The sequence below is a fragment of the Pseudophryne corroboree genome, chromosome 3 (genome assembly GCF_028390025.1).
Source record: "Pseudophryne corroboree isolate aPseCor3 chromosome 3, aPseCor3.hap2, whole genome shotgun sequence".
Taxonomy (NCBI): domain Eukaryota; kingdom Metazoa; phylum Chordata; class Amphibia; order Anura; family Myobatrachidae; genus Pseudophryne; species Pseudophryne corroboree.
In genome coordinates this window covers 757,291,700-757,408,522 of record NC_086446.1, presented here as the reverse complement: position 1 = coordinate 757,408,522, position 116,823 = coordinate 757,291,700, and the positions used below count along the sequence as shown (strand labels likewise).

General features: G+C 45.2%; 1 protein-coding gene across 1 annotated transcript; it reads right to left on the bottom strand.

Annotated features, from left to right (window-relative positions):
• Window positions 1–27,610: 27,610 nt before the first annotated feature.
• On the bottom strand, window positions 27,611–110,809 carry LOC135056792 (ovostatin-like). The gene is made up of 37 exons (XM_063962387.1): window positions 110,791–110,809; window positions 99,185–99,406; window positions 87,172–87,355; window positions 86,632–86,791; window positions 85,012–85,064; window positions 82,942–82,962; window positions 80,886–81,054; window positions 79,658–79,742; window positions 79,110–79,236; window positions 75,548–75,662; window positions 75,180–75,295; window positions 74,700–74,858; window positions 73,978–74,208; window positions 72,796–72,853; window positions 72,453–72,595; window positions 71,470–71,619; window positions 70,326–70,493; window positions 69,497–69,602; window positions 61,466–61,586; window positions 60,249–60,480; window positions 57,113–57,236; window positions 56,895–57,013; window positions 54,284–54,335; window positions 53,954–54,037; window positions 52,694–52,870; window positions 51,254–51,332; window positions 49,861–50,014; window positions 49,153–49,224; window positions 46,509–46,671; window positions 44,692–44,912; window positions 44,355–44,570; window positions 40,602–40,726; window positions 32,733–32,823; window positions 32,054–32,125; window positions 29,928–30,030; window positions 29,788–29,838; window positions 27,611–27,855 (listed from the first exon to the last, which is right to left on the bottom strand). Exons 2-36 carry the CDS (start codon window positions 99,319–99,321, stop codon window positions 29,789–29,791), a joined length of 4,437 nt encoding a protein of 1,478 aa, XP_063818457.1. The 5' UTR covers window positions 99,322–99,406; window positions 110,791–110,809; the 3' UTR covers window positions 27,611–27,855; window position 29,788.
• Window positions 110,810–116,823: the final 6,014 nt, after the last annotated feature.

Below are 116,823 nucleotides of genomic sequence, written 5' to 3'. Positions count from 1 at the left end.
TAATCTTTTCTTCATCATAAGTCTCCAATAATGTTATGCACATGACCACTTTAATGACAAATGAGCCTTGTATATAATTATTTGTAAGGGAAGACCTTCTGAGGTGCCTTCATTTTGCTAACTCCTCTCAAAAGTGGCCTTTGAGTAGTGTCATATCCATTGAAGTTGAGGGTATATCAGTGTGTGAGGTAAATTTCCCTTCAAGCTAATTGGAGGGTATAGGAGGTAAACCTCCTGATCACCAGTCTCCATAGTATTTTCCCAAAGCATGTGCAGATGACCAGCTTGCAGCATGCATGATAGCTTGACATGGTAAGACCTTGAAGCAGCTTTAGAAGCAGTGTCACCCAGTAATGAGAGGCCTTTAAATTGAGAAATATCAATACCAGAAACTATCATGTGACAATATATCCTGTACAGGTGAAGGGTTTAGCTGTACAGAAAGGTTTTGAAAACTTATAAATAATTGCTGTATATTGTAACAAGTGGGGTAAGAGCAAGGTAAGTAGATAAACATGAGATAATGTAATGGTTTGGTTCTTTATCATCTTTACTTTTTCTAATTCTACTAAGAACTCTACATAAGAGATGTTTTGGTATGACCTTTGAGAATAATTTGGTAAACTTTTGGGGTTGAGAAATGGTTTGAGAAAACTAATAGGGTAAGCTCAACTCCTCTTATTTGCAAATGCTAAAGCTAAGAGGGAAGCCAGTGTCTTAGAAATAAACATAATAGATAATAAGGAAATCGAAGTAGTCAAAGAGAGGAAAGGGAATCTGCAAGTTAGATTATATTTCCAGGCAGGTTTATTGCTTTTAGAATTATGTTCCTTTCTATGATCTGCAAATGTCCAAATATGCCATGCAAAGGAACATTAAAAGATTTTCTCTATTGTTATGTAGGACATAGCTGTCGTATTGTCTAGAGCAGATCAAGAGCCTTGTGTGTCTAGCGAGGTTAAAGAGATTCAACAGTTATTTACCATCTCTCAGTTCTAAGGTACTTTTAGAAAGGCTATTTTCTTCTGTGACAATTCTCCTTGTATGGATCTTTGTTGGGAGAAGTTATCCTATCCCAGATGAGACACATCTGATGTTATCGTTAAAATCAGTAGAGGGTCTAATGCGGCCTGTAATTGGGAAATTGGCAGAGAATTCCAATTGGATATCTCCCATATGACATGGGAAGATAGGTATGCTTGACTAGCAGTGACAGCGAAAGGAGAAAAACAAAAGGCGGAATTATAAAACTAAAGACGGACACTGGGAGTTTTGTTGAAGGAGACAATTTAATAGCAGATCATCTTAATGATTATTTTTGCTCAGTATTTACTACTGAAAGAGAGTGGAAGGGGCCACAGTTAAGTTGCAGGGATATTCAGGAAAATGAAACAAGTACATTTACAGAGGAGAAGGTCCTAACAGAACTCTCAAAGCTGAAAGTGGACAAATCTATGGGGCCAGATGGGATACGTCCAAGGATACTAAAAGAACTTAAAGAGGTGCTGGTAGCACCATTGACAGAATTATTCAACCAGTCATTAGCTACAGGAGTAATTCCAGAGGACTGGAAAAGAGCAAACGTAGTCCCACTGCACAAAAGTGGAAGCAAGGAAGAGGCAAACAACTACAGACCAGTGAATCTTACATCAGTAGTAGGGAAATTGATGGAAACTCTCTTAAAAGAAAGAGTTGTAGATTATCTCAAATCCTGCAATTTACAGGATCCCAAACAGCATGAATTCACTGGGGGGATATTATGTCAAACAAATCTTATTGACTTTTTTGATTGTGTGACTAAAGTGATGGATAAAGGTGGAGCCATGGATATAGCTTATCTAGACTTTAGTAAGGCTTTTGACACTGTTCCACATCGCAGACTGCTAAATAAACTTGAAAGTTTGGGATTGGATATTAGGATTATTGAATGGATAAGATCTTGGTTGAAGGATAGAAAACAGAGAGTTGTGGTAAATGGAGTGCATTCACAGGAGGGAAATGTTACCAGTGGAGTACCCCAGGGATCTGTACTTGGACCAGTGCTTTTTAATATCTTTATTGGTGACATTGCAAATGGCATTAAAGGGAAAGCATGCGTTTTTGCAGATGACACAAAGGTATGCAACAGGGTAGACACACCAGGTGGGGTAAAACAAATGATTGAGGATCTAGGTAGACTAGAGGAATGGTCAAGAGTCTGGCAATTACAGTTTAATGCCAAAAAATGCTAAATCATGCACTTGGGTCTCAAAAATCCTAAAGCTAAATATAGTATTATTGGCACTATACTGGAAACTACTGAGGAGGAAAGGGATCTAGGAGTCACTATTTCAGATGACTTAAAGGCAGGTAAGCAATGTAATAAGGCAATGAGGAAGGCTAGTCAGATGCTTGGCTGCATTGGGAGAGGAATCAGCAGCAGAAAGAAAGAAGTAATAATGCCACTGTATAGGTCATTGGTATGGCCTCATCTAGAATACTGTATTCAGTTCTGGAGGCCATATCTTCAAAAGGATATTAATACATTAGAAACTGTACAAAGGAGGGCAACTAAAATGGTGCATGGCCTACATCACAAAACATACCCAGAAAGACTAAGAAATCTCAATATGTATAGTTTGGAGCAGAGAAGGGAAAGGGGGGACATGATAGAAACTTTCAAATATATCAAGGGTTTTAACAAAGTCCAGGAGGGAAACATTCTCCAAATGAAGAGAACCAATAGGACACAAGGACATGCACTGAGGCTGGAGGGGGGGAGGTTCAGGGGAAATTTGCGGAAAAATTATTTCACAGAAAGGGTAGTGGACAAGTGGAATAGCCTCCCATCAGAGGTGGTAGAGGCTAAGACAGTAGAGCAATTTAAACATGCATGGGATAGACATAAGGATATCCTTACAAAGAAATAAGGATCAAATAAGGTTAGAGATAAAAATAATGTAAAAAAAAAAAAAAAAGGGGCAGACTAGATGGGCCAAGTGGTTCTTATCTGCCGACAAATTCTATGTTTCTATGTTTCTATGACAGGTTTTTAAGAAAACCTCAGGAGAGCTAGTGAGTTCCTGCATAGAAGAGAAAATGTGTAAGAGAGATCTACCTTTGTCCCGGTTAGTGCCGCTAAATCATTGAGAGAAATTGTTGTCTTTGGCAAGAAAGTCAGAACCAATCTCTCTATTGCTCCCCATTTCTTTGGAGGAGGCAGGTTCCATTATTCAAAACATGTACTGGAAAGAAGGGGTGCTTTATCATGATTCAACCTTAGGGATCTTGTCTGTAGATGCCGCTGCTCTGTTGACTGCCCTATTATAGCAGTTTATAATAAAGGCCAATTCTATTATGAAAGAAACTGTTAAGTCCCTGTGGTGTATGATTTTTAGCAAATTGTTTATGTATACCACTCTCTAGACTCCATATGGTTTGAGAAATGTGGTGACTACTATTGTTCCAATAGGTAAAATATAAGGTGTGTTTGACAGGACACTGGAATAAAAGCATTTTCCAATAAAATTATAACATACTGTTGTATAGATGTCAGAGGTGTAGCTAGGTGCCATGGTGCCCGGGGCAAGGGTATGTTTTCGGTGCCCCCTCTCCAGTACTGAATTGAGTGCGTGTTACATTTGAAAATAAAAAATATTTAAAAATCCTAAATTGGTGTCAGGGCCAGTTCTAGACCTTGTAGATTTGAGGGCAAAAGTTTCCTTTGGGCGCCCCATGTTCAAAATAGGAACAGTGCGTGCCCAAGGTACGCAACAAAAATATAGGTGTGTGGCTTCATGGGGAAGGGTGTGGCCACAAAATAGTACCAATTCAGATTACACAGCACAGTATTGTCCGCTTTTCACATTACACCACAGTAGTACCCCTTATACACTTTAGACCACACAGTAGAGTCCCTTATACACGTTAGGCCACACGGTACAGCCCCTTATACATTTTATGCCACAGTAGAGCCACTTATACATGTTACCCCACAGTAGAGACGTTTATACACGTTATGCCACAGTAGAGACGCATATATATGTTACTCATCGGCGCGCCCTCTAACTCTTCTGGCGCCCCGGAGCTCGTGTTCTGCCAGAGCCACCCTCGCTAGATGTATGGAAATGGGAAGGAAAGCATTCTGGAGATATATTTTAATGCATAATCCATTCTGGTTTAGTAAAAAGTAAATGCCATGCAAACTCTCCACACGGAATCTTATGGGTTTTGAAAAGCTGTTTTGCACTTTTACATTTAATACTGGTCTGAATGACAAATGTTAATTTTTATTTTATTTTATTTTATATATTTATTTATTTTTGATAGGGAAGTTATGACTGATCAGCTAAGCAAAAATGGGTTTTCCATCTCTAATTTGTTCTAGTCAGAGAACGGTTTGTAATATATCATTCAGATGGTACTGCACATCAAACGGTTTACTGTATACTGTATGCCTTTGATGAGAAATTAAATTAATGGCAAGTTGACACCAGCTTGTATTGTCTTTAGCCATTTTGTCTGTGGTAAGCTCTCTTTACTAAAGTCTAGCTCTGGAAGCACAGTGCACAAAGGGCTTCATACAATATGTTCACCTTGAGCTCTAGGCTACAGAACCACAAAGGACCTGTGAACCAGATACTTTGGTTCTAGTTTTGATAAGCCTGCTCTAGCGAGCGATAATACTTTTCTGAAGTTTGTAAAATAGTTATCTGCTAGTCCCACAATGCAGTAGCTCTGCTGATAACTTTTAGAAGGAAGCAAGAAAATGTGTATCTAGAGAGCATACAGACTATCCTTCCTTTCTGCCTAGCCCAGGACATATAGGAGAGGACCTGCTGCAACTGTCATTTTATTAGTTTTTCTCAGAGTTTTATTTGAGAAATCAGCAGTTTATCACACAATAATGCATCAAGAGCTGCATCAAAAACTGTGAGAAGAGAATTGGCATATCAAGCAGGCCTATGAGAATCCTCAGCGCAATATAATATTATTTTATAAATGTAGACCTGAATGCCTGTTTAGAATTTTCATGCACCTCAGATTGCGAATGCAAAGCCCAGAGTATAGGTTAGGCAGAAGTGTCCTGACAGCTAGAGTCAGAGCCGGCCCTGGGCATAGGCAAACTAGGCAGATGCCTAGGGCATTTGGTATGCTTAGGGGCAAGAGCAGCTTCTGCTGATTAAAATGATATGCGGCATGCCTATATTCTCTGTGTGACTGCAGCTGTATCTGCATACGAAATGCTACGTTGCAGTGTATTCCTGGAAATCACTGTACTGTAGCATTTCGTAGGTAGATACAGCCGCAGTCGCACACAGAATATAGGCATGCTAAATATCATTTTAATCAACAGTATCTGCTTGTGCATCCTAGCCACATATTTATGCAAATAAGATTTTCACAAACAAAAGGCGCCCAATGTTAGCAGAGCTGCCAGTTGACTTATGCCAGGCATCTCCTGCAGAACTAGCGGCGGTGCTAGTGGGCACCAGCCAAAATCTTGCTTAGGGCATCATATTGGTTAGGACTGGCTCTGGCTAGAACCACCCCTGCGATCTGTAATTAGGATTCCCATTCAGAAGTGTGGGGATTATTAGGAAGGGAAAGTGTTAGTGACATTGGCCAGCAGTCACATTGGGGCAGATGTATTAACCTGGAGAAGGCATAAGGAAGTGTCAAACCAGTGATAAGTGCAAGGTGATAAACGCACCAGCCAATCTGCTCCTAACTGTCAATTTGCATATTGGAGCTGATTGGCTGGTGCGTTTATCACCTTGCACTTATCTCTGGTTTATCACTTCGTTATGCCTTCTCCAGGTTAATACATCTACCCCATTATCTCTTATTCAGAGATGGGTTTCTAATCCTTTTGTTGACTACAGGCACTATCAGGGAACTTTGTGTATACGCCTCAGCTGACATCCCTGTGAGGATTTATTAGTGATGTGCACCAGCAATTTTTCGGGTTTTGTGTTTTGGTTTTGGGTTCGGTTCCACGGCCGTGTTTTGGGTTCGAACGCGTTTTGGCTAAACCTTACCGAATTTTTTTTGTCGGATTCGGGTGTGTTTTGGATTCGGGTGTTTTTTTAAAAAAAACCTAAAAAACAGCTTAAATCACAGAATTTGGGGGTCATTTTGATCCCATAGTATTATTAACCTCAATAACCATAATTTCCACTCATTTTTAGTCTATTCTGAACACCTCACACCTCACAATATTATTTTTAGTCCTAAAATTTGCACCGAGGTCGCTGGATGGCTAAGCTAAGCGACACAAGTGGCCGCCACAAACACCTGGCCCATCTAGGAGTGGCACTGCAGTGTCAGACAGGATGGCCCTTCAAAAAAATACTCCCCAAACAGCACATGACGCAAAGAAAAAAAGAGGCGCAATGAGGTAGCTGTGTGACTAAGCTAAGCGACCCTAGTGGCCGACACAAACACCTGGCCCATCTAGGAGTGGCACTGCAGTGTCACGCAGGATGGCCCTTCAAAAAAATACTCCCCAAACAGCACATGACGCAAAGTAAAAAATGAGGCGCAATGAGGTAGCTGTGTGACTAAGCTAAGCGACCCTAGTGGCCGACACAAACACCTGGCCCATCTAGGAGTGGCACTGCAGTGTCACGCAGGATGGCCCTTCAAAAAAATACTCCCCAAACAGCACATGACGCAAAGAAAAAAAGAGGCGCAATGAGGTAGCTGTGTGACTAAGCTAAGCTACCCTAGTGGCCGACACAAACACCTGGCCCATCTAGGAGTGGCACTGCAGTGTCACACAGGATGGCCCTTCAAAAAAATACTCCCCAAACAGCACATGACGCAAAGAAAAAAAGAGGCGCAATGAGGTAGCTGTGTGACTAAGCTAAGCGACCCTAGTGGCCGACACAAACACCTGGCCCATCTAGGAGTGGCACTGCAGTGTCACGCAGGATGGCCCTTCAAAAAAATACTCCACAAACAGCACATGACCCTTCAAAAAAATACTCCCCAAACAGCACATGACGCAAAGAAAATTGAAAGCAAAAAGAGGTGCAAGATGGAATTGTCCTTGGGCCCTCCCACCCACCCTTATGTTGTATAAACAGGACATGCACACTTTAACGAACCCATCATTTCAGCGACAGGGTCTGCCACACGACTGTGACTGAAATGACTGGTTGGTTTGGGCCCCCACCAAAAAAGAAGCAATCAATCTCTCCTTGCACAAACTGGCTCTACAGAGGCAAGATGTCCACCTCATCATCATCGTCCGATTCATCACCCCTTTCACTGTGTACAGCCCCCTCCTCACAGATTATTAATTAGTCCCCACTGGAATCCACCATCTCAGGTCCCCGTGTACTTTCTGGAGGCAATTGCTGCTGGTGAATGTCTCCACGGAGGAATTGATTATAATTCATTTTAATGAACATCACCTTCTCCACATTTTCTGGAAGTAACCTCGTACGCCGATTGCTGACAAGGTGAGCGGCGGCACTAAACACTCTTTCGGAGTACACACTGGAGGGAGGGCAACTTAGGTAGAATAAAGCCAGTTTGTGCAAGGGCCTCCAAATTGCCTCTTTTTCCTGCCAGTATACGTACGGACTGTCTGACGTGCCTACTTGGATGCGGTCACTCATATAATCCTCCACCATTCTTTCAATGGTGAGAGAATCATATGCAGTGACAGTAGACGACATGTCAGTAATCGTTGGCAGGTCCTTCAGTCTGGACCAGATGTCAGCATTCGCTCCAGACTGCCCTGCATCACCGCCAGCAGGTGGGCTCGGAATTCGTAGCCTTTTCCTCGCACCCCCAGTTGCGGGAGAAAGTGAAGGAGGAGCTGTTGACGGGTCACATTCCGCTTGACTTGACAATTTTCTCACCAGCAGGTCTTTGAACCCCTGCAGACTTGTGTCTGCCGGAAAGAGAGATACAAGGTAGGTTTTAAATCTAGGATTGAGCACGGTGGCCAAAATGTAGTGCTCTGATTTCAACAGATTGACCACCCGTGAATCCTGGTTAAGCGAATGAAGGGCTCCATCCACAAGTCCCACATGCCTAGCGGAATCGCTCTGTTTTAGCTCCTCCTTCAATGTCTCCAGCTTCTTCTGCAAAAGCCTGATGAGGGGAATGACCTGACTCAGGCTGGCAGTGTCCGAACTGACTTCACGTGTGGCAAGTTCAAAAGGTTGCAGAACCTTGCACAACGTTGAAATCATTCTCCACTGCGCTTGAGACAGGTGCATTCCACCCCCTTTGCCTATATCATGGGCAGATGTATAGGCTTGAATGGCCTTTTGCTGCTCCTCCATCCTCTGAAGCATATAGAGGGTTGAATTCCACCTCGTTACCACCTCTTGCTTCAGATGATGGCAGGGCAGGTTCAGGCGTTTTTGGTGGTGCTCCAGTCTTCTGTACGCGGTGCCTGTACGCCAAAAGTGGCCCGCAATTCTTCTGGCCACCGACAGCATCTCTTGCACTCCCCTGTTGTTTTTTTAAATAATTCTGCACCACCAAATTCAAGGTATGTGCAAAACATGGGACGTGCTGGAATTTGCCCAGATGTAATGCACGCACAATATTGCTAGCATTGCCCGATGCCACATATCCCCCGGAGAGTCCAATTGGGGTAAGCCATTCTGCGATGATCTTCCTCAGTTGCCGTAAGAGGTTTTCAGCTGTGTGCGTATTCTGGAAAGCAGTGATACAAAGCGTAGCCTGCCTAGGAACGAGTTGGCGTTTGCGAGATGCTGCTACTGGTGCCGCCGCTGCTGTTCTTGCAGCGGGAGGCAATACATCTACCCAGTGGGCTGTCACAGTCATGTAGTCCTGAGTCTGCCCTGCTCCACTTGTCCACATGTCCGTGGTTAAGTGGACATTGGGTACAACTGCATTTTTTAGGACACTGGTGACTCCTTTTCTGAGGTCTGTGTACATTCTCGGTATCGCCTGCCTAGAGAAATGGAACCTAGATGGTATTTGATACCGGAGACACAGTACCTCAATCAAGTCTATAGTTGGCTCTGAAGTAACGATGGATACCGGAACCACGTTTCTCACCGCCCAGGCTGCCAAGGCCTCAGTTATCCGCTTTGCAGCAGGATGACTGCTGTGATATTTCATCTTCCTCGCAAAGGACTGTTGGACAGTCAATTGCTTACTGGAAGTAGTACAAGTGGTCTTCCGACTTCCCCTCTGGGATGCCGATCGACTCCCAGCAACAACAACAGCAGCGCCAGCAGCAGTAGGCGTTACACTCAAGGATGCATCGGAGGAATCCCAGGCAGTAGAGGACTCTTCAAGATTGCCAGTGACATGGCCTGCAGGACTATTGGCTTTCCTGGGTAAGGAGGAAATTGACACTAAGGGAGTTGGTGGTGTGGTTTGCGGGAGCTTGGTTACAAGAGGAAGGGATTTACTGGTCAGTGGACTGCTTCCGCTGTCGCCCAAAGATTTTGAACTTGTCACTGATTTATGATGAATGCGCTGCAGGTGATGTATAAGGGAGGATGATCCGAGGTGGTTAACGTCCTTACCCCTACTTATTACAGCTTGACAAAGGCAACACACGGCTTGACACCTGTTGTCCGCATTTGTGTTGAAATAATTCCACACCAAAGAGCTGATTTTTTTTGTATTTTGACCAGGCATGTCAATGGCCATATTCGTCCCACGGACAACAGGTGTCTCCCCGGGTGCCTGACTTAAACAAACCACCTCACCATCAGAATCCTCCTTGTCAATTTCCTCCCCAGCGCCAGCAACACCCATATCCTCATCCTGGTGTACTTCAACACTGACATCTTCAATTTGACTATCAGGAACTGGACTGCGGGTGCTCCTTCCAGCACTTCTAGGGGTCGTGCAAATGGTGGAAGGCGCAAGCTCTTCCCGTCCAGTGTTGGGAAGGTCAGGCATCGCAACCGACACAATTGGACTCTCCTTGGGGATTTGTGATTTCGAAGAACGCACAGTTCTTTGCTGTGCTTTTGCCACCTTAAGTCTTTTCTTTTTTCTAGCGAGAGGATGAGTGCTTCCATCCTCATGTGAAGCTGAACCACTAGCCATGAACATAGGCCAGGGCCTCAGCCGTTCCTTGCCACTCCGTGTCGTAAATGGCATATTGGCAAGTTTACGCTTCTCCTCAGACGCTTTTAATTTTGATTTTTGGGTCATTTTTTTACTGATCTTTTGTGTTTTGGATTTTACATGCTCTGTACTATGACATTGAGCATCGGCCTTGGCAGACGACATTGATGGCATTTCATCGTCTCGGCCATGACTAGTGGCAGCAACTTCAGCACGAGGTGGAAGTGGATCTTGATCTTTCCCTATTTTTTTAACCTCCACATTTTTGTTCTCCATATTTTAATGCGCACAACTAAAAGCCACCACAGGTATACAATGTAGATGGATGGATAGTATAGTATTATATTACTTATGGACGACGACTGACGACACAGAGGTAGGTACAGCCGTGGCCTACCGTACTGCTATATATATACAATATACTGTATAATATAATAACGGACCTGGTGGACACTGTCAGCAGACTGCTAAAAACTAGTATGAAGAAAAAAAAAGCCACCACAGGTATACAATGTAGATGGATGGATAGTATAGTATTATATTACTTATGGAGGACGAGTGACGACACAGAGGTAGGTACAGCCGTGGCCTACCGTACTGCTATATATATATATAATATACTGTATAATATAATAACGGACCTGGTGGACACTGTCAGCAGACTGCTAAACTAGTATGAAGAAAAAAAAAGCCACCACAGGTATACAATGTAGATGGATGGATAGTATAGTATTATATTACATATGGACGATGACTGACGACACAGAGGTAGGTACAGCCGTGGCCTACCGTACTGCTATATATATATAATATACTGTATAATATAATAACGGACCTGGTGGACACTGTCAGCAGACTGCTAAACTAGTATGAAGAAAAAAAAAGCCACCACAGGTATACAATGTAGATGGATGGATAGTATAGTATTATATTACTTATGGAGGACGAGTGACGACACAGAGGTAGGTACAGCCGTGGCCTACCGTACTGCTATATATATATAATATACTGTATAATAATAACGGACCTGGTGGACACTGTCAGCAGACTGCTAAACTAGTATGAAGGGAAAAAAAAGCCACCACAGGTATACAATGTAGATGGATGGATAGTATAGTATTATATTACTTATGGACGACGAGTGACGACACAGAGGTAGGTACAGCCGTGGCCTACCGTACTGCTATATATATATATATAATATACTGTATAATAATAACGGACCTGGCGGACACTGTCAGCAGACTGCTAAACTAGTATGAAGAAAAAAAAAGCCACCACAGGTATACAATGTAGATGGATAGATAGTATAGTATTATATTACTTATGGAGGACGAGTGACGACACAGACGTAGGTACAGCCGTGGCCTACCGTACTGCTATATATATATATATATATATATAATATACTGTATAATAATAACGGACCTGGTGGACACTGTCAGCAGACTGCTAAACTAGTATGAAGAAAAAAAAAAAGCCACCACAGGTATACAATGTAGATGGATGGATAGTATAGTATTATATTACTTATGGACGACGACTGACGACACAGACGTAGGTACAGCCGTGGCCTACCGTACTGCTATATATATATATAATATACTGTATAATATAATAACGGACCTGGTGGACACTGTCAGCAGACTGCTAAACTAGTATGAAGAAAAAAAAAGCCACCACAGGTATACAATGTAGATGGATGGATAGTATAGTATTATATTACTTATGGACGACGACTGACGACACAGAGGTAGGTACAGCCGTGGCCTACCGTACTGCTATATATATATAATATACTGTATAATATAATAACGGACCTGGTGGACACTGTCAGCAGACTGCTAAACTAGTATGAAGAAAAAAAAAGCCACCACAGGTATACAATGTAGATGGATGGATAGTATAGTATTATATTACTTATGGATGACGACTGACGACACAGAGGTAGGTACAGCCGTGGCCTACCGTACTGCTATATATATATAATATACTGTATAATATAGTAACGGACCTGGTGGACACTGTCAGCAGACTGCTAAACTGGTATGAAGAAAAAAAAAGCCACCACAGGTATACAATGTAGATGGATGGATAGTATAGTATTATATTACTTATGGAGGACGAGTGACGACACAGAGCTAGGTACAGCCGTGGCCTACCGTACTGCTATATATATATATAATATACTGTATAATAATAACGGACCTGGTGGACACTGTCAGCAGACTGCTAAACTAGTATGAAGAAAAAAAAAGCCACCACAGGTATACAATGTAGATGGATGGATAGTATAGTATTATATTACTTATGGACGACGACTGACGACACAGAGGTAGGTACAGCCGTGGCCTACCATACTGCTATATATATATATAATATACTGTATAATAATAACGGACCTGGTGGACACTGTCAGCAGACTGCTAAACTAGTATGAAGAAAAAAAAAGCCACCACAGGAGTGTTTTTCAGGCAGACAAACGTATACTGGACTGGTGGTTACTGTCAGCAAAACTGTGCACTGTACTTCTGCTATAACTGCTCCCCAGTCCCCACAATTAGGCAGTGTGAGCAGTGCACTCAGCACAGATATATCATGCAGCAGTGCAGCACACTGAGCACAGATATGGTGGAGCGTTTTTTTCAGGCAGAGAAACAACGGATTAAACTCACTGGTGGTATTATAATCAAAACCCTGCACTGTACTCCCTAACAGCTGCTCCCCGTCCCCAATCCTCCCCACAATTATAACTAAGTCACTCTTTTCTACTATAACGGAGAGGACGCCAGCCACGTCCTCTCCCTATCAATCTCAATGCACGTGTGAAAATGGCGGCGACGCACGGCTGCTTATATAGAATCCGAGTCTCGCGAGAATCCGACAGCGGGATGATGACGTTCGGGCGCGCTCGGTTTACCCGAGCCACACGGGAGAATCCGAGCACGGCTCGGACCCATGTAAAAAGGCTGAAGTTCGGGGGGGTTCGGTTTCCGAGAAACCGAACCCGCTCATCACTAGGATTTATTTATTTATTTTAGTGGCAACATCAGTCTTGAACATGTGCCTACCTCAGACAATGGTTTATTATGATCAGAGTCCATTTTTTACCTCAGAGTCTGAGGGATTATTATTTCCTCACAACTACTGTACTAAGTGAGGAGAAGGATGATGATAACACAGTGACAAGCCTGTGTGTGTGTGTGCTATTTTTGTATATTCATGCCTGATACAGACAGAGGTGAAATATGCAGTATATCTGTGACAGAAACCAGCGCTGCATTATCTATCATCGGTCTGACAGAAAGCTCCTCAGCGCCCAATGTGACATTGAAGACACAGCTGTCCCAATCCCTTCCTCAGGCTCTGCATCTACCACAGAGGAGGGAGTGGAGGATTAAGCAATATGGGAAGCACCAGCAAAGGGTTTGTCATGAGAGTACCCTTTAATCATATTTCAGGTCTCCACTTGCTGCCAGCTCCGGGCAGAGGTATATTGCCAGCTACGGGCAGTACTGTTCTGTCAGCTCTGGGCAGAGGTATATTGCCAGCTACGGGCAGTACTGTTCTGTCAGCTCCAGGCAGAGGTATATTGCCGGCTATGGGCAGTACTGTTCTGTCAGCTCCAGGCAGAGGTATATTGCCAGCTACGGGCAGTACTGTTCTGTCAGCTCCAGGCAGAGGTATATTGCCGGCTACGGCAGTACTGTTCTGTCAGCTCCAGGCAGAGGTATATTGCCAGCTACGGGCAGTACTGTTCTGTCAGCTCCGGGCAGAGGTATATTGCCGGCTACGGGCAGTACTGTTCTGTCAGCTGCGGGCATAGGTATATTGCTGGCTACGGGCAGTACTGTTCTGTCAGCTCCGGGCAGAGGTATATTGCCAGCTACGGGCAGTACTGTTCTGTCAGCTCTGGACAGGTTAGGTTTACCTGCTACGGGCAGTTTCAGGGAGGGATAAAATAGATTTGCCTGAACAGGCGTCCCTGTGAGAAATCTATATTATTTGTATTTATTTAGTTATATTTGATAAGAACACACTTACCATAATATGGAGAAAGACCTGAATGATTAGCTCAGAGTTGTACCTCGGAATGTGAATTGGTCATCAGGTATTATTTTTGAAGGATTTCTCATTCCCTCTGATAAATACTGTGTCTCAGATGAGGGAGTAGTGGACACTGATATAGCCTTTACCATGGTTTTTATGTCCATTTTTGCAATATATGAGGAAATAACAGTGTGTCAGCCAGAGAGACTGAGACTGTGTCCTCATCCTTCAGCGCTGAAGAAAAATCTGATTCAGTGAGTGTTAGCCCCGCCCAGCTGCCTGTGTGCATGTGACCTGTGCACAACCTAGCCTGCTGGCAAAGGCGTAGCTACCATAGGTGCAGGCAGTGCAGCTCCTATGGGGCCCAGAGCTGAGAGGGGCCACCTTCCCTGTCAAAGTTACATGTGTTATATACATTTTTCACCATTGGGTGGTATATAGGGGTCCTTTCAAACTTTTTCCTTGGGGCCTGCAATATATCTGGGTTTGCCCCTGGACCTGCTCATTGCAGTGTGGTATAAAATTAACTGTAGTGCATTTTTTATGTTAAATAAGCCATATGTACAGATGTAGCCACCTTTATCTTGACCGATTCTCCGCCTAGACGGATGTTTAGTCACGCTAAGGCGATAGCTTAGCTTGCTGAGTTTAATCACAGGCAGACGTGTTGAGGCGATTCTATATACTCAGCATGCATTACACATCTCCACCACTGGGTGGCTAATGCTCCACTAATCCAGTACTTTCGATTGTATAGCGGTGGATTGATCTACAGCTCTGGCAAATGGTCAGTGACGACTGTAATGTTAATAGATGGTGACCAATGGTCAGATGCTAAGAGTTCTCAATATAAATAAATAGTTTATACGACACGAACGAACATGTTAAAACACTTGTGTATGCAGATGCAAGATTGTGTATGGAGACGCAACTAATTTTGTAAAAGCAAGAATGTACAATGCATAAACAACGTGCTTTTGAAATACATATACAGTATGAGCGTCCGAGTTCCCGTGACATTCACTTTATTATAATTTTTTTTCTTTGTTATACATTCAATGGAAGGGTGCACACAGGTTTCACATAAATCTTGTCTTGTAACCTGATCTGAACGCTCTCCCTGTCTACTGCATGAACTGTTGAGGCTCCCAGGGGGGAAGGGGAAAGTGGGATGGGGGTAGGGTGAGTCAGTGGAAAATGCTGTGTTCAAAGAAGAGGCCAATGGTGAAAGAGCGTCAGAATCCCCTAGCTAAAATACACAAGGTCGATAGGGATAAGCGAGGTCTATGCACATAACGATACACCAGACCCCATCGCATCACAAAGTGACAAAATATCCGAGGCACATGAACCCCCGCCTCGTAGCATTATGTGCACAGACCTCGCTTAACCCCATCGCCCCTGTGTATTTTAGTTAGGGGATTCCGACGCTCCTTCAGCACTGCCCCGTAGCCTGCAAAACCTATGCCGTTACTCGCTCCATAGCTGAGTGCTGACACAAGGCGGATGTTCATGTGCCTTGGACATTTTGTCACTTTGTGATGCGATGGGGTATGGGGTATCATTATGTGCATAGACCTCGCTTATCCCTATCGACCCTGTGCATTTTAGCTAGGGGATTCTGTTGCTCCTTCAGCATTGCCCGTGACCTACAAAATCTGTGCTGTTACTTGCTCCATCGCCGTGGGCCTCCATGCGGCAAGGAGTCACAGGCGGTAGCCATTTCAATTGAGTCTGCCCTGCTATAGAATTGTAGGTTACAAGCTGTTCGTGCTAATTAGTACACTAGTAGAACATGCTGTACAGAGATACTAAGTACAGTGATTTGGCATCCACGAACTTAGGGAGGAGCTTTTATCTCTCTCCATTGTAATCTTTCTAAGTATAATGGAGAGAGATAAAAGCTCCTCCCTAAGTTCCTGGATGCCATATCACTGTCCGTAGTATCTCTGTACAGTATGTTCTACTAGTGTACTAATTAGCACGAGCAGCTTGTAACGTACAGTGACAGGTTTGATCTTTCTATGTATAATGTAGAGAGATAAAAACTCCTCCGTAAGTTCCTGGTTGCCAAATCACCGTCCTTAGTATCTCTGTATGGTATTTTATATTAGGGTACTAATTAGCATGAACAGCTAATTAGTACCCCAAAAGAACATACTGTACAGAGATACTAAGTACGGTGATTTGTCATCCAGGAACTTAGGGAGAAGCTTTTATCTCTCTCCATTATACATAGAAAGATTAAACTTGCCGCTGTACATTACAAGCTGTTCGAGCTAATTAGTACCCTAATAGAACATACTGTACAGAGATACTAAGTACGGTGATTTGGCATCCAGTTAAAAGCTGTTCGTGCTAATTAGTACACTAGTAGAACATCCTGTACAGAGATACTAAGGATGGTGATTTGGCATCTAGGAACTTACAGAGGAGCTTTTATCTTTCTCCATTATACTGTACATAGAAAGATTAAACTTGCCACTGTACGTTACAAGCTGTTCATGCTAATTAGTACACTAGTAGAACATAGGGTACAGAGATACTAAGGACGGTAATTTGGCACCCAGGAATTTAGGAAGGAGCTTTTATCTCTCTCCATTATACTTAGAAAGATTACAATGGAGAGAGATAAAAGCTCCTAAGTTCGTGGATGCCAAATCACTGTACTTAGTATCTCTGTACAGTATGTTCTAATAGTGTACTAATTAGCACAAACAGCTTGTAAAATACAGTGGCAAGTGTAATTTTTCTAAGTATAATGGAGAGAGATAAAAACGCCTCCCTATGTCCCTGGATGTCAAATTACCATGCTTAGCATTTCTGTGCAGTATTTCCTATCTAGCCAGAAACCCTGCATCCTGTGCAAGCTAGGCGGACAACTGGAGGGGACACGAAACTTGATTGCTTCCCGTTTCCCTTTCCAGTGTCACATAAACTAGTGGTTGGTCTGCCCGAAAGCCAAGAGTCTCCTCTTTTGTATGGTACCAGTCCTGAGTCTCTGGGACACCCAGAACCAGAGATATCAGTATGCAAAATGGACCCATTTTCCCATAGACTATAATGGGCCCGTTAATTCAGACCCACCATGGGTTCCGACGCTTGCCATGAGCCTTGTGGGGGTCACAGAAACTTGGGGTTGGTACCCTCTGGTAGCTAATTGTCTCCCCTTCCATACCAACCTAGCAATGAAGGCTCCCATCTCCCACGCTGAGAGTCCCAGGTTTGAGTCCCAAAGTGCCAACTTTTTTTTTTCAGATGTTCCCGTGACATTCACTTTATTATTTTTTTCTTTGTTATACATTCAATGAAAGGGTGCACACAGGTTTCACATAAATCAAAGTAAATCTTCAGCAGCGATTCATTCCGCTATATACAAATACACAGCGGTAATGAGTATAAATTAGTGTATTCCGACGCAACTAACTGAGCAACACAGTACTGTAGATCATCGGCATTTGTGTATTGTACCTGACCTGAACTCCCTCCCTGTCCACTGCATGACATGTGCAGGCTCCCAGGGGGGAAGGGTGATGGGGGTAGGGAGAGGCGGTAGAAAATACCGTGCTTTTGAAATGCAAGTATTAGCGACCGAATCCCCTAAGGCATAAACCAACACCAATGGGAAGGAAGTACCAACCTTTTTTTTTAATGTGTTCCTGTAGCATTCACTTTATTATTATTTTTTTTCTTTGTTATACATTCAATGGAAGGGTGCACACAGGTTTTACACAAATCAGAGTGGGCAGGGGATTTTCCTACATACAGTAGTATACTGTTGCACATGTCTTGTAACCTGATTGGAACTCCCTGTCTACTGCATGTACTTTGCAGGCTCCGAGGGGGGAAGGGGAAAGTGGGATGGGGTAGGGCGAGGCAGTGGAAAATACAGTGTTCAAAGAAAAGGCATAATCAAAACCATGGGGAACTTTGCAGTGTATTGTTATGTGTATAGACCTCGCTTATCATTATCACCCCTGTGTATTTTAGCTAGGGGATTCTGACGCTCCTTCAGCATTACCCCGTAGCCTGCAAAACCTATGCCGTTGCTCGCTCCATAGCTGAGTTCTGCCACAAGGCAGGGGTTCACGTGCCTCGGACATTTTGTCACTTTGTGATGCGATGGGGTCCGGTGTATCGTTATGTGCATAGACCTCGCTTATCCCTATCGCCCCTGTGTATTTTAGCTAGGGGGTTCTGACGCTCCTTCAGCATTGCCCCATAGCCTGCAAAATCTGTGCTGGTACTTGCTCCATAGCCGAGTGCCTCCATGGAGCTAGGAGTCACAGGCGGTAGCCATTTCACTTGAGTCTGCCCTGCTACAGAATTGTATGTGTACCATACGGTGCATAGAACATTGACAGTAGAAACTCTCCTGCAGCTTTGCCCTGCTTTATGGAAAACTTGTGTTTTGTCAGTTTGCTATGCGATCGAGCCCGGTGTAACGTAATGTGCATAGACCTCGCTTATCTCTATCGCCCCTGTGTATTTTGGCTAGGGGATTGTGACGCTCCTTCAGCATTGCCCCGTAGCCTGCAAAACTTATACCATCTCTCACTCCATATCCGAGCGCTGTCTGCCACATGGTGGGGGTTCAGGGGCGGCGGTCATTTTGCCAGTGTGCTATGCGATCGAGTCCGGTGTACCGTAATGTGCATAGACCTCACTTATTCCTATCGCCCCTGTGTATTTTAGCTACGGGATTGTGACGCTCCTTCAGCATTGCCCCATAGCCTGCAAAATCTGGACTGTTACTTGCTCCATAGCCTAGGGCCTCCATGGGGCAAGGAGTCATAGGTGGTAGCCATTTCTATTGAGTCTGCCCTTCTACAGAATTGTATGTGTACTGTACGGTGCATAGAACCTTAACAGTAGAACCGCTCCTGCAGCTTTGCCCTGGTTTATGTGAATAAAAAAAATTATAAAGTGTCTGGAAAAAACTAACATGCATTCGTACTTTAGGAATCGAACCCGGGACTCTGAGTATAGGAAGCGGAACACTTCACCACTTCGCCGCAGACAGAGGAATAAATCCATTGGTTGTGATTATGCTGTAATGGCTATGGGATTAGGACGCTAACATACTGTACAAAATTCCTAATCTCAAGAGGCAATAGTGAACTTCTAACACGTCCTTTTGCGACAGTGTACACTATTGGTTTTATGTTGTTTTGTCTGCGGGACTTGGACGCTCACATATTCATAAAGTACTGTAGATGGATCATATACTGTATGCTGTACTATTTGCATCTGTACCGTATATACTGTATTAAATAATGCAGCGTAATGAGTATTTACTGTATTAAATAGTGCAGCGTAATGAGTATTTACGGTATGCAGCGTAATGAGATGCCTTAGTAAAGTAGTCCTTATTATATGTCACGATCCGGGTATCTGGACGCCATTACTTGCCTTTCAGATGTCTCCTGAGGCTGGCTCAGCGTTCCAAGGCCGGATCTCATCTGTGTCCACATTCTGCATATCCCTCCTGTCACGCTGAGACGCTGTCACAGCGGCGCCATGTTTGAATCCTGCATGGCGTCTCCTGTCCTCTGCGGCCGGCGCCGCCATTACAGTTATGTTTCCACATGGATTCCCAAACCAGTTTTCCCTCCAAGTTCTAACATGGGCGCAGCCATGTTGGATTCAATCACATGCTTCAGTTCCTCCAATCCACTGCCTGGAAATCTGCATAATTGCCCAGCCAATACCTGCATTGCTGCAGGTATAAGTATCCTGTGCCTGGGCTAGCAAGTCGTCAGTGCTTTGTTTGTCATACCTTGTTCCAGTCTCTCTCTCCTGTGGTTGTTTTTCCAGGTTCCAGCTCCTGTCTCCAGCATCCACTAAGAGACCCACACCTGCCTACCATCCTGCGGTGCAGCCTGACTCTGCAGTCCTCCGTGGCTGATCCAGCTTCCAGCTTCCAGCTATTAACCCATCTGCTTCCAGCAGATTCCAGTATCCTTAAAGTGTCGGTGTTGATCCAGCGGATTCCTACTTATCAGCAGTATCCACTACCACTGGTAACCATCCTTCAACTCCTCTGTTTCCACGCTCCCTAGCATCTTACAGTTTCCACTCCGTGTATCATTACCTGGCTGGTTCCATCCAGCAGTCACTCAGTGACTTTATCACCTGGCTGATCCCACTCAGCATCCACTCCGTGTCTTACCACCTGGCTGGTTCTATCCAGCAAACACAACAGCTGATTCAAGTTACCAGCTTCATCTATTCCATCTACTGGCATGTTCCTTGGTTATCTGCACTACTACAGCCAGGCCTGGTAAGGTTTTTCCATCAAGGACTTTAACAGCTGTTCTTAACCTACCAGTGCTCTGTTACACCTTCCATGGTCAAAGTGTTCCAGGAATATTATTTATTGCCACTGTCATCATTTGCTGTCTGTTGTTACACGGAGTTTGTCAATAAACTTTTAATTTACTTTTACCTGGTTGTCATGGTCACACCTTCGGGTTTCCTTTTAACACTTACATGTCCAGGGGTCTGATTAAACCTCCCCGGTTTAAGTTCCTCTCAGCCCCTACAACTGAGGCTTCCTCCTGTCAGCTAAAACCCTCAGTTGTGACATTATATATTTCAGTATTGTATATTACGGGAGACCACACACATGCACAGTGGTGATTGTAAAAAGCGACATCTGGTAGATGATCGCAGGTATTACACGTAAAAAGGTAACGCCAAACGCTCTGTCTGCCTCCGTGCGAGTAGGTACGCCTCTCTGTGACTAGGCGCACCTCCCTACGCCCCGGTACGCTGCGTATGCTCGATCGGGACAAACGCCTCTGCCAGTCAAGATAAAGGTGGCTACATCTGTATATATGAACCGGGGCACTGTAATGAGTCACAATATGAACGGGGAGCACTATATATAATAATGTGAATTGTGGATACTGTGCAGCATAATGTGTACTGGCAGCTCTAAAATGTGACATAGGGTGAACTTAAGCACTACTACGATTGATAAAAGAAACTAGGGCACTAGTATGGGGCATAACATTAAATAAGGCTCTACTGTGGTTCAGAAAATGAACTAGGGCACTATTATAGGGCAGAACATTAACAACTGCTGCAGAGAAGTGTCTCTCTAGAAGCATTGGGATGTGGCCTCTTCAAACTGTTAGTATCGTGCCCACAATGTTCTGGCTACGCCCCTGCCTGCTGGGCAAGTGCAACGTCACTGTTAGTGGCGGCAGGTTAGTGATTTAAAAAATGTCACTTCCCTGCCTTACAGCGGAAAATCAGGATGCTTACTATATAACCCACCTGCTGTTGCTAGGTGGCAATCCTCCCGACGAACAAAAATGGTTTTCTTTTTTTTCCTGCCTTTCGATTATATACACAGCTCTAGGGACCACCACCGGTTCCTCAAATTTCTCTACATACTCTATACTTTAAGTTTCTGCAGCGGGGTACACTGGGTTCCACAGGGATAACATTGGGGTGTAGAGTTGGATCTTGATCCGAGGCACCAACAGGCTAAAAGCTTTGACTGTTCCCAGGATGCTTAGCGCCGCCTCCTCTATATCCCCGCCTCCGGGCACTGGAGCTCAGTTTGTAAGTTGGTGCCTGCAGTGCAGGCAGCTAACAGGGAGGGCTGCACTGGGCAGCCCAGAAAAGAGCTTTTCAGAAGACAGAAGACTTCAAGGGCCACAGCATAAGCACTTACAAGAGCTATATGTCATTCTACATATCATACTGTGGCTCACTCACCTCCCAGCGGCGCTGCATACTTCCGCACCCTGGTTGCCGGGTACTTACAGCGAAGGGCCCACAGTTTGGGAACCACTGCCCGAGAACATTGATTTACTGCTACCCCCAAAACTTCAGAGAGCCTTGGCAATGCTTGAAGCTTTTATCTATTGCTTTACTGCAACCTGATTCAGTTACTTCCTACTTGCCAACTTTCCAAGAATTTCTGGGTGACTTCTGAAGTTTTGGGGAGTTTCACCTACTCCCAGTAAAGTAGGTCACAGTCCCATATTCCACTCACTTCCTAAATAATATTCAGTAATTGGGATGCGATGAGGTTATTCTCATAGAATCATGTCATCTTAGTCGGTCTCCTCTTCACAGACTCAAGATGGAGGGCCTAATGGCAAGATTCATCCCTTGGGCCTTGCCCAACAGTAATAAGCGCCATCTCACACCTTGCAAAACTCACGGAGGGGAACAATGAGTTACTGTGATTCAACACTCTCTGGGGGTCATTCCGAGTTGTTCGCTCATTGCCGATTTTCGCTATGCTGCGATATGTTGCTAACTGCGCATGCGCATGGTACGCAGCGCACATGCGCTAAGTTATTCAACACAAAACTTAGTAGATTTGCTGGTGTTCAAGCGATGCTTTTCAGTCGCACAGCTAATCGGTGAATGATTGACAGGAAAGGGGCGTTTCTGGGTGGTAACTGAGCGTTTTCCGGGAGTGTGCTAAAAAACGCAGGTGTGTCAGGGAAAAACGCAGGAGTGGCTGGAGAAACGGGGGAGTGGCTGGCCGAACGCAGGGCGTGTTTGTGATGTCAAACCAGGAACTAAACGGACTGAGCTGATCGCAATCTAGGAGTAGGTCTGGAGCTACTCAGAAACTGCAAAGAATTATTTAGTAGCAGTTCTGCTAATCTTTTGTTCTTTTTATTCTGCTAAGCTAAAATACACTCCCAGAGGGCGGCGGCCTAGCGTGTGCAATGCTGCTAAAAGCAGTTAGCGAGCGAAGAACTCGGAATGAGGGCCTCTGTTCACTATTTATTAGCACACAGGGGAGCAACAGAAATGGGGAATATTCACTTAACCCTTATCTACATTATCTATCCAATTACACACATGTTCCTCGCTTATCTGTTTTTGATTTACAAATATATACATCTGTTTATACTATTGTGTATCTCACAAAAGGAACATTTGTGTGTTATGTGATTAGACGTATCCTCACTTGCTTTTGTTTCACATTGCCTTTACTGAACTAAGAATTTACAAGGTTTCACCTTTGCAAAGATTGGGGGAATCAAGAAAATGGCCGCTGCGCCATTTTCCAGGAGCCCTGTGCATTGAATAGTAGCTTCTGATAACAGCATTTGCTATCTGCACTACTGTCACTCAGCACACACCTGTGCATTCTGGGGCTGAGTTACTATATGCATTGTTATTTACAATATTTACCAGAGCTATCCGGCCGTTGTCACCATCTGTGTCACCGTTCACCAGTGTACACATGGACTGTTATTACTGCATTTCTGCTAATCAGCACTTACTTGTGGACTTTATGCAGCTGTGCACCCGTTTCCACAATTTAATTTGCAGAAACTGCTATTACCTATATTCCTGTACTACATTAACCTGTGTCATCAGCCTGCTCAAATTCTGCACCATATCCCATGTGCCAATAAAACGGATTTTCTTTACTCAAGCTATTGTGGTGCTGTTACTTCTAACACACACACACACACACACACACACACACACACAGCGTTTGCTAGTGAATCGTGACAATACTGTTGTCATGAAGGGGTGTAACTGGTCTGCAACAATGTTTAGGTCAGTGATACGTGTTAAAGTAACATCCACATGAATGCCAGGACCCAAGGTTTTCCAGCAGAACAATGCCCGAAGCATCACACTGCCTTCTCAGACTTGTCTTTTTCCCATAGTGCATCCTGGTGCCATCTCTTCCCCAGGTAAAATGGAATGCCTGCACACGGCTGTCCATGTGATGTAAAAGAAAACATGATTACGCAGACCAGGCCACCTTCTTCCTCTGCTCCATCATCCAGTTTAGCTCACGCGCCCATGCTAGGCCATTTCAGACAGTGGCCGGTCTCCGGCTACGCAGCAAGCTGCGATGCACTGTGTGTTCTGACACCTCTCTATTATAGCCAGCATTGGGGGTAATTCCAAATTGATCGCAGCAGGAATTCTGTTAGCAATTGGGCAAAACCATGTGCACTACAGGGGAGGCAGATATCACATGTGCAGAGAGAGTTAGATTTGGATGGGGTGTGTTCAATCTGCAATCTAAATTGCAGTGTAAAAATAAAACAGCCAGTATTTACCCTGCACAGAAATAAAATAACCCACCCAAATCTAACTCTCTGCACATGTTATATCTGCCTCCCCTGCAGTGCACATGGTTTTGCCCAACTGCTAAAAAATTTCCTGCTGCGATTAACTTGGAATTACCCCCATTAATCTTTTCAGCTAAATATGCTGCAGTGTCTCTTCTGTGGGATAGGACCAGTGGTGGTTCCCGAGGTGGACCTGCAGGGCAGTCCCAAAATCAAATAGGGGGCCACACCAACTGGCAGGGAGTCCCGGCCGGCGATGTGTGGCAGCGTTTGGAGTGACAGTTGGTGTTGTTCCCCTAATTGTATTTTGAACTGTACTACAGCCTCACCTCTGGAGCTGCCGCTGGTTAGGACTACACTTTGTTCACCATGCGCATCAGTGAGCCTTGGCCACCCATGACACTGTCCCCGGTTCACTGGTTATACTCCTTGGACCAAGTTTGGTAGGTACTAACCACTGCATACCAGGAACGGGTGTCATACGGTATGCCGGCGCTCGGGCTCCCGGAGACCAGCATACCGGCGCCGGGAGCCTGACCGCTGGCATACCGACAGCGTGGCGAGCGCAAAGGAGCCCCTTGCGGGCTCGCTACGTGCGCCGCACTACTTTATTCTCCCTCCAGGGGGGGTCGTGGACCCCCACGAGGGAGAATAGTTGTCGGAATGCCGAGTGTCGGGATTCCGGCGCCGGTATACTGTGCGCCAGAATCCCGACATTCGGCATACAGAAGACCACCCACCAGGAACACCCCCCCCCCCCCCCCCCCCCCCCCCAAGAGCGTTTTGGAAATGCTATGGCCCAGTCTTCTAGCCATCACAATTTGGCCCATGTCAAGACTCCTTCAGATGCGTACGCTTGCCCATTTTTCCTGCTTCCAATGCATCAACTTAAAGAACTGTGTATGGCTGCCTAATGTAGGGGTCTACTACGGTATCCCGGCGCCCAGCATACCGGTGCCGGGATCCCACCAGCCGGCATGTCGGCAGCAGGGCAAGTGCAAGAGAGCGCGCTACGCTATTTATTCTCACTCCAGGGGGGGTCAGACTCCCCAAGAGGGAGAATAGTTGTCGGTATGCGAGCTGTCGGGATTCCAGCGTCGGTATGCTGAGTGCGGGATCCCTAAAGCCGGCATATCAAATGCCTCCCCTAATATATCCCAACCCCTTCAGATGTCATTGTAATAAGATAATCAGTTTTATTCACTTGTCAGTTTTTATTATGACTGATCGGTGTATCCCACCAGCTGGTGTACCCAGACACTTTCAGCTTCGATCAGAGACCACATACAGTACATCTAGGACCCCTACAGGATAACAATGCATACACTTTGCACAGTATTGTATACTTGTTTGGGCCCCTAATACCCCGTAACATCAGTCACATACAGCAAACTATGATAACCCAAATAAAATAAAAATAAAAAGATAGCCATTGTGAATGAACCTACTGCATCATGAAGCCCAGCAACACCTGGGAGATCTGGGACCACTAAAAAAAAAGCAGATATCCTGCAGCCACATGCCATTATACGGGATGTATTGAGGGCTTCTCTATTTGTTTCTGTAAGATAGGATAAAGACTAGGGGGGGGAGGGGTAGTCTTCAAACAGTCTCAATAAAAAGGAGTCTTTTCTTGAAAGCCAACCCCACAGAAAGATAAATCCCTCACATCTGGCGACCACTACCGTCAGGCAGAGCCGGCCCTAACCAATATGATGCCCAAGCCAAGATTTTGGCTGGTGCCCCCTAGCACCACCGCAGGTTCCGCCTCTGACCTTGCACCTCTTTCCCAGCACCATCACCCCTCACCCGTAGCAGTCTTTATTTTGGTGTTTGTACCCCCTATATTTTAAATAGGAACAGTTCGCACATTTGGCGCACAGCTCAAAAAGGGGTGTGTTTTTGCTGGAAAGGGGCAGGGCCACACAATAGTAACCCCAATTCCAATTATGCCACACAGTACTGCAACTTTATCCACATTTGATCATGCGATAATGTCCATAATTCATATTACATCCTACAGTAGTATCACTTTACCTTATAAACGTTACTCCTCACATTAGAGCCCCTTATTCACATTACATCACACTGAATTGCTCCTTATTCACATTACACCACACCCTATTGCTCCTTATTCACATTAGACGACCCAGTAGTGCCCTTTCTATATGCAACGCCACATAGTAGAGCACCTTATACACATAATGCCACACAGTAATGCCCCTTACACATATGAGACACATTATTAATGTCCTTATAAACATAATGCACCTTACACATTATGACAACCTTTATTAATGCCTTTTTACACATAATGTCTCTTACACATATTCGGCACATTCGTAATGCCCTTATACACATAATGACACACATAGTTCCCCCTACACATTTGCTGCACATTATTAGTCCCCTATACACATAATGACACACATACAGTAGTAGCCTGTTACACATATGCCGCACAGTACACCTTACACATATGTTGCACATTATTAATGCATTTTTACATGACACACATAATGCTCCTTACACATATTCCGAACACTACTGCACAACCAACCCACTCACATGCACACAGCACTCACACTGCCACTAACACTGTGACCTCTGCTTGGATACAGATGTGTCCTCCTAAATCGTGCCTCAATGATAACGTCAGGTACATTTTTTTTATGAAAATGCATCTTATTTGCATTGCTGTGTGGCTAGGATGCACAAGCAGCTTCTGATGATTAAAATGATATGCAGCATGCCTATATACTGTGTGCGACTGCGGCTGTATCTGCATATGAAATGCTACACAGAATATAGGCATGCCGCATATCATTTTAATCAGCAGAAGCTGCTGATGCCCCTAGGCATATCAAATGCCCTAGGCAATTGCCTAGTTTGCCTATGCCTATGGCCGGCTCTGCAGTCAGGGATTAGATTACAGTGATTGCCCGTGTTTTATTGCACACCTACAATGCAGAATTTCAGTACTTGTTCCACGGAATGGAAACTGTTGCAGGATGGTTGCTGATTTTGGTGCAAGATGCTACAGTGCCTTTAACCCTATCACCAGATATCACAAAAAAACAAAAACAAATGGAGCATGTGGAGGTGACGGAACCTTCTCAAAATAGAACCCGCTGTCGTAGATTGTAAACCCAGTTTACAAAAATCACAGAAGAGTTCATAAAACCCCAAGAGGGGAGATTTATCAAATCTTCTGAAGGACAAATTTCCCCATAGAAACCAATACTCTTCCAGCTATATTTTATAGAATGATCGAAGCTTATTGGTTGCACTGGGTAAGATGCCACTACAGAACAAATATCCAGCAGACGTGCAATGCTCACCCCTATTACATGATGCTCCTTACTGTAAGCCCCACTTTCTGCCTATTATATGTACGTATACAAAGAGACAATACTGCAGACCAGTTTTGTAACATGGGCGTCACTTTATTTCCATTGTTTTGTTTGCCTCCACTGCAGAGTATACAGTATTTGTTCTTCTACAGTACATCATGTATACATCCTGTACATAGACATTCCTGCATAATGCTGCGCGTACTCTAGGTCGTTTGTATAGAGGTCATTCATTCCAGGGAGATAAAATACTATGCACAGTTCGGCATCTCTCTTCAGCTTTCAGATCAGTATATACAGTGTTGTTAAAACGGATCCTACACAAAAAGATAAGTAAATGATTAATAAATATATTCAGAACCAGATTTTCTTTTCATATAACACATTAAATTCACACGTTTTATGTTGCCAAGTGAGTGGCTATAGGGGGTCATTCCGAGTTGATCGCTCGCTAGCAGTTTTTAGCAGCCACGCAAAAAAGATATGCCGTCTCCCACTAGGAATGTATTTTAGCTTAGCAGAAGTGCGAACGAAAGGATCGCACAGCGGATACAAAATATTTTTGTGCAGTTTCAGAGTAGCTTCAGACCTACTCAGCGCTTGCGATCACTTCAGACTGTTCAGTTCCGGATTTGACGTCACAAACACGCCCTTCTTTCGCCCAGCCACGCCTGCGTTTTTCCTGGCACGCCTGCGTTTTTACGAACACTCCCTGAAAACGGTCAGTTACCTCCCAGAAACGTCCACTTCATGTCAATCACTCTGCGGCCAGCAGTGCGACTGAAATGCATCGCTAGACCTTGTGTAAAAATACATCGGCCGTTGTGATAGTACGTTGCGCGTGCGCATTGTGCCGCATACGCAGAAGTGCCTTTTTTTGCCTCATCGTTGCGCAGCGAACATTTTCAGCTAGCGATCAACTCGGAATGACCCCCATAGTCATTGGCGGTAGGGTGACCAACACACTGTACAGATGGAGTAGATCCCATTGTAGAACGGAAGCTTGTGAACTGCGGTGCAGCCAGCTGACAGACTTATGGCTGCAGTTTCTTTGTCATTTTTATAGTTTTTAGACCTCAAATCATGAAGGGTTTAGAATCAGTTAGACATTTTCTTATATTGCCTTGTTGAAATCTTGGACAGAAAGAAGAAGTTTTACATTGAATCAGGCCCAGATTTACGCAGTTAGCACAGTTGCTGTGCCAATATATGAAAAAGCAGCAGCAGGAGTCTGAGAAAGCTGCCCACTGCCGGCTTCTGCGTCCAAAGACTCTGCATTGGTTCATCTGTGTGAGAGTCAGCCCCCAGGTTACTCAGGATGGTCTGCAAATTCACATAGCCACTGGCTTCGGCATGCCCAGAAACGGGGCCAGCATAACCCAATTTTCTGCAACGCTGCCTGCAGCCTCCCCCAAATGTCAACCAACTGCAGCATTTGCGAGCAACATTGCAGCCCTGTGCCGTGCAGATACAAAAACATCAAACTTGCATAACCAGCTGGATTATATACATCTCTGCATTAGGCCTTCTGTTTATTATTATTTACAATTTCTACTTCTCTTTCCGATGTATCCACTGAGGTCATTAAAATGTTGTCCAAACTCCGCAATGCAATAGAGTTTCAAGTGTTCTATCTCCGGCCAGTGACCTCCTAGCAATAGAATTTGGTCATGCAATTACTGAACTCCTCAGTGCACAAGTTTAATGTGTGGATATGTAGTTGAATCGCTACATGGGTTGGAAACTACCGTATGGACTACCCTACTTGCCCACCTGCTACGCACCTACCAACTTGTAGGCATCTGCCAGTATAATGGACAGTTTCCTGCGTCCCAAGGCTCACACACAGAGGAGAGGTATTTCAACATGTGACCCTGCAGCTGCTACAGAACACCACTTCCCAGCATGCTCTGCCACAGTATTTCTATTAGAGCATGTTAAAGCTGTGGCAGAGCATGTTGGGATATGTAGTTCCACAGCAGCTGGAGGGACGCACATTGAATAAACCCGAGCTAGAGCCTCATCTATGACTTTATAACAATACAATCAGCAAACCATTAGAAAAAAAAGTGTAAGTCTTTCAGGGTAAAGCAAGCACACCAGGGTTAAGTCTTCTATATGGCCTTCTAGGTTATGCCATCACCGGCGCACCACGAATCCAGCGGCATGGGTCACAATGACAGATATAGGCTACGTACTGTATAAATCCTGCCTTAACAAATAGATAATTAGACTGTTCCTCTACAAACCTTATTTGTGTCCTTGACAAGGGTGATCAAAAGATGCGTAACCATTCTCATCTGAGGGGGACGAAGAAACAGTCATCAGAACTCAGAGAAATGGTCTGCAACATGAACTTTTGTTTGATATAGCAGAATACTGCATTTACCTTCGTTATAATAACTGTACACAGTACCAGAGCTGCTCTTCACTTTCATCACCCTTTGCCCCATCAAAAACCTTAACGGTAAGTTAATGGGACTACGAGGCACCTGTAAAATTGGAGGGAGAAAAGAGCAGAGGTTGTTATCATTATGGTGCCATCAAGCCATAAAGTTATAACATTTCAATGGCAAATCAGTGGTCATCTTAGGTTTCTATGTGGAACATAAAACTGGATATGTAGACACCACCAGTGGTGGATTTTACCTAGGGCCTGCCGCACTTCAGCCACCCCCAGTAAGATCTGCCATTCGCAGGGACTGCATAGCAGTGGTTACCCATTGGAAGCACTCCCTGCCGGGTTCACTACGATATGCCGGCGGTCGGGCTCCCGGCAACCTGCATACCGGCGCCGGGAGCCCGACCGCCGGCTTACCGACAGTGTGGCGAGCGCAAATGAGCCCCTTGCGGGCTCGCTGCACTCGCCACGCTACGGGCATGGTGGCGCGCTACGCGCGCCACACTATTTTATTCTCCCTCCAGGGGGGTCGTGGACCCCCACAAGGGAGAATAAGTGTCGGTATGCCGGCTGTCGGGCTCCCGGCGCCGGTATGCTTGTCGCCGGGAGCCCGACCACCGGCATACTGAAGATCACCCCTCCCTGCCAATCGCAGCCCGCTTCCCATGCTATTCCAGCATCCCTATCTGGCTTCTATGGGTTGCAACCGATGCAGTCCCTAGAAGCCAACCTGTTCGCTAGCAGCACTGGACTTAAGCTCCATGCACACCTTCTGCTGCCAGACTTAAGCCACGGCTCCCTGTGATATCGGCCATCAATCACCGGGAGGTCAAGGAGGACATCAGAATGGTGGCACCAGCCAGAGCCCTAAAGTTTGGTCTTATTTTCAGTTCAGGTCAAGGTCATCTATGTGTGCTGCCATTAGCCAAACACGCTAATGGCAACCAGGTGTTAAGCCCCAACAATGGGATCCACCAATGAAAGTAGACTAACCAGGAAAAGAGTCGGACATTTGGCCATCAGGTCGAACGTTTTAAAATCTGTTATGAGCCAAAGGGTCTGTTACCCTATGGTCCACGAGTGCACTGTACAAAATCCAGGGGAGGAACCAGCCATCCCTTTCCCACCAATGATATTCACTGGTTCTTCGAAACTGCAGCGGTCCATATTATCTTTGAGACACACCATCTAGTTATAGTGCAGAGGATCCCAACCACAGTCCTCAAGGCACACCAACAGTCCAGATCATAAGGATATCCATACTCTAGCACAGGTGACCTAATTAGTACGTCGGTTCTTTTGATTTAACCATGTGTGCTCAAGCCTGGTTATCATGAAAATCTTGACCGTTAGTTTGCCTTGAGGCCAGAGTTTGGGAAACACTGATAGTGGTAGTCAAGACATAAGGAAGCCTAGTAGAAAAGAGAAGTTGTAATGTATACTTAAACTTTAAGATCTTGTGGGGCCCCAAGTAAAAATGCTTTGGGGCCCCCCTCTTCATTTGACTAAAGTAAATAAACACGACAGATGTCCTTCTACATCAAGCTTCAATACGCCATACGTGAGGTGTGCCAGGCTGTGTAGTGGCTCTCTTTACATTTCAAGGTTATTCACAGCACAAATGCAGTAAAACGCAACTCGGTCGGTACCAGAGGCGCTGCGACTTTAACCGGACAGGAATTAATTAGTTTTAAATATGTACACAATCGCAGATGAAGCACAATGGAACTTGGTGTGAAAAATAAATAAATCTGCAGCCGCTGCATTGTAGCACTTCGTATACGGCTTCAGAGTCATTCACACACACCTATACGAGTGTCAAATTTATAAGTGAAGCTTTAAGCTGTTTTCTAGTATACAACGGTTTGTGCAAGATGCACGTTTCAGTGACAAATATACTTGGGGCAAGCCAGGTTGCACGGGACCTTGTCCCCTGAGACGGGCTGTTCGGCATGGCTGAGGCAATACTGTCTGTATGTTTGAGTAATCCGGCATCTCAGGGCCCACTTGGCCCTAGACACGAGCCTCAGGCTGCCTAATGGATGATCCAGTTCTGCACATAGGTCAATGGACACCATGGACAAATTGAACACCCTGATAATCATGTCACTTACCGAGGTCATATATAAAACGGCATCTCCCTTTGGATTCACCTCGTATTTGGTAATTAGTTTTTGGTTCAAAAGCTGAAATGAAAAATGGAGACAAGACAGTTATTCATGGCATATTCATATTAGCTACCTCACTACAGTCTGGGCCAGGGCTTACTGTAGGGGTGAGGGACCACCAGTTCACCAAACGTATTCGCATGCACTAGACCTTAGAGGTCATTACTGACAAATTGATACCGTCCGAGTCATACAGGCAGCAAGGAGAGGAGTGTAACTTGCATATGGGTCCAGACTAGTGCCTCGTAGGACAAGAGGCACAATAAATTCACCACAGTCCTCCATCCCTGGCACTTATGCTCTCTGGTTCATTAGTGATGAGAGCTCTCATCCCTCAAGTAGAGGGTAAAAAAAAAAAAAAAAAATAGTCTGCCGTACCATGCTGGGTACATGGGAAATTACTCGGCACCATCTAGTGGTACAATACTGCCACTGTGAGCTACAGTAGATCAAACTATTCAATATGTAATTCCTGTAAGAGTCAAATTATCATTGGGTCGTTCTTCTCAGCGGTGGCTCATGTGGCTAGTAACCTACATTTAGGTGCAGCACTACAAGAGACAAAAGACTATTGATCTTCTCAACCTGTTCCATTTCCAATGCCAAGCAGAAATGTAGCACCTACCGCAATCAATGTTGAAAAGTCTGTACTGTAACCAGACAGCGGTCTTATTTGGACAATAACCATGCCAGAATCTTTTTGCAATCCACGATAACTAAAGAAAGAAAACCATATTTGTACAGTATTTACTTACAAACCTAGACAGAAATGTCTCAACAGGGAACGTATATGCAGATGTTAGATTAGTTACAAAAAAATAATATACAATTGAGTACTTGTTCATCAATTGATCTTTTAAAATAAATTCAGCCTCCTTTGGTGGTTCATAGAGCGTTATTTTTACACCTTTAATACCAATACACAGAGTAGAATAATGACCTTATAGCGTTTCATGGAAACAAGAAGTTGAAAGAAAAATGTGTTACACATTTCTTTCCTTATTGTTTAAACAGTTATATACACTTCACTTGGAATGATTACTTTAAACCATTGATGCCACTTGGGAAAACCTTTTTTCACAAGATGGCATATGGACCAAGAAATCTTGGCCCACACACACCGGTGTGGCTGTAAGCTTGTATGTCGAGCCACCATTCAGCCAATCCCATTACTGAGGTACATTGTGGCTCAAGCTCAGTCATGTGACTAGTCCCTAGCTAATGGATAGACTGAAGATAGTGTAAGGCAGGAGTGGCCAAACATGTCCTCGAGAGTTGCCAACGGTTTGTTTTCCAGATCACCTATGGATCTGTAGGATGTGTCGGTAAGGAATGAGTGCACCACATTTGAAAATGTAACAGTAATGACAGGCACCTGTGCACCAGCTAGGTGGTCTGAAAAACGTGTACTGTTGGTAGATCTTGAGGACCACCTTGGCCAGTTCAGGTGTAAAGTGTATACCTTTAGAATTCATTGAGTCACAAGTGGGAAGGATATTTGTAGCAGGTGTGGTATTTTAGGTTGACATGCGTAGTACAGTGGTTCCCAAATGCAGTCCTCAAATCAACCCAACAGTGAACGTTTTGAGATGATCTATGCACAGGTGTCTTAGAGGGTAATTCAGAGTTAATCGCAGCAACAAATTTGTTGGGCAAAACCACGTGCACTGCAGGTGTGGCAGATAGAACATTTGCAGAGAGAATTAGATTTGGGTAGGTATATTGTTTCTGTGCAGGGTAAATACTGGCTGCTTTATTTTTACACTGCAATTTAGATTTCAGTTTGAACAAACCCCACCCAAACCTAACTCTCTCTGCACATGTTATATCTGCCCCCCCTGCAGTGCACATGGTTTTGCCCAACTGTTAACAAGTTTGCTGCTGCGATCAACTCTGAATTAGGCCTTTAATTAGTACCTCCGTTTCATTAGACCATCTATGCACAAGCAGGAATATTCCTAAAGCCTGGACTGTTGGGTTGCCTTGAGGTCCGCTCTTGGGAGCCACTCTTAGCATGTTGACATTCATCATGTCTACATGAATGTTATGTTGACCCAACATCAATGGTGACCCAGCGGTCACATGTCTAGTTTCAGAGGCAGCCACGTCTCCAGCACCTTCATCTGGATCCCAACGGTCACATGAGGAGCATTTCCGTCAGTGATGTTCTGGTGAGTATTCTATCTACTATTCCTAATAGTTACCCCAAACCCACCTCCTAGTACCTAACCAATCCGCATCACCTCCCACCCCCCCAAAGCTCAACCCTAAGCTTCCAAAAAGCACCTAACCGTCAGCAATTTGAGAATGCAGATATTTCACATTTTAAAGATGCCGACACTAGAGATGAGCGGGTTCGGTTCCTCGGAATCCGAACCCCCCCGAACTTCAGCCTTTTTACACGGGTCCGAGGCAGACTCGGATCTTCCCGCCTTGCTCGGCTAACCCGAGCGCGCCCGAACGTCGTCATCCCGCTGTCGGATTCTCGCGAGGCTCGTATTCTATCGCGAGACTCGGATTCTATATAAGGAGCCGCGCGTCGCCGCCATTTTCACACGTGCATTGAGATTGATAGGGAGAGGACGTGGCTGGCATCCTCTCCGTTTATAGTTACTGTTAGTAGTTAGTTGATCTGATTGCTGCTTAGCTTATTGTGGGGAGGATTGGGGAGAGCTGTTAGGAGGAGTACAGTCAGTGCATAGTTTTGCTAGTTTTTTTTAATCCGTTCTCTGCCTGAAAAAAACGCTCCATACCATATCTGTGCTCAGCCTCAGTGTGCTGCATGATATATCTATGTATATCTGACTGTGCCGAGTGCTCACTGCTCACACAGCCGAATTGTGGGGGAGACTGGGGTGCAGTTACAGCAGGAGTACAGTGCACACTTTTGCTGCCAGTGTGACTGACCAGTGACCACCAGTATATTGTCTGCCTGAAAAAGTTAAACACTCCTGTGGTGTTTTTTTATTTTATTCTATAAACGCATTCTGCTGACAGTGTCCAGCAGGTCCGTCATTCATTATATTATATAAATATTTACCTGCAGTAGTGTTATATTTTTTTTGTTCATCTCTATCATCTTTATCATCTCTATATTAGCAGACGCAGTACGGTAGTCCACGGCTGTGGCTATCTCTGTGTCGTCAGTGCTCGTCCATAATTGCATACCTACCTGTGGTGGGGGGTTTTTTTCTATCTTCTTCATACTAGTAGTTTAGGAGTCTGCTGACAGTGTCCAGCAGGTCCGTCATTATATTATCTATATACCTGCAGTAGTGATATATATATATTTTTTATATCATTGTCATCTCTATACTAGCAGACGCAGTACGGTAGTCCACGGCTGTAGCTACCTCTGTGTCGTCAGTGCTCGTCCATAATTGTATACCTACCTGTGGTGGGGTTTTTTTTTCTATCTTCTTCATACTAGTAGTTTAGGAGTCTGCTGACAGTGTCCAGCATGTCCGTCATTATATTATATATACCTGCAGTAGTGATATATATATATATTTTTTATATCATTATCATCTCTATACTAGCAGACGCAGTACGGTAGTCCACGGCTGTAGCTACCTCTGTGTCGTCAGTCACTCGTCATCCATAAGTATACTAGCATCCATCCATCTCCATTGTTTACCTGAGGTGCCTTTTAGTTGTGCCTATTAAAATATGGAGAACAAAAATGTTGAGGTTCCAAAAATAGGGATAGATCAAGATCCACTTCCACCTCGTGCTGAAGCTGCTGCCACTAGTCATGGCCGAGACGATGAAATTCCATCAACGTCGTCTGCCAAGGCCGATGCCCAATGTCATAGTACAGAGCATGTAAAATCCAAAACACAAAATATCAGTAAAAAAAGGACTCAAAAATCTAAAATAAAATAGTCGGAGGAGAAGCGTAAACTTGCCAATATGCCATTTACCACACGGAGTGGCAAGGAACGGCTGAGGCCCTGGCCTATGTTCATGGCTAGTGGTTCAGCTTCACATGAGGATGGAAGCACTCAGCCTCTCGCTAGAAAAATGAAAAGACTTAAGCTGGCAAAAGCACAGCAAAGAACTGTGCGTTCTTCGAAATCACAAATCCACAAGGAGAGTCCAATTGTGTCGGTTGCGATGCCTGACCTTCCCAACACTGGACGTGAAGAGCATGCGCCTTCCACCATTTGCACGCCCCCTGCAAGTGCTGGAAGGAGCACCTGCAGTCCAGTTCCTGATAGTCAGATTGAAGATGTCAGTGTTGAAGTACACTAGGATGAGGAGGATATGGGTGTTGCTGGCGCTGGGGAGGAAATTGACAAGGAGGATTCTGATGGTGAGGTGGTTTGTTTAAGTCAGGCACCCGGGGAGACACCTGTTGTCCGTGGGAGGAATATGGCCATTGACATGCCTGGTGAAAATACCAAAAAAATCAGCTCTTCGGTGTGGAAGTATTTCAACAGAAATGCGGACAACATTTGTCAAGCCGTGTGTTGCCTTTGTCAAGCTGTAATAATTAGGGGTAAGGACGTTAACCACCTCGGAACATCCTCCCTTATACGTCACCTGCAGCGCATTCATCATAAGTCAGTGACAAGTTCAAAAACTTTGGGCGACAGCGGAAGCAGTCCACTGACCAGTAAATCCCTTCCTCTTGTAACCAAGCTCACGCAAACCACCCCACCAACTCCCTCAGTGTCAATTTCCTCCTTCCCCAGGAATGCCAATAGTCCTGCAGGCCATGTCACTGGCAATTCTGACGAGTCCTCTCCTGCCTGGGATTCCTCCGATGCATCCTTGCGTGTAACGCCTACTGCTGCTGGTGCTGCTGTTGTTGCTGCTGGGAGTCGATGGTCATCCCAGAGGGGAAGTCGTAAGACGACTTTTACTACTTCCACCAAGCAATTGACTGTCCAACAGTCCTTTGCGAGGAAGATGAAATATCACAGCAGTCATCCTGCTGCAAAGCGGATAACTGAGGCCTTGGCATCCTGGGTGGTGAGAAACGTGGTTCCGGTATCCATCATTACTGCAGAGCCAACTATAGACTTGATTGAGGTACTGTGTCCCCGGTACCAAATACCATCTAGGTTCCATTTCTCTAGGCAGGCGATACCGAAAATGTACACAGACCTCAGAAAAAGACTCACCAGTGTCCTAAAAAATGCAGTTGTACCCAATGTCCACTTAACCACGGACATGTGGACAAGTGGAGCAGGGCAGACTCAGGACTATATGACTGTGACAGCCCACTGGGTAGATGTATTGACTCCCGCCGCAAGAACAGCAGCGGCGGCACCAGTAGCAGCATCTCGCAAACGCCAACTCTTTCCTAGGCAGGCTACGCTTTGTAGCACCGCTTTCCAGAATACGCACACAGCTAAAAACCTCTTACGGCAACTGAGGAAGATCATCAAAGAATGGCTTACCCCAATTGGACTCTCCTGTGGATTTGTGGCATCGGACAACGCCAGCAATATTGTGTGTGCATTAAATATGGGCAAATTCCAGCACGTCCCATGTTTTGCACATACCTTGAATTTGGTGGTGCAGAATTATTTAAAAAACGAGAGGGGCGTGCAAGAGATGCTGTCGGTGGCCAGAAGAATTGCGGGACACTTTCGGCGTACAGGCACCACGTACAGAAGACTGGAGCAACACCAAAAACGCCTGAACCTGCCCTGCCATCATCTGAAGCAAGAAGTGGTAACGAGGTGGAATTCAACCCTCTATATGCTTCAGAGGTTGGAGGAGCAGCAAAAGGCCATTCAAGCCTATACAACTGAGCACGATATAGGAGGTGGAATGCACCTGTCTCAAGCGCAGTGGAGAATGATTTCAACGTTGTGCAAGGTTCTGCAACCTTTTGAACTTGCCACACGTGAAGTCAGTTCAGACACTGCCAGCCTGAGTCAGGTCATTCCCCTCATCAGGCTTTTGCAGAAGAAGCTGGAGACATTGAAGGAGGAGCTAACACTGAGCGATTCCACTAGGCATGTGGGACTTGTGGATGGAGCCCTTAATTCGCTTAACAAGGATTCACGGGTGGTCAATCTGTTGAAATCAGAGCACTACATTTTGGCCACCGTGCTCGATCCTAGATTTAAAACCTACCTTGGATCTCTCTTTCCGGCAGACACAAGTCTGCAGGGGTTCAAAGAACTGCTGGTGAGAAAATTGTCAAGTCAAGCGGAACGCGACCTGTCAACATCTCCTCCTTCACATTCTCCCGCAACTGGGGGTGCGAGGAAAAGGCTCAGAATTCCGAGCCCACCCGCTGGCGGTGATGCAGGGCAGTCTGGAGCAACTGCTGATGCTGACATCTGGTCCGGACTGAAGGACCTGCCAACGATTACGGACATGTCGTCTACTGTAACTGCATGTGATTCTCTCCCCATTGAAAGAATGGTGGAGGATTATATGAGTGACCGCATCCAAGTAGGCACGTCAGACAGTCCGTACGTATACTGGCAGGAAAAAGAGGCAATTTGGAGGCCCTTGCACAAACTGGCTTTATTCTACCTAAGTTGCCCTCCCACAAGTGTGTACTCCGAAAGAGTGTTTAGTGCCGCCGCTCACCTTGTCAGCAATCGGCGTACGAGGTTACTTCCAGAAAATGTGGAGAAGATGATGTTCATTAAAATGAATTATAATCAATTCCTCCATGGAGACATTCACCAGCAGCAATTGCCTCCACAAAGTACACAGGGAGCTGTGATGGTGGATTCCAGTGGGGACGAATTGATAATCTGTGAGGAGGGGGATGTACACGGTGATGAATCGGAGGATGATGATGAGGTGGACATCTTGCCTCTGTAGAGCCAGTTTGTGCAAGGAGAGATTAATTGCTTCTTTTTTTGGTGGGGGTCCAAACCAACCCGTCATTTCAGTCACAGTCGTGTGGCAGACCCTGTCACTGAAATGATGGGTTGGTTAAAGTGTGCATGTCCTGTTTATACAACATAAGGGTGGGTGGGAGGGCCCAAGGACAATTCCATCTTGCACCTCTTTTTTCTTTCATTTTTCTTTGCGTCATGTGCTGTTTGGGGAGTGTTTTTTGGAAGGGCCATCCTGCGTGACACTGCAGTGCCACTCCTAGATGGGCCAGGTGTTTGTGTCGGCCACTTGGGTCGCTGAGCTTAGTCATCCAGCGACCTCGGTGCAAATTTTAGGACTAAAAATAATATTGTGAGGTGTGAGGTGTTCAGAATAGACTGAAAATGAGTGGAAATTATGGTTATTGAGGTTAATAATACTTTGGGATCAAAATGACCCCCAAATCCTATGATTTAAGCTGTTTTTTAGGGTTTTTTGAAAAAAACACCCGAATCCAAAACACACCCGAATCCGACAAAAAAAAATTCGGTGAGGTTTTGCCAAAACGCGTTCGAACCCAAAACACGGCCACGGAACCGAACCCAAAACCAAAACCCGAAAAATTTCCGGTGCACATCTCTAGCCGACACGTTGAACCATGTTGACAATCTTATGAATGTTGACCATCTGACAGTATGCCATTTGTAGCAGTGTGTTCCATGGCAGAAATCATATCTTAATCCAGTACTTCGTATCATGCATTATGGGGCTAGGAGTGCACTTAAATATGTGTCGCTTATTCCCTAAAACGCAGCCATTTTCTGGAGGGGGGGGGGGGTGTAACAACAAATACAGTATTTAGTATGGCCAGCATGTATGACAAAGTGACCAGTGGTGTATCTGTAATGGATGCAGTGTGTGTGCACCCTGCACCCATTTTTTAAAATGCTCACCTCTCCGGCAGTCCCTTGTCACTGGCAGCACCTCTCTACAAATCACTGGTAAAATGGCTGCCGTAGTAAGGAAATCTACAGGAAAATGGCTGCCGCACCATTTAATCAGAGATGTGCGCCTGCATAATAGTCTGTGCCACCTAGTGCTCAAACTCTACTGTGCTCCCAAGTCCCGGCTAGAGAGGAGGGAAACCGGATGGAGGAGGCTGCACACGGGTGTCCTTCTCGGTTAATAAGACCCTTGGAGGGACCGCAACAGATATCAGAGATATAGGATGCGATCACACCATTCCCAACAGCAGCTACAGCCCCTATAGGTTTCTATGGACGATGCGATGTGGTGAGACTTACAAAGCTCCAGAATGCAAAGCTAACACCATGTGAAGATGTCGTTAACCCATTGTAGTCTACTGGCTACACTTTGCAGAAAGCACTGGGAGAGTGTTCCTCCGGAGTCCTCCTCAGCAATGGCAATTACACATGCACGCCCCACTACCACATCACCGGGACAGGCTCCTCTCCGAGCCCCTGACCTGGCAGGTGTAGAATACTGTATAGAGTCCTGATGTGTTGGGATTGAGAGAGTGGGCATTGCACCAGTTTACTGAACTCTGCAACCACTACAATCAAATCATGGTGTGGTATTTAGAGAATAAGAGGTTACCATTTCCCACTAGTGACAGGTTCTCTTTTCTGAGGCGCTACACAATTTAATTTATATAAAAAATATATATATAATCATGTACCTCAAGGTGACATTGGCTTTGACTGCTTTTGCCACTCCTTCGACACAGCTAACCGCAGAGGTTTCGATTTCCATTAAGAATGCAGAATTTTCAGTGGGTACTGGAACATTATAGGCAACTGTGGTCTAAAGGAGAATAAAAAAATATAATGTTACATTTAACAAAATTAGTGTTTTCAGCCAAATTCCCATAGGGGTGTGGAAAAAAAAATCCACAATACAAAAAAAGTTATTTCTACCTTCTAGAGCACCATTCCCAGATTTGGTCCTCAAGACACCTCAACGGTCCAGGTTTCAAGAATATCCATTGCCTGGTTAACCATGCTTGCGCACACATCAACTGACACACTAATTAGATCACCTGTTTTTAAAGCATGAAACCTGGACTGCTAGTGGTTCTCAAAATCGGTCCACAAGGCAGCCTGAGTAGAGTAGGGAATGGAGGACAACTTGTTTGTAAATGAACGTCTGGTAGACACGAGTCATTCGGATACTGCACAGGTTCCCAAACATACTTCATGTTTTCCAGGTCACCCGTACATTTATAAAAATGGACAGTTGGCGATACACAGTGCACCTGGCAGGTGGCCTGGAAAACTTGAACTGTGTGGGGTCTGGAGGACGATTTTGCTGGAGTTGTGGGATGTCTGCTCATTTGGGACGTTTATTTTTAAAGCAGCAATCATTTACAAGGAATGTTTTTTCCTTTTAAATGACTGGCGCCTTTATTAAAAAAAAAAGTCCAAGTCAGAGAGTGCCAGTTTCAGGTTGCTCTGATTTGCGAGACTGGACAAACAGGAGCCTTTGGCTTTGTGGCACTGGTTATAAAGACACATTACTGTATATTTGCAGATAACCCCTTGGGATGGGTGGGGTGCAGAAGAGAACAGATATGCCCCCACGATAATAATGACCTAATCAAAGTCTTTCTGGGACTGTCCATAGGTGAGGGAATTTGAGTATATTAAAGTGGTGGTGAATCTCCGGGCAAATATTGTGCGTTAATTATATTGTAAACTCTCAATTTCTTCTGGTAAAGTGGTCGCAGCAGCGTGCAGCTCAGAAACAGCCGTTGTATGGTGCTATAAGATTTAGCATAAATCAGTAATGCAGATGAGCACTAGGTAGCTTCAGGTTTGGCTCGAGGAACGTTCCTTAAGAGCTACCGGACTCCTAAGGGCGGCAGTCAGGCATCTGAAATCAGGCTCCGGTTTGTCAGCCAAACAGTGCTCGGGGACCGGCAGAGGTGGCTCCTGTTTGGCTCACAAATATTTGAGATGGCCGCCGCCAAACTTGAAGACAGGAGACCAGACTGAAGGGCAGGAGAGGCACACGCTGCACTTCCCTCCCCTCGGACACAGCAGCGTCAGCAGAGCCCCGTGGTGGTGAGCAGCAGTACTGGGGGGGCATGTGTATCTGGCACTACACTGGAACGTTTGGTGTATCTGGCACTATACTGGAACGTTTGGTGTATCTGGCACTACACTGGGAGACATTATGTGTTAAGTGGCACTACTATGGGCATTATGTATAAGGCTGCTAATTGTGTGTGTATAAAGAATAAAGATATACCTGCTGCTGTGTGTTGCAACTGCTGATGTGCAACATTTATAAGACATACTGTAATCCTTGTCCTGATTGTCTTGTATTGTAGGTCACCGTTTTCTTATTTTGCTCATTTGTTTATGTACTTTGTTAGGTGCTGCAGAACCCTTTGTGGTCATAGGGGTAACTAGAGTGGGTGCAAGCAGTACCATTGCTATGGGGCCCAGAAGTTTAGGGGGTCCTGGACCCAGGTTATACAGTGGCATACCGATTTCCCCGATTATCTGCTTAGCAATTGGACCTGATCCATTGCCCAGCCTGACCTGAGACAGGTGTGTGTAGTGGATGTTATAATGGTAAGGGGGCACTGTGATGTGGCATAAACTGATCTGCTCATTGTGATGTGGAGGACACTATAATGTTACAGAATAAGAACCGGGGCACTTTAATGTGGCACAATACGAACTGGGGGCACTAATCTGGCATAATATGAACTGGGGACACTGTCATAATGTGAATTGGGGGCAGAGGCGTCACTCACCTCTGTGACACCCGGTGCGGCAGCGAGGATAAAGGGGTGGGGCTGCACTGGAATGGGCGTGGCTTAAATAGAGGGGCGGGGCTTTGCGGGCGGGACCCGTTTTTAGACAATTGCAGGCACGCAAAGGGGGCGGGGTTTTGCGGAGGGGCGGGGCTTCGCGTCCCGACACCCGTTTTTTTTTTATCACTGGGGGGTGTGGGAGGTGAGGGCTGACTCCCGGGAGGTGCTGTCCCTGCAGTGCTGGCTCCTACACAGTGACAGGAGCCGAGTGCTGCACATAATATAACAGTGCAGCACTCGGCTTCTGTCACTCTGCAGGAGCCGGCATTTTGGTGTCACCCCTCGGCGGGTGACACCCGGGAGCGGACCGCACCCCCCGCACCCCCCTTGTGACACCACTGATTGGGGGTATTGTGTGGCATAATGTGTACTGGCACTGCTACAATGGGACATTATGTAAATTAGGGAACTACAGTACAATGGTTCATAAAATCAACAACTAGGGCACAGCTATGGTTCAGAAAATCAACTAGGGCACTATTTTGGGGCATATAATTAATAACTGCTGCAGAGAGGGGTCTCAAGAATCATTGGGACATGTGCCCCTTCAATATATTGCTATGTGGCCCACAAAGTTCTGGTTACGTCCCCGCTAGTGGCATCATATAAATAAAGGATAATAATAATATTATTATTATTATTATTATTATTATTAATAATTAGCATCATCATCATCATCATCATCATCTCATGTGTGTGCTTGCAACCCTTTCATGGCAAGCACTTCAATAATTTTAAATTAACCCTTCACGACCCATTGCATGTGTGCGGTGTATCCCAGTAAAGACTTTGGTACAGTAAGCGAATGAGGCCCTATGTAAACCCCCCCCCCCCCTCCAAAAAAAACAAACGCAGTTTGGTCATATTCGTCTTTAGGCCAGAAAGCGTTGCGGCTCGTACACCAAAACTTTGCGTAGTGTTCCAATTCAATATTTTGGATTCTCTAGCACAGAGGTTCTCAAACTCGGTCCTCGGGGGCCCACACAGTGCATGTTTTGCAGGTCTCCTCACAGAATCGCAAGTGAAATAATTAGCTCCCCCTGTGGACCTTTTAAAATGTGACAGTGAGTAATTAATACACCTGTGCACCTGCTGGGTTACCTGCAAAACATGCACTGTGTGGGCCCCCGAGGACCGAGTTTGAGAACCTCTGCTCTAGCATCAGCCGGAAAATTATCACAATGGTTCCATACATTTAATTAAATGGGACATTGGTATTAACTACATTTTATAATGTCCATTTAAATGTACAAGGGATCATAAAGGGTTAATGCTTATAATTCAACCTAAAATGATAAAGTTATGTAATGATTTTGTAGCCAGTAGACGCGCCAAAAACTCTATTCTGCAAAACACGTCACTATCCCTTTAATCCCCGTTCTTGCTTATGGCCAGGATGTCACGTAAAAAAAAGATGAATTTAATGGTAAAATGTCATGATGCACCCCCCATGGATGCCATAAAGTCTTGGTCTGGGTTTTAAGCTGAAATAGTATAGAGCTTTGTACAGTATAAAATGTCTGCTAGGTTCCGCAACTTAACATAAGTATCATTGAGCAGAATACACAGATAAAGTTACTATCAGTGTGGCGGATTTAATAATGTTACCTGTACAAGGCACCATCCCGTTCCAACAACATCCAAGCCGTAGTCTCCTTTAGCATCAGGAAGGGGCTGTCTCTGGACCAATAGCCTGTTGTCTTTATTTAGATTAAAACTGCCAACATCCCCATTGCCCCTTTTGATTGCCACCGTCTGCTGGGCATTCGGCGTGTACAGCAGTTGTCCAAGTGCAGTAAGGCTCTGGATACCTACAACAGTGGACTGGAAGAAAGGACGGAGGTGGATGAGCTTTCAGGGTGATAAGAGTCAGTTTGGAGCGAAGACTAAAAAGGTTTTTTCTTGTTACAGTAAATGCTGCACCACAGCAGCCTTTCACAATTACCTGCGAGGAACCAAAGCCCCCATGTGAATTCAGATTGCGGGACAGCCACGTTCCAATCTGGGCCATTTTTGTGAGTTCTTCTTGGGAAATAGTGGGCCGTGCTGCCATGCTCAGTAACGCATAAGATGTAATATCCACTTCCGTGGAGGCATATGGAGGCAAGAAGAATGGAACCCGCGGTCTCTCGGGCATTTGTTCTCGCTCCCAGTGTATAGTGCCACCTGCGGAGAAGCATCATTGTAGTACAGGGTTACCAACGGCAAATGCCAGTATTACAGAGTAGAGTATGAGGATTACTATCACTGTAGGTGGACATCTAGTTCTTTTGGAAACCAGCAGAAGGAGGAGCAGGAGGAAACTACCGAAGTAATAGGAATGGCGCAAATGAAACAAGATGTTTTACCCTTGAGCTGCTGATAAAAAGGGCTAGTTAGGATAGATAGATAGATAGATAGATAGATAGATAGATAGATATACGTTCTATCTATCTATCTATCTATCTTAAGGGACTATAATATATACATATATATATATATATATATATATATATATATATACACACATACATACATACACACACATACACACACACACACACACACACAGCGCTAATAACTGGATAAGGTTTACAACATTTATTAATAACCAATTAAGAAATGTTGCAACATATTATACATTAAAAATTATTATTATTATAGGGCAAGCACAGCGTAATAAGCAAGGTATTACCACAATCGGAAGCTGGGATTTGCATATGCATATTGTCCATGGAGATGTGCCACAGTCCTTGGGTTGTATTCAACGTTATCAGATGAATGTCCACAAAACCTTGAAAAAGACCTTTGTATGCTTGATTCTGGACAAGGATTAGTCCTATTGAAAGCTCTGGTCTTCTGTCGTTATGTGGATGATAGCAGGTTTCCACGTTTAGATGGTTGCGGACTTCTAGATGTACCTCCAGGTATGGATTATTATTCAGCAGTGCCCAGCTCCTCTGTACCAACGAGTTTCGCTGTAGCCAACAGCTTTATACCCAGAGCTTTCAATAGGACTAATCCTTGTCCGGAATCAAGCATAAAAAGGTCTTTAAGGTTTTGTGGACATTCATCTGATAACGTTGAATACAACCCCAGGACTGTGGCACATCTCCATAGACAATATGCATATGCAAATCCCAGCTTCCGATTGTGGTAATACCTTGCTTATTACGTTGTGCTTGCCCTATAATAATAATAATAATAATAATAATAATAATAATAATTTTTAATGTATAATATGTTGCAACATTTCTTAATTGGTTATTAGTAAATTTTGTAAACCTCATCCAGTTATTAGCGCTGTATATATAGTCTTATTAAGCAGAAGTAGGAGATTGGAAATATTCAACTGGGATTCTGCACCTCTTCAAACACAGGCACAGATTGATCAAAGTGTGAAGAGTGATATAGTACAAACCAGTCAGCTCCCAACTGCCACGTTACAGGCGGTGTTTGAAAAATGACAGCTGTGAGCTGATTGGTTTGTACTTTCTCGCTCTCCAAGCTTAGATAAATCTGGGCCATAGTTACGTATAGTTCTATTAATAAAACAGTTGCAGGTATTCAACCGGTCACCAGGGGTCACTAAAGTGGCCGATAGTTTGACAAACAGCAACTTCTCGTTGCAAAAGAATTCCAAATATATAAAAACAAAATTTTTTGTAAAAAGTGTTTAACACAACAGTGACAATCAGGGCCGCTGTAATTTACACATCACAGTGCATAATGTGCTGGGATACAGATTTAATATAATAACATGCCAAATAAATTAAGTCATACCCTCAACGATTGCCTTTTTCATCAGTTTCTCAAGCAGAGGGTCACTGTATTCCCATTCTTTGGCCAATGTGAATGCGTAGAGCATCAAGACATCTATATGGATCTTCTGCTCAGACCGGGATGCGTTTTTCAGACACTCCATGCAGCCGTCCAACAGTGTTTTCTGGAAGTCAAGTGCAATTAAATGTACCAAACCCAGGTGTGTATTATAGTAGTTGTAGCTCAATAATTCCCAAACTTTGTACTCTGGGCCATCTAGATTTTAAAGGGGAGTTGTTAAAACAAAAAGTGAATGATGTACTAATGATGTACTAATTAAGCCTGTGTTTAATCATGGATAGCCCCAAAACCCAAGTGGCCAGCGTAACCTTGAGAAGAGAGTTTGGGAAACACTGCAGTTTGTCATTTTTGAAGAAGTCCTCCTCGACTCAACATGGAAACCAACTGCCATGTTCTGCTTACAAAACGTTCCATTATGTCCTGGAGGCCACACAAATCATGGTGTTTCTACAATACCTCATTAAAGTACTATACTAAATTGTGGCGTGAAACTTTATGGCTATATAGTGGTCATGTCAAGTTACCACGGCTATAGATAGGCGTGTTGCTGCCATTGGACTGCAGTGTCCCCCCTTCCATTTAGTCAGTGCGGTCTTAACAGCATTGTATGGCCTGGGCAAAGCAATGTACTGGGGCCTCTACCCGCCCATTCACGGGAATAAAATGTAAAAAAATAAAAGTTGCAACTCACCCCTCCTGCAGTCTCGCACCATCTCTCAACATGTTTCTATACAGTGAATGGCTGTCAGCACTCCGATTGGTGGATAGCTTCAGCCATCTACCAATCAGCACGCTGACAGCCATTCAACGTCTGGCTGTAAGCTAGGAAGGTGGTAGAAAATGTATATTCACAATCAGAACAGCCAGGCAGCATTCTCTACCTTCCTCCCAAGGAGCTCCGGAGGCACAAACCCCCGGGAGCATCTGCTAAAAGGCCCTTAGAACCATGAGGCCCTGGGTAGCTGCCAAAGTGTCCATACTGTATGTTAAGATGGGATGCAGTTATGTGACCGGCGGTCAGGAGACCGCCGGTCACAACACCTCCCCCTACATCCCACCAACTGAGAATCCCAACAGCTGGCATGCCGACTAGCAGGGACTATTATGGAAATTAGAGAAATATGTGGTGATGGTCCTATCACACACATAGTGCGATACCATCACAAGACCAGATATTAAACATTGGTTGTAGAAACTGCAGTTCAAACATTTTGCTTACTGATTAAAAAAAAAAAAAAAATCCTGAAAAAAAATAAAAATAAAAAAAGCCATCACATAAGTATATGACCCCAAGTACTACGTCTCAGAATACTCTGTGATTGCAATCGTTTTAGCTCTGCTATAATACTTTAGGTTGTGCATAGGCAAACGCAGGGGGAGGGGAAGGGGGGTTCGGCTGCCCAGAAACTCCCCTACTCTTTGCCACCAGCTCAAATTATGACAAGAATAGCAATAGTATATAATACAATTACTAGATCTGCTGCCACAACATGCAGTTTGAGGGACAGAACAGAACTGCTGCACATGCCCAGTGGTAGCAGCTTCTTCTACTAGGTTTGCTGTGCGTGTGGATCCGAGTCCTCATTCACTGTACTGGACCAGAGAGTAGCTACCAGTAAGAAGAGACAGGAGCCTTCACATGAGGTGGGAGAATGTGTGCTTAAAATGTACAGTTCTGTCTCCTACTAGTTCTATTATATTTGTGTATTTATTTATTATGGGATGTTTAACCTTTGACCGCTATTTTTTAACTTATATTAAAGGTTTGATACAGCCTATATTATAGACCATCTATAGTGTTACATTTTAATACTGTATTCCATACAGTATCCAGTGTATAAAAAGGCCAATGTATACATTAACGTCCAGGGTCATTACTAAGTTCTTCTACCACTCCCCCCAGACTCCCGCTCCAACGTTCCGCAGAGTGGCAGATTGTGGATTGTATTTGGAAATCCCCCTCTAGAAATCCTGCATTTGCCCCTGTTGTGTAATGTGTAAATGGTTTAGACAAATGGACATTTAATCTGGGTTTGCCTTTTGTACGGTTACTAGTAAGAGAATTAGGCTTTATATATACACAGGGTGAATCAAAAGTCGCAGTACACCCTTTTTTTTTTTTTCAAAAACTCTGCCGGAAATGGGAAAAATGAATACTCCAGTAAGGAATGGGTGAGGTGGGCTATCTTTTAGGGCATGTACCAAACATGGGCGCCATCTTGAAATTGGCCATCTTGAATCTAAGTCAGTTTTTGAAACAAAAAGGGTGTACTGCGACTTTTGAATCACCCTGTACTTATCTTGGCAAGGGTAACATCCACACTTTGATCAATGTCAAACTAGAGGGGGACGAAGGGGTAGGGGGAAGAAGGGGGAGGAGACACCAGGACATACATCTATATACCCTTCCTTCTTCAGCCTCTGGTGAAATTTTAGTCATCTGAGGGGTACGGGACAGCAATAATTGTTCTATTGCAGAACGATGAAAGGAGGAGTGTAAAGGAACTGAGATGAGAAGTACACAATGAGCTTTGTGAACCTTTTATATATGTTCTGATTTCTTATAATGGAATAAGTTACTTACTCCTATGCTGTACTCCGTTTCCAGGAGGGTGATCGCCATGTAAGCTGTGGTATAAAGATCATTGTCCGATTCCTGTTTAAAAATAGAATACACATTTTAGCTTTTATTTTAAACCACAAGACGAGTCTAGTCACATGATTGTGCACCCCTTCCTCAAATACAGTCCCCATGATGCACATACTGCAGCCTGCTGCATACGTATGCCACAAGGAAATGTTTGGGACTAGGTCAAGTTCAGCTTAAAAAAAAGCTGGTGGGAAATTGGCGCTCACGCTAGGATTTTCCATTTGGTCTAAAGCAGCCAGATTGGTAATCATAAAATATAATTGTAGCCATACAGGGCCCATCAGACAAAGTGGGAGGTTTATTAAAAGGACACCTACATATTGGCGGTTACTTAAAGGGTTCGGCTTTCCTGGAACCAATAGGATTTCAGACACACTGCTGCTAAATTTTAAGCGGTAATCCATTATAAGGCTGAAATTGGAACCGATTACATAGCACACGTTAGGTTTATTTCCTTTTTTTTTGTTTGTTTTATCATTGCATTTATGCTTCTTTTGCTTGTTGAGTCTTTATTTTATGTACTAGGCTTTTTTAGTACATAAAATAACTATTTATGGGAAAAAAATAAAAAATCAATCATATCAGGTGCTAGAACATAGATGGGGTTTATTCAGTGTAGAACTTTCTATTAGGGCCACTCACCTCCATCGCAAAGACATTCCCACGGGCTTTAAAGCAGCCATTGTCAAGACGTTGAGTGTTCCCCAACCAGATGAGCATTTGCGGTGGTTTTGTCTCATCAATGTAAACGTATTTTTTAATTAGATTAAGCACCCTCAACGCAAAAGCAGTCAGCCTGTAGAAGGAACAAAACCTCTTAGCATACATTACAGCCTTGGGTGTGCGAAGTAACCAACCCTAAGCATAGTACAGTGAACATAACACTAAAAGTACAAATTGCTATAATGAAAGAGCGACTAGGTAAATATGTAACATTTCTAGTGAAATATCAGAATAAAAAAAAAGTATAAAATAAAATGAAAAAAAAAACGAGTTCATGGTCACGGAGAGATTTCTCTATACACAGCAGATTTTCTGCCGCTGAAGAACCCTACAGTTCAGAGCCAGATAAAGGGGGGAGAACAAAAGACATGTGCCCTGGGCCCCTTGTGTTCCAACTTTGTTTTAGAGTATGCTGTGACTGTCTGACCAATCTTGGCTCTTCTATAAACTGCCATGCAGAAGAAAAATGCAGGTGCACACTAAAAATACTAATAATCAGAATTATAATAATAAACTCTACAATCCAACATGGAGTTATAATAAGGCTTTGTAGTAGTATATGTTTGTATAAAGTGCAAGCCCACCTACCACGGCAAGATGAACCTTTATCAGGTGGGTCCCTAACATCCTGAATACTGACAAATCAAGAAATGTATCCAGGATTTACCTTTCATAGTTCCCATTCTAATGTGTAGCCTTGAAATGAACATACATTAATTAAAATCACCTAAGAGCGGGTAGGTGTATGGTCCTTGCATAGCAGTCTACACCTGCATAATACCCAAGCAGAAGTCTGAACAGATTGCACTTTTGGACAACTATACTTCTGTGTTTCTGTGTCTCCTCCAGCAAGCAGAGCCTGATAAACCAATAGGCTGATGGGCCTGAAAGTGGCTGTTGGGGGCAATTTTATAGGTAGATGGGCTCGCCCTCGCCGTTGTAAGAAATGGGCAAACGCCATCTGAATTTGGCGTTGGCTCATGCAGGCAAAATTCGCACTATGGGGACGGCTGTGGCCCTGGCTGGCGACAGGATAGCAGAAGATCTCCTATCTACCATTTTTGTACATTTTGAAAGGTATGCCTAGTTTCCAAATTTTTTAAGGACAGAATTGCTCAATAGATATAGGACCCTGGAACCTACATTGATATAGCTCCTTTCCTTATATCAGAACTTTGTTACTCCGTCCTAGAGTGTAACCTGTAACCTACCCAGGCAAGCAATGCCCCATATCACCCCCCCCCCCCCCCCAAAAAAAAAAAAAATCTACTTCCTTAGACCACTGCAAACTTTTACACACTTCTGCTCTTACCATGTATTCCCTTCTCTTCCCATATTCCTGAATAGATTAAAGGAGGGACCATTGGAAAAGGAAAGCAGACGATAATACCCTAGAAAAGAGAAGACCACAAGGAAATACAGTATTAATCTTATTTTCTAGCAAGGCCATATCATGGGAATGCATCTGGACTGGCCAACTGTGCAAGAACATGCTTCCTATAGACAGCGCTACACATAATGTCACAGGAAGTCTCCGCAATGTGTGCATTACATGAACCATTGAAGGCGTTTAATTGAAAAATATTTTGCACTTAACCACACCTTCCGGCACATAGGTCTCCATTACTGATACGGTTAGATGTTGCTCAGGTCCTAAATCATTTTGTCCTATTAGTGCATTTTACTTGTACCCCTTTTCCACTAGCTCGAAAACCTGGGTTTTTGCACAGGGGTGCGCATCGACCCGGATTTTGGCGGTGGAAACGGCTCCCTCAGAAAATATCTGGGTCAAGTGACCCAGGAATCCTACCCGGGTATCTACCTAGGTTGGACTCGGGAATGACCCAGGTAAGGGTCTAGTGTAAACGGGTTACCCGTGTCATCCGACCCGAGAGGTTTGGGGGGGACAGAGCATGCGGTCAGCACTGCTGTCTGTCCTGCTATGCAGACAGCAGAGCTGGCCGGGACAGTGTGTGTCGGAGGCTGGGGGCAGCCCAGCAGCTTCCAGAGTGCTGGGCTTGCCCCCAGCGTGATGGTGGGCAGCATCAAATTGGGGGGCATGGCCTAACGCAGAGGTTCTCGAACTCGGTCCTCGGGGGCCCACACAGTGCATGTTTTGCAAGTCTCCTCATAGAATCACAAGTGAAATAATTAGCTCCACCTGTGGACCTTTTAAAATGTGTCAGTGAGTAATTAATACACCTGTGCACCTGCTGGGTTACCTGCAAAACATGCACTGTGTGGGCCCACGAGGACCAAGTTTGAGAACCTCTGGCCTAACGGGACTGAGGCCATGCCCCGAGGGTCCCGATCTGACAGTTTTCTGGCGCTTGGAGATGACGTCATCTCCAAGCGCCGGCCAGAAGACACTGCACCTGGGTGCAGTGTAAACGGAGCCGACCCGGGATATTCCGGGTCGGCGCCGTTGTGGAAAAGGGGTCCATCTCAGGTATGACCTGACTTGGAACCGTGTTCCAAATTCCTGGTCAGACCCGCAACTTCTAGTGGAAAAGGGGTATTAGTGTCAAATATCATCCAGTCCTATTGGGAGTTACCATTTTATCCAAAAACTTTGTACAGAGGATTTTTTTTTTTTTTTTAAATGAAACGTGTCCACAGGCCACACCCCTGGCATGACGGTTTAGAAGTCTTTAATCTCCAACTGACTCCACCATTTGAGGAAAGCCTATTATTTGATAATATCTCTCTATGGGTAGACTACTATCGCCTTTGACATTCGCACTCAGCTCACCCTCAGACATGTAACCCTTTGCCTTCTCCAGTATCTTATCCGTTAGCTGGTTTGTGGTGTTGAGGTAATCCAGCACAGCCGGAATGGGGGCCACCAGGGCAAGATTCTGTTCTGCACATCCATGAGGCTTTTGGACCATATCCTGGAGGTTTTGTAATGAGAGAGCAAACATATCGCCTGTAAGAAAAACAAAACAAAAAAACACAAGACGTCAATGGAGTCCGAGATTTCGGGGAAGAGAATCGTGAAACATTGTGGTCAGATTCCTGCATCTGTAATCTACGTTTACCCAGAGCACAAGAGCTACAGTATTCTTATGGTACCCAATGTGCAACAGCCAAAAAAATCCGACAGCAGAGTGATACAGTATATAAACAAACAGGACTGCCATCTTCCAGAGACTAATTTCACTATTGTGCGGCGGCCATTTTGGCTGTGATTTTTGTCGTGGCTGCAACGCCCAACGTGGGACTCCTGACAGGTGAGTAGTAAAACATGTGGGCAGTGTGGGCCCCCCCCCCCTGGACCCCTGCACCCCACACATTGCACCCATTATAGAAACGCCAGTGGTGGTAAGTGTGAGAGATGCTAGAGGTTGGAGTATTTGTAAAGTTTGGCAGATGAAAGATTAAGGTTTTTGGGACAGAAAATTGAGACTTTAGAGGCCCATCTATCAACTAGTGCTAAAACTCATTATGTATGATAAGTGGTGCTCCAGCCAATCAGCTCTCAACAGTCATGTGTTCCGCTCCCAACTGTCATGTGTTTGAAAAATGACCGTTAGGAGCGGATTGTGAGTGATAAATGGTGCTCCAGCCAATGAGTTATAACTAGTTGATAAATAAGCCCCTTAATGTCAAAAGCAGAAGTCTGGAATAGAATAAAAGTTCTAAAATCCTGTGAGGACTTCGAGACAGATCATACCACTCAGGTAAAGATCGAAACAGCCAAAGACAGAGATCCACAAACACAAGTAAAATGATAATGGCCCTGATTTATCGAGCCTTGGAGAGTGATAATTAGCACGGTGATAAAGTACCAGCCAATCAGCTCCTAACTGTCATTTTTTAAACACAGCCTGTGGCATAGCAGTTAGGAGCTGATTGGTTGGTACTTTATCACTATGCTATTTCTCACTCTCCAAGGCTTGATAAATTGGGGCCATGGTGAATTTTGAGAAGAGGTTTTGTCTCCCAATAACACGTAAGTTTGCTCTAAAAATGGATGATGCAAAATGATGGTTTTACAGCAGCCACTCACCACTAGCAGTAACAGCAGCAGACGGTGAGTCGGGCACCACGTTCTCTGGTAGACTTATACTGACGGGTATCCGATGGTTTTTGCCTGTAATACAAGAAGACGGAGGAAAGACACAGTCACACACTACATGAACGAATCAGCAACGTAAGGACTTTCGTATTGACTTCCTTAGTGTGTGTATGAGTGAGGGGATGCCACCAAACACACCCCGGCCCCCACACACATAACAGAGCACCGCCACAATGACCGAGAATTAGACATTAGTTTTATCTGGTGAGAAAGATATATATATATATATATTTTTTTTTTTTTTTTTTCTTTCACACTTACTTTGCGCCAGCACTAGATTGCTCAGAGTCAGCTCTCTCCGGATACCTTCAGGCTTGTAAAGGAGAGAGAAAGAAAGATTACTTATCCCATAGTGAGGACACGCCACATACAGTCCCTCAGACTTCTTCAAGTTTATGCCCTTATTTATTAATGAGTGATAAATTTCACTGTGAATGATAAGTTGCACCAGCCAATCTGCTCCTAACTCAGCTTATTAAAAACTGAGGCCAGATCCTTAATGCTGGGTACACACTGGCCGTTACATCGGATATTCAATTGAACGGCTGATATATCGTGGGTGCGTCGGCGGGTGTGTAAGTCCGATATGTCTGTATTGACATCACAGCCAATGTCCAGTTTGTCTGCAGAAATACATCTGCGCATCGTGCCGAGTGTTCGGGAGGTCTGCCGAGGCCGCCGGTAACTGACCGCACAACTGGGCGGGTATATGTAAATGGCCGCCCAGTTGTTACTTCAAGCAAAGCACATCGGGCCGGCGACTGGTAAGTGTGTATGTACTTTCGGATGACGGATGGCCAATCAGTCGGCTTAATGTGTACCCAGCGTAAGACATCTTTAATATGTGATTATACCTGTAATAAAAAGACTTGAACCCTTTCCCCATACTTGCCTACTTTTGAAAAAGCATTTCAGGGAGATGTGAAAGTAACACCTATCAGCACGGATGTGTACTGCTACATCTGAGAGGCTTGTCATAAACATGACTTACATCCATATGTAAATGAGCCCCAAAATTTGTAAGATCTACTTGTTAATGAAAAGACAGTGATAATTTTCAGGAATTCTTTGTGTATTGTGTATTACAAGAGGTTCCATATACTGTAAGTGGCCACGGGAAACCTTATTTAAAATATATGTAGCCATAGGGATCATTGTGCTTTATAACCAATGCAGGGACATGGCACTGATAAGCCCATTTCAATGTATGTATCTCTGACTTTTTCATTTTCCCAAGAATGTAAAGGTCCCCGCACACTTTGTCGCGTCGCAGGGCATAGCACCGGCAGTTCAGGTGCGATGAAATTGCACCAGAACTGCCAAAGTGATCACCATGCGATAGATCGCATGGTAATCACATGATGAGCATGTCACCGCTGAGTGGGAGCGGCCAGAGTCTGGTGCCCATCGCAGTGCGATATATAGCATGTGTTTTTAAAAACACCTGAGATCGCACTGCGATTCGATAATTATTAAGTACAGCACATACTATCTTGAGACGTGAATTTTGACCGGATTGCCCGCGCATCATGTTGAAAGGTACCTAAAATGTACATACAATTCTTCGATTTACAACTCGCGGCACACTAAACAACATTAAATATTGCCAAGGCACATTAAAATATAATGGTGATGCATGGTGCAGTTGCATGTCCTAGGATGTCATGTCACAGCTTCTCCATAGGTAACGCCTGAGCCACATCGGAGTAAGCCATAAGAGCCCAACACTTCCCGGGCCCAAAATTAGAACTGGCTCTGCAACCACTAAACCCACCAGTATTGATTGTTCCATGGCCTCAGTAGCGGCAAAACCCTGACGGGCCGGGCTATGCTTCTATGGCGGCACAACTGGAGACTGCTCAGGGCACACTAGTGTGCCACGGCACAGTGGTTGAAACACACTGGACTACAGTATTCAGGGAGTGAGGGAGATTGCTACTATTTCAGGGAGTCTCCTGCAGAATGAGGGAGGGTAGGCAACTATGCCTTTCCCATTTGTTACAAATGAATTTCCACCATATGTGCTTTACATACAGGTGAAACTCAGAAAATTAGAATATCGTGCAAAATTTCATTTATTTCAGTAATTCAACTTAAAAAGGGAAACTAATATATTATATAGACTCATTACATGCAAAGTGAGATATTTCAAGCATTTATTGGTTATAATTTTGATGCAGGGGGCCAGTGTGCACCACTATTATAGATGTGCCCATGCTGCCAGAGTTTATATAATACATACTTCTTAGGGTATAGGAGGGTGAATGCCCTTGCTGTATAACTTGTGACCAGTAGATGGCACTGCGGGATACTTACATTGCATGTTACAGTAATAAGTTGCTTTAAGCCTTCTGGGCTTGCACTTTTATACACTTAATATGGCTTAAATCAGTTTTCAGAGAGATCCGACAACCTACTGTACACCAGTTTACAAGTTGCCACAATACAAATAAAACCGGTCTCATGTATTTAGGGGTGTGGTCGACAGGGTCTAGGTCGATAGGTCAAAAGGTCAACATGAGTTTTTCATGTTTTTTTGTTGTTGTTTTCTCCATAGTGTGACCGGGAACCCCAATTAGTGCACCGTGTCCCATTGCACGCGGCAAAGGATACTATTCCCAATCGTAGTCCGCGTGGATCAAAAAAAGAAAAAAAAAGTGAAAAGATCATGTCGACCTTTTGACCTGGAGACCCTGTAGACGTTGAAACCCTGTCGAACTAGTTACTGTCGACAAATAGTGGTCAACCTAAACATTGTTGACCTAGTTACTGTCGACCTAGAGACCGGATGCTGTATTTAGACCTAGAACAATGTGGAATTAGACACCCCGCACCCTGTACACATACAGTACTACCACCAACAGGGTCTCACCTCCACAAGAATGCTCTGCACAACAGTGTCCTTGCGTGGCGACTGGGAGGAGTCATTAGGGCCATCGCAAGTCTGACCGATGTGGGTTGTCTGAGCAGACACTGTGAAATTGATCTCACCTGTGCGGGGAAAAGGCAGAATGATCTAGAGATTGATATAAACCGTGAAATTATATGTTCTATATTTAAAAATATAAAGTATTGTGTCCCTGGGCATACCAATGTTGTTCGCTTGAACTTCCCAGGTATACGTGGCTCTTTCATTAGAGCAAATACAGGCACCCTGCTCTCCGCCCTTCAGTTCCGCAGTAAATGCGCTGGACTTTTCCATGGTCACTTGGACCTAATCAAAAAACAGCAAGGCAAAACATTACTCACATACAGTAAGAGGAGGAGACGTCCTAAAGTAACAGCATCAGAACTGTAATAAATAGCGAAACCACTTTGGGTTATTGTCAAAACAACAGACTATGAATTTTCCATACACTCAGGGGCGTAATTACATTGGGTGCAGGGGGTGCTGTTGCTATGGGGCCAGAGCCATGGGCGACCCACCTCTCCTGCACCTCGCTGGACCTGGTTTGATTTTGTCCCTTTCTGCAGTGTGTTCTATGCTGTGTATTAAATACAGGGATGCCGAATGTCTATCAGTCTACAAACGCCTTTCCATGATAATAGTATGTTTAATAGAATGTACTAAATTAGTACATTAGACCATGGAGAGTCGTCTGTCGACCAGTGTCAGACTGAGGAATGAAGGGTCCACCAGGAAATGCAGTGGTAGAGGCCCAAGATCAGGGTGTTTGGCCAGCCACCACAGAGGGACTTGGCCAACCATTAGAGGAGACCTGCAAAGAACAGGGACCCTTTATAAAAGGAGGGGACAAGAGTGTGACAGGAACACCCACTTTGGCAGTAGGGCTAACCTCTGTGTTGTTTCCGTGCAAACATATCAAGCACCTAAGTTCATCCATCAAGATCCTGCGCGACCAAGCTAATGAACTCAAGGGGGGGGGGGAGATTTTGGATGGGGTGGGGGACGACACCCCTGGGGATTGCCCCTGTACACCTATGGGCCAGTCTGACCCTGCTGTAGATTGTTTCAAAGGCTCTTTCTGCCAACCTTGAAGTGGATCTTGTGCAACATGTATGATGTCGAAGAGCTAAGCAGGAACTCACCAAGAACATTGAGGAGTGGCGAGTAGCAAGGGGACTGTGTGCCCTACTGTGACTTGGGGGGCCACAATATGAACTGGTATTATGGTGTGACTTAATGTGATATGGGGGCATTGTATGACATACGATGAACTAGGGGATAATTGAACGGATGTGGATAGAGGTGTCTCTAGAAGCCTTGGAAATACCTTCAAGATGTTGCTATGGGGTCCACAAAGTTTTAGGTAATCAAGCCCCTGCATACACTTCTCTACAAGTGTGCCTTTTTTGCCACCATGTTCATGCACAGGTAGGGATGGGAACACCACCCCTCCTAGCTTTCCGAAGTTATGTACTGTAAGAGTTGCTCTCAGTGATTAAGATGAGAAAAGGTTGGAGGACGTCGCCCTTCAGAGAGGGAATGCGATTACAGCCTCTGGCGCATTTAGGAAGAGAAAGGAAACATATAGAGCAGCTGTTCCCAACCTGTGGTACATGTACCCCAGGGGGTACGCTGCGGACTGGTCGGGGGTACTTTAAAACAATGCCGGTAATGGCAGAAGAAGCCTCTCTTCAGCGTCCCCCCGACGCATGCACTGTCACGCTTGGAGGACGCCGGGTCACGCAGCCACTGCTGGAGGAAGGAGCTGTCCACGGAGGAACTCTTAGAACGTGGAAGAATAGAATAGAAATGTAAAATATTTTACTTTTCCAAAATACAAATAAAGTTACCTTTCCCCTGCTGTCCCAAACTGTCCCCTAATATTCTGCTGCCTGAAGTGAGGTGATCACTACCCCACATTGCTCTCGCGTGTACTTTAATGCAATCAAATATCTGTATACTGAAAGGCTCTCACCTTTATCCTTTACTGAACATTTACAAAAATCATAACGTGGATGGTAGCTGGAGATATTAGTCCAATATCTCAGATACCACATGTAGCTATATCTGTACCTGTGTGGGGATTATACCTTCCAACACTCATATGACTGTATCAAATCGGGCCTTAGGTTAGATTATTTAGCTAACCTAAGAACATTACTACCTAACAAAAACTTTTCTGGCGTGGACAGATCGGTGGGTGGGGGGGGGGGGGGGGGGGGAGGAATATGAGGCGAGGGGATACTCAAATGAAAAACCTAACCAGGGGGTATGGGAGAGAAAAAAAGGTTGGGAACCGCTAATATAGAGGGTTATGTTATTAGTTCCAAGATTACAGAAAAAGGCAGGATTGCAGTTTGCCACTAAATTAAAGAAGCCGTTACAAGGCTGGTTCTGCTTTATATAGTAATTGGTGCTTTCAAATTTTGCAGAAAATTTGCCAAAATCCCACCAGTTCTGTAAGCTCAGAACCTAAAACTTGGATTATTGGGAAAACATGGGTGATGAGAACCACTGGCCTAGTCAGACAGATCTTTAATGCCCATTTAGCTCTGTGCATTGGCTACAAAAGATCATATCTAATAGCAGCGAAAACGTGTAAATTCTACTAGCACCAAGATGGATTTCCACTTTAAGTTCTTGCCCATTTTTTATCCTAAAACACTGCTGTTTGACACATTTACGGATGTGTCCTCATACATCATTGGTGCAGTCGTGCCAAACTGTCCCTCCCAGTGCGCCAGGTCCCAAGAGAGACTGTAAGCATCTGGTGTCTTTGTACCCAACTGCTCTGAGTAATTGAATATACAACACTTCTGTGTGTGACCGTGTCTCTGAGTCTGTATACAACGCGCTACGATGCACCAGTCGCCTGGTGCAGGCCGGTCACGCTGCATGGCGTTTTTAGGCTAGATGTACGAGGACAAATCTCTAGATAAGTTATATACTAGGGTGCGGGGAAATTTAGGTACTTTATTTCATGTTCCACATTACATTAGGCTGTAGGCACACAGAAGTGCACTGCAAGATCCCCTGAATGTTGCAAGAAAGACAGGTCTCTTGCAAGGTAGGACTGTTGATCCCACATACCCTTGCAAAGTATGACTGACGGTTGGTCCCACATATAGAACTTAGCGGTGAAGCTCTTGTGATCTCTTCATACAACACTAAATGCAGTTTTTCCAGGTGACCACATACATTATAACAACTAGAGTTGTACACTGTTGCCCAGTGCAAAACCATAGCCCCCAAAACTGCTGTGAAACATGGTTGTTTGTTCCAAACACCACAAACATGGCATCAGAACCCACTGCTCACCTTGACGCATTGATCCATGTAGTTGCGCACAATAACAGGAAGAACCAAGGTTTCTCCTCTGATGAAGGAATATGGCAGAGATAGCTCCACGAAGAAGGGCAGGAACGTAGTATAGTTAGCTGGATATTTGGTCATGCCAAAACCACCCTCATCGGACAAACAGAACGCAGATCCTTGCCACTTTGTGATTGTGTCTGGCACCTTCTCCGATACGGAACCACGACCCTCAGTGCTGAGACAAGTAAAAAAAAAAAAATCATAATAAATATATATTTTTTATTTTAACACAAAACACTATAAGCTCTTCATACACAGATTCTATTTTTAACATTTAATCTGAAGTTATTGAAATGGAGGATGTTCTCATTTATATTTCCCAAATCGGAAGACTTATGTGGACTTATGTGCCTGATTCAGTGCTGCACGCATTGCTGATGTACACTTTTTGTTGTTGCTATAAGTGTTCAAAAATCCTCAAAAACTCTCATGACGCGTACACACAAAGGAGCCGTGATGATGGAGACACTCAGGAACTTCAGGCACTTCTTGGAAAACTGTTGGGTGTTCCTCAGCAATGTCTAAACAGATGCATACAGACAGACCGTCTTATGAGAGAGTGTTGCAGGGGTGTTGCTGGAGTGGCTGCATAAAGAGATGCTCAGTTGTTCACTTAAGAGACCATTCTCATTGCCATAGGGGGCTGGTGCAAGTTTACATGGTGCAACAGATAGTGGAAACTAAAGAAGCACCAGGCGGTACAACAGCACCTACAGACACACGAAGTGAGCATCACACACACACTTACTCCAGGGTGGTGATCCCCACCAGAGCACCCTGAACATCAGCTAGGTGCTTTCCCCCTATATGTGAATTGCTTGCTATCACCTGTAGCTACACAACAGCTGTAGCCAATGACTGGAGGGCATGGCAGTGATGCTGGTACAGAATGGTCATACTGGCCAATGTGATCTTGGCATAGTCTTGAAAACAACCAACCCTATTAATTTGATGACCAATATGGAACTCCATGGGGCCTATTGATCAAGCCTTGGAGAGTGATAAAGTACCAGCCAATCAGCTCCTAACTGCCATGTTACAGGCAGTGTTTGAAAAATGACAGGAGCTGATTGGCTGGTTCTTTATCATCATGCTATTTATCACTCTCCGAGGCTTGATAAATCTGGGCCTAATATGAGTGCAGGAATGTTTATACTTACTTAAGATTTAGCATAAGCCACATGAAAGCCTCAGCAAAGTTTGTTCGGACCGTTTCAACTGGAGCAGAACCACCACGAGCGCTGTATCCTACAGAAAGACTACTGTCTGCCAGAACACTTTCTTTTGAGGCAATACATGTGGGATATAAGTAGAGAAAGGATTTACTAGGTTATCCTTCACAGCATATAATATAACAAGCCAAGTTATGTACCGACACTAAACAGGATTCTGTGGAGACCTGCTGGAATGGCATGAACACCAGTAATAATTGTACATGGGCCAAAAATTACTAAGCAGCGGATTGTAAAACCCGGTGGTTTTGTGGCGGTTATGCAATCGGACAAAACAGTCTAGAAAGCACACTTAAATTAATTTCAAGGCACCATTGATTTAGGCCAGAGACAAAATACAATAGAGTAGAAAACACAGATTTTTGAAGCAGTTTTGAGAACACCATAAGACCCGCTGGGGAGAGAAAGAAAAAAAAATGACTAGCCTTAGGCAGGCGCGTTTGCTGAAACAGCAGGTAAATTAATTGATTTGGACAGGCAACAATTTATTGGACAGAAATATCATCCAATTGGGCAATGGAGGATTAGGAGGTCTCTCACCAGACATGACTGGTCTTTAACAGAAATAGGGGTCTATTCATGAAGCAGTGAAAAGTGTGGAGAAGTGAGCCTGTGGAGAAGTTGCCCATGGCAACCAATCAGCTGCTCCATACAATTGTATAGTATGCAAATTATAAATGTTACTTCAATGCTGATTGGTTGCCATGGGCAACTTCTCCACACTTCACTGCTTCATGAATAGACCCCATGGGGTATATTCAACTGAAGTCAGATCCATTCTGACATTCATTTGTTGGAATGGATCAGACAAGGGCTATTCAATGCCATCTCAATTCGACTTTAAAAAAAGTCGAACTGATATGTGGGAGCAGAGACGGGGGGAGAGCAGCGGCTAGAGCAGCGTAGCTGGAGGATGTGTCACAGCCGCCGCTCACGGCAGCATCCACCCGGCTCCAGCAGGTATTGCTTTCTGGAGCCGGGTGGTCACTGCCATGAGCGGCGGCTGTGACACATCCTCCAGCTACGCTGCTATAGCCACTGCTGTAGCGCTGCTCCCCCCCCTCCCCCCTCATCTCAATCCGACTGTTTTTAAAGTCAGATTGAGATAGCCAAAAGGGGACCAAAACCTGTCGGTTTTGGCCCCGTTTTCGACAGAAGCACGCGGATCGGCAGCTATTACACTGATCCATGTGCTTTTTGACAAGTCGAATTCCTCGACTTGTCGTATAATTTGGGATTATATTGAATAGGTCGGAACCCCTTCCAACCTAAAAAAAGTAGAAAACTGACGTCTTTTCGACAGAACCCATAAACACTATACAGTACTCACAAAATATATCACACACAGTACTTAGACTATATGGAAAATGACACCTCAAATAGACAAATACAGAAGAAATAAGACAATTTATTAGCAAATCCCCTTATAGCTTTCTCCTTAATGTTTCCTATAAAAACCTTTGGGGGTAATTCAGATCTGATCATAGATGTGCCAAATTTAGCACATCTACGATCAGTCACTCAGACATGCGGGGGGGACGCCCAGCACAGGGCTAGTCCGCCCGCACGTCAGGCCCTAAACCCCCCCTCCCCCACCGCAAGGGTGCAAAAGCATCACACAGCGGTGATACTTTCGCACCTGGCGAGTAGCTCCCTGCCTGTGCTGCACTGGCAGGCAGATACTCGCCGTGTCCCGGGTCACAGCTACTGCGTGTAACGTCACACAGCTGCCGCAGCCGCAATGGTCCGGACACGCCTGCGTTGTCCGGACCACGCCCTGCCAATGACATTCTAACGCAGTTGGCACACCCCCTCCCGCCTTGCGACTGCCTCGGGCAGTCAATCAGGCAGATGCGATCGCAGCCCTGAAATGCTGTTAGCATCTCACCGGGCTCCCAGGGTGCACGCGCACACTCCACAAAGGGCTTCAGACTGCGATCGCTGCCGCAAAATTACTGTAGGCCCTTTATCCTTCTCCACTTACACTCCTCAGAGACCAACAAAGTGAAAGTAACCAGCTGTCTGTTTCTATGATGTCAGGTGAATGTTTCTATAAAATCACCATTAATTGAATAGGAACAGAATAGCTTCTAACCTGCAGAGGTTACAATGGAAACCGCTGGCACATAAAACATGTTATGGTGCATTGTCATTTAGAAACAGCTGAGGATTGACAGTGGATTCAGTTTAGACACCAAAACTGCTGCTTAGTAAATTGTAGCAGTTAGACCTGGAAACCGCCATTAATTGAGTTTCCAAATGACAACAAAAACAAAACTTAGTAAATTTAGCCCAGAGACCTATTTCAAAAAGGCGAGAAAACCAAATTGAATGCAAGTACTTCCCGCAGTTCTGGCTGATTTCATCCGGTCGTCGCAGTATACAAGCCTTACAAGATAATCTAGGATGGCGTTTCAATAGGTTATTTAATCGCTGTGCAAAGACTTAAAATACAAACTAGACATACACCCAATCATTACTTCAATAGAGGGCTAAGGGCGGTATCCAAATAGCCACGCTGAATTACAGTACTGCGCAGTGTTGGACTGGGGCATGAAGGGCCCACCAGGGGGATGCAGCGATATGGGGCCCATGTTTAGGGGCGTGGCCAGCTGCCATAGAGGTCTGGCTAACCATTAGAGAGTGCCTAGCCTGGGCCCCTTGATAAATATAAATAGTAAATACTGCTAGTGCATGCATGATAATGTACACTATAGTCTTCTGCAGTATAAGGTAATATATGTATAATTCAAGTGCACAGTCTGGAACCTGATCCCTCCATGAGGAGGTGGGGGCACCCGGGCAGTGGGGCCCACCGGTGGTTTCCCCTGTACCCTTGTGGGCCAGTCCAAGCCTGGTACCGCGGCTATTGGATTTGCCCAGGTCCTCTGGCACGTGAAGCATAATCCTCGATAAGATGAAATAAGAGCCGCGATAACACATGGGTCCAGGATACTTATCTCAGATTCCATGTGTTATCGGACAAAAAAACTGGACATTTTTATCCCCCCTCCCCAAATTAAAAAAATATAATATAATATATAATATAATATCTCCTATATATTTGCCTTAATCTGTGACTCTGTGCTCGTAACGCTGGGCGGAGTCAACTGCATCTGCTGCAGGGAGCTACCCCATACCCAGCGCCAGCAGCAGTCAGGTGCAAGACCCTACCTTATAGTATAGGAGGTGAGGATGGCCACTAGCTGCCGGCTGCTGTGCCTGTCCTCCCCCCCCCCCCAATCACCTGTGACAGCGGGCTGTGTGCTGTGCAGCGCGGGTCCCGAAAAGGGGGCGGGGCTACGGCGTCACGAGGGGGCGGGGCTACACAGAATAGAGGGGCGGAGCTACACGGGACCAGACAGCTGAACAGTGGTGGAATCAGCATTGCAGTGACGGCCAGCCAGACTTGGTAAGTGGAGGGTGAGAGAGAAATGTGTGTGCATATAGTGTGTGTGTGTGTGTGTGTGTGTGTGTGTGTGTGTGTGTGTGTGTGTGTGTGTGTGTGTGTGTATATATATATATATATAGTGGGGTGTGTGTGTTTGTATATATGTGTGAATTGTGTGTGTGTGAGGTATGTCTGTGTGTGCGCACTTTATGGACGCCACTGCTGGGGGGGCCATTACATGCAAGGACGCTACTACTATAGGGGGGGCATTACGTATAAGGACGCTACTACTATAGGGGGGGCATTACGTATAAGGACGCTACTACTATAGGGGGGGCATTACATATAAGGACGCTACTACTATAGGGGGGGCATTACGTATAAGGACGCTACTACTATAGGGGGGGCATTACGTATAAGGACGCTACTACTATGGGGGGCATTACGTATAAGGACGCTACTACTATAGGGGGGCATTACGTATAAGGACGCTACTACTATGGGGGGGCATTACGTATAAGGACGCTACTACTATAGGGGGGGCATTACGTATAAGGACGCTACTACTATGGGGGGGCATTACTTCTAAGGACGCTACTACTATAGGGGGGAATTACGTATAAGGAGGCTACTAATACTGGGGGGCATTACATATAAGGACGCTACTACTGGGGGGGCATTATGTATAAGGACTCTATTACTTCTGGGGGGCATTATGTATAAGGACGGTGCTACTACTACTGGGAGGGCATTACATGTAAGGATGCTACTACTACTGGGGGGGCATTATGTATAAGGACGCTACTACTGGGAGGGCATTACATGTAAGGATGCTACTACTACTGGGGGGGCATTATGTATAAGGACGGTACTACTACTGGGGGCACATTATGTATAAGGATGCTACTACTACAGGGGTGGCATTACGTATTAGGACGCTACTATTACTGTTGGGGGGCATTACATATAACTGCTACTACTACTGGGGGGCATTACGTATAAGGACGCTACTACTACAGGTGGGGCATTACGTATAAGGATGCTACTATTACTGTTGTGGGGCATTACATATAACTGCTACTACTACTGGGGGGGCATTATGTATAAGGACACTACTACTATTGGGGGGGCATTATGTATAAGGACGCTACTACTACTGGGGGGGGCATTATGTATAAGGATGCTACTACTACTGGGGGGGCATTATGTATAAGGATGCTACTACTACTGGGGGGGCATTATGTATAAGGACGCTACTATTACTGTTGGGGAGCATTACATATAACTGCTACTACTACTGGGGGGGCATTATGTATAAGGACACTACTACTATTGGGGGGGCATTACGTATATGGACGCTACTACTAAGGGTGGGGCATTACGTATAAGGACGCTACTACTACGGGTGGGGCATTACGTATAAGATGAATAAGATTGTGCTACATTGTGGCGTAATTTTAAATGGGGGTACTATTGTGTGGCCATGCCCTTTAGTTGTGAGACCACACCACTTTTCCCGATGCACAACAAAGGAATATGGGAGGGCGCAAAATTCATAGTTTGCAGGGGGGCGCCGAACACCCTAGCACCGGCCCTGGCCACCAGTAGCAAAAGTACACCACGGCCACTGACACCATCTGCAGGGAGGGGAACAGCGCTGATATGGAGGGTACTTGCAGGCAGCGAGTCGCCGCCCGCAGCTCCTCTCCCACCTACACACCATACCTGCCGCCTGACACCCACACCCCAGGGAGAGGGCGCTAGCTCAGGCACCGCTAGATCAGCATCTGCAGCATACACACAAGGGCTGCCATGCTCAGCGGCAAGCGGTGCGGAGCATGTGCAGCGGGACAGCGCCAGGACGGGACATGCACTAATCAACATTGCTGCTGGGCCGGAGCTCCCTCCGTCTGCAGCCTAAGGACGCGCGCCGCACCTCTCCAGGGAAACACCATGCCTGCCCGCCCACAGGGCTCCGGACGCTTACCTATGCTCCGCAATCACAGCAGCTGACGCTGCCAGGCAGGATGGAGGAATGACGCCCGTCAGACGGGGCGGACAGTGTGCGGCGGAACGGGGCCAGGAAGGAATGCTGACCACGACCCATTGCTGCTGGGTCTGAGCTCTCTCCCTCTGCAGTCACCATCTCACAGCAGCAGCCTGGAGGTTAGTGGCCACCACGACCCGCACATCCTTACCTCACACATACCTCACATATACCTCACACATGAGAGCAAAGGTACACACACTGTGACATCACACCTGTAGCCCACCCCTATATCTGCTAAGTACTCCCCGTCACTATGCCCTGTCACCCTCATCCTGCTCTCTAACTGCCTGTCTGTGTACTGGCCTTCACCCCTCTCACACCATCACCAACCCTCACTAACTACCACAGAGACTATGTGCACTGATATCTGCCCCTCCACCACCTGCAGCGCCCCTGGACCCCTCCCCATCCCCCGCAAACCCCCGCACCTGCCCCTCCACCACCCGTGGCACCCCCACCCACTGCGCCTTCGGACCCCCTACCCCACCCGCAGTGTCTTACAAACCCCTCCCCCATCTGCAGCAGCCCCTCCCCCACTCCCCCATCCGCTGCACCCCCGGACCCATCCCCTGCACCCCCACCCCTCCAGCAACAGCAACACTTTCGGTCCCACTACCCCACCCGCAGCACTCACCCCACCACCAACCACTCCACCTGCGGACCCCCTACACCACCTGCTCCTCCACCACCTACAGCCCCTCCCGATCCACCGCACTCTCACCCTCCTCCCTCCCCCACCCGCAGCGCCTCCAGGCCCCCTACCTCACCCGCAACACCTGCACCCTTCTCCACCAGCAGCGCCTCCGGAACCCCTCCCCCATCCGCAACAGCCCCTCCCCCGCCTCCCCCCACAGCACCCCCACCCCTCCTGCATCCCCTGACCCCCTCCCCATCCGCTGAACCCCCGCATTCACCCCTCCCCCATCCGCTGCACCCACTGAACCATCCCCTACACCCCCACCTCTCCAGCAACCGCAACACCTTCGGACCCACTACCCCACCCTCAGCACCCACCCCTTCACCACCCACTGCACCTCCGGACCTCCTACACCACCCGCTCCTCCACCACCTGCAGCCCCTCCCCATCCACCTCACCCCCACCCGCAGCGCCTCCAGGCCCCCTACCTCACCCGCAACACCTGCACCCTTCCACCCTGCAGCGCCTCCGGAACCCCTCCCTCATCCGCAACAGCCCCTCACCCGCCTCTCCCCCACCCACAGCACCTCACCTCTCCCACACTCCCGGACCACCACCACCATCCGCTGCACCCCCGCACCCACCCGCGCACACACCCCTCCACCACCTGCAGCACCTCCAGACCCCCTCCCCCATCCACCGCAAATCCACACACCTGTCCCTCCACCACCCGTGGCACCCCCACCCACAGCACCTACGGACCCCACAGCACCTACGGACCCCACACCTCAACACACACGGACCCTCCCTCCTCCGGACCCCTAACCCCATTCACTGCACCCCCCCCCCTCTCCCACCCGCAACGCCTCCACACCTCCTACCCACCTGCCACACCCTTTCCCACCCGCAGTACCTCTGGAACCCCTCCCCCATCCAGCCCAGCATCTGCCCCTCCCCCACACACAACGCCCCCCTGGCCCCCTCCCCCGGTACCCACCCGCGGCGCCTCCAGACCCCCTATGCCACCCGCCCCTCCACCACCTACATCACCTCCGGACCCCCTCCCCCATCCGCCACACCCCGCATCTGGCTCTCCCCCGCCCGCTGCACCTTTGGATCCCCTACCCCACCCACGCAGCAGGCCCTTCCCAATCCGCATCGCCTACACCATTCGCAACAGCACCGCACCCGCCACTCTCCCACCCACGTTACCCCCGCATCCACCCCTCCCCCACCCACCGCGCCCCCTGGACACCTCCCCCATCCACTGCACACCCACCCCTTCCCCATCTGCAGCGCCTTCGGAACCCCTCCTCCATCCGAAACAGCCCTGCAGCTGCCATCCCCCACCTGCGACACCCCTGCTCCTACCCCACCCACAGCGCCTTCATACCCCCTCCCCCATCCGCGGTCCCCACTCCCCAAACCCCTTACTGTTGCAAGGGACTACGCCCCCTTCATCATCGGACGCCCTTTCATTGTGCAATATTCAAACACTAACAAAACTAGGAATGCAGGTAATACTCCATATATTGAACCCCAGAAAGGCATGCAGGGGTTAAGGGGGCGTAGCCCCTTCCGACGGTGTGAAGAGCGCCCGTAGGGCGCGATGAAGCACCTAGTAATATATATATATATATATATATATATATATATATATATATATAATTTATATATATACAATTTATATATATACAAACATATATACACACATACATACATACATACACTATTTAGATAGCCGAACAATAACCATGGGACAAAAATCACACTATCAGCCCTTTTTTTCCCTGGAAGAAAAAGGATCACAGCTAATAGGATACGCCCCATGCCTCTTAAACTGAAGACCTTCAAAAATAGTAGCAGTCATATTATGATCACCTTTAGCAAGTACTTTTATTGGACGTGGGCTGATCTCTTGGGTCTCATCCTTACAGACCTCTGGTTTTCTCATTCTGAGAGGTGTTGCAACATGAAGCCCAAGTCCCTGAAAGAAACAAGGCAGAAACATTAAAAACAACTGCATTTACATGTATAAAATAGTTTGAGTCTTTGTTGGCCACTGGTAATACAATAGGGTATTAAAGGATACCCTACGACTGGAACAGTGGGAAGGTTTAGGCTGGCAAGGCAAGATTCAGCGTCCAAGAGGTTTACAAAACAAGAATATTAGGATAATTTTGGGGATGGTACGACCTGGCGTCCCCCTTCAGGGCTCCATACCAAGATGCAACACTGTAACTAACGGAATGTCTTTTGTCACAATTAGTGGGTCATTTACTAAGCAGTGATAAAAGTGGAGAAGTGAGCCAGTGGAGAAGTTGCCCATGGCAACCAATCAGCATTGACGCAACATTTATAATTTACATACTATAACAGTATACAGAGCAGCTGATTGGAGAAGTTGCCCATGTCAACCACTTTTATCACTGCTTTTTAAATGTCCCCCTTAGTCTCTTATCTTAGTTGAACAGTAACTATGGCTTCAATATTGTTACCACAACTTGATTGTTACAGTTGTACTCTGTACACTTTGTAAAATGATCGATACCATGTTTCCATTGTGTTTCAATAATGTATTGATTCCCTATGTATTGATAGTGTCTAAGTAAAAGATATTTAAAAAAAAAAAAAAAAGGGGGGGGGGGGAGCATATTTGAGATCCTATGCTAGCCCAGGTTTTGTCCTGCCGATTACGGGTTAAACTCACCTTAAGCAGATTATAGCTGTCGCCTTCAGTGCTGCTGCTTACAAGGTTATAGAATCCTCCATCAAAGAGGTGAAGTTTTCTTCCATCCTCACACGGAGGTGCTGGGTCCTCTACATTATAGCCACCAATGTTGTAACCGGAGCTCCAGTACCTCAGGGAGTTGTAGACCTATTACAGGGACACAAGTCAGTGCTGTGGACACACGATGAGTTCTAAGGGCCCCATTTATCAAAATGTTTTAGCCATTTAAAACGTGTTGCATATAATAAATGATGCTCCAGCCAATCAGCTCCTGTCATTTTTCAAACCGATAAGAGTTAGGAGCCGATTGGCTGAAGCACATTTTATCATACTCAATGACTTTTAAAATAGCAAAATCTAATGGCTAAACGGGCCCCTAATCTCTAGCTTTGAGATATGAAAGTGAAAAGAGATGGAAAAAGTTGGAGTTACTTCTCCATACTCCAGGACCACTCTGCTGCAACTCAACACCACTGATCACCATTCACTCCATTAGCCTTCATGACTGTGGCTTCCTTCAGTGTCTTTACCCCTGCACTATGTTGGGGACCCACAAGGCACTGCACACATTCTCTTGGAAATTGAATTCACTCATAATCTAGTTCCACCTCTAGGCTGCCACCATAACCTACCTCACCTTCCTTAAAGTTCCCCTTCTGTACTATGACCAAAAACAGATCATAAAGATTTCTCTCCTCCATAAGTCATTACCTCCCCTTACATCTCAGTCATCATGTCCACTACAATTTCCTCTCAAGCCCACTGCCCTTGGGCCACATCTGCCTCGGATATCTGCTTTACTCCTCATAGACAGATTCTCTCCCAAATCAACTACTGCAACCTCCTATTCCCCTCTATCTATCTGAGCTTCAACCCAACGTAACTCAGCAAGACTGACCGTTTACTTATCCCCTCTCCATAAAATCTCAAACTGGACCCAATGTCCTCAAGAATCCATTTTTGTGGGATATGCATTAACATGTCATTTTATTGGTTTCAGTCATTTAGAGGAGACAGACCATCACCACAAAGAGGTGGAGGTTGAGAGTTTAGAAGTAAAGTTAAGATCTATTTAATCATTCAGCCCAGGCAAGAAAGGATTATTAGGGTCTCCATGACTTACTGTGTCAGCCGAGAACCTCTCATAGGAGTTGAGGAGCAGGAGGCTGTAATCAATCACTCTAAGTCCACAGATGGAATTCGGATCTGCAGAAACTTTTACTTCAACATTGGAGCCTGGAACCCCCTTTTCTGCTGAGAAAGTCATAGAAACCTAGAAGTGCCAAATGAGAGGACACAGAATCAGTCATCTAGACGGTGCAGGTAAAGCCATCTGCTTCCCCCTAAACCAGGGGTTTATTTACCAAGAGTCAGATTTTAAAACCCGGTGACTTAGTTCGGGATGACGATAAAAATTAAAATAGGCAACGCATTTACTAGCCATGTTTTGCTAGTAAAATCATTGCCCTTTTAAAATTTAGCCATCAACACAATTGGAAGCTACAGATTTGAGAAGCAAGCACTTTCTACATAAATTCAAGGCTTGATGAGTCTCCCCCACTGTGACCAACAACCCACAGAAGAAACACCAGTTACTCTAGAAAAATACATAGTAGTACACCCAGAACCACCATATTGAATAACTTCAACATGAAAAACAGTCTCTGCAAAGCGAAGTGTAAAATCCTTCACATCACATCCGTCCCTGCGCGGCTGGAGCGCGATTTTCTTTAGTGACTAAACTGAAAACAATGGCTTGTACATCCTAGGGTAATATATTGTAAATAAAGACATGTGCACATCTAATCTACAGAAGAGAAAATGGTATTCTGAAAGCAAGTGGTTGATAATTAATATAGAGGCAAGCAGACATTAAAATTTTTGATAGCCATGTTTCCGTTGGAAAAAAGATGACAAAAGTTAAATTGGAGTACTTCCCAGTTCTACTAAAAGGGCTTTAACAAAAAAAAACAAAAAAATTATATCATGCCCAAAAAGTCAGTCCTAGCACAAGAAAAACAGAAAAACCCAAAACGAAAAGTTCAAATGCCATAATCTTTAGTTTTATTGCACTCCGTGGATTATTGGTCACATTACTGCACTTACCACATTTTTAAAGGTTTTCTCAATATCGAGCTTGATAGTGTCAGCAATTAATTCTTTCTCCAGGATGGCATATACAACCAGATCCGCACTGGGGGCAAGATCAGTGGACACAGGGACATCCAAGGACAGGGACCCATTCCTAGCTGCAAGGATGGAGGAAGCTAGTGAGCCAGTCTGAACAGACGTCACAGTGACGATTACCCATATAAGAAAGCGGATTATAAAGAAACCATAGCCAATAATATGCAACAACATTATTTGATACACTTTACAAGCGCGTCGAAATATCTTAAAATTTTTAAAAATAATAATAATTCTTATTTGGCTAAGAGAACATACTTACAGTTTGTCAAGTCAACATCCTTCTGACCATTACTCACAATCTTTGAGTTTGATAATGTCTAAAGGATAATATAAAAAAAATGTAGTAAATGGTGAGAAGGAGAGGGGGAAAATAAAATTATATATATATATATATATATATATATATATATATATATATATATATATATATTTTTTTTTTTTTATATTGTTTTTCACCCACTGACATTTATAGTGTTGACATGTAGCTAAAATGGTTACACGGTACAAGCCATCTTCCAAGGGTTATTGTGCAAGTTTCAACTTTACATGTCTGAGTTCCAGACTTAAAGGTCAGGCTGATTAGACTGCAGGTGCATGTTGTTTACTTGGCTCTATAAAAGGGTCTGCGTATGCCCAAGCCAATCACTGATATTGCAGTGTCCCAGTGCTGTACAGTACTTAGCCCAAGAGAGATACTTTATCATATGGACAGTGGTTTATCTTCTATTACTTGAATAAGGTTATATTCAATAAAAAAAGTGTACACTAACCCCCTTCCTCACACCTACCAACTAGTAGGCATTAGCCAATCTATAGAACGGTACTGTTAACTAACTAACAGTTATGGGTCTAAAGGGTTCTATAAAGTTATAACTATTTGTGGGACTCCTGCAAATCACATTTAACGGACCAAGGGGGAGATGTACTAAGCCTGAAAAGTGATAAATTTCACAGTGATAAACTGCCAGCCAATCAGCTCCTAACTACCATGCCACTGGCTGTGTTTGAAAAATGACAGTTAGGAGCCGATTGGCTGGTACTTTATCACCGTGATATTTATCACTTTTCAAGGCTTAGTACATCTGGCCCCAAATCATCTATACTTGGACATTAGGAATAGGAAACAGTGCACATGTCCTGTCAAGATAATCATTTCTGTTCTCAACTTGGAATCTTTATTTTTTAAAGTGACCTAAAATTTTAAAAATCTTGGCAAAATATTCAGATTTTTTGGGCTGACCTGATTAACACATTTATATATTAAACTCTTCTTTACAGGCTAAGAGTGCTTGATTAAGAAACACATTTCTGTTTCCATATAAAGTTTGCGTGTATATATAAACCGGGTGCGGCTAAAATTGTCCAGACAGTCCATAAGATGTCCAAGTTTTATGCGTTCACATGGCTGTCAGTCTGGTCAGTTACCCTTTCCACCACTCACCATATAGTAGATAGTGGCCTTTGTTGCTCCATCACCAACTCCTGATGGGGCTATAGTATACTGCAAGTCAATTTTGTGGGTTTGTCCACAACGCAGTTCTCCTTTAGGGCGTTTCAGCTGCAGGAAGCTCCCAGATTGTGAGTAAAAGCTGTAAACGGTGTATTCGGCAGTGGGATATTCTGCATCTCGCCATTCAGAATAATAACACTGATCTTGATTCTTGTAGCTGACCTGTGAAAGATTCAGGCAGGACATTCAACAGGTGGTAGTCTAACCATGGCCTCTCAGACTGGAGAGAAGATCACCTGCTGTGATAGACGGACCTCCTGGGAGAAGCTGGACCAGGAAGCCCCAGTTACTATTCAAATAAATCCACTCAAGTTAAAAGAAAAACCCTTTCACTTCCAGCATATAAACCACATCTCTGTGCAGCTGTTCATACAGGGGGGGAATATGCATCAACACTTGGAGAGAGATAAAGTACCAATCAGCTCCTGTAATTTTTGAAACACAGCCTGTAAAGTGACAGTCAGGAGCTGATTGGCTGGTACTTTATTTCCGTCCACTTCAGAACTCTCCAAAGCTTAGCACATAGACCCCTATGTCTTACACACTGATCAGATATTAGTGCAGGGACAATAGTGGATTACAAAATACGTGATTTTAGCACGGGTAAGATGGCTTCATGGCACTTCCATAAAAGCGCTGCTTAAATTGCTTACCTTGAAAGTAAAGTTTTGCTGTATCATATTGGATGTGTCTATCTGGAACTCCACTCGCCCATCATGGTCCGTTTTCAAAGTCTGAGTATCCTGCCCCTCGAGATCCAAGTCAATGTCTTCGTCAGGCATAGGTTGGTCATTCTCATCCTTTAAATGTGCCTGGAATTGAAGATATATATCTGGCTTTATAGTTTCTATTGCCTAGTTATTTATTGAAGTTAATACCAACTAGGAAGATGTTGCCCAAACATAAGTAGTCAAGGCGACATGGGGCACACAGGGAAACACGGGGAGTATTATTTTCAGTGGGTTGATCTAAAAAAATCAGGGGGAAAAGGGTTCTTCAAGTGGTCTCTGTAAAACGCGGTGTGCAATGCGTCTGGAATTGAGACTTACCACTCCCTATGAATGGGGCTGCACTACGTCCCCGTCCCCATCCCCATATCAGACTCATCTAGCTGTACACGATTCCACACTCACCACAACAGGGTAATCCAATCCACGCTTAAAATATTGGTTCGCTGAGTCATAGTCAAGCCGAAGTGACGCTGGCTGGCTGGTGATATAGATGTAACGCGTTTCGGTCATTTGAATGTCTGGGGGTAAAAATACAAGACAATAGCAATGATTTGAAGAAATCCAATATTGCAGGATTGGGTAACCTCAAACACTTACAGAAACCGAAATACAGTAGCTAAGATCGGAGATCGCCATAAGGTGGCCGAGATCTAACAGACATAAAGAGCAATTTATCGATGATCTCATATTGGCACATATAACTGTTAAGGTACTGCTTGTTAAAATAAAGATCTGAAAAGCTCCACAGTAAGACTGTATTAAGTTTTTACCAGTTCCTGCTTCAACCAATGTGATGTCCAAAGTCAAAGATGTTGATCTTCCCATGGACCTCATGGTGGGCGACATCATGTCAATAACACCACTGTAACTGCCATCCGGACCAAGCTAGGAGTAAAGCAATATTATACAGTATTAGCTGCATCAATTAACCAAGAAATCTCTTTTCCACTAGACAGTTTCGCAAAAATATAAAAAAATAATAATAATAAATTACTGTTGTGAAAAACCATGGATCCACACAAACATAGCAACTGTACAACAGAGTAGGTTTACCATGGTGAATTTGGGTATGGGTCATTAGGTCGACATGATCATTAGGTTGACCTGGAAAAAGGTCAACATGAGTTTTTTTTACTTTGGTATCGTTTTCTTCGTAGAGTGACGGGGAACCCCAATTAGTGCACCGTGTCCCCTCGCATGGCTTCTCCACTCGCCATGCTTCGGGCAAGGTGCTTTTCTCCGCTACCACTGCACTATGCACAGGTTACTATTTCCAGTCGTAGTCCACGTGGTGAAGAAGTATTAAAAAAAAAAAAAATTATTAAAAAAAAAAAAACCCACACACACCTCATGTAGACCTTTTTCCATGTCAACATAATGACCGTCACGATCTAGTGACCATGTTGACCTAAAGCATGTCGACCAATAGTGTTCAACCTAATGACTGTCGACCAAAGTGTTGTCGACCTAATGACCGTATCCCGGTGAATTTGCAGAACCTTCAAGTTGGCAATGAATTGCATTACTTTTCACATCAATACAACATTAAAGCCGGCACATACATGACAGTATAAAAAAGTTGTGCAGAACAGTTTCAAAACATATCCAACGTGCAGTGTTATAACAGGCAAGCAGGAATGGAGTATGCACTTGGATACGTGCTAGAACACTGATTTTATACACGTAATGTATGGGATGTGCTGGCTCTAATTCCTCTAGTTAGTATATGTATGTATAAATAAAACACCCATGCGCCTACTTTTTCATATGTCTTGGAGAGACACAGTGGCATTAAAGCAGTGTTCCCCTCTGTTGTAAAGTCACGTTCAAAAAAAACTTCCGAGGACTGAGCTCAAAACTTTCAGGAAGTCGACAGACTATAGAGAGTCATATGTTGACTTGTACTGTTCAATTTTTACCGCGTCGGCATTATCCATGTCAGCAATACAAAATTAAGGATTGGGGGGAGGGGGGGGGGGTTTACAATTTAGGGTCTTTGCAACAATAGGTTGGCACATCAGGGCTTTTTCACACTCGCAACCATTATGATTTTGCCACCGAATTACGGCAATAAACCGCACATGTAGGATGGTAAAATATAAGTGGACTAGGCTAAATCCAAATTCAGCCTGACACGAGCAATCCAACCCTCAGAATATATCAGTGTGGCACTAGTAATATATCAGTGTGCACCTTCACTAATCCAAGTGTACTGATGGCTAAACGAGGGTCAAAGGATTAAGGCACTTGGCCGGAAATCTTTACACCCAAGTCCATAGGTTTTTACCTATGGACTTCATTTTGCCCTACGGTCATCACCAAAACGAACTCTTGCCTTTAGCGTTGTGATCCAATTACAGTTCTCATTGCTATAGAGAAGACCAGATTTTGCCTCCAGTTTTTAATAAAATGTTTCTCTTTAAACTAAACCTCAAATTTATTCTTTAGATGTAGGAGGTCTTCATATACATAGGAGTGAAGGTAAATGCACCAGTCAATCGATCCAACAGCATGCGCTTCATTAGGTTCTGAAAACCTTGATCTACAGTGTCACTAAGGGCTCTATTTATCATCCTTAAAATGTCACAATTTTACACTCCGAAGGAGAAGAATGTCACAAGTAGAAATTGTGACATTCATCAAACTCCGAAAAAAGAGTTTTTGGAGTTTGATCGGGAAACTGTTTGCCTGAGATGGCGAACAACCCCTTAATCCCTCAACAGTTTGTGCAACCCTGGGGGTGGTGGCATGGCTGCAGTGTGATCTTTGCAGCTGGGCTGGCCCCTGTAATAAGGTGCAGGCGGCAGGGGGGGGGGGGAGTGGGGGCGACGTGGCTGTAGCAATCCTTTCTGCAGCTGGGCTGCCCCAGCAATTACTAGCCACCAATGGGGTAGGGGGGAGCACTGGTGCCGCCGCTGCAGCATGATGCGGTGGGAAGGGAGGGACCGTGGCTGCAGGTATCACTATCTATTGGTCAATCACAGCCGGTCAGCCCCGGCAGTATGATGGTCGGTGGTGGGTGGAGCGGCCACATATGTAAATTGTTGGCTGGGGGCGGCCGCTCCCGGGACACACAAGTAAGGTGGTGCTGGCGGCGGGGGCTGGTGGGCGCTGCAGCTTCAGAGGGGGAAAGTCAACTTTTTCTGAAAAACGGACTTCTCAAAAAACAGTTTTTCGGAAGTGATAATTTTTTCATAAGGGCACAATGAATAGTGAAAAATTTGTGAGATAATACAATGAGACTTGAAAACTAAAATATTCTCATTGCACAATGTTTTTCCATGATAAATACGCCCCTAAAAAGGTGAAACTTATGGTATGGTGGAATTTCTATACCATACATATAGCAATATATGCAGCTTAATCCCCAAAAACACCAGTTTTCTGGGGCTAACCACAAATCTTTAGCATCCCCTGAATGCAAGACAGACTCTCCGATATCTTCATTACCTGCCGTGATTCCGCCAGCAGCTGCAACCCCCATAGGTTTCTATTGGGGATGAGATGCTGCCAGATTTACCAACTTGGGGGCGTGTGTGTATCTGGACCCTCTATTTTCATTGGCCACACCCCATGTGGTCACACCCATGCACAGGACCACCAAGACATTTTTTCTACTTGCGCCACTGCCTATTGGCTACACCCCCGGAACTCTCTCTGTGCAAGAGCGATCAAGCAGGACAACGCATGCGCAGAACTCCCCCCGCTCTGCAGCTTTCGGAACCCCCATCTCTGCGGGTGCCAGTTGATACACTGGCTCGGTACAATCGCATTTATTATGTAACCAACGATAACTAGACCCCTTTGAAAATAAAAGTACCAGCCAATCAGCTCCTATCTGTCAAGTTACAGGCTGTGCTAGAAAAAGAACAATTGACAATAATTCGCTCGTAGGTTTTGGTCTCATACATTCCTATGGGCTGGTCTGACTTGCATGCAAATGCTTCTTTTTAGCCTTAATCTTGACCCGGACACCATAATTGTGTACGAGCATATGACACAGGCCAAGGTGTTAGCTGGACGAAACCACACAGATATCAGCCTGCCCATTTGCAATCGGCTATGAAATGCAGTCGGCTATGAACCCTGCGTACCTCTGTACCGACAGTAGATAGCAGGACACATTTATGAAGCAATAATCTAAGTGCAAGTCGGAGTATAAAGAATTTACAATATAAAAAGAGAGCAGATGATAAAGGCAAAAAGGTAAGTATACAAATCATAGTGCAAGGTACAAATTAGGTCAAAAAGGATGACAACTCTCAGCTCCCATCTGTACTGTATCCGGTCCTCACTTGAGCATAAAGTAGGCCACAGTGTCTCTGAACTTACCTCTCCGGTCATGTTAGAACAGCTGGGGCCTTTGTTTTTGAAGCAATTTTGTCGTCTGCCGTAAAATTCTGGCTGCTTGCAATACTGAACCACAGCGGAACCAGCCACAGGCTCACCGTACGTGTATCTGAGGGAGAGGCGTGCAGGATAAGTTGGCTACTCCGTTCTAAGCCCATCCTCACTATACATTAAGGGGGACGTGTACTAAGCAGTGATAAAAGTGGAGAAGTCAGCCAGTGGAGAAGTTGCCCATGGCAACCAATCAGCTGCTCTGTATATGTTTATATTATGCAAATTATAACGGTTACGTCAATGCAGATTGGTTGCCATGGGTAACTTCTCCTCTGGCTCACTTCTCCACTTTTATCACTGCTTAGTAAGTTAGTACTGTACATGTCCCCCTTTGTCCCAAAATACAAAAAACACAGGAAGATTGGTGTGGAGATATCACAATTGTTAATTGCTTGAATTTTGGTGTTCCCCCTCAAAAAAAAAAAAAAAAAAGGGGGGGGGGGGGGGGGGGGTCGAGGAGCACTGAATTTACGTACATAGCGGAAACATTGAATTTCAGCTCCTCTGTTGTCACCGATAAACTGTTAGGAGCATCCACTTTTATTTCAAATCTGGGCGCCACTGCAAGGGAGCAGAGACAAAAGGTTAATAATACTGTCTATAACAGGCCTGGCCAACCTGTGGCTCTCCAGGTGTTGTGAAACTTCACATCCCAGCATGCCCTGCCACAGTTTTAGCATTCCTTAATAGCAAAACTGTGGCAAAGCATGATGGGACTTGTAGTTGTACAACAGCTGGAGAGCCACAGGTTGGCCAGGCCTGGTCTATAATGTAGATTGAGGGCTTGTGAAAGAAACCCCCCCACCACACACAGCGGGTTGTAATACCCTGAGGACCACCGTGCATTAAAACCCCAGTTCAAGTATTTTTGCAGTGCCCTAAAGGGTTCTCTGTAACCTACTGTATTACAGCCATCCAGAATGTATCAAGTAAATGGGACGGAGACTACTACACCAGGGGCCGGTCTATGGGTCACCTCACAATTTCAATTTTGCCAATACACAGTAATCTGTGATGACATTTTAAAGAAACTTTTAATGTTAGTCTCAAAATTAAATCATGTCACCTATACATTCCTAAGTTCAACAGTTTTACCTTTTCATTTAATGTAATACATCTTGCCCCATGTCTTTATTCTGGGAATCGCAGGACAGCGATTCTGTTGTAGTTCTAGCTAGGCGTCATGCTCCTCTGCAGACATGCTGCAGTATATCCCATTTACCAGAGTGTTTTTGTTTGTTTTTTTAACACCTTTTTGGGTAATGGTGTTTGAGATCACCATAGGTGCGGGATGCAGTCTGATCTTGGATGTTTTTGTTTTTGTTTTTTAAAAAGGGCAATCACTTACAAGGCATGGTATTGCCAAGGCTTGATACATCTCCCCCGTGTTCTCTCTTTACCATGGGAGCAGGGACAGTAGCCGTGTCAGAAGAAGCATGCGGCCGCAACCGTGAAAGTCCACGGAATGCTCATCGGGAACATGTAATTACCCTAGATAGTTGTCACCCGATTACATTGATAGGCAACTAAACACAGGTTTGTCAGTTTCCAAAACAGGATTCATATACAAAACATATACATTACATTCATGAACACAAACCATCCCGGATCAATTCTCTTAATGACCGGCTACTGTATGAGAGTGGGATTTTGACCGCCACAATGGGTTCAATCATAGACTGCACAATAAATCGTATTAAATACCATATTCTTGCACGGTAAACCACTCCGTGACCGGAGAACCCTTTTCTCTTTCCGCTGAAATCATGTAAGACCCAGGAGTAGCGTCACTGATCAGCTGGAATTCCAAGTTGACCACCCCATGGTCAGATTCTTGTTGCGACCACTGGACTATTTTAGTTCTTGAAGGATCCTGGAGGAGAGATGGGGAAGGGGGGGGATCATCCGGTGAATAAACAGTTATGGTAAAGCCCTCGTCTCAGCGGTACACGGGTTAGTCATTTTCATATGGACTTTGAAAATGATTTGCTTTAAAGATTAAAATGATGAATTAGAACTTTACAAAAAGCAATTTCCGAGGGGTGCAGAAATTGCTGGCGATTGACTGCACAGGAGCTGCAAGTGAATACACAAGTCCATTGAATGAACAGTGTGACCCTAACCCTGAAAAGGAGACCTCGTTGGGATAGGTTGAGAAATGTAAAGATCATTTTTTATACCTGAAAATGTTCATTCGCTGGCAATGTTCATTCACCCTAATAGCATAGCAGTCTAAGCAAGTTGAGAATAGCTGTTTGCAAGAATTTGAGCTGGTTTCAGCTTTAAGACACATCTCTTTCACTGAGCGACATAGCAGGGCTTTACGGAGCCCTGTGCCGGCCACATCCCTTGAGAGAATGACATCATGCTGAGGGGGCGGGGCCACCAGGAACAGCACCGACTGGAGCATCCTAATGGGCTGTACAGGCAGCAGTGCGCCTGTATTGAGCATCCAAAGGACGCTCCGGGCAGCACTGCAGCAGCAATTTTGTCTGCTGCACCCTGCTAGCCAGATGCAGGCACCGTGTGACAGCAATGCTGTTGCCCCCAGAGCCTGGCACGATGGTACCGCTCGCACAGCCCTAGTTACAGCCCTGTCAGTGATCTAATTATTACACCTTACACTGGAGATCACATTGCAGTCACTGCATTTATGCTTCAGAGATCGCCCAATAAGTACACAAGGGATGGGCTTACAAGGTGGTGGCACATAGTGATAGGCTAAAGAGGCCCTTTTCTCCATGCTTTATTTTACAAGCAATTACACGGCTCTCTGAATGTGTTCTACTACACATACTATCAATGCACACTTAGGACATCACATGAAATCATGTAGAAATATTGTATGGAGGGATAGAAGGTTCAGATTGCCGTGGGGGCCCGATTCAGAGTCAGGCTGCCTCGTCCATGTGTGTCTTTTACCACAGTCACGTCTGCGACTTTATACCAAGTAGTAACCCTTCACCTGGTGGCCACCCAGGAACCCGAACGTGCAAGGACTAAAGGGCCCTACACACTGTCTGACCCGCCTCCGAGCTGCCCGACGGCGGATACGGCTGATGAGCGACCCGGCGGCGGGGGGGAGCAGTGACGGGGGAGTGAAGTTTCTTCACTCCCCCGTCACCCGGCTGCATTGAAGTGCAGGCAAATATGGACGAGATCGTCCAATTGGCCTGCATGTACAGCCGACGGGGGACCAGTAATGAACGAGCGCGGGGACACGCATCGTTCATCGCTGGAGCCTCCACACTGAAAGATATGAACGAGTTCTCAATCATTTATGAACGAGATCGTTCATATCTTTCAAAAAAATCGGCCAGTGTGTAGGGCCTATCAGACTCTCATTTTAGGAGTCTTTAGATACAACCTTCAGAACTACTGTAGCTCCTTCTCATGCTAGGGCATCTATCACGGTATGGCCTCCAATGTAAGCGATTTGGGGTCTATGTACTAAGCCTTGGAAAGAGGAACTGATTGGCTGGTACTTTATCTCTCTCCAAGGTTTAGTCTATAGATCCTTGAATTTGCAATCAGTTCTGCGACATGCCTTTAACACTCCCGTAACACGAGAGATCTCCATGCTTCTGAACAGCCACCTTCCCGTCACCACCCACCACTTTTCCAAAACATTTCGGAGACCTTGTATCTCTATTACTACTTTGCAGGTACACACAATGGGATGCAGGCGTTGTTTAAAAATACAATCCACTATTTGTGCAGGCAGCCTAATAATGGTGTAAATAATTCCTGAATTTCTTACCTGCAGGTACATAACTGGGAACTGAAACAAAGAAAGATCAAATATTAGTCTTCGGGGGGGGGGGGGGGTGCAAAAAGCAGCAAGAGTCATGATTATGTACATAAGTCACTGGGCATTATCATACTGTGCAATATCTGGCTCAGCCAGTGCAGTATGTATCCCCAACATGTGTCTTGGTCAGGTACCTCCCTTTGGGCCCAGTTCATGATAATGGTTTCAGAATGTTTTTTGCTATGCAAAAGGACAATTGCATGTTGGAAAGTTCAGATTTTCTATAGAACAGTGGTTCCCAAACTCAGGCCCAAATGTATTGAGCCTTAAAAAGGGATAAAGTAGAGATGGATAAAGAGAGATAAAGTACCAGCCAATCAGCTTCCTAGCCGCCATGTCACAGGCTGTGTGTGAAAAATGACACTTTATCTCTCTTTGTCAGTCTACACCACAGGTTCTCAAACTCGGTCCTCAGGTGCATGTTTTGCAGGTCTCCTCACAGAATCACAAGTGACATAATTAACTCCACCTGTGGACCTTTTAAAATGTGTCAGTGATTGATTAATTAATACACCTGTGCACCTGCTGGGTTACCTGCAAAACATGCACTGTGTGTGGTCCTGAGGACAGAGTTTGAGAACCCCTGGTCTACGCTATATCACTTTTTAAGGCTTAATACATTTGGGCCTCAATCCTCAAGGAGCATTAACAGTCCATGTTTTAAAGGTCAGCTGTGGACCTTGAGGACAGAATTTGGGAAACACTGCTTATTTTACCCTTTGTTTACACAGTTCAATGAACTTCAGTCAAAGTGAGGAAAGTAAATAAAATGTAAGAGTTCAAAACTTTGGTCGGGAGGTCATCAGCCTCATTTCCCATGTGCTTCAAGTGCCTATCCAATGTGATTCTAAATACCTCCTTTAACCTCTGGATTTTTCTACATTATCCAGACACCAATACAAATATGGAGGCCCTTGGCTGGCCTTGCTAAACACCCACTCCCCATTTGACATAGGAGAGCTAATCTTTTAGCCTAATCTGGCCTCGGCTCTTTCTAACCCGGGGACCCACCCCTTTGAATTCTTTTGATCTTTTTGGGTAGACGGTCTGTTTTCTGAATCTAACAAATTTGCCAGTTTATGGCACTCTGGGGTCTATTTATGAAGCAGTGAAAACAGTGGAGAAGTTGCCCATGGCATCCAATCAGCTGCTCCGTACAATTATAAATATTATTTCAATGCTGATTGGTTGCCATGGGCAACTTCTCCATTGGCTCACTTCTCCACACTTTTCACTGCTTCATGAATAGACCCTTCTGTACCAAATCGGTTTCCTGTACTTTTTGATTTTCTCAATAAACTCTTTCAAGAATAAAAATGGTACAAGTTTGTGGATGCAGATTATTCATCAACTATAAAGGCAAAAATCACCTGGCTTCGCATCAATGACAAAAGAAGAAAAAAAAAAGGTTTTAAATAAAATATATGTTTGTACCCCAATACAACCATTGCATTGGACTTGAAGATATCTACAAACATTATCCTAAACGGTCTCTAGACTTTGTTTTAGAGCGGTGTGGTGTAAAAAAAATAAGGGAGCATTGCCTTAGGCTGGCAGAACGAAGAGGGTTCAATAATCCCAAAATCAGGTAAATAATACCCCTTTTACACCGCTAGCATATAACACGGGTTATTGCACATGAGTGAGCATAACCAGTGTTTCTGCTCGGTGTAAAAGGGCAGAGTTGGAATAATCCGGGTAGAGTGACCCGGTATTCTAACTCAGGTAGTTTGCAGTCTTGAACACGTGTTCAAACCGGCAAACTGCAGTGTAAACGGGAGCCGGATTGCACGACCTGGCTTCCCGTTTACAATTAATGGATGGGCGGCGCTTGGAGATCATGTGATCTCCAAGCGGCGCCCACGTCGCGTCGACTGCTACCTCACCAACCCAGAAATATGCAGAGCTGGTGATTTCGGTGGAAAAGGCGGGGAATGTGGGTTGCAGCCGGGTAGCTCCCGTGTCAGGCCTCCGGCTGTGACCCGCTATTTAGGTATAAAAGAGGTATTAGTCACTCACCTTCTCATTTACTGCCTTTAGCTGCTGGTTTAGACAGACCACACGGAACCTTACTGAACAGGAGAAAAAAAAGAAAAAAAAAATGGTACCATTTTCTAAAGGCTTCAGAACTTTAAAATGCATTACAGAGATTATTTTACTTTAACCCCTTCAGTGGCAGGTTTTTTCAATTTGGTAACACCTCCCAGGGCAGGTTTTTGGTTTGTTTATTTTTTAACCTGCACATTGCCAGGGGTTTCATGCGCTTTGCCAGGGGTTTCACGTATTGTGTCATGCTTTTTGCCTGGGGTTTTATGCTCTGGGATCCATGCTCTTTGCCTAGGGAATGCTCATTGCCTAGGGGTAGCTAGTGATGGCCAACGACAATCGATAATTCAAAATCCTTGATTGCCTATGACCGATGTCGAATACTTTTACCATTGATTGGGGAAAACCAGATGGTTTCCCGCCATAGACGGTTCCATGCTACCGAATTTATTTATTTTTTCTCAAAGTGTCAGGGCACAGAGCTTAGCTCTGACCCTAACACCCACTAAGCCACACCCCCTGGTTCTTAATTGTACAGTAGTGCAGGGATGACCATCGATGGGTAAAACCATCGATGAATCCATTCCAGATGGATAACCAACCAATGGCCATCCGCCGGGCAGCATTTGCTGACGGGCACTAACTCGCCAGCACTGAAACCCTCTCCTCCCCTCCTCCCTTGCACTCTGCTCAGCAGGCGGAGTGTAAGATGGAGGGAGGGAGAGCAGTGGTATGCCCCGAAAATTTCCAGGGTTGCCAGTCTGCACAACGTAGCTGGCCCCGGAAATTTTCCAGGCATAACACTGAAGCGGTTAATTGCAACTGCCCACCAGCCTCCTCTTACCCATTCCAGTATCACTCATTCTCTGACTTACTAATGAATCTAATTGGGCATACACACGGGGCGACTTGTGCTGTGTGCACTGCTAAGTGATCTAGGTTAGCACAGATCGCTCAGCATACATCGCTATACACCGCGACGTGTGCTGAGCGATCTCTGCTAACCAGCTTTCTTTATGCACATGCTAGGCGATGTAACTAGATCTTGCCTGCATGTGCCAAAGAGCGGAGCGGGCAACGGCGACGTGCAGAACCGTGCATTGCTATGGGGTGTACACACGGAGCGATCAGTGCTTCATTTCTAAGCGATGTATAGACAGATCGCTTAGAAAATAGGCAAAAATCGCCCCATATGTATGCCCCATAAGCCTTCAATTACGGAGACTATATAATTTCTATATATATATTTTTCCATACATAATACTTACAATATGCTCGTCACTATTCATTGAATACTGTAGGTCAACTACACAGACAGATCGTGAAAACATATAATTTACAATTATAATGGGTAAAGTAATTTGCCTGGGGGGACCCTGGCTATTCAGTCAGTCCTGGGCCCCGCAATTTTTTATGGCAGCCCTGGCACCATATAATGGAGCTCTGCAGAAGGTGGACTTATGAAAAAAGGGGCAGTGCTTGCACAATTAGTGCCTGGAGGAGGATCAGGGCTTCTTTCATCTCACATCTCCATATCTCAATGTTGGGTGGTTTGTGGTTAGAGAAGGTAATGTCTGCCTTTGTTCTGCTCACCTTTCTGGCCAGGTTTGTAAATCGTTTTGTCCATCTGAAACATACAGGTATTTGAACTAGTGGGCATAAGCACCACATTCTTCCGATCCAACACTTTAGCGACATTCCCAGTTGCAGAAAAGAGGATTGTCGCAGGGTCGGAAATGGAGACAGCTGGAACCTGAGGAGGAGACGACAAAGTTCAAGGATTTAAAAAACAGCACACATACAAGAGAGATTATAGGTCTTGTATGGAAACACAACACTATTTAAACACGTCCAGTTCATTCAAGTAATCCGAGTAGAACCAACTAAGCATTTTATGTTGGCAGAGCTTATGTGCATGACTGGGGAATAGCAATAGATTGCAATCTGGTAAACAAAACTCAGAGCCAGGTAACTGCATGTGTTGGCTGAGAAATATTGTGGTTCTTGGAAGCCTTAACAATGCCCCTCTGTCCCAACAAGGCTGAGGAGCACGATGGTGAATAACATAACATGTCACTCAGTCCAGATCTGGTGTACAGATATTGTGGATTGTTCAAACCATCTGCTCCTTACCTGGTAACTGTTACACTTGAAGTATTTAGGAGCAACAACATTCTCTGCAAAGATGGTGGTATTCTTTCCATTGTATTGCAGTACTACATTGACATCTAGGTGCTCATTGGAATTCCAAAGGTGGACACAGAGCCTTTCAGTTTCTTCACTGTGTAGTGAGGCAGGTGTGCTCAGGACATATTTTCTATGGAGAGGATTAAAAACAAACAAACACAACACAATGAATGTATGTACAGTACATTGTAGTGTAAAATATACCTGTACATGAAGTAATCTGCCATCAGTAAGACAGGAGCAGGACTGCACTAATGTGCTGCTGGGGGACCTTGCACCTTCAGCTATATAAAACTCAACTCAGGGGTTTCTGTTGCTTTAATTCCCTTCTGAAGAGAAAGGACGTCACCACCGTTTAGTAAATATTCCTCAGTTTCCCATGTGCCACCATTACAGTTCAGGTTGGATATCCATGCTCTGAGTCCAGATGGTCAAATAAATTGACTGAGGAACAAATTAAGACCCTAATTCAGACCTGATCGTGAATTTGCAGAGGTTTGCGATCAGATAGTCGCCGTCCAGACAGAGTGAATACCCGCCCTGTGCAAGTCTGCGTATGCCGTGCGAAAAGCTTTGCAAACGACAGCCAACTGCAAATCCGTTCACAACTCACTCACTATGGGGCTAATTCAGACGCGTTTGCTTGCTAGGGTCTTTTGCAGTCCTGCATTTGCATAGTAGCCGCCCATAGGGGAGTTTATTTTCACTTTGCAAGTGTGCAAACGCATGTGTAGAAGAGATGTACAAACAAACATATTTTGAGCAGCCTCCAAGTAGCCCAGGACTTACTCAGCCGCTAATACCACTTCAACCTGTCCGGGACCAGAACGGACGTCAGGAACCCTCCCTGCAAACGCTTGGATATGCCTGAATTTTTCCAAACACTCCCAGAAAACGGTCAGTTGACACCCACAAACATCTTCTTCCTGTCAATCTCCTTGCAATCGCCTCTGTGAATGGATCGTTTGCACAAACCCATCGCTGAGCAATGATCCGCCTTGTACCCGTGCGACGCACATGCGCAGTTTAGACCTGATCGCAGGCTGTACAAAAACGTAGCCTAGCGATCGTTTCCAGTCTGTGCTTAGCCCAGTACTTACTCCTACAGGCTGATCAGGCCGGAGCTGACGTCACACACCCTCCCTGAAAATGCCTGAGCATTTTTTCCCAGACACTCCCGGAAAACTGCCAGTGACAACCCCTAAACGTCTGCTTCCTGTCAATCCACGCCTAGTGATAAAAAAATAAAAATCAGCATTTTTTTTTTTTGATCAGTTTGGCTTCATGCGTGCACATTACGATCCATATTTACCACTATTATGGAATTGGCAGGTTTCTCAATTTAGTAGCCTCCATAGAAACCGATGAGGGCCGCTTTTGTGAACAAAATTCAGAAATGGCAGCAGATATTGAAGAGGTCTTCGGTGGTCCCCCATCTTATATTCTAGGGATATTTTTAAGGCTGCCTATGGGGTTTTCCTGCAACGTTGATACTATGTGCCATTTTGGGAGTACCAGAAAAATTGTTAATAAAATGTTGGGAAAAGCCATTTCTCCAATGCCACATAATGGTCAGAGAACACTGTCCAAAAAAAACCTGCATTTTCCTGTAGCCTTTTAAAGCATACTTGTCTACCTGACCCTCTCCATGAGGGAGAAAATGCTCCGTCACTGGACTTTCCTGGTAATGTATGATTTGCCATCACCTGTGGTGAGCTAGGTAATTGATAAGAAAGGTGTTTCAGCACAGGTGATGGCAATCATACATTACCAGGAAAGTCCAGGAACAGAGCATTTTCTCCCTCATGGAGAGGGTCAGGTAGGCAAGTATGTTTTAAAGGCCGTCAGTGTCTCTCTAGAGCAGGCATTCCCAACTGCGGTCCTCAAGGCACACCAACAGTGCAGGTTTTACGGATATCCAGGCTTCAGCACAGATGGTTAAATCAAAATAACTGAGGTACTAATTAAGTCACCTGTGTTCAAGCCTGGATATCACTAAAACCAAGACTGTCTTGAGGACCTTGGTTGGGAAACACTGCTCTAGAGCACAGGTTCTCAAACTCGGTCCTCAGGACCCCACACGGTGCATGTTTTGCAGGTCTCCTCATAGAATCACAAGTGAAATAATTAGCTCCACCTGTGGACCTTTTAAAATGGGTCAGTGAGTAATTAATACACCTGTGCACTTGCTGGGTTACCTGCAAAACATGCACTGTGTGGGGTCCTGAGGACAGAGTTTAAGAACCCCTGCTCTAGAGGAAGGAAATCAAATCCACACAGGTGTCACAACCTATAGCTGTAGGAACAAGACACTTGTGCAACAATAAACCTTAAGTTGGGCTGCACCTAGTTCTTATTCCTTAAGAGTTACCAAACAGTATCGCTCGTGCTCCAAGTTGTATATAAGACACTACATTCAGGAGAGTAGTTAATTTTATGTAAAAACAATGAAGATTTTTATTCATCATACTAGCCTCACCCTCAATTAAACCTTACTCCATCACAGCCCCACCCAATGCTACTTTCTCACAATATTCCCTCTCATGATTACTCCAGTATTAATTTAAGGAAAAAAAAAAAAAACCTCCACGTGATTTGTTTTTCTTAGTTCCCACCCTAATTATTTATGCATACACTTCTTTTTACGGTGATCATTTGTTTCATATTTCCCGAGCTCAAGTTATATTCCACTTTGAAGCTAAAAGACACAAGTGTGAGTTTCTGCATTCACAGAAGATAGGACTGTCAGGTGTACATAAGCATAAAACGGTTTCGTACCTCCCGACCATCCCAATTTCCGCAGCACAGTCCCTCTTTACTCTTTGGATGCTGTGCTCTTTCCACTGAAGAGAGACTGGGGAAAGCCCAGTAGCTCAGGAATTGCTGGGCACCCGCAGGGTGAGAAGAAACAGGGATGTGATACACAGCCACTAGAACCCAGGTACGGCTTTGATGAATTAAAAACGGAAAATCGGCTTCACACTGGGAGCACTTTCTGCTAATTGCAATTTGGACTGGCAGCCCCAGCAGTAGAAAATCCCCCCGAGCACTGCCATACTGGGGGCAGGGCCGGCAACACAAATATTGGGGCCCGGTACAGTGATATCTCTGGGGCCCCCTCAGATATGCGCAGTGGAATTTGCTGTGCTATATGCGAAACTGTTAAATATATATTTATTAATTTATCTATACAATAATAATAATATATATATATATATATATATATATATATATATATATATATATATATATATATATATATATATATATATTCTTCCACCCACACGCCCTACAGTCTGTCTCTCCCCAATGACTCCACGCTGCATTCCCAGCTCCCCCACTCCATCCCAAAGCCCAGTGTCCCCTCACCAATCCACTCTTACCCTGGGGAGAGGCTCACCTGTGCTGTACTCCTCACTATTTAGACCTTAACACCGAACAGCTGGTACCATGCAGGCCTCACACCGCACCATAAAAGGCTGGCGCAGGACACAGGAATTCTGCCCCGTGGAGCTGCTGCCATGTCCCGTAACTGCCTGCAACAGAGCTGGACCTGGAAGAGGGAGCACACACTTTGGCCACCCAGTCACTGTGTGCGAGAGGCTCCTGTCACTCTGAGGATGCGCCCACCTACAACACACTGCCCTATTTGGACAAGACGGCTCACATCCCTGCCGGGCACTACGTGGCCTTGGGGCCCCTCTAATACTTGGGGCCTGGTACAGGTGACCCTTTTGACCCACCCCCGTCACCGGCCCTGACTGGGAGTGGCAGCTGCTACTGTACAGAATAACACCAAAGGTGGACTTAGGAATCAACTTACAATGAGAGACACCTTTACTGTGTGAATCTTTTGTACCTGCCGCTGGCTTCTATTCTATTCTGCTTTAGTAACTGGGCACAGACCAGTGATATCACCCCATTACCGTGTCTCTGCAAGACATGTTCTCAGAGGAGCACTGCACAACAGAGGGACAGAAACAATGTGGCTGCAGCTCCAAGCCTCCCATCATGTTGTGTGCTGTAGACAGGAAACGTTTATTCTCTGTTACATCAGCCATCCGATTGAAGCCCACACTATTACCCTTCCCCTACCTCCCACCTGCAATTCAAACACAGTGCTGTGGCCCACTTTGCCTGGCCACAGCACTCTCAGAGACCTCTAAATGCAGGCAGTGCTGCAGCTGCCATATTATGAAGGAGGCTACATGCCCCACTGAGCGCCACTGGCGGGTTGGCTGTGTCAGAGTCACTTGGTCCAGACCCTCCAACATTACCCGCCCCACTAGGTACAAAATTCTCTGTTCCTGGACTTCCCTCTTAACTTATGATTTCCATCACCTGTGTTGAACTGGTTAAATTATATGAAAGCTGTTTCTTCACAGGTGATGGTAATAATAAATTGAGAGAGAAGTCCAGAAACAGAGCATTTTGTACCTAGTGGGGCAGGTCATGTTGGAGGGTATGTTGGTCACCTCACCCAGCCTAGTCCCTCTCCTATGGCACTGGTGGCAGTGCATCTGTCTTTCCTGTGTGTGAAGATACATCAATCCTAAGTGGAACTAACCCATGTGGACACAGTGCGGTGTAAGAACCCCCAGTTACTCCTGTGGATGGTATTAAATTATGTATTTATAAATGTATATACCATGTGGTGGATAATGCCGTATAGCCAGTCTGTAAGAGGTCGTATTAGATGGGGAGAGTGCTATGTAGCACTGCAGCTATGTGTGTGCGCGTGTTTATAGCTTACCAGTTACTCCTGTGTGGGGGTGTTGTATAGCGCGCGCGTGTGTGTGTGTGTGTGTGTGTGCGCACGTGTGTGTGTGTGTGTGTGTGCGCACGTGTGTGTGTGTGTGTGTGTGTGTGTGTGTGTGTGTGTGTGTTTTGTAGCCCCCAGTCACCACCATGTGTGGGGGAGAGGGTAGGGAGGATACATTGTTCATTGTAGCCCCCAGCCACCCATGTTGAGACCATTTTGGGGGCATGTCTCAGCTTGCAACTACTAACCCTCAGGCTAGAGCAACACATAGCGGCCAAGCAGGTCCTGTTAAGCGGGACCCGCTTGGCCGGAAGGAGACTGCACATTGGCGCCTACACATACTGCTGCGGTTGGGCCAGATGACAGGACGGCAAGATTTCAATGTATGTGGCCACACTGTGTTCTATTGAAATCCCGTGTATCACTAGTCGGATCTTGTTCTGTGGCATCCCGCAGAACAGGATCCATGTGAACAGAAAATCCCCCTTCAGGCGAAGCAGGTACCGTTCAGCGGGACCCACTTGGCCAATATGTGTGGCCCTAGCCTTACACAGTCAAAATGTCTCCGGCATCTCAAGGTGGGCCATGCCTATGTTCTCAGTCCCAGGCACCACACTTTCTGATGGCAGCCCTGTCCTGACACAGTCATAGGCTTATTAGTTTCTTTGCGCCCTCCTCCCATACCCTTGGACCAATCTCGTTCTTGCAAAAGCCAGCTTATCATCACAGTCATAGGCAAGTTCAGATTTAGGGGGGGGGTTCCAGTTGCTCAGAAATCCCCATCTTTTTGGCAAGTGGCTCAACTTATGACAATAGCAATGGTATATAAAATGATTACTAGAACTGCGACCACATCATGCAGTTTAAGGGACAGTGCAGAGCAGCTGCACATGCCCAGTGGTAGCAGCTTCCGCTACCAAGTTTGTGGTGTGTGTGGTCTGAGGCTCAATCAGAGAACTGGACCAGAGAGTAGCTGCCAGTAAGAAGAGACAGGAGCCTTACCATGAGGTGGGAGGAGGTGTACTTAAAAAGTGCAGTTCTGGATCTGTTATGTTTGTGTATTTATTATGGCATGTTTAACTTTTTCCTGACCACATATTTATATTATTTAAATATGTTTGATGCAGCCTATACTATATAGACCATCTATAGTGTTAAAGATTAATACTGTAGTCCATATAGTATATACAAAGACAAAATGTTTACTATAAAGCCCAGGGTCGTTACTAGGTTCCTCTACTGCTCCCCCAGACTCCAGCACCTGCTCCAATGTACCGCAGAGTGGGAGACTGTGGACTGCATTTGGAAAACCCCCTCTAAAAAACCTGCGTTTGCCACTGACCCTCCTTCCTCATCTCCCCTTTCATTATCTCTGCCGCTCCCTACCATCACGTGGCACCTCGGACAACCCCCCCCCCATAAAACTCCTCCTCGTCCAGCTGAATAGTGTATGAGAGGGAGACAGCCAATACAGCCATGACTGTCCATACTATGCAGCACGGGTGGGAGCTGCCAGGTATTGTGTATATAACGATAAGTAACTTACAGGCTAAGGTCTTTTTTTTTATCCACAGTATTAATCAGCATTATTAGTCCTCTCTGATTTTAGCATTGTGTATGTGTGTAAAATATATTCTAGATGAGCGGGTCCATTTTTCAGAAAACCGAGCCCATCTGACTTCTGCATATCAGAGTACTTCCAAGCCTGGGCTCTAGTTTTCCTGCCTTGCTCAGATTCCAAAATGAGGCAAAACGTCATCTTCCCGGCATCGGATCTCATGTGTTTTGGATTGGATACAAGTCCCTCCCACTGCGATTCAGGCACCATTTCACACTCTAGATCCGACGGATAGGGTGTGGATAGGCAGTGCTCTTAGTGAAAGCAAGTGTTTTAATTAGCAGCAGTGTCCCTTAAAATTTAAGGTGTAGGGGTGCCGGGGTACTGGGATAGATAAAGCCTTGAAAAGAGATAAAGTGGACAGAGATAACAGCCAATCAGTTCCTAACTGCCATGTTACGGGCTATGTTAATAAAAAAAAAAGTACAGAGGAGGGGGCCCATGTGCACCTCTGGGTGGGCCCCCTCCTCTTAACGGCGCTGTAGACTCCGGCATTGTGCATGCGCAGGTCACCGGAAACATGGCGCCCGCCATGTCAGGAGACCAATTTGGCTACCCCACATGCATGGCGGCCATTTTGCCTGTGATTTTTGCTGCGACCAGAGCTGGACTCCGGTAAGGTAAGTATTTTAATGAGTGCGGTTTGCCCCCCCGCTCCCCTGGACCCAGAGGCCCATGTGCACCGCACACATTGCACACATTATAGAAAAGCCAGTGATTGTGTGACTTTCACTGTGCACTATGTACTATGTACTATGATAAAAACAGTTATTTGGACAGTGATCTACTGTTTGTGATCACTGGTCAGTGTCACTTGCGTAAAACTGAAGAAAGAAAAGTTCTCTACTTGTGTGGGTTTTACTTCAGGTCAGTGACACTGCGTTTATAACGGTCTGAAGGTCCAGGGACGCCACCTTAATATATGCACAGTGAGTCACAGTTGTTAACAGAACACCTGAATTTTTTTTATTTTTTTTTAAACATGTGTTTAGCAGACATCAGGCCAGCAGTGATACAGTGCTGAAAGTCGATATGGATCATGATCATTGGATGGAAGAGCAAGAACCAAATACTAGTACTGTGGCTGCTGCCAGTCACAATAGTACTACAACATCTACTAATGGTGGACCTGAGGAGAGCCTAGAGGTGTCCACGCCAGCTACTGTTCGTGAGAGTCTGACATTGCTGATACTATACTTGTATAGAAACCTCCTTCCACCATTTCTGCACCCTCTGCAAATGTGGGGATGAGCAGTACAAGTGAAAATGGTGAAGATGACATAATAGAAACTGAGGATGCTAGTGTGGAAGTGCAACAGGATGAGGGGGATATTTGTGTACTATGCAACGCTAACAAAGCTATTGACGAATATCTTGAGGATGTTGTTTGTGTAAGTCAGCCACCAGTGGCAGTAGTTGTTGACAGTGATAAAAAGTTATTGTGATGATTGGGCATAAGACCAAACAAGTCAGCTCTTGGGTGTGTGATTATTTTTACCCAAATTCTGTAAATTTTTGTGAAGGTGTCTGCTTCATTTTTTAGGCCAAAGTAATTAGGAGGTAGGGACGTAAACCATCTAGGCACCTCCTCCATGTTACATCATGTGCGATATAATTTTTTTAAACTAATTTCATGAACATAATAACAAGCAGGTTGTTATCAGCCACCAGCAGTTTGGACAAACACATGCAGTCTCCACCACCAACATCCTCATCAACCTATTCATTAGTGATCAGAGGTAATCCTTGCAAAAAGATTGGTTTATGGGGGCCCAAACAAACCAAGCACTTCAGCCACAAAAGTGGCAGTCCCTGTTGCTGAAATGCTTGGTTTATTAAACTGTGCATGTCCGATGAACAATTCTATCTTGCACCGCTTTTCTTTTAATTATGGGCTGTTTGGGGGCAGTCGTGAGGTCTAGTTTGCAGAAAGAAACATTTTTATTGGTTTGGTTAATGCTCTAAGGGCCTAATTCAGACCTGATCGCATAAGCAAAATCTTTCTCTAATGGGCAAAACCATGCTGCACTGGGTCAGACGTAACATGTGCAAAGCCTCTTGCAAGCATACTGCGCTCACCACAGGTTCTATGCCCACTCTATGGGTGTCGTGGAATAGCCCCTGTGGGTCGGCATTCCATTTGCCACCATTTTTAGCGTTCAGGAGTCTGGCGTCAGCATGCTGACCGCTGGGATCCCAAGCGCTGGTAACAAAATCGCATCCCCAATATCTATGGGTACTTTAGTGCATACAGGTGGAGCCTCCGTTATTCAGGATCTTTGTGTGACTAGGCGCGCCCGCCTGGGCACACCTAGTCACAGTGAGCCTCTCCGTCTGGCCGCCCCCGATGATGCCGCAGTCCCCGTCCCTGTACAGCAACCCGACCCGGCAATATGCCAGGTCGGAATGGCAGCTTGTATGGTCAAATACCGGGTCCCACCCGGTAAGGTTCCGTTTCCAATTACCGGGTGGGACCCAGCATTTGCGATTTGAAAGGGGTATAACAGTCCTGGCTTTAAGAACAGCCATACTTGAGCACAGACACAGTAACTTAATTAGAACCCCAATTATTTTGATTTAACCATCTGTGCACAAGCATGGATATCACTAAAACGTGGACTGTTAGTTTGCCATGAGAAGTGAGGTTGGGGAAGCTTTTGGCAAAGTATTTTGGAGCTTGATATGTTTGACCGGATCGCAGTCCTAATAGTCTTCTGAGGGGGCTGCATTTGGTGCGGTAGCCTTTTGCTACATGTGGGGGATATTTAATGTGCAGACGCTGCAAAGGGCTTAATAAATAGGCTCCCATGTCAGAGAAGAATCCAGTCAGTTTGGACAGGTTAGTATGTACTAATCACTTATCACTTGTGCTGGTGCGAATAAATACCCCCTGCAGGCAGTCTTCTGTCCACTGTTGAGATGATAGTGGCCTTCAGGAAAAAGTCAGCTAGTGCACCTCCGCTAACGATTGCTGACAGTGTGGTATCGCTAGTGGACTCCTTCAAGTTCCTGGGTACCACAATCTCTCAGCACCTTAAATGGGGGTCCAACGCTGACGCCACTGTCTGGAAAGTACAGCAGAGGTTGTTCTTCCTCAGGCAACTAAGGAAGTTCAACATCCCACAGAAGCTTCTGCTCCTCTTCTACTCCGCGATCGTGAAGTCGGTACTGTGCTTCTCGATACTGGTATGGTACGGCTCCGCCAGTGTGAGGGACAGATGCAGGCTCCAAAAGGTGGTCAGAACCGCAGAGAAGATCATCGGGGCCGACCTTCTGTCGGTCCGGGACCTGTACCTGTCCAGAGCTAAAAAGCGTGCATCAAAGATAGTAAATGACCAGCTACACCCCGGCCACATCATGTTTAACTTGCTTCCTTCAGGGAAGCGTGACAGGGCTGTCCCTGCCGGGTCCACCAGAAGCCTCAAAAGTTTATTTCCCCAAGCGGTCCACCTGCTGAACTCCTGAACATTGACTGACTAGACGTACATGTAACTCACTTGTGTCCCTATCTATGTGACTTTACTTGACTCCCCCACCTGCTTATCTGTTACCTACTTGGCTGTTGTGTAAGCAAACCAAAGACATATTCTTAGTATACGCAAGTATACCTGGCCAATAAAGCTGATTCTGATTCTTCTCATAAGAGATCGCTAGGTGTCTTTAGAAGAGGTTGCCGTGCTTGCTTTGAAGTGGAGAGATTTCAGCAGGAGCCCAAACAGCACACCGGAAGGAGTGTAAGAATAATTACTACAAATACTGGAATCCAACATTTATCACCAGTAGCATGGTTGAGGATGATGAAGGGCTGAGCTACCTCCAGCCCCCTTACCCTACCCTATAAATGGATTGCTGGCATGCTTGTGTCTGAAAGGGCATCAACCAGCAGCGCAGACCTCCCAATAGTTCTGATATTGGGACATAACGCCTGATCCCCGGGAGAGTCACGTTTATTTCAGAAGAGTTGAGAGAGGTTATAAATTATAATCAAATAGTAAATAGGGTTCTATATTGAACTGGGGAATACCCACCCCCATCAGTCTCAGCAAGACAACCTGAAGAACTGGAACACTGGGTGGAGATTTGGGAAGGGAGAGAAAACAGCGAGAGATTGGGCAGGGACAGGTGATCGCAACAGTAATTATTAAACAGCCTCACTGTTAGCATAGAGATTACACTGAGCAGAAAAAAGCACAAAATAAATATATAATATACACTAAATAATCAGCCTTGTGCTGTCAATGGGGTACTAAAAAGCACAGATTTCAGCATTATGGGTTCAATATCATGTACAAGAATAGTTCCAGAGTATGGTCAAGTGAATAAGGGGTCTATTTACTAAGTGGAGAAGAGCCCATTCTCTCGAGACGACTGCTGTTTTCTCCAATTTATTAAATGGTTTTCGCTGGAGAAATTTGTGTTCTTCTGCAGTACCCTGGGGCAGATGTATTAAGCCTGGAGAAGTGATAAAGAAGTGATAAGTGCAAGGTGATAACGCACCAGCCAATCAGCTCCTGTCAGTTTACATATTGGAGCTGATTGGCTGGTGCGTTATCACCTTGCACTTATTTATTACTTCTCCTGGCTTTATACATCTGCCCTCAAGTCATTTAATGTACCGTTCTAAGATATGGGGAATTGTTACTTAATGCAATTTATCAAGCAACAAATGAGACCGTAAAAAAATAAAAAAAATAAAAAATCATCCTCCCTAGAGAGACTCAGTCTGCCTGGTACCCAACACTCGCCCTAGTTCTCCAACGCTGTTACTCTGGGATATGGTCTAGTAACATCGCAAGTTCGCAACAGTTACCGGCTTGCGGGACAATCCAGCGGTCCGAGTAACACACACACACACACACACACACACACGAAAGGATAATCTCTAGAACCAGATTGCAGTACAAGTTTGCTTGCTCAGCCTTGTCTGGCATATTACATCTTTCTGGGAGGTTTTTTCCCTGAAACTTAAATACAGGAATCTAAAAATAAAATAACTGAATGTAGCTTTTCATATTTCTAATGAAAAGACCTCTGTTCACTGCAAAGTGGTTAACAATGTTTTTATTGAGACGTGATCAGTATGCACAGTTAAGCATATAGGGGCCAACGGGTTTAAGTTTATTAAAACACATTGCATAAGATAAATGGTCAGTCAATCAGCTCCTAGCTGTCATGTATTTAGACAATGTCAGTAGCTGATTAGCTAGAGCATCATTTCATACACAAAGTTTTAAATAGCTAAAACTTATTGTTAAATGGGCCCCATATAGTTATATCATCTGCAATAAACTCCAGAGACTAGAACACAAATTACTTGCAACAGAGCATGTTTTCAGGATTTCATGTACAGTACAAACAAGTGAATCTAACTGAAAGTATCTATCAAAATGATTGAGTAACGCTGTGGGGACTGGGGGACAGGCTAAGTAAATCAGACTGGTTGATATGAAGCAGCTCAGCCTTGAATGCAGGACACTGTGTGCAGCACAACGGAATATGTGTGCGCTATATAAATAACTGGTAATGTATAAATAACACAGAGGCTGCAGCGAGAGCAGAATAGAGGTTTCATGACTTACAGATCTGCGCTGCCCTCAGCGACGAGGCACAGCAAGATGGTGACACTCAGTAGTAGTCTTCTCAGGCCCATGGTTGGAGAGTCCTGACAGTCTCTGCGGCTGCTGATCCCTGGTTTTATACAGCTGACACCCTGCATGAGTTACCTCCTATTTGCATTGTTTCCTCATTTCAGTAAGTACAAACAGCAGACAGGAGAGGGAGTGGTGCACACAGGAGAAATCCTGGGAAAACATGTAGCTTAAGTCATTACAGTTATTAACTGACTGTTTAAAGCAGGGCTTCTCAGCTGCAGTTCCCAAATACCACCAACAGGTCATGTTTTCTGGATTTCTTAAGCCATGCACAGGCGAGTTCCTCTATTTTGCTGGGTCTGTAATTATCCCTAGGGAGGGGCCTTAGACTGCACACCTATAGCTGCCAGTAATGTGAGGTGCTACCTACTGAGACTTGTAGTTCTACAGAAGAAAAGGGGGGGGGGGGTGTTGTAGGTGCACTGTCTCTAGCATTACTGATATCATACAGCTTAGCATATAATAAATAGTGTAGTTTAGTTATGTATTGATCAATGCATGAAGCTGCAGCCCCGCGGCAAGGGACTCCACTCTGCTGCAGTACCTAACACTATAGGGGTTCAAACCTAGGGCACGGGACCCCCAAAAAAGCCCACAGCCAAGCAACCCCAGGGCATCGCAGGGAATAATTATGTGTAGTGAGAAGGATTAAGGGATAGGTGAGAAAAAAAGGGGTGTTATGGGGTGAATTAATATAAGTGAAAAAAATCGGTAATTATCCCACCTGCTTCCACAGACTGATATACTCCAGACATGACCTGTGGGGAAAATTTGGGGATTGAGGTTGACAAACCAATGGTTTAAGAGGTTAGAACAATTAAAAGTAAATAAAACATATTAGTGGACTTGCTAATTATACCCATGCTACAGTACCTGTCTGATCACCTGGATATTCATGGAGACTCCTGAATACTTCTCCCAGACTTCGCTGCTGCCCTCCCACTTGTCTTTCTTGGGAAGATAATTCAGGTTATCAATATTGGTGTCCATTGGTCATCAATGCTGAGTAACCATCAGTGATCTGATAGCGAGGATGTTTTCACCATCAATGGGAGGCCATCGATGGAAAAAACATCAGTGACTGATCCCTAATGGTGACTGCCAGCCCCTCTATGTGCATGTGCTGGGTAGAATCTGCACGTTGCATAACCATCGATGGTCATCATTTGTAATCAAGCAATGCTCTGCTATGTGAGGATGCTTAGTGCACCTGCGACCAGCAGTAGGTGGGGGCCTGATTTTGCAAATGCAAAATGAAACTCTTCTAAAGGGAGATGTATCAAGCCTTGGAGAGAGATTAAATGGAGACAGCTAAAGCACCAGCCAATCAGCTTTTAATTGTAATTTTTCTAGAACAGCCTGTAAATGACAGGAGCTGGTTGGTATTTTCTCTCTCCCCAAGGCTTGATACACCTCCCCCTGGTGAGAATCTTCTACCTATGCAGACAGTATGGTTCTCATTCAGAGATGGATACAGCTGTAAGCTGCGCAGAACAAAATCACATTTTTCTACTTCTGCAGAAAAATACGTAGATGTACCTAAGCCGCTTGCAGCCTAAGGAACACAGACCAAACAAGTTGCAAATATAAAATTTTAACAAGTCTACTCTAATAAACACATCAGCAGCCACCCATTCCCAATCAGAGCCCAAATATACTTGTTCCAAATTTCAGGAGACTTGCCTGGGCTAATGGCAGAGTTGGCTAGTCTCCCACTGTCACCCATCCGGGTTGTTAGATGACGCCAAACAAGTCCCATCCCTATACCTCCCAACATGACCCTCTCCAGGAGGGACAGAATGCCTCTGCTCCTGGACTTCCCTCATAATTTATGATTGCCTTCACCTGTGCTGAAACACCTTTCTTATCCATTTACCTGTTCAACACAGGTGCCGGCAATCATATATTAAGAGAAAAGTCCAGAAGCAGAGCATTGTGTCCCTCCTGGAGAGGGTCATGTTGGGAGGTATGCATCCCAGCTATAAAGTGCCACAAAGCATAGCTCCCAACATAGCCCTCTCCAGGAGGGACAGAATGCTCTGCTCCTGGAATTCCCTCTTAATGTAGGATTGCCGGCACCTGTGTTTGAACAAGTTAATGGATAAGAAAGGTGACTTTCACCACAGGTGATGGCAATCATGCAGTAAGAGGGAAGTCCAGGAGCAGAGCATTCTGTCCCTCCTGGAGAGGGTCATGTTGGAAGTTATGCACAAAGTGCTGCTTCAAACATTATGGGGCAGATGTATTAACCTGAATAAAAGGCATAAGGAAGTGATAAACCAGTGATATGTGCAAGGTGATAAAGGCACCAGCCAATCAGCTCCATTATGTAAATTAACAGTTAGGATCTGATTGGCTGGTGCCTTTATCACCTTGCACATATCACTGGTTTATCACTTCCTTATGCCTTCTCCAGGTTAATACATCTGCCCCATTGGAAGGAAGAGGCCACAATGATGCCAGTGCGGTAACACGCCACCCGCCATCAGAGAGTGTTGCACACTTGCCTACCTGACCCTCTCCATGAGGGAGAAAATGCTCTGTTCCTGGACTTTCCTGGTAATGTATGATTGCCATCACCTGTGGTGAGCTAGTTAATTGATAAGAAAGGGGTTTCACCACAGGTGATGGCAATCATACATTACCAGGAAAGTCCAGGAACAGAGCTTTTTCTCCCTCATGGAGAGGGTCAGGTAGGCAAGTGTGGAGTGTTGCCCCTTTCGGATTCTCCTGCAGGGCCTTACATGGAGTCATCAAGTATGCATACCTCCCAACATAACCCTCTCCAGGAGGGACAAAATGCTCTACTTCTGGACTTCCCTCTAATGTATGATTGCCAGCACCTGTGTCGAACAGGTAAAGGATAAGAAAGTTGTTTTACTACAGGTGTTGGCAATCATACAGTAAGAGGGAAGTCCAGAAGCAGAGCATTCTGTCCCTCCTAGAGAGGGGCATGTTGGGAGGTACATACCTCTCAATATGAACCTCTCCAGGAGGGACACAATGCTTTGCTCCTGGACTTACCTCTTAATTTATGATTGCCATCACCTGTGCTGTAACACCTTTCTTATCCATTCACCTGTTCAACACAGGTGCCGGCAACCATAAATTAAGAGAAAAGTCCAGAAGCAGAGCATTGTGTCCCTCCTGGAGAGGGGCATGTTGGGAGGTAAGAGTATGAGTTGGAGTCACATACCCTCCAACATGACCCGCCCCACTAGGTACAAAATGCTCTGTTTCGGGACTTCCCTCTTAATTTATTATTGCCATCTCCTGTGAAGAAACAGCTTTCTTATCATTTAACTAGTTCAACACAGGTGATGGAAATCATAAATTAAGAGGGAAGTCCAGGAACAGAGCATTTTGTACCTAGTGGGGCGGGTCATGTTGGAGGGTCTGGAATCATGCTTACAATGTACAGTGCTCAGTACAGTGTAATCCTGCTATCAGATTACAGCTGCAGCAATGTAATTACACATTTGCATAATTGGGTGTGTCTTAGTCGCGTTCTGGGAATCCGATGCAGCCAGAAGTCTCCATCAATGTCAGTTTGCAACTTTCACCAGCAGATAAACTTTGGCTGTATTTACACAACCCTTTCAGCCCCCAGCCAGGCCCCTCTCTGTGTAACCTGTGACCAGATTCAATTGGAAGACAGGCACATTGCATTTATATCTGAATCTGAATGAGGTCCTAGTATTCATCCATGTACTGGCAGAGGCTGCAATTAGAATGTGGTTTAAAGTAGAGGTGTGCGGTGGGCACTTTTCGGGTTTTGGTTTTGGATCTGGATCCGTGCTCGTGTTTTCGATCTGGATTGGTTTTGCCAAAACCACCCTTTCGGGTTTTGGTTTTGGATCTGGATGATTTTTGAAAAAACATAAAAACAGCTAAAATCACAGAATTTGGGGGTAATTTTGATCTTACAGTATTAGTAACCTCAATAACATTCATTTCCACTCATTTCCAGTCTATTCTGAACACCTCACACCTCACAATATTGTTTTTAGGCCAAAGGGTTGCACTGAGGTCACTGGGTGACTAAAGCTAAAAGACATACGTGGGCGGCACAAACACCTGGCCCATCTAGGGGTGACACTGCAGTAGCAGACAGGATGACAGATTTAAAAACTAGGCCCCAAAGAGCACATCATGCAAAAAAAAAAAAATAAGAGGTGCAAAATGGATTTGTCCTTGTGCCCTCCCACCCACCCTTATGTTGTATAAACAGGACATGCACACTTTAACAAACCAATAATTTCAGCGACAGGGTCTGCCACACGACTGTGAATGATTGGTTTGTTTGTGCCCCCATAAAAAAAGAAGTAATCAATCTCTCCTTGCACAAACTGGCTCTACAGTGGCAAGATGTCATCCTTATCCTCATCCTCCGATTCCTCACCCCTTTCAGAGTGTACATCCCCCTCCTCACAGATTATTAATTCATCACCACTGGAATCCACCATCACAGGTCCCTGTGTACTTTCTGGAGGCAATTGCTGGAAAAGGTCTTCCTGGAGGAATTTATAATTTATTTTGATGAACATCATCTTCTCCACATTATGTGGAAGCAACTTCCTACGCCGATCGCCGACAAGGTTACCGGCTGCACTAAACACTCTTTTGGAGAATACACTGGATGGGGAGGGAGGCAACCTAGGTAAAATAAAGCCAGTTTGTGCAAGGGCCTCCAAATTGCCTCTTTATCCTGCCAGTACACGTACGTACGTACGTACGTACGTACGTACGTACGTACGTACGTACGTACGTACAGACTGTCTGACATGCCTACTTGGATGCTGTCACCTATATAATCCTCCACCATTCTTTCAACGGTGACAGCATCATATGCAGTGACAGTAGACATGTCAGTACTTGTTGGCAGGTCCTTCAGTACAGACCAGATGTCAACACTTGCTCCTGACTGCCCTGCATCACCGCCAGTGGGTGGGCTAGGAAATTTTATCCTTTTCCTCGCAGCCCCAGTTGGGGGAGAAAATGAAGGAGGAGCTGTTGACGGGTCACGTTCCGCTTGAGTTGACAATTTTCTCACCAGCAGGTCTTTGCACCTCTGCAGACTTGTGTCTGCCAGAAAGATATACAACGTAGGCTTTAAACCTAGGATCGAGCATGGTGGCCAAAATGTAGTGCTCTGATTTCAACAGATTGACCACCTTTGAATCCTGGCAAAGCACATGAAGGGCTCCATCCACAAGTCCTACATACTTTGCGGAATCGCTCCACCTTAGCTCCTCCTTCAATCTCTCCAGCTGCTTCTGCAAAAGCCTGATGAGGGGAATGACCTGACTCACGCTGGCAGTGTCTGAACTGAGTATGTCCATCAACTGTCTAAATCCCACTGCACTAATGGCGGATACCGGACGCATGTCAAACACCAGCATAGTTATGGCATCAGTAATCCGCTTTGCAAAAGGGTGACTGCTGTCATATTTCATATTCCTCGCAAAGGACAGTTGGACAGTCAATTGCTTAATTATAGTACTACAAGTGGTCTTCCAACTTCCTCTCTGGGATGACGATCGACTCCCAGCAGTAACAACAGCAGCGGTAGCAGCAGTAGGTGTACCACTCAAAGATCCTCCAGAGGAATCCCGGATAGGAGAGGAATCGTCAGTCATGCCAGTGACATGGCCTGCAGAACTACTTCTGTTCCTGACTGAGGAGGAAATTAACATTGAGGGAGATGGTGGTGTGGATTGCAGGAGCTTGGATACAACAGGAAGAAGACACTTGCAGAGGGCATGCAAATGGTGGTAGGAGCCTCCTCTTTCCATACATTCTTGGGAAGGTCAGGCTAAGACATCGCAACCACGAAAATACTTGGACTCTCCTTGGGGATTTGTGATATCTCTGAACGCACAGTTGTTTTTTCCTGTGTGTGCCTTAGCAAGCTTAATTTTTTTACATTTTTTGAGAGGGAGGAGGGCTTCCATATTCATGAGAAGCTGAACAACCAGCCTTAGCCTTTCCATGCCACTTTGTGTCATAAATGACATATTGCCAATTTTATGTTTCTCATCAGATAATTTCTTTTTTTTCTGGTTATTAATTTTTGCTTCTTGGATTTTACACGCCCTTTATGACATTGGGCATCGGCCTTAGCTGATGACGTTGATGGAATTGCATCGTCAATGTCATGTCTGGTGGCAGCAGCAGCTTCAGCAATATTACTAGGAACTGGAAGTGGTTCCTGATCTTTCACAATTTTTTCCTCCAAGTTTTTGTTCTCCATTCCACAGGACAGCACCCCTTTATTATTACAGCACACAGAACAGTGCCCCTTTATTTTCACAGCACCCCTGTACTTTTACAGCATACAGTGTACCTTCACAACACCCCTGTATTTTTACAGCATACAGGACAGAACCGGCACCCCTGTATTTTCACAGCACCCCTGTTTTTTTTTACAGAATACAGAACAGGCCAGCACCCTTGTATTTTAACAACACCACTGCTATTTTACAGCATACAAGACAGGGCCAGTGTACCTGTATTTTAACAACAGCACCCCTGTAATTTTACAGCATACAGGACAGGGCCAGCACTCCTGTATTTTTACAGCATACAAGACAAGGCCAGTTAACCTATATTTTCACCTCACCCCTGTATTTTTACAGCATACAAGACATGGCCAGTGCACCTTTTCAACACCCCTGTATTTTTTACAGCATAAAGGACAGAACCAACACCCCTGTATTTTCACAGCACCCCTGTATTTTTACAGCATACAGGACAGTGCCCCTGTACATCACATTGATAGGACAGCAACACCCATGTACAGCTGCAATACCCCTAACAGCACAGTGACTGGACACCACAGTGACAAGACAGCACCCCTAACAGCACACAGGACAGCACCCCTAGAGATAGTGACCCCACCCACAGAGAAATGGTCCGGAGTGAAAGTTACAGTGACGCACGGCTCTTTATATGGAATCGAAAACCCGCAAGAATCCGACAGTCGGATGATGACATTTTGCCTCGTTCTGGGATCTGAGTCTGACGGGAAGTCCCGAGCTAGACTCGGTTCCCGACTCGGATCATGAAGTTCAGGGGAGTTTGGATCTCGGAGATCCGAACCGGCTCATCTCTAGTTTAAAGTTACCACCAAATATAGGTCAATGTGGGTGAGCAGTGGTGAGATAGATATAATACAGTTGTAATTGTTGTTTTGTACATAGAAATGTTTTTTCGAGAAATATACTTCTTGGGACTGTGGGGCAAATTCAGGTTGGATCGCAAAGAGCGATCCAACCAGAATTTTTATGATTGCCCTGCGGGCGCATGTGCAGTGCCTGTCCTACACAAGCGCCCGCATTTACTGTGGGTGCCCCACAGAAAATGCGAACGCCTCTGCCTGTCAAACACTATTGTATAGCTTAGTGACCTAGAAAGAAACTGAGGTATGTATGATCTTGATGTGACATCACGCAGAGGATCAATATAGAAAAAAAAAACAGATGATTGACACTTGGTGTGTGCAGTGTGCAGGCTCCTCAAGCCAAAAATTACTATACTGTATGTATATACATATACAATATCTATTTCACAGGAAAATTCAACTAAATATTAATCACAAATCAGGCATCTTATCTTGACTAATAAAGCTGCAGTATGCATGTCAATCCAGTAGATGGCACACCAGGCATCTATTTATGTTAATCCCTTAAGGAAAAACTGCAAATATTGTTTACAAAGACATTTCATGATCAGTATCTACAATATAAAATATACATCACAATATTAGATGCCACTACTGTCTTTGTAACATTAGTTTCGCTGAGCAATAACAGACATCCACGCAAGCAAAACCACGGGTAAATGCTAGTTTATATATAAAATAATGTTTGTATAATATATTTATTATAAATGTGTGCTCTCTATTAGGTTAGTAAGAATGTGCAGCACTGAACTGCACATGCGGAGCTCTTGTGTAAGTGTAATGCTTCAGCACAGCTCTATTCTGTTCAGTTAGTTCAGCTTATACTGTAACACAATAAGTGCACATCACAAGCACTTACATTTATTAGGTCCCGACTCTGAGTCAGATTCATTGGGTATGTCCAGGGCTGAAAACAGCTATGACAGGTACTTGTAGGGGGCATGGCCAACTTGGGGAGGTATGGGCGCAGGCTCTCTCCTTACTAGCAAATGGAGAACATACAGGGGGGGTCGCTGGTGGCTTAGGGCCAGCTGGTCAGAGGGCAGATCTGGGGTGGTCCCTCCGCCCCAGCCCCCATCACTCAGGGCATGTGCTGGCTGGGGAGAGAGGCTGCTGCAGTCTCTTTCTCCCTGCAGGTGGGGTGGGAAGGCGGACTCTTGCCCCCGTCGGGCTCACCCAACAGGCCCTGGTAAAGAGTACCTGTCCCGCCACCCCTCTCAGCAGCCCTTGGGATGTCAGACACAGTGGAGCAAAGTTTTGTCTGGACAGATGTCTAATACCCCTTTCACACAGAGGTTTTTACCCAGTAATTTGCCGAATCAACCCGGACCATTTTCTGTGTGAAGGGGTAATCCCGGTTTGAGAATCCCAGAACCACAACCCTGGCTTTTACCAGGGTAGAAGACCCGGCAATTTTGACCCAGGTTGACCTTTTCACACAGGATAAATACCCGGGTTGATCCGGATCCTAAAGTTAAAATCACTGATAGGGGAGAGTAAATGGTGTTCTACCCCCTCCCCACACCCTAACCCTCCCCACCCACAGCCTAACCCTTACCTCTTACCTCCCCCATTAGTGCTTAACCCCAACTACCCCCCTGGAGGTGCCTAAACACCTATTCCTCCCTCCCTCCCCGCAGCCTGACACACTAACCTCCCCCCCCCCCCCCCGTAGGCCATCCCTCCCCTGCCCTGCCTGATGCCTAAACTTAAATCCCCCCCAGTCCTAAACCTAACGTTGCAGCTATACTTACGGTCGGGATGCTGGCTGTCAGGATTCCGGCGTCAATATCCTGGCCCATGTGGAGTTCCGGCATCTTGACCGCATACCTGGTTGAGACTGCTAAAAGACCCGGCACTCAAATGCCAGGTAGACAACGGGATTTAGGGAGTTTTGTGTGTGAAAGTGGTGTTAGTTGCACCGTGCACTTTTCCTGGTTCTGTTTGTGCAGAGCCGCAGTACAGAGTCAGACACGCAGTCGCAGAAGTGTATTAGAAATGTATTGGGCAGTGACTGGGTGGTGAATGGGAAGTGGCTAATCAGCGGTACGGAGATGTAGCGACTTGTGAGCATGTTACCGCAGGCGTGTCGCTGGTAGTGGTTCCATACAGAGACGCTTCATTGCTCACATAGGAGGCCGTAGTCAGACGGAGAGTCTGCACCTAGTATAGGGCTGGTGCAAGTTCTGATGGTGAACTATAAAGATGCACCAAGCAATATATCAGCATCTAAGAAAGACAAGGCATCTCAGACCTTCCACATTCAGACGTATGGCTGTACCCCAGAGAAGGGCCGTGTAGCAGCATTAGCACAGAGCCGCAGAAGAGACCAGCAAGAACTGCGCGCATGACCGCAGCTGTGTCCAACTCAATATCAGCCCCTTTATGTGCTCAGTAGTACTCAGCCAAATGCATAAAGGTGCATCATAAAGGAATAAGTCCTTCTCCCCCTTTCTTCTTATATGGGCAGGGCAGCCATCAGGGGGGTGCTGTAGGGACAACTGTCTCGGGCCTCGCCACTCTGACAGAGAGAAGAGGGCCCAGGCCACTCATACCTGCCGCCACCACTGTCCTGCCCCCGCTGCCTATTTTCCCGGTCCCCACAATTTCTGATTGCAGTCCTGCATACGGGGTCTATTGATCAAACATACAAATGGCCTAACGCAGGCCTGTCCAATCTGTGGCTCTCCAGCGTTTGTAAAACTACAAGTACCAGCATGCTTTACCAGCTGATTGGCGGGGAGGCTATACTGGGACATAACTAACGGGTGTTTCTATTGGCTATTAGTCTTTATTTCATTTTACCATAGCTATAACTGGATGAACGCCGCTGACAGCACTGATTCGCTGGGCTTCTGTGAGATTCCAAGGGGTATATTTACTAAAGGTCAATTTTGTTTTTGTTTTTTTTTTCGATTTTAGATCAATGTTAAATTGATTTTAATCAATGCTGGGCTTCCAGGGTTAAAACAAACATTTACTAGCAGATGATTTTTAATATTAATTTTTAAATGTTAGTAAATGTGTTTTTTTAACTCTGGAAGCCCAAAGTCGATTAAAAAATTGATTTACCAATGATCTAAGTTCGAACAAAAACAAAGAAAAATCAACCTTTAGTAAATGTACCCCCAAATCCACTGTACATGCACAAACTGGCTAGCCGGGTCATGTGTGAGTATCTGCCCTGAGACTCACCCGGCGATGGGGTACGTTAAGCCTTTCCATTTCCAGCCGATATGCCATAGTAGCTTCCCCAGCGATATCTTACTGACAAATGGCACAATAAATGATTTTCTATCACCAGGACAAGCAAGGTGCAAATAGCTCTGAATACAGAAGTGTCCAATATGCTACATTGAAAAGTCTCTACATCCACCTCCTATAAACTTTAATTCATTTTAGACCAAATTTGCCTGCTCTCCCGGAACACCCAGTAAGCTCCCCAAATATTGGGGAGACCACCTGACTCCTGGGAGAGCAGGTCACATTCCCACATCCAACCCACTTCCTAGTAAAATGTGTGGGCCAAAGGGCATGATGATGCAATTTATCATGGCCCCGCCTCTACGGTGGGATGCTGCAATTTGCAGATATGCATGGCTGGTTGTTGGGCAATAATGACAGGATCACAAGCACCCCCACAGTGCCCAAATGCATGTCCTCTCTGCGATTTCTCTTGGAGAAGGAAAACACATAAGTAAATAGATAGAGATCTCACTTACCACTTTATATTTACAAGGTGCGTTCTCTGGCCATGGGTTTTTTGACCTTTTGATTGTCTCTGCAACCAATCCTCAGGGGGAATCTTTGCTGAAGGCTAATGACTATGTTTAGATTAGCACATATATTGGTAGATGCTCAATTAGCTTAGTGATATCATTCAGGTGCTCGAAAGGGAGGGGTATTTCTAAGCAAGAAAAAAAGCCATTTGTTTCCCCCAGCACCCTGAATCATAACCGTAACCAGATATAAATTCCACATGATAACAGAATTCAGAGATCTTCGTTACACATATTTGCGCAAATGTGTGAATAAGCCCCAAAGCCGCATCAAGGCGTCTCTGTATATTTGGGGTCCCTAGCGCTATATCTTGGTGCATGGTGTGGCACCCCAAAATACCAGCATAAGCCAGAAAGCCCAGCGTGGCATACCAGTGAAAAAACTATAGTGTTAATAAATTAGTATTTAGGAAGCCGAAGCTATTGGAGAAAGTGATACAAAATGAAATGCAATTAAAATGGAGAAATAGTGTTAAGAAATTAATAAGTGAAAAGTGTTAATAGAATGTAAAGGTATGCCACACTAAGGCCGTCCAGCTCACCCATCTATGTTTAGATTAGTCTTCACTTACTTAAAGACCTGTTTTATCCATTGTAATCGCTGGTAATCAGTTATCAGGTGACTGTACAATTTCCTAGCAGCTGGCCTTACATCAGAATGATTTCATGCCAACCAGCCAAACAGCAAACTGCCAACCAGCCAACTGAATCATAAGTAGGCGGACACTGGCCGGCAGTGTCCGCCTACTTTTTTTTACCATCCTCAACTCTATCACTGCTGGGACTGTCTCTGTCGGCCTGGGATCAGACAGCAGCGGCGGGGGAGCGCGGAGTGGGAAGAGGATCAATGCTGCTGCTGCTGCACATCCCCTCCTTACGCTATCTCTGGGGCTCATGCGGCTCACTGAAAGGTCCTAGGGTCAATGTCCGTCTGCAGGTAATGAGAGACCACCCAAGTAAAACCCTTTTTCCACTACCTTTAAAAACACGGGTAAATGCGAGGGGGCGCACATTTACCCGTGTTTTTTCCTAGTGGAAACGCGCCCCCCCCCCGGAAATTCCTGGATAGAGTGATCTGGAAATCCTACCCGGGTATCTTGCAACCGAGTAAGCTGTGTAGTGTGAATGGAAGCCGTGTCGATGCGACACGGCTCCAGTTCACAATAAATGGAAGGGCGTCAGCAGCAGCATCACCAACCCGGCAATATGCTAGGTTGGTGAGCACTGTGGGAAAGGGGGCTGTAGCACGGGTCGCAGCCGTGTCAGGCTCCCGGCTGCAACCCGTGCTACAGGTGGACAAGGGGTATAACTTATCGCGGCTTGCTGTGTAGTCAGCTCTGTGTCTGTACTCTGACAGTCAGCGGCTTCTGGCTCATAGGACTGACAGCAGGGACAGACACTGTCTCTTCTGTGCAGCTAAAACAGACAGCAATACTGTCTGTAGTGACCATAATAGCCTATATATATATATATATATATATATATATATATATATATCCCCTTGAAGAAGTCCTCATACTAGGACGAAACGCGTTGAGACAGGGACTGGACGCTCACCCCCCTGACTTCTTATTCGCGGACAGATAAGCCATGTTTTAACATTTTATCTTGTTTGTTTGATACCTGCATTTACAGATAAATTGTATCCTGAAGTTTCTATATGCGGACAGATAAGCTGGCTATATACGATAATCTTGTACGGGTAATACCTACACTTACAATTGGACGAGCTGATATATATGTCCTTATGCACTTTTGTTTACTTTTTAAAAATTGTCTTTATATGTGACCTGCATGTGTGGCAGGATTGTGTTTATTAAATTGTTACTGTTTTTAATTGACGGTTTTTCATCAAAATTTGGAACTAGCACAGTTCCTAAATGTTTAAGTTATCTGTGATAATTCAAAAACAGTACACACTATGTCGCATTTATTTCTCTTTTACATGTCCTGTTCCTAAGAGTCATCTACCTGAAACTGTTCGCAGCTAATTTGTTAAAATTTTGATTCTTATCACTATATCTAAATTCACAAAGAGTGCTTCACTGACACTATTAGGCGCTTTTTTTACTTCATTTTTTAATATATATATATATATATATATATATATACACACTGTATATATACACAGTGGGGCAAAAAAGTATTTGGACAGCCACCGATTGTGCAAGCTGACCCATTTAAAAAGATGAGAGAGAGGTCTGTAATTTCCATCATAGGTGCACTTCAACTGTGAGAGACAGAATCTGAAGAAAAAAAAACTAGGAAATCACATTGTATGATTTTTAAACAATTTATTTGTATATTCTTGCGGAAAATAAATATTTGGACTATCAAAAAGTTGAACTCAATACTTTGTAATATAACCTCGGTTGGCAATTACAGAGGTCAAACGTTTTCTGTAGTTCTTGACCAGGTTTGCACACACTGTAGCAGGTAGTTTGGCCCACTCTTCCATGCAGATCTTCTCTAGATCTGTAATGTTTTGGGGCTGTCACCGGGCAACACGGACTTTTAACTCCCTCCACAGATTTTCTATTGGGTTGAGGTCTGGAGACTGGCTAAGCCACTCCAGGACCTTCAAATGCTTCTTACGGAGCAACTCCTTAGTTGCCCGGGCGGTGTGTTTGGGGTCATTGTCATGCTAGAAGACCCAGCCACGTTCCATCTTCAATGCTCTTACTGAGGGAAGGAGGTTTTTGCCCAAAATCTCACGATACATGGCCCCATCCATCCTCTCCTTAATACGGATCAGTCATCCTGTCCCCTTTGCAGAAAAGCAGCCCCAAAGCATGATGTTTCCACCCCCATGCTTCACAGTGGGTATGGTGTTCTTGGGATGCCATTCATCATTCTTCTCCCTCCAAACACGGCGAGTGGAGTTTATACCAAAAAGTTTGATTTTGCTCTCATCTGACCACATTACATTCTTCCAATCCTCCTCTGGATCATCCAGATGGTCACTGGCAAACTTTAGATGGGCCTGGACATGTGCTGGCTTAAGCAGGGGGACCTTTCGGGTGCTGCAGGATTTCAATCCATGACAATGTAGTGTGTTACTAATGGTAACCTTTGTGACTGTGGTCCCAGCTCTCTTGAGGTCATTGACCAGGTCCCCCCATGTAGTTCTGGGCTGATTCCTCACCATTCTCAAGATCATTGATACCCCATGAGGTGAGATCTTACATGGAGCCACAGGTCGAGGGAGATTGTCAATGATCTTGTATTTCTTCCATTTTTTTATAATTGCGCCAACAGTTGCTCTCTTCTCACCAAGCTGCTTGCCTATTGTCGAGTAGATCATCCCAGCCTTGTGCAGCTCTACAATTTTGTCCCTGGTTTCCTTAGACAGCTCTCTGGTCTTGGCCATGGTGGAGAGGTAGCAGTCTAACTGTTTGAGGGTGTGGACAGGTGTCTTTTATACAGATAACCAGTTCAAACAGGTGCCATTAATACAGGTAACGAGTGGAGGATAGAAGAGCTTCTTAAAGAAGAAGTAACAGGTCTGTGAGAGCCAGAAATCTTGCTGCTTGATAGGTGTACAAATATGTATGTTCCACAAGAATATACAAGTAAATTGTTTAAAAATCATACACTGTGATTTCCTTTTTTTTTTTTTTTTTTTTTTTCAGATTCTGTCTCTTACAGTTGAAGTGTAGCTATGATGGAAATGGAAATTACAGACCTCTCTCATCTTTTTAAGTGGGTAAACTTGCACAATCGGTGGCTGTCCAAATACTTTTTTGCCCCACTATATATATATATATATATATATATATATATATATATATAAGCACAATGAAGCGGCACTCCAGGACTTAATTCAAATAAAAGGGTCCAGTCTCCCGATTTTGATGTGCAACGTTTCGGTTTTACGTCAGGCGAAGGTTTGTGATTAAAACTAAAACGTTGCACATCAAAATAGTCATGAATCAATAAAACTAAAATGTATTGGGTATGCTTTAAAATGAAGGTGTCAAATCAAATACATTATAAATAATATGCTATGTCAGTGCCGTAACTAGACATTTTAGCGCTGTGTGCAAGAAACAGCCTCGGCGCCCCCCCCCCCCCCCCTCTGCGCGCAAAAAATATGTAGGTGCGCGGCTTCATGGGTAAGGGGTGTGGCCACAAAATAATACCAATTCATATTACTGTGCACAGTAGTCTCTATTATTCAAATTACACCACACAGTAGCACCACTACAGCAGGTAGAGCCCCTTTTACATATTATGGCAGACAGATTCACCTTTTAACACATTACGGCAGACAGCGTCCCCTTTTTACACATTACGGCAGACAGCGTCCCCCTTTTTACACATTACGGCAGACAGCATCCCCTTATTACACATTATGGCAGATTGCATCCCCATATTACACATTACAGCAGATTGCGTCCCCTTATTACACATTACGGCAGACAGCGTCCACCTTTTTACACATTACGGCAGACAGCATCCCCTTATTACACATTACGGCAGATTGCGTCCCCTTATTACACATTACGGCAGACAGCATCCCCTTATTACACATTACGGCAGACAGCGTCCCCATAACACACATTACAGAGGCAGCATCCCCTTATTACACATTACGGCAGATTGTGTCCCCATATTACACATTACGGCAGACTGCGTCCCCTTATTACACATTACGGTGGAGAGCGTCCCCTTATTACACATTACGGCAGACAGCGTCCCCTTATTACACATTACGGCAGACAGCGTCCCCTTATTACATATTACAGCAGACAGCATCCCCTTTATTACACATTACGGCAGATTGCGTCCCCATATTACACATTACGGCAGATTGTGTCCCCAATATTACACATTACGGCAGATAGCGTCCCCTTATTACACATTACGGCAGACAGCGTCCCCTTATTACACATTACGGCAAACAGCGTCCCCTTATCACACATTACGGCAGATAGCGTCCCCTTATTACACATTACGGCAGATAGCGTCCCCTTATTACACATTACGGCAGACTGCGTCCCCTTATTACACATTACGGCAGACTGCGTCCCCTTATTACACATTACGGCAGACAGCGTCCCCTGTTTTACACATTACGGCAGACAGCGTCCCCTGTTTTACACATTACGGCAGACAGCGTCCCCATATTACACATTATGGCAGACAGTCCCTCCCTACACACACAGCCTGTCACCTACAGTCACACCACACACACACATACATTCCCCCCTCGTGCCAACTTTACCTCAAGGAGAGCTGTAGCGGAGACGGAAGCAGACAGACCAAACAGCAAAGTCGGGGGCGTGGCCTAATCGCAGACCCGTGGCCACGCCCCCTGTCAGCACAGACAGGCGGCCTGGGAGACAAGGAGGGTATCCGTTCACATGGTCGACCATGTTATCGTCGACAGTCATTAGGTCGACCACTATTGGTCGACATTGACATGGTCGACATTGACACATGGTCGACACATGAAAATGGTCGACGCATGAAAGGTCGACACATGAAAAGGTCGACATGAGCTTTTTAACTTTTTTTTCTTTTGGGGAACTTTTCCATACTTTACGATCCACATGGACTACGATTGGAACGGTAAAGTGTGCCGAGCGAAGCGGCAGCGGAGCGAAGGCACCATGCCCGAAGCATGGCGAGTGTAGCGAGCCATGCGAGGGGACGCGGTGCACTAATTGGAGTTCCCAGTCACTTTACGCAAAAAACGTCGACCTTTTCATATGTCGACCTTTCATGTGTCGACCATTTTCATGTGTCGACCATGTGTCCATGTCAACCATGTCAATGTCGACCAATAGTGGTCGACCTAATGACTGTCGACCATAACATGGTCGACCATTCATACCGGAACCGACAAGGAGGCACAGGACCGGACATACAAATCACATCTAGTGTCCTGCTCCGCCGCTGCAGCTACAGTGCTTCTGCAGACGAGCACTGAGCAGCGGGAACCCACAGGTGTTGCCGGCGGTCCTGCGCCCTCAGTGCACATGCGCTGTGTGCCAGGCACCGCCGGCACATACCTAGTTACGGCACTGTGCTATGTATTGCTGTTGTTCTCAGCTGTAAATGTAGATATAGTTTATTATACCCTTAATGGGGCTACTTAAGTGAAATATTAAAAACATATAAAGAAAAGAATAATGTGAAAATAAAAAAATAAAAAAATATTGGGGGTCATTCCGAGTTGATCGTAGCTGTGCTAAATTTAGCACAGCTCCGATCATCTTCCCTGACATGTGGGGGGACGCCCCTCCGCCCGCACAAATACAAAAGCATCGCACAATGGCGATGCTTTTGTATTTCTGGAGTAGCTCCCGGCTAGCGTAGCTCCTGTGGCTGGCCGGGAGTTTTTCGTTGCTGCCGCTGGCCGCAGCGGCTGCGTGAGATGTCACGCAGCCGCCACGGCCCGCCCCCCCTACGGTCCGGTCACACCTGCGTTGGCCGGACCGCACCCCCTAAACGGCAGCTTAACGCCGCTGTTCAGCCCCCTCCTGCCCAGCGACCGCCTCTGTCTAGGGCGATCGCTAGGCAACGTCGACTGCAATGCGCCGTTGCACTGCGGCGCCAGTGCATGCGCAGTTCCGACCCGACAAACTGCAGCGAGCGAT

Bases quoted from the DNA above. Each gene is read 5' to 3' on its own strand.
- LOC135056792 (XM_063962387.1), bottom strand. From the start codon at position 99,321: ATGCAGGGTGTCAGCTGTATAAAACCAGGGATCAGCAGCCGCAGAGAC. The intron at 51,333-52,693 runs GTGAGCTGAGTG...TCTCTTTTCTAG, and splicing joins AAAGGGTTACATGTCTGAGG to GGTATTATCGTCTGCTTTCC. The intron at 44,913-46,508 runs GTATGACTTAAT...GCTTCTCCGCAG, and splicing joins GAAAAAGGCAATCGTTGAGG to GTGGCACTATACACTGGGAG.